At 41.7% G+C, this 144,179-nt stretch overlaps 7 protein-coding genes and 1 non-coding gene across 11 annotated transcripts in view; 3 read left to right on the top strand and 5 right to left on the bottom strand.

The window, feature by feature from the left end:
- The window catches only part of LOC111224441 (capZ-interacting protein-like), a 17,203-nt gene extending 454 nt beyond the window's left edge, over positions 1–16,749 (bottom strand). Inside the window, exons 1-6 of the mRNA XM_022748926.1 lie at positions 16,597–16,749; positions 3,347–3,433; positions 3,161–3,232; positions 2,563–2,631; positions 1,357–1,569; positions 1–652 (exon numbers count right to left, since the gene is read on the bottom strand). The exon at positions 1–652 is cut by the window's left edge and continues 454 nt beyond it. Of these exons, the coding sequence (XP_022604647.1) occupies positions 209–652; positions 1,357–1,569; positions 2,563–2,631; positions 3,161–3,232; positions 3,347–3,433; positions 16,597–16,602 (891 nt within the window). The 5' untranslated portion in view covers positions 16,603–16,749 and the 3' untranslated portion in view covers positions 1–208. The remainder of the gene's footprint in view (positions 653–1,356; positions 1,570–2,562; positions 2,632–3,160; positions 3,233–3,346; positions 3,434–16,596) is intronic.
- Positions 16,750–22,693: 5,944 nt separating this feature from the next.
- On the bottom strand, positions 22,694–25,736 carry LOC111224467 (growth hormone secretagogue receptor type 1-like). Its single transcript, XM_022748965.1, has 2 exons — positions 24,953–25,736; positions 22,694–23,001 (listed from the first exon to the last, which is right to left on the bottom strand). The coding sequence occupies exons 1-2, from the start codon at positions 25,734–25,736 to the stop codon at positions 22,694–22,696; spliced, it is 1,092 nt and encodes a 363-aa protein (XP_022604686.1).
- Positions 25,737–29,553: 3,817 nt separating this feature from the next.
- Positions 29,554–76,980, bottom strand: fndc3a (fibronectin type III domain containing 3A). The gene is made up of 26 exons (XM_022748899.1): positions 76,563–76,980; positions 73,493–73,636; positions 61,712–61,787; positions 50,377–50,453; positions 50,030–50,276; positions 49,470–49,769; positions 48,051–48,109; positions 46,595–46,761; positions 46,422–46,481; positions 46,187–46,325; positions 45,533–45,586; positions 45,295–45,419; positions 44,895–45,069; positions 44,254–44,340; positions 41,342–41,480; positions 40,641–40,709; positions 40,429–40,547; positions 39,242–39,347; positions 38,849–39,024; positions 38,548–38,661; positions 38,240–38,389; positions 36,156–36,502; positions 35,140–35,352; positions 34,684–34,850; positions 33,337–33,461; positions 29,554–32,152 (listed from the first exon to the last, which is right to left on the bottom strand). Exons 2-26 carry the CDS (start codon positions 73,601–73,603, stop codon positions 31,829–31,831), a joined length of 3,726 nt encoding a protein of 1,241 aa, XP_022604620.1. The 5' UTR covers positions 73,604–73,636; positions 76,563–76,980; the 3' UTR covers positions 29,554–31,828.
- A 1,713-nt stretch (positions 76,981–78,693) lies between these two features.
- Positions 78,694–88,696, top strand: rcbtb2 (RCC1 and BTB domain containing protein 2). 3 transcript variants are annotated; one of them, XM_022748959.1, is made up of 12 exons: positions 78,694–78,874; positions 80,244–80,378; positions 81,208–81,358; positions 83,370–83,536; positions 83,630–83,788; positions 84,236–84,343; positions 84,465–84,607; positions 84,784–84,974; positions 85,736–85,862; positions 87,800–87,939; positions 88,105–88,235; positions 88,359–88,696. In XM_022748959.1, the coding sequence occupies exons 2-12, from the start codon at positions 80,253–80,255 to the stop codon at positions 88,497–88,499; spliced, it is 1,584 nt and encodes a 527-aa protein (XP_022604680.1). In that variant the 5' UTR covers positions 78,694–78,874; positions 80,244–80,252; the 3' UTR covers positions 88,500–88,696. The 3 variants fall into 3 exon arrangements, with proteins under 3 accessions (XP_022604680.1, XP_022604682.1, XP_022604681.1); XM_022748960.1 differs by lacking the exon at positions 78,694–78,874 and having other exon boundaries at positions 80,329–80,378; positions 81,186–81,358; XM_022748961.1 differs by lacking the exons at positions 87,800–87,939; positions 88,105–88,235; positions 88,359–88,696 and having other exon boundaries at positions 84,784–84,970; positions 85,736–85,844.
- A 6,944-nt stretch (positions 88,697–95,640) lies between these two features.
- LOC111224477 (lysophosphatidic acid receptor 6-like) lies at positions 95,641–98,061 on the top strand. The gene has a single exon (XM_022748977.1). It carries the CDS (start codon positions 96,321–96,323, stop codon positions 97,419–97,421), a length of 1,101 nt encoding a protein of 366 aa, XP_022604698.1. The 5' UTR covers positions 95,641–96,320; the 3' UTR covers positions 97,422–98,061.
- An 11,005-nt stretch (positions 98,062–109,066) lies between these two features.
- nek3 (NIMA related kinase 3) lies at positions 109,067–114,918 on the bottom strand. The gene is made up of 13 exons (XM_022748964.1): positions 114,679–114,918; positions 114,106–114,199; positions 113,892–113,989; positions 113,709–113,792; positions 112,312–112,379; positions 112,109–112,195; positions 111,523–111,577; positions 111,053–111,253; positions 110,693–110,807; positions 110,407–110,559; positions 110,129–110,257; positions 109,811–109,928; positions 109,067–109,420 (listed from the first exon to the last, which is right to left on the bottom strand). The coding sequence occupies exons 1-13, from the start codon at positions 114,793–114,795 to the stop codon at positions 109,354–109,356; spliced, it is 1,386 nt and encodes a 461-aa protein (XP_022604685.1). The 5' UTR covers positions 114,796–114,918; the 3' UTR covers positions 109,067–109,353.
- An 837-nt stretch (positions 114,919–115,755) lies between these two features.
- On the top strand, positions 115,756–115,828 carry trnak-uuu. Its single transcript has one exon. It is a non-coding gene; the product is annotated as a tRNA-Lys (tRNA).
- Positions 115,829–126,119: 10,291 nt separating this feature from the next.
- The window catches only part of lhfpl6 (LHFPL tetraspan subfamily member 6), a 43,615-nt gene continuing 25,555 nt past the window's right edge, over positions 126,120–144,179 (bottom strand). For both annotated transcript variants that reach the window (XM_022748924.1, XM_022748925.1), the window contains exons 3-4: positions 130,814–130,912; positions 126,120–126,936 (exon numbers count right to left, since the gene is read on the bottom strand). In XM_022748924.1, the coding sequence (XP_022604645.1) occupies positions 126,818–126,936; positions 130,814–130,912 (218 nt within the window). In that variant the 3' untranslated portion in view covers positions 126,120–126,817. The remainder of the gene's footprint in view (positions 126,937–130,813; positions 130,913–144,179) is intronic.

The raw sequence follows: 144,179 nt of genomic DNA, 5'->3' as shown, positions 1-144,179 counted from the left end.
AACAGCTGCTTCTCAGAACTCTCCAGTGTTTATAGACCTGTTCTATATACGGCCTGGAGAGGGCGACAGAGGGATTTAAAACAGAGCAGGTACCATGAAATTTAAAACAGATGAACTCTTTTTCAGAGTTCTCTTAATCAAAGCACAGAATAACTTATACATATATATATATATATCTTTTTTTTTTCTTAAAGTAAACATTCACAGTTCACACCGCATCATTTCCTCCTTGGCGTGCCTCCTGAGACATCTGCTCCTGCTCATCTTCCATCTTAATATTGCCCTCTATCTGATCAGCAGGGCAAGGCTCTGAAGGTTGCTGTTCCTCCTCCAAACCCTCTGAGCACTGGGCTTCTTCTGCTTCCTGCTCCTCCTCTGGATCTCCTTTATTGTCTGGGTCACTCTTTGCCACGTTGTCCTGTGTCTTTCCATAGTCCATGTCCTTGTCTTTAATGTCTTTCTGACTGCCCAGTTGCCCACATTCAGCTTCCTCTGCTGCGCTGTCAAAAACCTGGTCCTTGTCCCCATTTTCTTTTGGGCTGTACAGTTCACATGTAGACAGACCGCTTCCGAAGGCTCCCGCCTCCTCTCCAGCTGACCTCCTGTGCTGTCTCGTGGGCGGGCGCCTCTTGAATGATAGTCGCACACGGGTCTGTGTGGACAAAACAAGTAATAGCCAGCAGGTAATTTAGATCATGTTTTCAAAAAATTCAAATGTCTAGTATTAAAAAAGGGAAAATTTTATATTTAATATCAAATCATTTGTATGATTAAGATGTTTCTGGCAGCTATCCAAGTGTAATCAGCATATGCGTGAGAGTAGTGCACAAAAAGGTACCTAGAAACTCTAACTAGGCTAAGGGGATTACATCTTCAATCCCCCTTGCAGCAGCACTTATGCACTATAGTAGCATCTTGCTCCAGCTTATCTGAGGCCTGCTTAAACAGGAGATGCAGAACACCCACTGAGAAACACGTCAACAGCTACAAGGACCATGTGGCCAGCTGTGATGTCACAGCTCACTCGGTGAATAGCGTGAGAAACACTTAAGGGGCCTCAGTGTGACAGCAGCTCATGGCTGTCATTCAGTGACTCAGAACTTGTGCAAAAACCCAAACAAACATAAGATACATAGGAGTACCCATCTATTCAAAAATACTTACAAATGATCTGCAATATTGAAAATATATCAGTATGGTCAATGCTACATTTTGGCCTTCTGCCTGATACATGCAGTAATACTATAAAATCAGTCCAACTGCATTATACTGAGATGTTGTAACAAATAGCCCAGATCTATTTTTCCTTCATATTGTCAAGCTACTGTGCATCTTTGCATGAGTCCATATATTTACCTTGTTGATGCTCGGCAGTGGGGCGCCCTCAGGAGGGCTGTCAAAGCTGACGGGATCCTCCTCCTCACTGGACAGCTGTGAGGTCCGCAGGGTGGGGCTCAGGGGGCTCGGGGGGCTGCAGGGCGTGGTGGGGGACAAAGGTGCTGGTTGCAGCTTCACCTCTGGGCTCTTGGGCGAAGGCAGAAGAGCAGTGGGAGACAGAGCAAGGTTGGCCTGCAGGGGGGAAGGGAACATCCTGAGGCCCAGACACTATAATCTCTTTAGTACATTGTGTTCTAATAAAACTTAATTAGAAGACAACACCTTTAACTATTGCTACTATATTTATTTAAACAGCACTTATCAAAACCAACATACAACAAACCTTGGATGAGAGTAAGATTGTCTTAAATATTAAACCATTTCAACATAGGAAATCATTAGGAGAAGGTTCATTAAGGAGAAGGAAATATTAAACTGTAATTTCTTTAAACACAGGTATATTATTTTCTTTAAAATGTAAAAATTAAACAGTTTACAATTGATAGTATTTCTAGTCACCAAGTTGGCAGTATTCCTCTTTAAAATATAATATTATAGCTTTGCTTGAAAAGTATAAAAGGATTTTGTTACAAATATTATTCAGGTTTGCATTTACGACACTGCTCTGTTAGTACCTGTCACCTCTCTGCTTTGAAAACTCACTGCCAGGAGTATGTCCTGAAATTCCCTCTTAAGTATTGTAAACAACACCTGTCGTCTTCAGTCTGAGAAGCGGACTACATAAAATCCTGAGTTAGCACCCGACCACTGTTCAAGTTTAGAGGAGAGCATCCTACCTGCACTGGGGAAAAGAGGAAGAGGGAGAAGCGGCAGCCCTTTTGTCCCATGGCTGCCCACCGTGTGAACTTTTAACTAAAGGAGTAATGGTGGAGAGTTGGAGCCTCACTGGAGGCTGGGTGGCCCTTGATCCCATTAGCTCATTAATCTGAGCTGATTGTGGCGTCAGGGACAAGCCCTTCCTCTTTTTCCTCAGCATGTGAGCAGCTCACGCACCAGTGTAAACTGAACAGTGGGTGGCAGTAAAGCTTTAAATATCCCTGATAAGAGAAAACTCCTGACTACATGCTACAGCTTATAATAACACATCATTGGTGATGCAAGCTGTCGTTTTGTTTCCTCTTTCCCTCACAAATTATTCGAATGTTGCCAGATGCATGCACCAACCTGCAGTTTCTCAATGATGGGGGAGTTCTTCATCTTGATCTTAAAGGGATTTGAGGAGACAGCAGTTTTCTGCAGGAGAACACGGTCAGACCAGGGTTCATGAAAAGACAAATTCAGAAATCATTCACAAAAGCTAACAGTGACATGAATTAGTGTTACTGTGCGTCATTATGCAGCACACTGGGACATACTGGCACAATCCCGGTATTAAGACTACATTAGATATATTAAATAGTATTAAATACATACAACTTACAAAATAATGTTTTTATAGCACATGCTCATGATGTATACATTTTTGCACTTTGGTTGTGCTGTGTTCTTTTCGATTGGCCATGATGCAAACAGAGGTTTGTGTGGTTTGTTTCATCGTTATTTTTACTGGAAGAAACAGCAGCATTTTCTTAGTGTTTTAGTCAGAAGACAAACGGATGAAATTGCAGATCTGGGAAAACTTCAATTTCTGCTTTGTTGAAATGGTGAGGCTGCGATGTAAATGTACAGTAAACAAATCAAGTCTGTTTTCTGGGGATTTGCTTTGTATATTAAGAAAGCACATCTGGAGCACGTGACTCAGTAAAAGAAAAAAATTACTCACATCTGATTCTTCATTATCATCTTTTTGATGCTGCAGCTTCAGAGAACATGGAGGTCTTCTTCGAAATGACAACTACAGAGAAAAAGCACAAGAAGAGTAAATAAAATCTGTAAACACGCAGTTTTTTTGTTTTGTACATTTTTGTTTGGATGCTGTTGCATATAAGATATAAATAAAGTGCATTACCTCATCGTTTGAGGTGGGCATTGGTAGAATATGACCTTTGAACCTTCCAGCCAGTTCAGCCACAGATGGCTTGGATGGAGACTCCTTCTGGGAAAAAAAACAACAACTTTTGATTAAACACCTGAATAATACTTTATATTAACATCAGTCTTGATACACTGTCACATTTTAAAATTAATATAATGCCTCTCATGAGCTGAGGACATAACTGGTAAATATGTGAAATATAGGAGCGGAGCAAGGATTCCTTGCATTGTTTTTCTCACTTTCATGATACAAACTGCCCAAGTGCATCATAGTGAGACTCTTGGGAAATACTCATATACATATAGAACATTAGAAAATGTTAATGCACTGCATGAGGTCAGTGGTTTTATCTGAAGTATTTCGATCACATTCAAATGGATGTCAGAGATTAGTGATCAATCAACAATTATCACAATCAAACAATTCAAAATAAAAACATGAAGTATGTAGTGTAAGATGAGAAATGATTATGGTCTTTGAGATCCTTGTTTTCATCCTCGCACATTGAACATCCACTCTGACATCAGCACCATGAACTCTTTTTGTGTAGATGGTGAGAGATATAAAACAGCTTCCTCAGAAAACCACCAAGATGAATTTGCAGGTAAGAGTTTGAAAATGTAACAAATTAAAATTATAACTGATCCCTTTGTTTTTGATCACTTGATTCCCTTGTTGCATCTGGAAATCCCTTTGTTTTTTACTTCTCAGTGTGTGAAACTTTGAAACAGAAAATGTGGCATGGCAACCCTTTGCAAAAGCTGAATGACGTTGTAAAGGGGAGTTACTTTCTGCTCAGTGGAGCACATATATCAACACCATAAATAAAGATAAAGATTCAAAACATTATTTCTTGAGAAACCAATGAAAGTGTTGAAAAATGCCCCAACTAGCAACAGATCTGCCTCTTTAACCAGATCTGCACCATTTTTTGCATAATCCTGCTGACAAACAAACAAACAAACCAGCAAACAAACAGACACAGGTGAAAACATAACGTCCTTCGGGGAGGTAATAAAGACAGCTAAAAAAAAACAGTACATTTGTATTAAGCATTGAGAGTGCACACAGCAGCTGAACGAGGAGATCATCTGAGATAAAGAACGTTTCACTTCCCTCTTCTCAACAGTAAAATGCTCATGGGCTGAGAAACACAGCAGGGAGGGGAGAATATACAAAAAAGAAAAGAGAAAAAGTCAAAGAGTCAACCAGTGTGTTCAGTGCTGTCCTTGGAGGAACTCATCTCATCTCCTGCTACAAAGCGTATTTTATGGGTTTGGACACAGGAAGTGAGCCCCCTCTCTCCACAGCTGTTCAACATCACGCCGCAGCCTGTGACAGGAGGGACCTGTCCTTGCAGCCTCACACTGTTATCACTTCTTGGCTCCTTTATTTTTTTTTCTGTCTCTCCCACTATTCCCAAGCTGATTGCTAAACTTCCCTCCTCCACGCTGCCCTTTGATGACCATTAACTCACTCCAACATATCTGTGGTCTAAGTGATTAGTTGGCTAATGGCTGCAGGCAGGAATGTGCACCAACGTCAGTCTTGAAAACAACCCTCCAGCGTTACTCTGTTTACCGGGTTCTGGTCATTTTTGTGCCAAGTATTTGGACTGTGAATGGGTCGAGCTGTTTGTTTACGGTCCGAGCTGGGCCAGAACTGTGCAGAATCTCATGCATCGTGTCACAGTTTAATGATTTGCATTGAACAGTCACTGCTGCTTGAGGTGCTCCTCCCTTTCTCTTTCTGGCTTTCATGCTACATGTCATTTCAATCCTGCTTTTATTGACCACTAAAAAGCTCATGCTTCTCCTCACAGCTGCCAACTCTGTCACATTTCCTGGGTGTGCACTCTCAGCTCCCTCCCTCTCTGCGCGGTTTGAGCTGTAGCCCATGGAAACATGGATCTTGCAAGCTTCAGATACACACATTCCACATTTTAATCACACACTTTATTTTTTTTTTTCCCCCTCTTGTTCTCAACATGACCTCACCACCTTGCACCCTCCACCCAAACCTATTACAGCATCAGCTAGCCCTGCGGTGCCTCTGTTAATGCCTCTCTGCGCTGCCTCTTTGTCCTAATCCACATCCCAACCCTTTTCCTGAGCTCTCTTTTCTCATCTGTGATAAACAGCAATCACCAGGGACCACCCACCCTCTGCGCCATTATTTTGTAACCTCTAATTGTTTAACTCTTTCCTGTCCTTCAAAAACAAAGGCCTCCTTAAGAGCACAAACTCAAGTCACAATGGTAAAGGCAAAGGAAGTGGGGCTTTGTTTGGTTACAGTTTTGCTCAGATATTTTGGGTGAAAAAAAAAAAATCAAGGTTGGCCAACTTTATTTAAATAGCACACAGACAGAACGACTACTCAACCTCTCAAACACACAATCAATCATTTCTTTGTTCTTTCAGTTACTTCTGGTTTAAAAAAAACCCCACATTTCTACATATGTGTTGAGGAAAATCTCTGCACTTTACTGCAAATGTTAGGAATGGAGTTTGGTCATGTACAGCAAAGATTATATTGTCCATATTCTGATCATTTATCAGTTACTTGCAAAAGTGACTTAAAAAGGGCTCATCAGTGTTAACTATTCAACAATGTTCTAGTTTTAGAAGAAGTCATTTCAGATCCATTAATATCCAGCTGTGTGTCTTCTCACAGCAAGCTCTTATCTTCAATGAGCTGCTTCATGCAGAAAATAAGGTCATGCAAATACCTCCTTATAATATACCCTTACCATGCATATAGCGTATAAGCTAATAGATGCAGTTTTATTCCTGTTTATAGTTAAAAATGTCTGTGGAAGGTATTACAAACTTCCACTAATACTTTAGAGCTGCAGCTGAACTTATTCTGTTGTTTTTTTAGTTTTTTTTTTATCTGCAATGATTTAAATAGCATTTTACAGAGACATTGTCAGCAGCTTTATAAATATAATATATATATATATATATATAAGATATTAATATACTAATCTTGAACTTTTAATTTAATTATTTGTTTGTCTTTGTCTTTTAATTGAAAATGTTAATGCAAACATCATTTTCTGTCAATTAAAATGTTTCACTAAAATGACCAAAGAGGCAGATTATTTCAGGGAGCCATAAAAGGTTGGTTATCAGGACACACACACATGTTGAACTCAGCTGGGACCCCAAGCTCCCTGAAAGAGTGGGAAACTTTGATTCACTGCAGGAAAGAGCAGGGCAAACTCTATTTCTGGGGCTCCAGGCCTGGGAAAAAGCCCCAGAGCTGTGTAGGCAGCCTGGATCACAGCTCTGCTCTGTAACCCCTCAGCTCCTCAGAGAGTGTCCCTGGATATGCTAGACCACATCTGAAACGTAGTGTAATCTCGTCACATACAGAGCTATTGAGCATGTCTAAACAAGGACACGATGGAAAAAAAACAAAGCCTTACCGATGTGATGGAGGTTTTCCAAAAGTTGGCCTGGGTCGACAATCTAATTTAGAACCGACTTCCCTACTACAGTTCCACGTACAGTAAAGACGTAATGTACTATTATAAAAAAACTTTACTTTGACAAATAAGGACATTTTGTGTTATTTAATAGCATGATTGAAATGATGAAAAAAAAAAAAGGTAATTTATGCTTGTAGCAAAACAGACATACAATGGAATAGTGGAGGCCTAAAGGATAGTGTCATAAAACAGTTTGTTAGTCTGAATCATAGACTGTAAATAAAGATGGACGTAGCCTCCATGACATCACCCACAGGTTTCTGGAGAGCAGTTTTGAAGCTCAGAGTGAGCTGCTCCGCCTTCCCCATCTTGGCAGAGCCTGACTCCGCCAAGCTCCCGGCTAATTCAAAAATGGGCAAAGAGATGGAGCGTGTGTGGAGCCGAGACTTCGGTGAATGCCGGTTTGTGGCAAACATACGCTCACCCACCTGTCACTCAAAGTGGCACACTCACAATTCTCCATAACTTTAAGCCTTAATAAAATTTACACAGGTGAGTTATATAAAAACTCACCCCCTGTACAGCTGCCATGAAGGAGGAAATTAACTATAGAGACCAAAACTGTTTTTTGTTCCAGGCTGTAAACATGTTTATTTCTGCTGTTAAGTTGGGAATTTTAACATGAGACTCTACAGAGTTTTGGACATTAATGTTATGGCTTCATTTTTCAGCCCTGGATGATGCTGCTTGGTTTGAATCTCCAGGACAGTTGGGAAGAGATAAAGTCAGTTATAATCTGGTGTTACATTAATAAAAATGGACTTGACTTGGGAAAATATGGTGGCGTTAAATATACAGATAATACCTCATTTGCAGCACATTGGCACAACTGTGGACGCTTATGTACACAAATCTTTTCTTAGGTTGTTTTTCCTCCCTAGAAACTCATGGAGCCGTCTGGAGGTGCCATGGACAGTCTGACAGTGTCCAGCTGTTCTGAGCCACTTCAGTGACCTTCAATACAGGTGACAGTGTACATGACCACACCTGAAAACACTCTATATAAAAAGACTGTGTTTGTCAGAGTGAATGCGAAGTGGAGTGTTGAAGGAAAAAGTGTGTGCAAATCCTCAGTGAGCTGCGTTTAGGTAAGTAAAGGTTAATCCCGACATCTTAATTTCCAGTCTGTGGACGCAGACACGAGGTTTACTGTATGACCAGCAGATGTGGAAAGAGAACACAGAGACAAACAGATCACACAAAGCCTGCTATTGTCTGTTCCTGTGATTCCTATTTTCAGAGGCAGGGGAGAAGAAGCACATGATATTAGTCTCAGTAAATCCTAACATATCTGCTTGATATAACATCAGTGGTCAGAGAGCAACAGGCCATGTAATCTACCATGGAGCTGATAAAGATGATGTCTGGCTCAGGATCTTTAACCCTTCTCTGGGAATGACTCTCTGCTTTACTCTCAATCCTCATAAGCTCTTGCGGTGAGCCCCACACAGTGGAAATCTGCGAAAGGGAAGATAAATACAGCGCGCACCAAAGCACAGCTGTTCGGCAAGATCTTGTTCAATAAGCTCACCAAGCGTAATGGCTTCAGTTTTGAGTCTGTAGACTTTGTTTTCACAAGTCAACGTGTTCTGCCAGGGGGAAAACCACCACAGTGAGCGGCTCCCTTCTGCCTACACTTGTTAAGTGGTAAGAGAGCAGACAGGCACCTTCTCGCTCGCTGCCTTTCCAGGAAAACATGATGTGTTTTTGGACCAGGCCTCATCCGAATATCTCACTTTTCCACTACCCTCACTGGCACCGTGTTTTGTGTGTGTGCACAAGTGGACTAGAAAAGGGCCTCAATCAGAGGGATGAGGTAAATGGACACACACATCTACAGTACGAGCCACTGCTGCCGCTGCCTCACGGGAAATGGGAGGTGCTGCAGACATAAGTACTAGTACTGCAGGGTGGAGAAACAAGTATAAAATAAAATAAGCATCCAGAGAAAAAAAGGAAAATAAATCCAGATGACCTGAGAACAGAAAAGCTGCTGATAAAGTCTGAAAATCCAAAATGTATTTTCCTGAAATGTGATAAACACAACAAACGAGTCAAGACCCCGAGAGGTTTTTGAAATATGCAATTTGAGCTAAAATTTGACTGACAAATTATGAAGATATGAGAACAGATGACAGAGCCAGGCCTGTTCATGGAATGCACTGTGATATTTCAATGTGATAACTTACAGCAGCCTGTTTAAGATAATCTGAGCTGTTGTGCAATGAGAAGGTGGGGTGGTGGAGAGGGAATGAGGAACAAGAAAACTTAAAAAACAGCCAAGAGCAAAGAGTACTCCCTTCAAATGTTTGAGCCTATAAGCTCTCGTACAAGCGTCTGTTGGGAATTCTACATGGTGTTCTGGTATTCTCATCCACTCTGATCCAGAAATCACAGAGACAAAAACCATCTGGACAGTGGATCAGACGGTTGACGTGGGGGGGCTGAGCAGCACAGACATGGAGTGACATCATTCAGTGACGCCTTGCACCTTCCCTACTACAATGTTGTGCAGTTCCCGCTGAGACTGAGAGCCACAAGGTTTGGCATCCATTCATCCATGAGAGACCTGGACACTGTATACTTTAGGATCGTATTCATATTCTGCTGCATTATTGGAATGGAGTTACTTTGCAGATTAAGAGATGACGTTATAAAAACAAGGTATAAATTAAGTAAATGTAGTAACAAAACCAGGTCAGAACCTAGTACATGGCGTCATAGGTTGCTAGTATCAGCTGGTCTCAGCCCTTTATCTGTTTGCTTCTCCCCTACTCTCTGTGCTCACATATACACGTATTTTAATACAGATGAATTTCTAATAAAGCTGATCTCATTCACTGTTTCTGTTGTCAGACAACGATAAAGTTTGACATCGTGACTGAAACGTGGCCCAATAACACTCCGTGTTAACTTCCAAGACATAACAAGTTGCTGCTGAAATCCTGATTTTATAACCACGACATTGTCTGTCTTTAACTTTTGTGTTTGGTGATTTTGTCACAGACTGTGCTGTGATTTTGGCTACATGTCCTTGTAAAATGATGACTCAGAGACAAAGTTAGAAGCGACAGAGTATTAGGGTGTTTTCACATATATTCCTTTGTAAACGAACCAAACTCCTCTTTAAAGTGGACCAACAGAAAAGAGACTCAGTTCTTTTTGCATGTTTGCATTGTGAGCTGATTTGAAAGAGGAATCAGTTCTTCAGCTCTGATGGGTCTCAGTCCTCTTTCTGTTCACTCTATAGTTCCTCTGGAGCTCTCAGACCTTTACGTCACACATTGTGTCTGTGCATAGTAGACAGTTGCCGTTTGATGTGTTCGTCTTATATCTTGATCAATCTACTCCTCGTCCACCAGTCTTGCTATCGTTACGAGCAGCAAGTGTCCGTGTACAGTAGCATGTGATCTGTCTACAGCAAGGCTAAAATATAAGACTGAGACCATTTGCTTCAAATGCGCTAAGTTTCCAATACTTCAGGTTGTTAATGCCACCCCACATAGAAACTATTTGTTGTTTGTTCCTGTTGAAGGAGCAATGGTCAATGGGGAAACTCCAACTCAGTCACGTGGCAATCGGCTGATCAGTGGTGGAAATATGATCACTCAGTCAGTGACATTCATGATTACAGGGCTGGCCCTGCTATTGCATTCCAGCCAAAAATAATTACTGCAATATACAGAGGGGTGTTGAGGGGTGTCTGCTATCCAGCCTGCCACTGTTGAATTAAAATGAGGGGACAAAATAATAGAAACACCTGTAAGTATAACAATACTGTTCAGCAGCACCACAATTTGCAGCCTACAAAATGACCATATGACCAAATTAGTTATTTTACTTTTGATACTTTTGTATATTTTGCTGTTATTTTTTGTTTTTTTTTGCTCTGCAGGAGCAGTTGGGGTTTACATCACAGTGCTGCAGCTTTTACTTCAGTAAAGGATCTGAATACTTCTTCAAAGACTGGTTAGATTCTTATAATGAAAATGTCACAGGTTATAGTCCAATTACCAAGCCACTCGCCACTTGCATTGTGGATTTGTATCTATTCTAATTCTTAGATGTTTTGCTTCCAGCCAGCAGTCTATGTTAATAAGATTTTTCTCAACTATCATATATCTGCTACGCCCAAACGATTAATGGGTTTATAACATGCTCAAACTTGCAGCAGTACCTGCTTTCTAAGGCTCTAAATAACTCTCCCAGTTTTTATTTGCATCAGCAGTGTAATACTGCACACATCAAATGATGAAGCTTAGATGAGGAAATCAGAAACATTTGTTATTTAGATTAGGTGGTGACAAATTCTGACACACAGCCTTAAGTAAAAATGTCAAATCTGACTTTAAAAAAAGAAAATGGCACTTGCAAAGTACAAGCAGCTTGCAGCACTTATTGTGTTTGCGCTCTTTTCTGCCAAAAAAGGAAATAAAGAGCGTGGCTGGATGCCAAATTTAGAAGAGCATGGTTGAGGAGGCACAAGGCAGTATGGGTTAACTGTTCAGCAGAGAGATTTGGAAGTAAGTTATAAAGTCATGTAGAAATAGCGTTGTTGTTTTTTTTTTCACTTCCTCTGCCTGGCCCAAACCCCGTCTCCATGTATCTCAAGTTTGTACTTTATGTTCACAAAACTCAACGTGTTTGACAATCTGCAGATGTCTGAGAGAGCTTAGAGCCTGATACAGCCTGCCTCTCTGACCTGCTCAAACCTTAACCAGCTTTGATGGCAATAACATGTGCTGCTTTAAGACCATGTTGACTAAGTTAAGCTGGGATGTGTAGTGTGGATCGTTAAAAATCGCCTTTCGTTCTGGTCTCTGGAGAGATTTCTGCTGGCGGAATCTGGTCAGATATTTCATAACCCCTAAGTTAAAATGTGTGCAGACAGGGGAGACGGCCAGGGGACTGTGTTGGAGGAACTGTGGTGAACAGCTAGCGGACCATTTTCATATATTTTGGAGCTGTCCAGCTATTCAGCCATACTGGCAAAAGATTACACAAGTAGTACAAAACATTTTTGGTGATGAAATTAACAGCTCTTTTTCTACAATCTACCTGGGTAATATTGCACCCCATATGTTGGGGCCAGACAAATATCTTTTAAAAATATTATTAGCAGCTGGTAAGAAAACCGTAACTCGAAACTGGTTACAGACCACACCTCCGGCAGTGTCAGACTGGATCAATATTGTGACCAATATCCAAAATATGGAAAGGATGACCTTTTCGTTAAATCAACAGACTGATAAATATTTGCACTATTGGGAAAAATGGATTGTGTACATATCCAAGAGAGGTGCTCATTGAGCCATCATTGTATTTGTAACTCCACCAGTATAATGTCTGAATGAATGTATAGGTGACCAACTGTTTACTCTATGTCTCTCTGTATGTTGTCTATATTCCTTCTATAAAAATAAAGTACAAAAAAAAAAAAAAAAAAAACGCCTTCCATATCCCAAGGAATTCCCCTCGGTCTATATGTATCCATCCATGATGTTACTTCCTTGAAAGCCAACAGCATGTGTGTTGTCTTTGCACAGATCACAGCGTCCCCCTCGCTATCTCCTCTGCAGCTCCCGCCCTGGCTATCTGTCTACCCCACACAATGCTTTGGGCTGAAACTCAGAGGGGCAGGATCTGACACAACTTCATCTCTGATAGCAGGAAAAGCAAAACAAAACACACACACTACATGAACACTTTGTGTAGCAGTAATGGCAGCAATAATAACAACATTTAAGAAAAGAACAACCACCACTCTGCAATAAAAAAAAGCAGCTAAAGCAGTAAAGGGATTGTGAGGCTTTACGAACCATTTGATTGGTCGTAAAGGTGCAAATATCCTCCAACGAGCCCGAGCTCCCACAAAACTACCTTAAGCAGTTTAGGACAGCGTGGAGATTAAGGCAATCACATATCCACTGCACAAAATTTAAATGCTTCAGTCAGCAAGTCTGAGCATGCTACAGTCTTCAAAGACACTGAGCTGCTTATTTTTTTAAGCTAATATAGATGAACTAGATTAAATGAGTCTGCTCTCATTCTGACCTATAAACATTTTTTTTTTTTACACTCACATATACATGCTGAAACCATTTCCTGCCTTCTATAAATCTATAAATCCATAAATCCCTATTTTGAATGTTTTGAAACCTGCATTGTTTACATTGACTGCAGGTTTTCTCCTCATCTTTTATCAGTGCATTGCACATTTTATTATCGCTGCCAGTGGTTGATATGTGTTCACTCCCTCTTCAGAAGAAGACTGCTGAATAAATATCAGCTCACTGCTCTTTAGAGAGCATTTGCGTCCTCATCAAAGCTTTTATAAATACTCCTCAAGGAGTTTCAGTTACTTTTACGATGAATGTAGCCTAACTCACGTTAGTGTGAGTTCATATTGTTACTGTTGTCACTAAGGAAACTAAATGTGAAACAGTGAAGACAAAATGCAGAGACTACAGTGAAAATATGAAGATTCTGCAGAAAGCAACGACACACTTCCCGTTGTTTACTTCTGTTTTCTATATGATTTTGCAATTACACCATTTCTGGAAGGGTACCATGCTGGTTTCAAAAGATTTAACATGTGTGGACAGGAGGTAGAAAACATGCTACAAGACAATATCAGGAGAAAGCTGGTGTGGTTTGCAGGATGTTACAAAATTATAACCAGAACAGGAAGTACAAGTGGAAATGAAGTTTTTAGAGTCACATTAAACGCTGGTTGGTTTGTTCTGTCATCACTGTGTGCTCATATCACGGCTCAGAAACCCCTTAGCCACAGAATTGTATAAGCTGTAAAATCAAGACGCATTTGTACATTTCATACACACTCCGCTGCACAATGTGATCTCAACAGATCCAACCATAATAAACGCTGTGACTTAAAGAACGGACTAAAGTTTCCTTGATGCCGATGCTTTACATTCCTCTGAGCTTCATGGTCAGTTCGGTGCCTGTTTTATGTTCAGGACAGGGTGAAACATTCATTGTGGAGTGAAGGCTCCAAGCTTAATATACAGCCTCAGGAGACACCTCAGACTGCATCTGTCACTGATAATGTCCAGCTCTGACAAGCTCTGGACATAATACCAGAGGATGCTTTTACTCTGTGTCATGATCACTGAAAGTTTCAATGGCTGCTACAATACTTATATACTGGTTCTAGTGTTAGTGACTGTAGTACAAGCAGAGCAGTAGTTTTATGTAGTGGCGGTAGAAATATTGTAAAAATCATAATAATAACAACAGTATGACACAATTTAAATAACATACTGTTGTAAAGCCAAAAGGGGGGGGGGGCTCACTCATTAGCAGATGTCTGTCTGGTACAGACTGGTCTCTTAACTTTACTATGGATTACATAATAAATGTGCTCACCATATGGTTGGCAAGCCAATCCCAAATACTCACTCCTCTCGCTGTGGTGTTGTTTTTCCATCAAAGGAAAACCACCACCCTCCACCCCCACAACCAAACACACACAGAACAGTGTCCTCAGTCCTCAGGTGCATGCACACACACCGACACACACACATAGACACAAAATGTTCCAGTTTGTCTTCTTGTCATTCCAACACAGGAAACACAAAATTTCAAGACTTTCCAATGCGTTCAGCTCATCTTAGGTTTTTGCCTGAAGCAGCTGACGTAAATCAGTGTTTGTGAGCATGAACAACTTCATTCCTAAAGCCAGAAACACACAGCATCACTAACACGTGATGTCATCAAAATGCAAAGCCGAAGCCGTTTAAATGACGGCGAGAGTGAGAGACTGACTTTACGGGCTGGTTCAACGCTTCTTTACAGGTGCTTTAGGCAAAATGCAGCAAAAATACCATCCTACAAAACTCAACCTGAGGCCGCAGCAGACAAAAAACACGTCTGACTAAACTGATCTATTTTACCCAAATTAATTTCAACAACAGCAGCAGCAACATACACTTGCACAACCAGCTGACAAATTGTGTTGATGTAGCAAGATTCAACAAACACTGCTCGGGTGTCATCAATGGATGCAAACCAAAATGACCTTACAGGAAACTAGTGACTGGTTGGTTGGTTGACTGGAACAATCAGTGGGCTGACAGGTTTTACTTCAAGTTTGAAGACCGGAAAGTCGTGATGGCTGCCACTGAAGTGTCACATTTTACCTAAACTGTCAACAGAAATATGTTTCTGAAAAATCTGAGGTGAGAAGTGAAATCATTGAGCAATGCTTACATCTGTAACAGCACCTTTATTAGGACAGATCAGGTAGTTAAGAAGTGGTAAGTAAGCATTTAGTCTAAATTTTAATTGCAGCAGCTGCTCAGTGTCATCAACCTCTAAACCACCAGATAGACGAACAGCTTGTGATGAAAACTGAGCTTGTGAGATTTGGGTTGGGGTTTGCTTTATCCAGAAAAAGCTGAACTCAACAATAATAGTTGAACCTGCTTTCACCCTCTCAGTGTTCAGCCTCTGCGTGCAGGTCCACGGTTTTCTCTCAAAACAGTTTTATCTAACAAAGACTGTATCGTTTACCTAAGAAAGAAAAAAAACCCCCTTCTCTCTTTTTAACATTCTTTCATGTTTCATGTTTCATGGGGGGGGGGGTCCAAATTCTTTTTTTTTCAGGGAAAGAAGAATAAGCTGACCTGGCCTAAAGCATGTCTGAGTCCTGAAGTTGAATGGTGTAAGTATGCGAGAGTAGTACTGTGGTCGATTACTAATGTGCTCCCTCACGTGCTGTGGGGAAAAAATGGGCGTTTCTCTTCCTATTCGCCACATGACATTAAATACTCCAGAATGATGTTAAAAGTCTGAGGGATCAGCTTGTTTTGTAGGGAGGAGGCCGCAAACCTGTGAGCAAACCCTGCAGGAAAAACACATGTGTGGAAGGGCTAGGACAGGCCTCCTGTACCATGAAGAAGCACTTTTCTTTTATAGCTATAAAGAAAAGTAAACAGTAAAGGACTGTTTGGCTTCTCTTTGAGAAGAGAAAGGAGAACGTGTCAGCTGAGGGGTGGGTGGCTGGGAAATGGCTGATAATCGAAAGACTCAGACTTAAAAGCTACAACCAATTTATAGTGAAGACAGAAATCAACTAATGGTATTTACTCAAACACAAAACTGGCTCAGGACAGATGTTCTGTCAGCTCAACTTCCTTTCTCTCACAGTGGTTACTTGTTATGAAGTCGTTACCACAAACCTACCGTGAAACCATATCAGCCTAAAGCTCAAGCACAGTGAGCCGCCAAAGACCTGTGGTGGCGTCTGTGTGTGTGTGTGTGTGTGTGTGTGTGTGTGTAATAGAACAACCACACCCTCAGGAAAGAGATGTACAGTCATCCTTTAACAGTTTTTAAAGAGTTTAAAATTACATTATACAACTATCACATGCAGCTTATCATATAATATGTCACATATATTGTGTCTAATAAGATCATAAAGAACTTTTTTTATCCTAGTCAATACAACCACAAGTGTATATACTGTCCCAATATCACATGTTAAACTGCTGCACGCACAGACCTCAGTCCCTCCAGAAATGCCAAAGTAATAACACAGCATTCAAAATACTATAAAGTCACTCACTCAGCCCTATGATGTAATATATTAATTTCAACCTCACAATGGCCGCACAAAAGCACATGACATGTTAAAAACATTTGCTCAAGTGGCTTAAAAAGTGCAGGCTGCTACAGAAAACTCCGCTCAGAGTCATATGGTAGTTACCTCCATCCTGGGGAAAGTGCCAGAGATGGTCCCCTCCTGTTTTTCTTCTTCAGTGTTTTCTGTGTTTCGGGTCCTGGAGCAAAGTGCCTGCTGGTTGTGAGGAGACCGAGAAGCGCAGCGAGGACAGAGAGCAGCTCTGTGTTTATATCTGGAGCCAAATCAGCCGCATGGACGGGAAGGAGGAGGGGACAACTTCCAACGCGCTTCGGGCTTCCTCTGCGCTGTCAAGTTACAAAATAAAATACAGCTTCTGCTAGACTTTCAAAATACATTTTTGGAGTTGTTTTTTTTTTTTTTTTGGGGGGGGGGGGGAGGTTCAATCTACAAACTGACATTGAATCATCAAACATCTCGGGATATATACTAAATCATTTTTTCCCTTGCTGTTTGATATGTTTGGTAGATGCAAACTGGAATTAAAAGTTAGACATAATTTGCAACCCAACCAAGCGATGTATGGTGGGCCTCTCAAACTAATGTGAATGTTCAGTTGTTTGTCTTTTACCATCAGATGGACAGTGTTAGTAGCCTATATAATCTTTTCTTCTTTTTATTATTGAGTTTGAGTTTTATTGAGATAGTAGATACATTGAAAAAGTCGGCAGAAACAGTACAGTGAACAGCTAGAAAACATAACTTCTTATCAATAGTGGGGCAGAGATGCAAAACTGAGGATGGTGTCAGTAGGAGAAAAAAACAACAACACGTTGTTACCCAAATCAAATCATTTACAAAACTCATCAGTCAATTTACCGATCAGACCACACTGTGACACAGAAATGCTGCAGGTCTGCTTTCTGTGAGCCAAAAGCTTCAAGCAGGTTTTTACTCCTGGCCACAAACAAATCTGTGATGTCACCACGTACTTTGCCTTTGCCAACTGATGGAAAACACCTGCTGTGACATCAGTGAATGAAATGTGGCCAGATGAACAACATTTTTAGAGATCCAGTCTAGAATGAAGCCCAGCAGTAGTTTTCAGGCCAAACTTCTCTTTTTACCCTTTTTAAAAATCCTAAATGTACGTTCACCTGAGAAGGACATACTGTATATATCTAGCTATATATGATGTATATACATACGATGTATATATATATATGATGCATAGGCCTATTTCACTTTCAGTCAGCGTTTATAGCTATGTATACCTTTATTTTGAAGCCCAGTGTTTTGCCACATTTGTCTCTGTCTTGACTCAGCTGTGTGAGGTGGACATCACAGACTACAACACTGAGTGTAATTGTTGCTCTATAAGAAATCGGTGGGGGTTGAGTCCTCCATCCACAGTGTGTCCACTCCAACAAAAACTCTCTTTAATATTCTCCTAGACACTCCTGTCTGCGGTACCTAATGGTTTGGTTTATAGCACTCTATTTCCACTGTCTATAACCTTCCGACAATTCCTGCAGACTGTCTAAAAGTTGACTGGAGAAACTCAAAAAACATACAGTCAACATCAACATATCCGATATCTACAAGCGCAGTTCAAAGGTCAGACGTTCAGACGTTCAGACTTGACAATAGATAGATGTGAATTTAATGTAGCAAAAATGCAAATGCCAAAACGGAAAACAGCTGAGGATGATTTTGTTTTCCCTTTTTCAGAGAAGAACTATCTATAGGCTGAGTAATGAGTTGTGTTTCATGCATGGACCACAGGCTGCTGGATTTTCATCAGTTCTTGTTTAAATGTGCATGTCTGAAATACCTGCAGTGAAAGCTTCACCTCCTCCTGCAACCACTTCATGTGCAGGAGCACTGGAAGAGTTTGCTTTCACCAGGCGCTTTGTTCTTGTCCGAATGTGCTGCATTGTGCGTGTCCTCTCCGGTTTTCCTGTGAACCAAGAACCAGGACACACTCACAGCTGGCAAGCACATAAATATTACTATTAGCTGCTTTTCAGTCAAGTACTCTCATCTTGAGTTTTCATGTAAGGATGAAAGATCTTGGAGGGACTCTGCTGTCCTGTCTGGGGCCAGGAGGAAGGAGAGCCAGTCACTCAAGTGGTTTGTGGTGTGGAAATGTAGAGAAGACGTCTAATGGACTCGCTTCGCCAACAGCACGCCACACAACTGCAGAGGAGGCTGTTTCTCCTGCTGGTATACTGACCACGCAGTGCTCCTTACATTGTCTTAAGGCCACAGTACTGGTAGAGCAAGAATAACCATATTGTCATATCAGTTCACATATTCTGATTATCACCAGGGGCTAAAAAATGTATTTTCCACCACTTATGCCTTTTTGTTTACTTGTCAAATAGACAAAAGCCAGTTGTGATCCAGTTTGACAGGTTTGAAATTGACACATAAACAGGCTCTGTTGTCTAGAGAGTTGACATTTGTCCCTCAGTTGACCCAATGTCAAACACTGTTCATGAACAAACACTTCACAGATAACAAGTGGATATAAATTAGCCTCCAAATTGCAGGGAAACTCTTACTAATTTAGAGAAAGAAACAGGGTATTGACTCTTCTTTGTGCAACACGGTTCATTAAACAATGGAAACTCTTTACTAAAAGCTGCAGAAGACGAGGTGATTAGCACCTTATAAATGAAGCTTATTATCATTATTGCTGCCATTAGAGGCATTTGAAAGTGCCGTGTGAGCACCCAGTGGTTTGTAAAAAGACAGAAACACATTTGTGTTTGCCGTCTCACTGTCACCCAACTGTGACAAGACGAGTGCAGAGTGGAAGTGAGGTGGCACATGTTGCAGGGAGACATGATGGGTGAGACTAGACAAGATGAATCACCTCATACTTCTAAATAGGTGGTTATCAAACTCCCTGGGCTCTTCATCAACTTGGCTTTCACAAGCGAACATTTGCAGTGTTACGGACGATTGGCTTCACAGTTAGTTTGGGTTGGCTACAGCAATAAGACAGTGAACCTCTGCAGACTTTCTGGAGGAGAGAGGTTGTTCTGCAGACCCCTCCCCTAAAATAACTTCCATTGTGGCCCAGCTCTCTGTAGCCACATGCATGGACCGGCAGACATAGGGTACCAAACAGGAAGGGAATATGTGTTTCTGATAATTTGTGGAAATGGGCTGAAATGGGGAAGCTGATAAAGGTTTCTTACAGGGGAGAAGTGAAAACATTAAGCATTCATCTACATAAACAGTGGTGTTTATGTAATTTAAAAGCAACATTTGTCCAATGTAAACCCCAGGAAACGTTTGATATTGCTGTTATTCGTCTGCACACATGCATACATACGCGGTGCGTCTTTCCTGATCGCAGTGTACCTTGGCTCCCCCCTCTGGAGGAAAGGACCATTACACCGAAGTGATGTTGGTCTGTGCAGCTGTGTCATTTCCCAGAAGAGATCAACTTAAATTGCAGCAAGTGTCATTAGAAGATGGATACAAATGAAAAGAAAGAGCAAAGCAGGAAGGTAAGAAAGGAATACATGTGTAAATCTATACAGTTTCTGCCAATTCAGGACATTCTACTGGCCCCCGTCTTGTTTGTGGTTTAGTATTGAGTTCTTTTATCTCTTTATGAGGGCTGCCGTATTTCTATATTAACTGCCGTATTTCTATATTAATATCAAACAATATATAACATATATGTGCCTTTAGAGTGATGTTAAGATATATTTCACCTGTAAGGGGATATATTATCGCATATACACATCCTCTGGATATATGAAGATATAAGTTACATAACATATATGAAATACCCATAGTAAAAGTTCTATATGTACATTTATTAAAAATATCTATATGATGTTTTTTATGTGGTGTAATGTTAATTATATAAATTCAGATATATGCACGTTTATTAAAACAACACGTTTGTCAAAATTCTGTGTTTTTATGTTTTTCTTATCAGTGTCTTATTTATTTTAAATATTCATGTCTATTTCTTAAATCGGCTATAATATCAACATATATTGACAGGCTTTGGGATGGATGTATATATAGTTAACATACTGTATGTCTATAATATAAGCATAAATAAATTCAATATATGTACATACAGTATATTACATTTTCACATGGGTAAAGACACAGCCATCCCAACGCTCTTCAGTTTAAATATGTTTTGTGCATTAACTATAAACTTAACAGTTTAAGATAAACACTGATTACACAGTATAAATAGCAACACCATGAATGTTTAATGGGTGTATTCACTACAGAGACGTGAAAGATTATAATTGTTTGTGTGTTATTAGCATAGGCACATTGTGTTTGCCTTAGATGAAGGTCAGATCACAGTTTATGACCAATTACTGCAGAAAACCAGGTGATTCCAAAGGGTTTAGATACTCTCTTATACTCTGTATAATATCACTTTTCTTGTAAAATAAAAGTATTGTTGCTCAGGACCTTTAGTCCTCATGAACCTCGAAATCTCTCAGGTGATACGTCACCACATTTCATCTATATTCCGAATTCTTTTTATAATGCAGATAAGTCACTGTCTTCATATTACAGAGCTCACAGAGTTGAGCAGTGTGGTAGAGGTTTCCTGCTTTAATAGAAGTCATGGCCTGAAAAGCAGAGGCAAAACAAACAAAATTTCTGACGCTGACTGACTTGAATGCGTGAAGGAAGTGTTGACAGCTGTGGACGCGCCGCTCAGACACTCTCTTCATTATCAGCAAAGAAAATAACCAACAGAGGAGTCGTGCTGCTTGTTGATCTTTCCCCAGGTGATGGCAGGATGGTCTGTGGGATATGAGCTTTTTACCCACTGCTTCAGCTCCTCTGGCAGAGATGAATGGCTCGGTGAAAAAAAAAAAAAACTGACATGAGGATGAGTCAGCCCAGAGCGACTTTGTCTCTTTGTATTTGTGCAAACCAAGGCCCCGATGATTCATGGGCAAAATCATGACAGTTCCTTTTAAAGAACAAGATGTATGGCAGACAGAACCTGGAGAACTCTGGGTTTATTTTGGGATTTGACATTGTTCAGGTTAAAAATACATAACTTTGATGTTACCGTTCTTACCAGAGTGCACGAGGTACAAAATTGTACAGTTTCTAATTCAAAATGCAACATCAAAGAAGGATTGTACAGTGGTGTCAAGGTTATGCAAGTGGAGGCAATAAAAGCAATAAGCTGTGCCGCAGCTGACAACCTAATATCTTTCTCATCTTTGAAATGCACTTAGAGCGGCCATTACATTGAATATGGAGATGCAGGGATGTTGTCTGCCAGTGTAAATCTAACTCAGAGCCCAGGTAATATAATAACCCTATCAGATTACATGTGATGGCTGGCACGTATGCAGCCCCCAAAAACCTCAGGGCTCAGGTGGCCCCACACACACACACACACACACACACACACACACACACACATACAACAACAACTTCCCCATTTTCATACTAATCTGCTTTCATCAAGTTGTGTTCCATCTATTCACTGGAGAGATAGCGCACGCGCGCACACACACACACACACACACACACACACACACACACACACACACCGGAATACCCAATTTCAAATCAGCACGACTAATGGCCCAGAGCTAATAGGTTTACTTGTTTTTGTTTTTCTTGATTTATGAGAACAACGAGCAGTATGATAACAACTGTTCACCATACATTAAACAAATCCAATCTGTAGCGGAGACTACAATTAAACATTACAAATGAACAGTCAAATGTGGCAAAACGTCGTCCGTCATTAACGAAGAGGGATCACTTATTAATCTGTGCTGTGGATTGATGGTAATTATGAACTGAAATAATGCGTGTGTTCAACAAGTGCTGACACCAAGCAACAGAAACATGCAGCAGCACACACACAACGTGGAGGAAAATACTTCTGCATAACACTGAGACAGGAAAATGTAAATGACAACTTTTTTTTTGCTTGGAATGAATATTTTCTTGAGATGGCTGAAAACCTCCACCCAGTCCCTGTGAAGAAAAATATCACTGAGTTGTAATAAACTGACTTTGCAGTGAAGTGCGACGCTCTCATCCCTGAATTCCCCCTCAAAGATAAACCAGAACAAACATTTCTCCTCTACACATCTTCAACTAGTTTCCTCTTCAGCTGCGGTTCCTGAACTGTAAAGAAACCTGCAAAACTCTCCCTCGGTGGTGAAGTCAAACAATCCTGTAAATCACGTCAGACCCCGGTCAGGCTCTCATTCAGGGTGGAGATGTGGTCTGTCACACAGAGCTGTCTCTGGCCACGGTGGGCTTGTCTGGGCCGCTGGTGCAGCAGGAAGAGGCGCTTGGCTGCAGCCCTGTACTTCCGGGACATGAGGTTGTAGACGACCGGGTTGATGGAGGCGCTGAGGTAGCAGAGCACCATGGAGGCCATGTTGAACTTCTGGCTCAGCATGGCCGTTTCGTAGTCGTCCACCTGGGCGAACAGGTTCCTGCCGATGTGGTATGGGAGCCAGCAGATGATGAAGGCCAGGACCACCACCACTGAAAGTGAGGAGAAATTGGAGGAGGAAACTAGTGTCACTTAAGTTGACAAATTGGGAAATAAGAGATATGTATAAGAGTTGCATGAGAAAACTGATACTGCTCTTCCTATATAGTAAATATAAGGCTACAGCCAGTTGCTAGCTAGCTTAGCTTAGCATAACGACTGGAAACAGGGGGAAACAGCTAGCCTATGAACAAAATCTGCTTACCAGCACTTTTAAATTCACTAATTAACGACCCTGTAAAACCATATATTGACATTTTACGCTTCATTTTCAGTCGCAATTAAACAAAAGGGACACAATTAGTGAGCTTTGCTTTATTAGTGCTTCGTGGGAACAGTTTGATCAGATTCATTTGACAGCAGAATCTGTCTAGTAACAGTAAACCAATGAGAGGATCAATACACACAATGTAGAAACCACACATGTGAAATAAACACTATTATTCTCAGTGAGATAATATTATGTTCATATAGGGCTCATTTGCTAAGAGGACCGGTTTCCAGGATCTTTAAGTAGCCTATGATCTATGGTCGATGGTCACCCTTGACATTTATTAATGACCAACAGCAATTACAGCGACATCAAAAGAACTTCTCCTTAAGTCCATGCACACACACACACACACACACACACACACACACACACACACACACACACACACACAAGCGCTCTGTGCACGACCTCTCTTGTTCCCCTAAAGTGATGGTGGCCTGTAATTGGTTCCAACCACGCAGTCACATTTTCACAATACAGGCATATAGCGAGCTAATTAGAGCATATGTGCAGCAGAAATGTAGAAATGTCCACCGTGGTGAAAGCACATTATAAAAACAACATGGCTTTATTTAGCTTTTGAAAGACAGAAATCTGAGTGCTGGGTGAGGTAATCACTGAGTCACTGGTATTGATCAAGAAGCCCCTGCAGAAATAATACCACCAATTTGTCTAATGGGGGCAGTGATTTCAGTACAGCTTATAAATGTCAGTTTAATAATTAAAAGAGAGGTATATCTGGCCTGCATGAAGCCAGTTATTTGTTAATGAACAGTAAGAGTTCACTGCAGAGTAGATTTACAGAGAGAACAGATGTTTTATCCGGAAGTGATCGTGTCTTGGTGAATAGGAAAGGTGATCACTGAGTGACTCCTGAGACGTGTGACACCGGCAGATTACAAAGGCGCCATGCACTGCAGGAGCATGTACCTTACCATTAAGGTTGATATATGGAGGCCTCTGATGACAATCCATTCTGGGATTCAACAGATGTGCATACAAACGGCAGAGAGTCTGACAACATGAGCTCTGTGCAGTGTGTGTGCTCTGCTAATGAACAGCATTAATATCCTAATGGATGCATCATGATTCATATTTAGTCAATGCAGATCAGCCTGGTCATGGTCTTACGTTGTAAAACAAGGTTTCCTGCACAGAGTGCCAGATCTGCAAATTAAGCCAATCAGTAAGTGCAGTGGCAGGACATGATTAGCCTCAGACAAAACAGAATAATTAACCGCTGACATCAACAGCAGCAAACATGGCACCAGCTTTTTTTTTCTTCAAGGAACTTGCAGGATAAAAGAACCACAATGAACCACATACAGAGAGCTGGATTTTTTTTTATGCCAAACAAGGTGAAACTACTTTGGGTTTTAAATGGAGTACAAATCTATTCTTTGAATATATGTGGGAGCAAAAGTTCAAGTTGCTACAGCAAACACACTCGACTGAGTCAGAACCCTAACCCAAAAAACTTACTTACAAAAAATTACTCGCAAATTACAAATGTGAAACTTTGGTGTCATGGTGTTGCTTTCTGATATACAGAAAACATCATGAAACTCAATTGGAGCGGTTCAGGTGTGTTTTTGACCATCATGATTGCTGCCCAATGTCAGTGTGAAACAAACATGCATCTGTCTGCTGAGAAGAAACAACCCACTCACCCAGTATCTTGACTGTTTGCCTGTGGGACCTCTCCCGGGCCAGAGCGCAGGGGCCTTGCAGGTCATTTTTGCTTTTCCACAACTTGCACCCGATGGAGCCGTAGAGGAAGATGAGGCAGAGCATCGGGCAGAAGAAGTAGGTGGTGGACACCCAGAGCATGATGTGCAGCTGTCCGGAGCTGATGGCGTAGTTGGTGTGCTTGCACTGCCCCGTGTTGTAGTCCGGGTGTGTATCATTGTCATACTCCACCCCGACCAGGAAGAGCGTGGGAGCTGCAGAAACCAGGGCGAAACCCCACAGGGCGAGGATGATGTACTGCACCCTGCGTCTGGTCACCACCACCTTGCTCCTGAGGGGGAAGCTGATGGCCAGGTAGCGCTCAATGCTCAGGGCCGTGATGTGGAGGATGGTGGCCGAGGTGCAGCCCTCGAATATGTAGTGGTAGAAGCGGCACACGGCCTCCCCAAACAGCCAGGGCACATACTTCCACAGGCGATAGAGGTCAAAGGGCAGGCAGAGGAAGATGATGAGGTCGGACACTGCCATGCTGGACAGGTAGAGGTTGGTGGTGGTCTTCATGTCCTTGAAGTGCTGGATGATGAGGATGGTCATGGTGTTGCCCGTCACCCCGACGATGAAGATGAGGATGCAGATGACGGTGACGGGGATGAGGGTGGAGGTGGGGAACAGGGAGCCCTCGTAGTGGTGGTCGTCTGCGCTGTAGTGGTCCATGGCCTCTGCTCCCCCGGCATGAAGGTCCACCTGTGGTCTGGTCCAGGGCATGCCAGCCTCCACTAAGTGCTGGTGCAGTAAAGTGTGAAATCAAGACTCAACAGGCAGCTGAGGGGAAAAAAGATGAGATGTTAAAGGACCAAGCTGGAGTTTTATTTTTTGCAAGTATTTATCTCCTAAAATACAAATTATGCAGACTTTACTGGAGATTTTATTTTTCTATTCTTCTGTTTTTCCGATTTCACACAGCACTGCATTTCCCTGTAGCAATAATGTAAACTCTGACAAAGTGCACTTTATGCACTTTGTGCTCAAGTGTCCGCCAGGTTATTTTTATACGGTACAGAAATACAAAATATATTCACAACTGTGAAACACACCAACATGATTTTTGAAAAAGTAGCTGCGATATAAAGTAAAAGCAGATCGTAGTAAAAGGGCTAAAAAACATGCAAACTCACTGTCAAAAATAACATCCTGGTGTCAAAGGAAAAAAATCTTTGCTGGTGACATTACCTTTAAAATTGAGCTGGATCTTTCACCCTCCTAAACTTTTGCTGGGTCTCTGTTGTGTTACTGTGTCGATGGAGAGCAGCAGCAGCAGCAGCAGCAGCAGCAGGAGAAGTGGCACACACACAAAGTGGCAGAGCAGGTCCCTGATGCTGAACAGCCAGTCGAGCTCTGGAGAGAGACGAAGAAAGGACCACCTCCTCCACAGCACCCTAAGGAGTCGGGGAGCAACAGAGGGGCAGTCTGCTCTGTGTTTGTGTGTGTGTGTGTGTGTGTGTGTGTGTGTGTGGGTGTGTGTGTGTGTGTGTGTGTCGAAGTAATCTGCGTAATCAAATGATGACGGGATGGATGACGGAAAAAGGCATAAGATGGAGGGAATAAGATTTGAGGGAACCCCACCACCACAACTACCACCTCCCCCACCCTCACTGCTGCTCCTCTGGGAGAATGAATGCAGATTGAGGATCATACTAATCTGGACAAAGCACAAATACGTAAGAAATATACACATAAAGAGGGCTATAACTTTATCAATGACTGCGTCAATCACTGAAGTCTCAGTGTGTCTGCCGAGCCCTCTGGAAGCAGTCAGCGAAAAACGAGTTCTGGTGTTTGCTTAATTGTCCACCAGCCCCATCTGTCTCTGCGCTCGGCGTCATCATTCCACACTCCACCACCAGCTCACTCCTTCCTCCTCACCCCAGAGTTACCTGTCACGCTTGTTACAACAAACTTAACCTCAGCGATGCTGGTCAGAGAGGAATGCCACGAGGTTTGGTCTAAAGAGGTCAAAAGACCGAACAGACATCTCGAGTGTAAAAATCAGGCAGTGATCCACAGACTATGGTTTAAAGGGGATTAGTTGATTTTAGTGTGAATTCTTGTGCCTGGTTCAGGTTTAGATTCTGGTTTTCAATATTAGAATACCAGCTTTAATCTAGTGTGACCTGCAACAAGTCAGCGCGCAATGATCTTGACTTCACATCCCACTAATCCACAAATTCAGAGCTTTTCAGTCTGATTTAACGGTTTGGAGTGAGGGAAAGAGTCTGGCAGGCTCTGCAGATCAAAATGAAAAGTGGGAAATTGTTGCCTCTGTGTGTAAATTGAACTGTCCCTATTTTTATTTTTATTTTTTATTTTTGAAAGATGGCATTCCCCATCTAGTGCATTGCAAGTGAAAGAACATGCACAGAGGTGTATTTTCACTTCCTGATCTGCAGGTTTTTCCTATATTGTGCCAAAGCCTGGCTGACCTGCTGGATGACCACAGTGTGCTCTGTTGGTTCAGAGCCACCACATCCATTAGATCTCAATGAACCTTTGTAACAAGAGTCACACTGACATCAGGGGTGTATTTGTGTGTTTACACTGAGCTGATCCACGGCCGGATGCGCCACTCGGACCTGAGAGGGGGCAGCAGGAACGTCCCTCCTCTGTCACTGTTTACTCCTGTCAAAGCAACAGGACCAGGAGAGCTTGTTTGCCCATTTTTTTTTTTTTGTGTGTGTGTGTGTGTGTGTGTGTGTGTGTGTGTGTGTGTGCGTGTGTGTGTGTGTGTTTTAAACGGTTTCTAGTCTGTCTCTCAGCAAGACCCAATGTTGCACACAGCAGACTGGTGACTGAGACAAGCAAGCCCACTTTCACCCTCATTAATCATGGCTCTCTTGCTTACACCAAACACTTAGGTGTGCTTGTGCAACTCCTACATCTTCCCTGAGAAGCTTTCATTCAGCAGTGTCTCTCTCTCTCTCTCTCACACACACATACACACACACACACACACACACACACACACACACACACACACAAATCCTCACACACAATACTCTGAAGTGTACCAGCAGTGCTGAAGTCTCAAGAAATAAAGATCAGGCAGAAGAAGTATCCCTATCATGAAGATAAGATTGAATAGTTATTATTGGGAGCTGACCATATTTCTACTTAAGGCTTGGACACAGCTTTTCTTGTCTTGAGACACAGAGTGAAAAAGGAAATGAGGAAGGAGCCAAGGAAAGAAAAGAAGAGAAGCGCCATTTGGATTTTGGCCACTTGTCTGTCACAGTGCTGCTCATCTGATTCATGTCGGTAAAAGTCTTTATCTGTTCCTTTGTTTTAAAAATATCATAAATAAATACAGTCCGATTATATATCTTTGCTCACAGCTCTGTGTCTTTGTTGGATGTGCAGACATTAATTACATGTCAAACTTTGTTTGCTTCACACCATGAAACATAACAACAGGACATGAAATGTAATGGTAATTTTTTTTGTGTTAGCATTATTAACTGTACACACATCAAGACTGAAATACAATTTCTCCTGAACCTTTTTAGATAATGACCTTGGAAATTATCAAGTAAAAAGCTTTATTTATTTCACACAGAAGTAACGTGGTGAAATCTAGTGGCATCTGGCTTAAAGAGGAGTGTGAAAAATAAGGATTAGAAAAAAGGAGTAATATAAAATAAAATATAAATAAATAATAAATATAAAATTTCCAGGCTTTTCTGTTGTGTATGCAGTGAAGTAAATGAGTACAGCACATGCTGTCAAATATTATATACTGTAATTGATAGTGACGATAATGTGGTGGAAGATAAAAATAAATGTTTTCTCTTTCACCACTCTCAGTCTTCTGAGTGTAGGGTGCTTATACTATGGCTGGTTTTTATGGGGCGAGAACAGTGACAGGAAAACTTTGACATTGAAAAACAAATGTGGCATTGAACTGAACTGAAAAAGGACATGACATTGAAAAACTTGTATTGGAAGAAGGTGAATCGGCACTAAAATAAATATTGTCACTGAAAAAGGTTCCACTGAAAGATAAAAATTAAGAAAACACAATCTTGTTATCTTATTATTCATATCTTTTCTGTCATGTGTTTTTCAATGTCCATCTTCAGGTTTTTTTCCTTCATGTCTGTCTTTTTTCAGTGACAGTTTGAAAAATATCAACCTTAAATAAGATAATAATATTGTAAGTTTGTGTTGTTTGAATGCCAGCATTTTATTTTTCAGTGGAACCCTTTTCAGTGCAAATACTTTTTCCAATACAAGTTTTTCAATGCCAACGTCCCCTTTTTTAGTTCAGGTTTTGTTTTCAATGCCAAAATTGAACGTCACTGTTCTAGCCTCATGTGTTTTCCTTTTAGGTTTTATTTACGGCCAGTTCCATTGGCTAAAAAAAGTCTCAGCAGCCGAGGCGAGTACTGCCGTAGATATCTGCAGGTTAATAGGCCTCACACACTGATGTCAACCAGGTGAACTGTTTGACTGAACCGTGTCATCAGAGCTGTGTGTTATAACTGATGAGTTGTCAAAGACAAACATACACCCAAACTTCACACACGAGTAAGAATTATAAATCTTTTATTGTGCATGGATCCTTTGTAGATATCATGGCTATACAGATACACTTTAGATACATACCTATGATTATACATTTTTCCCATAACGAACATTTTAAAGTGATATGTCTGGTAGTATGTATAATATAACAAATTTTCATTTTGGAATGTACGGTGTATGAGGTAACTGCAAACATTAAAATTACATAAAAATGGTCTCTATTTTTGTGCATATTTTACTCATTTTTGTAGCATTTTGTTAATCTCCCCAGCCAAAGGTAGTAAGCCCCGGGTGAAGAGGTGTTAAAATGGCACACGTTGCAATCGCTATCAAAAATAGGAATTTGAATTCTTTAAATGACAAAGAGAAGACATTTGCAGAATGTCCCAAAGACCAAATCATGTAATTATCCAAGACGTTTTGCAAGGTACCTGTATTTCATTTTTACGGTTGCAACAGCTGTTTTCTGCCCAAAACCAAACAACACTAGACCCTACAGCCAGATTACCAGTGAAAACTCAGCATTAGCAATCTGTTACGAATACTTAACACACAGAGTAAAGGCAAATTTAGATTCACAGGAAGTACATGATATTTTGTATCTGCCATTTGCGTTCCATGATTCATGAGTACTCAGGATTTATTATTTTCTCTGGAGAGTATTAACTTATATTACTTCAATATTATAAAAAAATATACTTCACACATGTATAACCTGACAAAAACAAAAATCAAAATAAATCATAAGTAATACATAGAACTACTTTTCATTTCTCTCACGATTACATATGTTTACTAACATCAAATAAATGTTGCAAAAATAAAAGGAAATAAAACACATTTTAGTGTTTTCTAACACTAAAAGAAAAACATCAAAACTTAAGAGAAATTAAGAAAATTCTCCCGAGATTTTTTCCTCTCCAATTAAGGCCTCTGAAACAACTGGTACGTACTTTTTTCAGTGTTTTTTATTTATTTATTTTTTTAATTATTTTTTTCTTTTGTTTTTGCTGAGATAGATCAGCTGTTTCAGTGACACGTTATGTGGTACTACAACTTTTAAAACACCCAAAACACAAGTAGGGCTTGCACAATCTCAAAGTGTGTTCTATAAAATGCATCACAAGACCAAGACGCAATCAGTCAAGGTTTTCTTTCACTAAGGTGCAAAATCAATTACTGGGGGGGGGGGGAGAGAAACCAAAAATAAAACAAAAACATACAGTTAAGCATACATTTTTTGTGCTGAACAACAATATTTCGGAGTAAAGCAGCTGCATGATTGTAAAAACAAGCTACAGTATAACTATATGATAGTAAAAATAATTAGAATTCACTGTTAGTTTGGTTTTTGTTTGTTTTCTAACTTTATACTGAGCATTTTTTTTTCTCAAACTTACAGGTCCTTGTGTCTTCACTGTACAAAAATATACTAACATTTCTCCAGTCATTTTTGCATCCTTAAACATTCTGAACATCAAAAAGGTTGGAAAGTGCTAAATGAACTTTCTATAATGTGAGCAAGATTTTTCATTTCCGTTTCCTCTTCTCTCGCTAGACCCCTTAAACTCCAGCAGGGGCTAAAGTCCCTTCATCTGGCCCTGAAGCCCTCCCAGCCGTGTACCTTGGTGGCACAAACTACGTACAATATACACATCTGGACACACACACCTCACTGTGCAAACACTGGCCCACCAGGTCCCAGGATCAAATAGCACATAGGCTAATGAAACACCTACATACTATTTTTGGAACACACCTATCAAAAACAGTTTCATACTGGACACATCAATGGAAATATAAATAATGACTATTTCTATACACACATATTATGTATATATATATATATACATACATACACATACATATATATATGTATATATATATTTAAATACTGAAATCAACAAGTACATGAGTAGAAGCGCATCTTTCTCCCCCCACCCTCTCCCCAGAATAAACCATATCCCTGCTCTTTCTGAGTTCCTTATGCGCAGGAAGCTGATCATAATGGAGCAGAAATCTGAACAGATACCACAGAGTTGGGGCGGGGTGACAAAGGCATGAGAGTCAGGAAGGTATCACAGGTGCCAAATAAGGTGTTACATCCTCAATTTATAACTCTTGCTCACCAGCCCGTCCTCCCCTTACACCTCAACGCGAGTAATGCGATTACTCAGCTGACGACGGAAAACAATAAGTATAAAATGAAGAATACAAAAACCACAGAGGGAGGGGGAAAGAATAAAGCTATAACCCTGCAGCTGGGTGGCGCAAACTGCTCATTTAATGACAAAGTACTGGATAACAAAAGCGATGAGGATGGCGATGACGGCGAAAACCATGAGGAGGAGGAAAGCGCACTGCTCGTCCGTCAGGCTCCGTCTGGCTCGGTTGGACTCCGTGCTGGCCCTGGACCCGGAGCCTGCCGCGCCGCTGCCCACCGCCACGTCATTCCGCTGAGGGGAGAGGGTCACTGTGGGGCTGTAGGGACCGCTCAGCTCCGGGGCGTCCTGGCACTGCCTGATAGCACACACCCGGAAACGGTAGTCGCTGTTGGGCTGCAGGTTCTGCACATGGAAGGATGTGGCAGAGCCTTTGTAGGCCTGCGGACAGAACGGAGGAGGAGAAGAAGTGCGATTAAAAACTGAAAATAAGACAAGGAAGAAGAATGTGAAAAACTGGTTGTTTTGTTATGGGAGATAGTTCTTAACACAAATGAATTATTTGTGTCTTTTTCATCTTTCCTTCTTTTTCATCATCACGTCTGTGGTAATACATCTATAATTCAGCGGCTTAAATTAATCTTCTTGATATACTGAACACTGCTGAAATTAGATTTGTTTGTATTGAACTTGTACTGGACTGTAAAGCTGACAGAAATACTGTTTCTGACAAACTGGATGAAGTCACCTTTCAGCTCTGTGTCAGGCATCACGGAAAAACAGTTGAGGATTCCTCTTTTAGCTCTGACTATTTTTTCAAATTTACAGACAATTTTCTGATTTATTTGTTAGAGTTGTTGCTGTTTGTCGCCTTGGATGAAGCGGGAAGCCATCTGCCTTTGCCGTTTACTCAGCTGCCACACCCACGAGTTTTTAGGGGGCCTTGTGAACCTGATCTGTTCGGTTGCTAGAGTGGCACTTCTCTCTTCACTGAGTGATCTAACTTTGCATTTAAATCATAAAAGTAGAGGTAAAAAAAAAAAACTATGGGGGGGGGACGGTACTAGATGTTTTTGCTTTATATTGGGTGTCAAATTAGCATAACTATAAAATTATCACATTGTCCGTTACACACTGACCAATCAACAAAGGGCTGGTGCAAAGATTCAAAAAAGAATCATTCCCTTTTCTTAAAACGGCGAGTCTAGGCCACCGGAACTGACAGTAAAGATGGAAACTCATGCGTGGTGGCAGCCGTATATTTCCCGTCCCTGATTCGATTGCCATGTATGATGTGGTGAGATTAGCATAACCCTGCCGTGGCCATTATTCCACGTTAACGTGGCTGGAGGCCACTAAGAGGGATGAATGTGCTGGCAGGGGCCAGACGCCTGGGATACCTCATGGATCAATGACCTTTGCATAATGGGCAATTTAAAGCCAGCGGTGACTAATACAGAACGCTGAGACACCACGCTGAAAACATAAAGGCCTCCGGATCCATCTGCATCCTGATCTGCATCAAAAGGCCATTGTGATGAATGGCAGGTCACCCGCAGGTAACAAGCCAAGGACACGAAACACGCAGAGCGAGCGCACAAACCTCCACGCGGCAACGTCAGTACCTGTTTAAACTCAGAGTTGCCCATCATGCACTGCAAGGTGTAGGTGATCGGGTCCCCCTTCATGGGCGGTAGGGCCTCCCATGTGACTTCGCAGGAGTTGTCGTCTAGACGCTCCACTTTAGGGGCTGGAGGGTGAAGGTGGCGTGAATCGAGAGGAAGAGAGAGAAGATGTGAAGCTGCATATCACATTTAAAACAAGAGATCAAACGGTCAGATCAAGAAAGGGGAAATTCCTGATGAGTAAGTGTAGATTTACTTCATGTGTAAATATTAACATGTTGAAACAGCTCTGCCAACACTGTCTGATAAGACTGGTACGTACATGCTGCGCTGACTCACTGACCTCTGGGCCTTCTTAGATTAACGTATAATCCTAAACAAAGGAAGACTGAACTTCTATTTACTGAAGCTTCTCTCTGAAGGGCAGGAGCACATTACTGTTGCTGAGATGTGTGAAACACCCAGTCCAGTATACAATGTAACCTACAAAACCTCAGGGATAGAATTCAAAATAACCACATATGAATTCTTTAATATCAAAAATGAAAAAAATACACATCAAACTTCCAAAAGAAAAAAAAAAAAAAAAAAAGAAGAAGCAGTGTACAGTGACTCAGCAGAATCAAAATGAATTCTAGACAACTACATGTGACTTTTCCCCATCAGCAGAGTGCCATATGTATGAGTCATGCTCTTCTTCTTCAGGTAGGTGGAATTTTAAGCAAAAACAATCCGTGGTTGTACCATATGAAAAAAAAAAAAAATTACCACAAGAGCAGGGAGGGTTTTAATCCTTTGTGGCATTATGATATTAGGCTTTAGACTTCATGTTGAAACGGTAAGTCTGAATTCAAACAGTTTATAGTCGAGAGTCCACTTCACCGTGTGGGGAGACAAACAGTGTTGAGTAACACTGACGAACTGGCACATGACGGCCCGCTTCAAAAGAGGTGCCACACTGAGAATAAAACCCACGTCCTCATTACTGACTTCAACACGTGGGATCAAAAGAGGTTTTGCAGAGGCTGGTTGAGACCACACCACAGCGCTGAGCAACCCGACTCATGATGACAGCCGACAAGTGAATCTCTGCCTGCCGGGTCTTAATCAAATGCAAGTCGAGCCTGGGTCAACTGAGGTTAAAAGCTGAGCACATTGGCTGTCTGTATGTCAGCAGAGTGTTTGTAAAGATAATCAGAGCTGATCCATATCGGGTAAAGTGAAAGTAAATGAGAGAGAGGGGGAGAGAGAGAGAGAGGGAGAGAGAGAGGGGGGGGTGAGAGGGGGACAGAGAGAGAGAGAGAGAGAGAAAGAAAGAAAGAAAGAAAGAAAGAGCTGCGTCTGTACCTTTCACAGGGGCTGGAGGGGAGCGTGGGGTGGTGAATGTGTAAACATTGGAGAAGGGCCCTTCGCCCGCCTCATTAAAGGCCTGGATGCGGAACATATAAGAGGTAGACTCATTAAGCCTCTGGACTTTGTGTGTGTGGCATGGTCCTTTATACAAGGATATAAATCTGCAATGACAGGAACAAGAAAAGAGAGAGAGAGAGGGAGAGAGGATATAATGAGCAAAAGGATAAAGATGTCAAAAAGCGAACAGGACGAGTGACTCCTCTGTCAGGAAATACACAGTGTCATAAAGCATATCATCACTTCCTGTCCCCTTATATGGCAGTCTCTCTGGTGCATCACTTCACATCTACCCCACCCCTCCTTGATACAGTTCTATGAAGCTTCTCCTCTCCTATCGGTTTCTCTCTCGTCAAGTTGCTTCCCCCTCGCCTGACTTAATGGGCCACTGACCTGCCGCTCTTGTCCCCCATCTGCAGCTGATACTGGAGGGCGTCTGAGGTGGCTGCCTTTGCTGGGCCGTCGCCCCACTTGAGCCTGAGGGTCTGGTGGCTGAAGGCAGTGCACTCCAGGCGGGGTGGCTGCGGGGGCAGGGGCTTCGTCTTCAGCTTAAAGGTGTGACTAAAGGGGCCTGCTCCCAGGCTGTTCAGGGCTTGGATTCGGATCCTGAGGAAAACGTAAGAGATGTCGACATCAGAGAGCTGCGGGGACTGAGCTGACCCCAGCAGAAAGCCTGCAGCGGGTTTCAAAGTGGAATTAACAGTATTCTATGTCATTGACAGATGTTTATGTTCGGCCTCTGTTAATGTACAGTCTGTACGTAGTCTGACAGTGACACATTTTATGATGTTTTGGCTCTGTTAGCCTGCACTTTAGCTCAACTTCGGTCTTTGTTTCATTACAAGTCCACTGTGTAGAGCCAAAACAATGAAAAATATGTCATTGGCATACAGCTTCCAGACTGCACTATATAACTGGCACAGTTCTGCCTGGGCTTAAAATAAACAGCATGTAAATAAACCAGTGTAAAATACATCCTGTGCAGATGAGATATCAGATAAATAAAGCTTTCATAAAATATGGATCCATGAAAGAGACTTTGTTTTATTTAACTCTGCACAATCTAAGTTTCCTGTAGAAAATACACCTGTTCTATGATCCTGAATCAAAAAGAAATACAGACAAGCGACCGGCCACAGATGAGGGTGTCAGGTTCTGGACTAAACAGCCGCCGGCCCTGTCCAGAAAAAACCTGGATTTACAAGCGTGACAAATCATATTTGGTTTCAAATGTCCCCTTTAACATCCTTTGGTACAAAGTATCACAGAGCAAGTTAATGTACAAGTGTGTTGAGTGTGAAATTGATTCGTGCCCCACTCTATGACTTGTAAGCGCCGAAATGCAACAGTTTAAAAATGTTGGCTCTCATTGCCGTGTTGTGTAGTACATGCGTAATGCGTGCGCCCACCTGTAGCTGGTGTCAGGCTGCAGATGCTGGATGATGTGTTTGGTGACGGGACCAATGGCGATGGGCTGGCGCTCTCCAAGGTCAATCAGGTAGGAAGTGATCTCGGAGCCGTGATCACACGGGGGGTCCCAGCAAATACCCAGACAGGTGGACGGAGAGTAGAGCGGCGGCGGCCGGGAACTGCTGTCCTCCTCTTCCTCATCTTCATCTGCATCCACTGGCGCCTCGTACCTTTGCAGCTCGGACTCCTTCAGTGTGTAGATGTTGCTGACGGCTGCGGGCACGGAGCAGGGCGTCTGACACAGGACAGCCTCGCTGAAGGGCCCCACGCCAGCCACGTTCACGGCCTGCACAACGGCAAGACACAAGAGTCAGCTGATCAAGGTCAACTCTCACCTGTGATGTGAACGGACACGTGTGTAACATCCAAGTTTGACCACAAGGTGGAGTCCCAATGTAAACACAGGGTTTCAACATGTCAGGATGTGGTTTTATTTTCAAGCCAAGTCCCATGGACTGGAAAAAATAAATAAAATCACATATTTAAAAAACTAGGACAATGTGGGTTTGGTTTTAATCAACTCTTATAATAGAAATCCGGTTTTATAGCCTAACCAGAGTGTAATATTTAGGGATGGTCTGAGCACTTGCACCAGACAAGAACTGCCTGTTCGTGTGTGAGGACCCATAAGCAGCCAGTGTTCCTCCCTTCCTCCCCTGCTGGACCACAAAAGAGGCTGCAAGAGTACAGAGTACAGCACAGCCTGAAATTTCAGCCTGAACCAGATCCAAAGGACAAAGCCAATGTTTTAATGCCAGACTCTCTCTCTCTCTCCTATTAGACAAACGCCGGCTTCATTGGCGACAGTCTCGAAATGCGCATTCAGTGCAACAGCACAATAGAGACATGCTGCTGTATCAGTCTATTCATCACGATGAAGTAACTAGTGAACCAACTGTATTTCAGATATAAACAGTGCTCACGTAGCGCCATCAAAAACAGGCAGGCGCACAATCAAACCAGCTTTTACTCTGACAAATTAAAAGTGAGTCACCACTTTGCGCTGATGTGAGAAGAACATCGTGTCAAAAATCAATTCACAGTTCACAATTGTTCTCCAAATCGCTGCCAACCAGCTGAAACTATAAAGAAGGAATCTCTGAAACCTCACGACCTGTAGACTTAAAACTTGTCTCTTACCTATTGTAGTTCATTTTTTATATTCATGTTAATCATCATCCAAAAAACACAGCTGTAATTTACCTTAGCTGCAATGTTTTTGGACAATTGTGATCACAACTACGAGGACTGAGGTGTGGCATACGGATTTATGAATATGTATTTCTGACTCAGGATGAAAGAATCTCCACAAATCAGCCTCCTTGAAACTTAAACTGGTTCAACAACAGACCCAACAGTCCCCCCCCCCTAAGTTAACCCCAACAGTGTTAGTTACTTAGTTACCATACTTCATCAGTTGAGCCACAATGGCACAGACAGAGAGAGAGAAATGGTGTTTTTAAAGTTTAAGAGTGGGTCTAAAGTTATTTTCTGATGCATCATGGAAGTGTGTTGTGCTTTTCCCCCCTTTGCTCTCACACATGAGAAGATCCCATGACTGATTAAAAAGTGGATTTTTGTGTCAACATCGCTGATCTAAAACGCAAACCGGCAGCATCAGTGATGACACGTTTAAGGAACTGAAGTAAAAAATATATTGAATAAGATTTTCTCCATTAAAAAGAAGTGAGAAAAAGGAGGGTGGAATTTGCATATGACGTTGCCGTTAAAATTCACCTCAAGCTTTTAAGGGCAACGAACCCACTCATTTCATCAGATTAATTTCCACAGACCTGCACAGGAAAATTTGGGTTATTTCCATGATCTTATTGTGAAATTCAACTATTCTTCCTTTTATTGGGACACCCCATGAATTCTTCACAGGTCTATAATAAAAATAATAATACTGAAGTTACTCACGCAGGATTTGTACAGTGAGATATGATTCTATTTCCAGGTTGTGTTTTTTAACAGAGGGAAATTAGCTTCAGCTTCACTAAATAAAGTGTTTGTTAATGCTCACCTGTAACCGGCAGAAGTAGCTGGTTGCAGGCAGCAGCCCCTTCATTTCATGGCTGAGTCCCGGTCCGCTGTAACACACCTGCATGCTGCCCTCAGCAGCCCCCCACTCCAGACGAAACTCTGTCACAGCAGCTCCATTGCAAGGAGGAGCCTAGAAGGCAAACGCCAGCAACAACGGCCATCAGGAAAGACTGTGTGAATGTCTTTAATAATAATGTGCTGTATGTAAATGATCTGATATATTCTCAAAACAGATGCATGTGATATTTTATTACATCAGTGGAGGAACGGAAGTGCAGTCAGTCTTACCTCCCAGGTCACAACCACACAGCTGGGGGATTTGCATGTGGTGGAAGGAGCCTTGCACTGCTCAGGGGCCCCGGGGCCGGTCGTAACGTCACAGCGCTCCGATAGAGGCCCAAACTATCCGCACAACAGAACCCCCCCCCCAGAAAAAACAATTAAATACTACAGAAAAATCTAACACTAGACTTCTCAAATCAAATTTAGTAGGAGAGGGTTGAACGCTTGCATCTGAAAAAAAAAACAAAAAAACAACAACAATGCCTTCTCCTGTTATTGGTGCATCACTTCAAATAGTCGTTCTCACCCCAGCCTTGTTCGCTGCCTTGAGCCGGAAGCTGTAGGTTTTGCCAGGCATTAAGCCTCCCACAGAGCAGTCCAGCTCTGGGCCCTGGTAAACCTCCCTGCTCTCCTCAGACTGCGGCCCACTCACTTCGACACTGTAGCAGGACACTGGGCTGCCTCCGTCTACCTGAGGGGGACCTGGGACATTTGTACAACCAGTGTTTATAAAATCAATATAATTCAAAAAGGGTTCTCCAAGAGAAAGTAACACAGTGTATTTACACAGATAAATGTACAAACAATGCAGACTGCATAATCAAAGCTCACTGCTTTGAGGTACTTTGCTAGACAAATAAACGTATCAACAGAAGCTTGAATACATCCCACACACTTGAGTTGGAGAAGAATGACTCACCCCAGCGCAGTTGCACCTCCCTGGCTTTGGGCTTGCCCACCAGCCGAGGGGGCTGGCAAGGCCCTGGGGGCACCGCGGGAGTCTGGACCTGCAGGGTCTCCGACAGCTTGCAAGGGAAAACAACGCACCAATTAAGCCCCGGAGAAAATATCAAATTGACAATCTCACACCCTGCCTCTCTTTCTCTCTCTCTCTCTCTTTCTCTCTCTCTCTCACACGACACGAACACACTGGATGCAGATTGTCACTTTCGCCAGCTTATCAGACTGATTCAGGCTACAACAGAGCAGAGAGGGGACAAATGTGAATGCATCGTTCACAAGCTTCACCAGCGTAGAGCAGAGAAAGATTTTGTGTTCCTTTCAAAGCCGTGGATAAAGTTAGACAGATAGTCTGGCGAGTGAAAAATAGGTCTTTCTCAAACTCAGCTTCTGTGACAAAAGGCAAACATGTGAGTGTTATGTCACATTGTGCTGCACAGAAAGGCAGGGGCTCACCACCATGAGTCATGTTTCTTTACAAGCCCCATCATGAATAAATGCATGCACTAACAGCTGATGAAGAAATTAATGAAGAACGTCTGTGAACTGAACTAATTAAGAAAAACATCCTCTGACACATGGGGGGAGGGTTAATCGATTAGCAGGCTTTGCCTTGTACTTGCACACCAGGAAGCCTAGTCTAATCTCCTAACATAGGAGGCTGGGTGAATGACAATTTCCTATTAAAACTCACCATAAATAGAGCGCATATCTAGAATTAGTCATGTAAAATTTATCAGATAAACCACGGGATGTGGTGAGATTCATGGCTGCCTGGCTTAACAATGACTGTGTATGTAACAGCCGAGAAATGCATCAATAATAGGAAAAACAGCACATGATGATCAGATTTATATAGCTGCATTGTTGAGTGGACTGGAGGAGACAATATGGAGAGAGTCTGTTTACATACTGGATGTCTGGGGTGATTCAGCTTTGCAGGTAAAAGTCCCTTTTAAGTTAGATAAAAGAAGAGTAGTAATCTTGGCACTTGTGTATGTGCATTCATTAAAAATATATACTTTGTGATGCCTTTCTAACTAAATAAAATCTTAACTGATGAGCAAACTGTCAAAATTCCTGTGGCGAAACACAAGGCCATGTGCGCGACTGTGTGTGCACGTGTGCTGATGCTGAATGACTCACCGGGCTCTGCCCCCCCTCGCTCATGCAGTAAACTCGCGTCTGGTAGGAGCAGCCGGGCTTCAAGCCCTCACACACATGCTCCATGGCTGGCCCTGAGTACACCAGCTCCCATGACAAGCCTGAGTACAAAAACATTTCAAATTCATTTTCCATTATTTCAATAAACCCCAAAAACATCGTTTTCACTTTAACTTAAATGACCAATCACTTACCGCTTAAGCCCTCAGACAGCTCCACAACATACTTGGTGACTTCTGCTCCACCGTTTTCTTTTGGGGGCTCTAAATTTCAAAACAAGGAAAAAAAGAAAATCATTGTAAAACTGCACTAACCGGGCTCTTCGCCTCAGTAGCCTGCTAGTGCCAGTAAGCTCAGTTTTCGCTGCGTTATGACTGGAAATCCAAATGTGCACTGGAGCAAATCAACTAACTATCAAATACGGGGAGTGATTTCATGACTCGGTTAATTCCGAAAACTCTTAAATATCATACAGTTAGTAGGGAAATATATAAATGTAGATGAAGCGTGATTTGCTGATGATGTAGGATCATTTTTAGTGGAAACAAGCCGAGGTTTGACAGTGTCTTCAGCTCTGCAGACATATCTTCTTATTTTTCCACCATTCTGAAAAACTGGAAGCAGAGACCAAGCACAGCAGTGAGTGATGTGTTTGTCCGGTGAGGTGTGGGAAGGACTCATGCTGATGTCTGAATGAAGGAGAGAACTGTCAGTCATGTATTGTACAGACTACTCGGAACGTCATCCGTCTCCAGCTGATGCATCTGCGCTCAGGCAGAGCTCGATGAAAAATGTGACATTGTAAACTTGCTTTGCCAGGGTGTCAACTACATATAAAAGACTTGAGTGTTTTTTTTTTAATAAGGGAAAGGGGCGACAGGTAGGAAACGCTCACCCCAGGCCATCTTGAAGCTGTTGGGCAGGACTCTTCCTCTGATGACAGGCCTGCAGGGACTGCTGGGTCTGTCCGGGTTCGTGATGAACTCGACCACCTGGCTGGGGTTGCTCTTCCCCTCCGAGTTGTATGCCGCCACCTGGACAAAGTGCATGAATGCAAACGATGAGAAGTCATATTATTCCTTGTCAGTCAGTAAGGCCAAGTGTATAAAGGTCATTATGTTTCCTGATAACAAGCACTGACTAGACTCAGAAGGGTAATGAAGGGATCTGAGAGAGACAGTGAGCGTAACGACCAAAATGGCCTCAAGACAAATACCACATTATCAAAAAGATTCAGCTCCTTAAAGCTGCAGATGCATTTCTACAAAACTGTTTAGACACCACAGGCACTGCAATCAACAACAATGAGGCAATAAGATTTAGTGGCATTTGCATTTCAGTGCGGCACATCTGCAGTTATATGACAATCTCCGTGCTGCTGCTGCTGCTGCTGCTGCTGCTGCTTGCTAAGTACAGCTCATCCACATACTGTACCAAGACAAACCTGCACAGCAGCCAGCCTCCCCTCACACTGCGCAGCTGGATAATTGGAAATGAGGGGAGGGGAGGGGAGGGGAGGGGAGGGGAGCGTTGCGAGTAACTAATGAACATTTCATTTGGGCATATGGTGGTTTGTTTGAGTAACACAACACCTTTCTGTCAGCATCATGTTTAAGAATGCTGTGGTGTGCTGCGTGTTTAAGATTCTGTCTGTGTGAGTGAAGCTTACTACCTCTATCAGCAGTCTGTGCATTTCTGTATGATTTCATGTTGTGAAGTGCCGGACGGAGCACTTGTTGCTGCACACAAATAACAAGTATTAAGGAGAGAGCCACTTTGAACGGCAGTGAAGCAGCTCTCAGCTTCAACTAAAAACAGTTTCATTTCGGAGCATAACAGCTGTTTAGCCAAACTGACTGCGACCAAGTTGTGAAATATAACAGCTACAGATCACTTGGGCAGTAAATTAAAAACGAAGGTTGCCAGCCTATCACAGGGCTGACATTCACACCTACAGCCAATTTAGAGTCGGCAATTAACCTAAACCTGCATGGACCTGAAGCCGGAGGACCCGGAGGAAACCCATGAAGGCACGGGGAGAACACGCACACTCCGCACAATTTCGAACCCAGAACCTACTTGCTGCGAGTCGTGCCACCCTGATGTTATTCTACATCTTTATTATTATGAAAATGTCCCTTAAAAAGACCAAAACCTTGCACTCAGATCGCTGGTTCCTGCTGGAGATGTTTCATCTTTAAAAAAAAAAAGGAGGGTTTCATTTTTAAAGGGGCTACAAAAATGTCATAAAACAGCTGGCCACTCTATTTTCTACTGCTGCTCAGGAGTAAACACTGCATTTGTTTGGGGACTATTTTCCCCGCATTAATACACACAAATGAGTATTTACAGAAGTAGGATGGGTGGATGTGAGATCATATAAAAACCCAGTGGTGGAGTTCATCACAACAAAGGAACACCCAGAGCAACGCTGTGGCTCGTTGAAATGTTTTAAATACAACAGAGATGTTTGGCACAGAGGCTACACGCAGGCAATACTGGTTAATTACATCAATTCATTGTTTGTTTTGCTCTTTCCATGGGATTTGCTGACAATAAGAAAAATACAAAATATTACCACAAGGCAATAATGTTTCATGCTTTTTTTTTTTCAGTTGTAATACATAATAATGATATTACAGGCTCTAGTATGAAAACGCTGGCTCAGACTCAGCCAGCTGCAGGCAGAGGTTAAAAAACCTCAAGGTACTTTTATCGTAAGTGGCTTCAAGTATTATGATTTCATATGTATTTAGCATGAATGGCCTTAGTGGGAGCTGAACCACTAACCCCAGCAGTGTCAGGATTTCTAAGAGAGGCTCTGAAATTTGCAAGCTTCTAATATCATTAATTGATCCATCGTGACGTGACGTGACGTGTTGAGCCCCCCCCCGCCTTCATTCTCACAAGTCAAATCCTAAACCACGTAACAGACACATAATGCGGGGGCAATGTGCAGCCTTCACAAAGCCAAATTTATGACTTTCAACACCTTTATAGATCTGCCTGGAGCACATCCCATGACTGGTTTAAGGAGCAAACCTGTCAAAACCAGCTGATGTGTGTTTGAACATTGCTAATGAAAGCAGTGAGAAAAAAAAAAAAACTGATGGTGTCAGAAAAGAAATAGAGGTGAAAATGGAGGTGTTTTACACTGACCCTGCCTTTAAAAATACACATGCAAATGCAATGCAGACTTTCAACTTACTGTTGCTAATTTATCATTAATCTATGCCGACTTTTCTCACTGGAGCGCCGCTTATTATCTGCTTATTATCAGGAGCATCGCGTGTCTTTCTTGCAGTGGTCTCTGTGTGTAACAGATCACCTGTCGTTCATCAGAGTCATTTAGTAAATATTCAACAGTCAGGTCTTAGAAGAGAAGAGGCTGGTAATGAGAGAGAGAGAGAGGCTGGGAGACAAAGACAGAAATATAACGACATGAAGAGAAAGACGCTTGTCTCAGCCGCATTATTGGCAGCCAAAAAAAAAAAAAAACAGCCACTGTGGCTTAAAGACGTTTTGCCTGACTAGTTTCACACCGGAGCCCCACATGTGTTGAGCTGTGGAGTCCCTCTTGTTTATGCTGTCAGTTGCCCACCGCCCTGCTGGCAGAATCCTGCAAACAGATGAGTCATAGGGCCACTGTGGGCCTCTGCACCCTCCCTGCCTAAAGCCTGCCTGCCGCCCCCCCCCCCCCCCCCCCCCCCCCCCGCGGCCTCTCTACACATACACACTCCGCTGCAGCCTAAATTAAACCTGTGGATCACCATCGTCGACTGTGAACATCGCACGGACTCTCCTTACCCTAAACTTGTATTTGGTACTCCTGTGGAGGTTCCTGACGGTGCAGGAGAGCTCGTCGCCGTCGTAGCTTGGCTGGAAGCCATATCCCTGGGACAAAGACAAATGACAAAGGCAGAAAGAAAACAACCAGGTGAGCAATGGCTTACAAGACAACCATTGAAGCACAGAAAACAAAGCGGTCTGCAGGAGACAAACGGCTACAAGGGGAGAGAGGACATTTTTTGTGTTTTTCCTGGCAGGCACGATGTCTGCAGCTAGCTGCTGGAGGTGGTGCAGGCACAGGTGACAGCAGCTGTACATGTCACATAACTTTTAGAGCAAACTGTTGAAGCATCGGAAAAAATTTGATTTTGAGTAGCCATGCCAGGACGCATATCAATCCGGAAAATGGATGTTGTTCAATGAATGACGATCATTCATTGATTATAACTGTGAAAACTGTAAGTGTGCTTTGTTTATGATGTACATATTCAATGATGATGTCAAAAAGAGATGCACTTGGCAGTACTGGCTTCTAAGAAGAGGCATTTTACATAAAGGGGAAACAATATGCATAATACGTTGCAGATATTGCTGAGTCATTCATGCGTATCACTCAGTTGACTGTTCTACTTAAAAAAAAAAAAAAAAGAGAAACCTACTGAGCCTTCCTCCTCCATCTCCAAAATATAGTAGATGTCATCCTCCTTTGGAGAGCTAGTGGGTCTCTGCCACTTCAGACACAGCCAGGTCACCCCCGCCATCTCCAGCTCTGGAGGGAAGGGTGGCAATGGCACACTGCATGAGGTGAACAGGTCCACCACTTCACTGAACTCGCTGGGGAGGACAGAGAGAGAGAGAGAGAGAGAGAGAGAGAGAGAGAGAGAGAGAGAGAGAGACGGAGGATGGGAGAGAATGGGAGAAAGAGACAGGAGAGACAGAGTGAGAGACACATGTGCGCACACAGATGGGAGACAGTGAATGGAAGAAACAGTGACATAAATATGGACAACAGGGAGGAGCGGCATTCCAGGAAGTAATCGAGCATGTTGAGGCGCCTACCTTACACCCATGTCGTTTTTGGCTGAGAGGCGGAAGGAGTATCTTGAAGCCGGTGAAAGCTTGGTCACTCTGTACTGCTTCTGAGGTCCATAGTAGCACTGTTCATAAACTCCTGTGCCCTTCCCCTTCAGAGAACAAAAGGATTTTAGTCACCAGAAATCTCAGCTGCACATAAAACACGAGCGTGTGGTGCAATGTTCAACATTCCTTTCATCGTAAATAAAAAAAAATAAATTACCTCATCCCATTGCAGAATGTAGTTTTGGATTTTGGAACCGTTGTCACATGGAGCCTGCACATAAACCACACATTGTTTGATTATTATATTTCATCAGATAAATATATATAAACTACACACATTACTAAAATGTGCACCAATTCAGTTATTTATTTATTTTGAGTTTTACAATGGATTTAAACTGAGGCAGAACATAGTGAAAGAAGCGCAGGTAGTGCTTTGATGACTCAAGCGCCGCCATCTTTTATTCCAAGTCTCATACTAAACACTTCCTGTAACTGCCACTAACTACAAAGAAGCCAACTTTAGCACCACGTATGACAAATAAGTCGCATCCAGATGTGCAAACTTTTTAAAAGGTGTCATTAATTCAGTGTTTGCTGAGCATGTATTGCACATTTATGCCCCCACACCTGGGAGGTGATCTGTGCAACCACTATCTTTTTTGAGCAACTTTAATGAAACCATTGGAGATGAAATTCCACACTGAGCAGTTGGGGGGGGGGTGTTTCTGAATCAGTGTTTTCTCCATCTCCCAGTTGGTTTAAGTTGCTTTCTGTCAAATAGATATTGTTGCCGCTTTCCAGTCAACTCCGCCCTAAATCCATAACTCCATCAATCATCCTACTTTTTTTTTTTTTTTTTTTTTTTTACCTTCCACTGGAGCACGAGTGTGTTCTTGGTCCCGCTGGCCTTCCTGGGAGGATTGGGAGGATCCGGCTCACAGCTTAAAGTGGTGAAGCTCACAGCCTCCGACGGGCTTCCCTGTAAACAGTTACACATGGCCTGGACCCTGAGGAAAGGAGAGCAAAGTAGTTACATAAAAAAATGTTCCTTTGTGCATTAACAACTGTGGTTAAAACAAAAGCAGTTGGAGGGTTCTACCGACCTGACGTGATAGTCCGTTGCTGGTCGAAGGTCTTCTAAAGTAGCACTTAGTTCTTCCCCGCTGCATCAAAGATAAAAGGAGATCCTTGAGTGTTGTTTCAAATAGATGTCTATGTAAAAATCTCTAACAACAGTTGGTGTTGAGCCTCATGGCATCTTCCCGCTTGTACTCACCAGTACATGCTCTTGTATTTCCCATCTTTGCCGCTGAATGAGATGGCGACCTCGTAGCTGAGGGGCTCCAGGGGGCTGCACTCCTCCTCAACGCTGCTGCTTTCACTCTCTGGCCTGGTGGGCGCACTCCAGCTCACTACCAGTCCTCTGGCCTGGATGTCGGACACCTATCACATGAAAGTTTCATGGGTTTAATATCTAGTCTACATAACACCATCAAACCAGGACATGGAAAGAAAGCTTTCATTCCTCTAACCACTCAGGCTGCCAAATCTCATGACACAGTCCCTTTTCTAAATCTCGCTACCTTAAACCCAAGTCCAAAGAGGGTCATTCAACCTGATGCCACTTTGAGAAAAGGTTTTTCTGCACTTGGTAGGGATTTGCTGCGCAACACTCGGATTTTTCTCTCTGTTTTGAGGAGCTTTAAAAATAGCCTGAGCTACCCTGCAGGGGGGATACATATGTGGAAGAATTCAATCAGGTCAAGTCTGCCCCTCCTCTCTTCTGCCCTGGTGAAAGAGGAGGACCTGCTGCCCTCGTAAGGCGGGCCTTACTACTTAATTCCCACAGTTCAATTCTCAGTCCTTAAACAAAGCAGTGTTGCAGCAAAGATAGAAAAAAAAAATCCACTGTCAACCCTATTCTGTCTCGTCTTGTTTTCATTTATTTGTTTTAATTATTTACTTCTTGTCTTCTATCTCTGTAAAGCGGCCTCGGGTACCTTGAAAGGCGCTAAAAAAAAAAAAAAATCCAAGTTATTATTGTTATTATTATTAACTGAAGCCGAACCTTTCCTGTATCAGACATCCTCGCTTCACTGTATCCATCATGTCTCTAATAGACTTGTTTTGCTAGTTTTACAAGGAGTTCAGACCTTAGCGACAGAGTGTGTGTGACAAATCCCATTTTATATGAGGTCAAGGAAATTCTATTTCTAGTTCTACTGATTCCCACCCAGCTGCTGGTATAACAGCAACTCTGCTCTTCATTTATATACAATGCTGCTGTGAACCTAGTGCCTTTAAACCAGGGTTACTTCAAAGAATAAACGCCTGAGACCATGTTATCTTGCATTCTGTGTATATTATATCACATATATTACATATAATATAATACACATATAAGATGTGACAGATTAGTAACTCTTCAGTTAAAAATCTGTGCTTCTTTCACAGCAAAGCTCAAAGCTTTCAGTAACTGCTGGCAGAGTTGTTTAGTGGCACGTTTGGGAATAGAAATCCCCACATGGATGCTAGTCAGCAGGTCTGACTCCATTAGCGAGATGTCAGCAAGAATTCATCATGGATGTTAATAGAATGTTTAATGACGCAACACATTTGCATCATTACAAATTTTCATGAACACAGCGCTAATAGAGTCACATAAAAATCATGCAAAATGTACTAATTAGATAAAGAAAAAAAAGAAAAACATGGCAGAAGTGAATACTAACCACTGGTTTACTGATGGTACTCAATAGCGCTTGCAGGGCCTGAGCTTCCTCGTCCAGCTCTGAGGAGAAAAATGCAGGTAAATATGGATAGAAAACACCGTCTTCATGAAATGATGATAAAATTGAGAGGAAATAATTAGGACATGTGACAAATAATGTGACAAATAATGTGCCAGTTGTAGGTAAAACTGACTTATTCTCTGCCTGCAATTGTTTCTGCTGGGTTTTGTGTGCACTGTATTATCTACTTGCTACTGTGACATTTCTGTACATCATGTCTGTGTCCTTCCTGGACAGTGAAGTAATGAGTGTAACTTTGCACCATCTATCCAATGTGTTATCTGGTGGTATAACTACCTTTTGCATGGTGAACCAACACTGATATAATACAGAATTTCAGTGCATCTACAGTACAATGTCTCTAGATGTTTGTCTAGACTCATATATGGTTTTGATGTTGAATACTAGCCAGGAAAGTGTTTTTGCAGAACATTATGATGTCACAGTAAAGTTGACCTTTGAGTTTTTTGATATAAAATGTCATCAATTCATCACTATATCCTTTTAGACATTTGCGTGAAAGTTTGTGATAATTAGCATATGAATTTTTGAGCTGCGGCCAAAACCATGTTTTGTAAGGTCACAGTAACCTTGTCCTTTGACCTCTAAAATCTGATCAGTTCATCTTTGAGTCCAAACTGAAGAAATTGGACAGACAGACTGAAAACATAATGCCTCGGGCCACAGCATCAAAATAAAGATCTAATCTAATGTTTGAGTAGCAGCAGTTCAGATTCAAAGATGTGAAATTTCTTTCTAAATTCACAGCTACAGATCCATCTTGGAAAAAGTAATGGTAGAAATTAGCCTCAATAGACCTGAATCCAGTGCACTGTGACGGTGCAGCCTCAGTCATAGACCTTTCAAAGTTTGTTTACTAATTATGTACCTTTATATACTCGCCTCTAATAGAACACACCATCTTCCTTCTCCTTCTTTAGGAATAATCAAAGGCAACAACAAAAAATTCATGCTGTTATTTTTTTAATCAGCCCAGTATGTTTTCATGGTAGATTGCTCATATTTCAGTGTTCATACATTTCTGTGATCTTCATGAGGTCATAAGGTGAAATTATTTTTTCCTCCACTTTCAAAATTGACAATAATTCCTTAATTATGCACTGGTGTCGCCAAGAAGCAGTGTTAAACTCCATGATTAATGAGCAGTCAGAGTTCATGTAATCAAGAGTAATGTTGGCCGTGTTGCTGATCCCTCACTGCCACCAGCTGCTGCAGCTAATGAGGCACTATTCTCAGCACCTAAACACAACACAGCGCTCTCCTCACATCCGGAAAATACTGTCTGTCAGCCTGACTGTAAATTTGCCCCCCCACCCCCACCCCCCTTAACCTCCTTACCTCCCGACTCTCCATTCTTCCCCCTGCCTGCCTGCTTGTCAGGGCCGGCCACCGCTTGGCTGAGCTGCGCCTGCTCTGCCTCCAGCCCTTTCCCTCCGACGCCATTGTGAATGTCCACGGTCGGGGGGCTACTGCAAGTCTTCTGTGGCGAAAGGGGAGGGCTGTCCTTCACCTGCCCCCCTCCTCCGCCTCCCTGACGCTCCTTCAGTTTCTTCTGCAGACGCTCGTATGTTTTGCTTGTTCTGTCGTCTCGGTGAACAAACGGTGGGCGTCCGTGTTGGGAGTGAGAATCTGCAGAGACTGAGGGAACGAAAAGGCAACACTCGTGAGTTTGTGTTGACACAAACAGGGGAACAAAAAAAAAAAAAAAAAGACAGTCATAGAAGCAAGTTACTGCGAGAAGAACATACAAATAAAACAGGGCAGTAGGGAGACATAGAGACTCAACAGTTTAACTCCGGCCTTGACTGTATAACTAGACTGTGCAAATACAGTGCTGACAACAACAAATAACATCTTAATATAACAACACAGGCCAGACACGGCTAGCTCCAACTCACCCTGCTCTGAGTAGATATGAGCTGGATGGTACTGGGAGATGTACTGAGAACTCATGTCGCCCACGCCCCCCGGCATGCCCGTGTACAGGTGTGGTGGCGGGGGCATCATGGCAGGGTGTGGGATGAAGGCAGGCAGGTGGGCGTGGGGTGGAGGTGGAGGGTGGTGGAGAGGGGAGTGCCCCCCTGGGTGGAACTCTGGCTGCTGAGGTAAAACCAGAACCCGCCGCACTCCGTTCTCCTCTATGATCTACGGGGAAACAAACAAGAGCGCAGGGAGCAAAGTTGTCAAAGAGCTCAACGAGATGCCAATCAGAGACGGTGGACTGGAAAGAGTGCAGAATGAATACCTGTGAAACGTATCCAGGAGGCACATAGATTGGAGGCACTGAACCATTTGGAGACATCATGGGAACCTGAGCAGGACCTGTGGGGGAAGAAGAAGAAGCAGGATCAAACACTTTCCCACGGGGCACGCAGCTGTTTCATCTGTGCTGAATGTGCCGAGAGAGTTACAGTAGTTCAGCCCCACTCCGACCCCATTCATCCGAGCTCCAACCTGAGCTCAACAGCTGACAAATGTTTTCATACATCAACAAATATCTCTCTCGCACACACACACACACACGCATAAAACTGAGCAACTTTTAAAGCAATATTTGAAATTTTTATTTTATCTTTTATTTAAGATATCCTCAATGCAACTCGCAGTAGTTGTAGTAACTGTTACAAGGTTTTATTTTAAAACCATCAGTTACACATATTTCAGAGAAAAAAGCTTTTCCTTGGTACAGCAATTGACTCTAAACACTAGAGTACCCAGGAGTCTCAGCTGCTGTTGCTATGGAGAAGATGTCAGCCAGATGCACAAACCAGAACTGTAGAAATTCAGACCATATAAAATTTTTTTTTAAAAACGCACATAAATTGAACCAAAATTGACCCAAAATCCCAAACGTGCAAGAGAATTTTAACTTAAATCAAAATTGACTTTTCTCACAATGTTTTTATGTACACACTCATCTGTCAGGACCTTTGAGTTTTTAATCAAAGAGATTTATTTCAGTGCAGTCGCTCATCTTCTGTATCATTGTGCTGTCCATGCAAAGCCTTGACAGTGACTGACAGTCACCACAAACCTTCTATCCAGATCATAAATGGACTTTTACTTCTGTAACCCAAGACAACCGCAATAACTCTTTCCATTCTGCCACCTATGGCATATGAACCTTGGCAGGTTTTCACTCAAGCCACTGTAAAATATTGTCTCTGCAGGGTAAAATCCCCACACTAGCTGCATTTTCAATGACTACTCAATTTCTTTTTAATATCTATGAGTAAGAAAAGGCGGAGAAATGCATTTTTTTTTCCTATAAAATACTGGCAAATGCTAGAAGACCACTTTACAAAAGTGCTGAGAAACAACAAAGTTTCCTGCGTGTCTCTGTAGTGGGGGCCAGTGCAGCGGCTTAGCTCAGCTCTGAGAAGTGACAGCTCAGCAGAAAGCTTGAGAGAGAGAAAGAGAGAGGGACCTCTGTGCCAAGTTTGCATATTCGCACATTTCTCTTCTTACAAACCAAAGACATAAACACTAGGGCCCCAACGCCAGATGTCATGCAGGAGAGCAAAAAAAAAAAAAAAAAGAAAAAAAAAAAAAGAGATCCACAACACATACACACTGACCTCCCAGCAGCCTGCTCGAGGAAGAGTTTTCCTTCATTTTGTCAAGGCTGGCGGAAGCAGAGAGAAGGCACATCTGAATGACCAGCCATGATGGGCCCACGTCTACAGAGGCTGGCCTGCGTAATGATACGTTGAACCCTCCCACTTCTAGCCCCTAGCACCACCCCTTCAGGTGCTGAAGTCCAGGCTCCACCTCTCAGTGGAGAGAAACAGCAAGTGAGCATTGATATATGGGCAACTGCCAGTTTGTTATGTACACCGAGCTAAAACTAAAGCAGTCTCAATTGCCCTGCATTAAATGGCGCCGCTGAAGGTTATAAAAGTGAGTTATTGTTGAAACTTTGAAGTGTTGATTCCTTCTTTATGATCTTTCTGGAGGTTGACATTTGTCGCACTGTTGTACTGTATTGTGTCCAAATATAAAACCTCATTTAATATTTTGTCTACCCCATTTTTATTGAAGGTGGACTAAATATTAGAAACACCTCTCAGTGTCACATAGTTCCATTCACAGCGCCATAAACTACAAGCTTCAAAATGATCATATAGTTGAATCAACACCCTCCTAAAACAGTTTCTTTATAACCTTCATGAAGGGAGGATTTATTGAAGCGCTGGTGGATTAGACTGCATTCGTTTTCTCTCGGTGTAATAAACTAACAACTGAGTGCACACCTCAACACAGAATGACTCTGGGCCCAAAATTTACTGCTGGACGCAACAGCTCAAAACAGAGACAAGCTATGTTTACAAGGCGATATAGCTACAGGTGGATATGTAGTTAAAAGTCGTGGTGCACTGCACTGAAAAAGTTCTTTAAATGCTTTAATGTTATCAAGTGCTGCGGAAAAATATTGTATGTTACGGCCTTATCCCACTGGCCCAATGTACCACGCTATAACCATGCCATGACCGTATGGTTCGACAGCGGCCTCACAACAGGGTGTGAGTATCTTGACTGACAATACTGTAGGGCTAAATGATGATAGTTTCCACTCTCAGCCAAGTCATCTTGTTTTGCCACATTATGCTTTTGGTATTTTTGTACCTTGTGTAATTTTAGAGTATCTGTAGTTTGCAGATTTCTTCCACTCTTGCTTTCCTGTTCTTGCTTTCAGCCGCCACACTGTTTTCTGATCTGTTCGCCTACATCCTTTTGAAGCTGTACCAACTGTGTTAAAGTTCCTCTCCAGACATGTTTTAAACTATGTGAAAATATTCTGCTATGATTAATATTTTGTTTAACATGCTTTTCCAACATAAAAAAAAAAAAAAAAAAAGGAAAACTGGAGCTGAAGGCATATCCACGCTTACTTCACCATTGAGAAATCTCGATCAGACCTTGTGCCCTGCTCACCAACGCTGCCTGCGCTAGGTTGACCGTCAGACACAGATTCAGATGAGAAGTCTGTTGTGACCAAAATCGGGAGACTAGGAGATGTATCAGAACAGTTAGCGTGGTTAGCATTTTTCATGTTGTTTGTTAGCTCGCAACTGGCAGTGGCTGACACAGTGTTGGTGGTTGTGCTAATGCAAACTCTCGCTCTCTACACTGACAGGGTTTCAGGTTTATTTGGTTAGGTTTATGTCTGCTGTTTAATATTTAAATTTCCACCAGTCAATCCTTCCTGTAACTCCTTCACAATAAAATCCTAATTGAAGATCTTATTGTGAAGGAGCTATGGGAAATACAGTAGTATTAGTCTCCCAGGTAGGCATCAAATGCTATTATTCAAGCTGCTGCTCATTTCATGGCTCCGTGCAGGTATCACAACCACACTGTTGATGCCATTATGGTTTCACTTGATGTTCTGTGATTACAATGTAATGTATTTGTATTAGCATCAACATAATAAAATCAATCATCTCAGAAACATAAATGTTAACAGGGATCAGGTTGGGACAGGTTTGGATTAGATATTAAAACTGGATTACATTTCAAACAAATAAAAACAACGTGCACATTTCAAAATAAATTAGCCAAGCAGTTATTTGTCAAAACTTCATCATCATAGCACTAGTTACTGTCTACTGTGGGCTACAAGATGCACTTTTCTTCAGACTTAATAATTGTTCCAATCTAATGCCAGACAGTCCCACAATGTATTACTTTCCATTGGTGTAAAAAATCATTGGGAACATACTGCTTTAGTCTACCTGCTAATAAACTTCACTGGACAAGACAGATAGCAGGTAGGCCTCATATACTGAAAGCAAAAGGGCAAAGAGCCAGCGGAGTGATAGGAAGTGAGTCATTTCCCGACCTGGCTGTGAATTTCCCTACCTTTTTGTTCCTCGCGCATCGTGTATGTGAGGACAAAAATCTCAATCCAGGGAGCATGGGAAAGCTCAGTGTGAATGAAAGCAGTCACCCTGGCTCAGCTCCCATTGATTTCAGATTACTATATCATTTGAGTGGGAGTTCAAAGTGTGCAGTGTTAACTCCACTCACTTTCAAGACTGATGAATTATTTCATGCTTTATGCCAGGTGCTGCTGTGCACCTGCGCGATGACTGATGAAGGCAACTCCAGTTAGTGCCGCTGCTGCTGACTAACAGGAGATCTAATGAATCACATTAGCGGTCTATATGTCATTGTTTGCCCGTTTAGAGTGAAGGGCTTTGTGTGCACCGACTTGGGAGAGCGTACGGGAGAGGAGGACCAGCAGAAAGCACAGGGTGAGGGAGGTAGGGTGAGGGAGCCACACACATCTAAGGCAGTGAGAAAGAGAGAGAGGAGAGGGGGGGACACCCACTCTTTTACATCAGACTGACGCACGAGTGCTGACAGAGATCAGATAGAAAAGGCCACATCCCCCTCCCCTCCCCTGAGTCAACTGGAGCATTGGTTGTGCTGACGTGGCTGTGGAGTACCAGCCTTCAGGAGGAAGCAGCCACGGGAAAAACATCAGTCCTCCTCCACAAAACGGCAGGCTGCCACCGGGCCAAGAATAGCCACAAACAAGCTGCCCATTCTGGCTGTGTAAACAGAGGCCAGGCAACACTTTGGGAGCACCATCATCTCCTGTCAACATCACATAACCCGTATTCACCTCCCTGCTTCCTGTGGCAGGCCGACAGGATCTTAACCGGTGCAGCTCATTCTGAGTCAGGGGGGGGGGGTAACTATTTAGGTTGGGTGAAAAAGCAGAGGGAGAGACTTATCAAAGGCCAGGCCGCATGTCAACACACGTACATTCACAGATGCGCAAGGGGTGGTAAAGGCCACTTTGAACACCAACCTGTTTCCTCTGAAAATGGATAGGAGATCATAACAAAGAAACTCAAGTGGGACTTCACACAGGTCTTCTAAGGCTCACCGCAAACAGAGGAAACTTGGCAGACGTGGCTCTGAAATAACGGCAACAATCCAAGCAAACTGTCAGGTTTAATCGGATGTACAAATGAACCCTCAATTAGATCCGGAGAATAAAAAAAAAAGCAGAGATGACAAGCGAGCTAGAGGCTGGCTGGGTTAAAGCAAGGGTGTAAAAAAAATAAAAAAAATAAAGAGAGGGCAAGCGCGAGACAGGTAGAAGGAGACAGTGTGGTTTCATATGGGAGCTCTCAATAAGCTCTCAATGGCAACATGATTAACTGTGAGCCTATAAAGATGGAGCAGGCTTGATTATTAATCACAGTTAATAAATTGTCTTTCTCCACAAATAAAGAGGATGAGCAAGGGAAGGCAAGCAGATTCATTGACATAAGTTAATAATTACAACCAAGCAAGGGAAAGAGGCTAAACACTGAACTGTCAATGAAAAAAAGAAAAAAAAGAAGCAGAATTAAACCTTGATTTTTAGTGATGACACTTTGGCAAATGTTTTTGTTTTTTTGCATGGCATGGCACATTTTCCAGCACACAGGAAAGATCTTCCATCAATTAACAGGGTAGTAATTTGCAATGATTTGCAATTAGTAGATTACGGAACCAGGGCCAGGCTGCCACTCCACAAACATGCCTGTTAGCTTCCAAACACCACCCATCCAGGCAGATAGAGGAAGGGAGGCAAGAGGGAAAAAAAGAGGGAAAAGGGCTGTTTCTGTTGATCGGCGCGCAAACCAGAGCCAGAGGGAGGAAGCTGTACAGTAAACAATGCAACGATTTAATTAGAACAGCTTTTTTTTTTTCTTTTTTTCTTTTTTTTTTAGGCGTTAGCAAACTTTATCTCACTTCCTGATATTTCAAGGCATCCGCATGGATCCGCAACCCCACCGGCATGAGTGATGTTTACAGGGGGGGGGGAATCAGTAACCTTCATGGCTGTGCTTATTACAGAACATCACACGCTGCTGCTGCTGCTGCTGCTGCTGCTGCTGCTGCTGCTGCTCTCAGCCAGACAAACCCAGAACAAGAGAGGGGCCATGACCACAGGGGCCGGATTTTTTTTCTTTTCAATAATGAATTATTTGGCTCCGTTCAGGAAATGATGATTCCACTCTAAAACCACTGTCTCCTCCTGTTACAAGAAGCTAACCTCACAAACCCAGTGTTGTTGATAATTCAACAAAGACAAAAAAAACAGCTGAGTGGACATGAAATCACCCTTCCCTGAACATCCCACCCCTGACTGAACTTAGAAAAGAAAAGGAAACAAGAGGTTTGTTGGAACACCCCTCCCTCACATCATCTTCTATCATCCTCTGTAGCCTTTCTCCCTCTCCCCTTGGTATCAACGCAGCGATGGGAGAATGAGTCACAAGCTCAGTCATTCTCAGAGCTACTCACTGCAGAAGCTGTGAATGAACCGCGCCTGTGTGTGCGTCCACGCTCGCATGTTTGTGTACATGTCCTGCGAGTTAGGGTGGGGGTGGGGGAGGGGCTGCGAGTATAAAAATAGCGTGCTAATGTGGTTAATGTGTCTGATGTTTGCAGCCCAATTATGCGAACCATATGTGATGGGCTTTGTTTGGGAAAAGGTGCTGAGGGGTGAGGAAACATGCAGCCATACCACTACGGTGCACATGGTTTTAATCCTAATGGATACGATCACACGAGCCCATGCAATTTTATATGCTGTATTCCAGGCTAAAATAATGGAGTGACCACTGGAAGCACAATGCCTGTGCCACTAGTCCCCCAATGCAAGCCTACTCTTCCATGATGGCTACGAGTCCTTGCTGCCCCCTCACCAGCTATTGTGTAAAATAAATAAACAGAGGGGTGGGAAGTGAGAACAGGGAGGAGGAGGGACGGGGTATCAAAGAAGATCATGAGTGACAGGATGAGTAAAGGAGGGATGTGGTTCTGGGGAGATGATCTGATATATTTTCTATTGATATTCACTAACTTTACCAACAACCATTTAGCTAACCCTAACTGTCTGTAAGTGATAACCAGATATGAGTCATTTAGAGATCATACCATTTATCCAAAAGACAATTCTGGTACAAAAGGTTTCAGGTAGGGGTGATTTTGCATCTTAAATGTAGGTCAGTTGAGAGTTGTGATGTAGATATTTCCAGTACTGATACGGCACTGTCCCCACATCCCCCCTTACTTCCAAAGGCAGCAGAACAGTCAAGTAAAACTGCTTGGGTTGGGGCCTGCATGTGTTCAACCATGTTGAACTTTCAAAAACCGACAATGACACCAAGACTGGCCACTGGAGAGACTGGAGCTGAGAAAGACCTCTTTTCTTAATTTATTACAAGAACCATTTGTGGTGAGTGCTATAATATGAACACCTTCCTGGAGAGACTGTCTGAAGATGTGTTATTCCCATATTTAAACAATATTCATCTCCCACCTCTCTATGAGAGCAAGCATTTCACCTTGCCTTCCAGTATGGCCATACAGATCAGGTATATACAAGTATTGCCTTCCAGTGTAGTTGGACAAAATAAAGTATGATCTACTTCTTTCTGAGCAACGGTTTTAAGCAGTTCAACTTGATGACACCACTTGCACTGTTTTCACTCTGTCAGTGAGTGCTTCCTAAAAGTACATTCCAGGGGAATTTCTCTTAGATTATACTAGTGTATTGACAATACGGACACTCCCTCACCATAGTGTCAGATGAGATGCTCAACAGTGCACATCCTGGCTGCTCAGTTTCAGACACAGGGGATGTGACAGCCTCAAGTCCCTCTGATAGAAAACACAGAGAACACATCTGCAGCACCATCAGGAATGACGCGAGGTGTTTCACAGCTATGGCATCAGAGATAAGGGACAAGTAGACACATGGGCCGGCTGACCAACCAGTGTCTCATAGAGAGAAAAGGGAGAGGACAAAGGCAACATGGCTACAAACTGAGCCAGGTGTATGCAGGCACATACTGACGTGCAAACACACACACACACACACACACACACACACACACACTCACTCACTCACTCACTCACTCACTCACCCTCTCTTTAGCTCCCTGTTGTGATGCCAGAATGGCTGTCTTGGCTTTTGTGGGAGCAGGCACATCTCTATCAGGCTCAATAAGCCCAGCTGAACTAGACCGTGCTTTCAGCCATCAAGCACAGACTGAATCATCCAAAGTGATGTGAATCACCGACAGACTAAGTCAGATAAAGAAGTGGATCTAATCAACCCAATGGTCCTGATGCCGACTTACATCATCAGTCACCTGGTCTATCGCTCGGTGCCAGAGATACAGCCTTCAAATCTGCAGTGGCAGACACTGAGAAAGGCCGACCCTGGGATCTCTGGGGGTTCTGGTTGTCGCTATGATGGCATGTCCACTCGCATACAGAACTGCCCTCATGGCGAGGACGATAGTGAGCAGGAAGATGCTGAATGGCCACTCTAATTAGCCGCCCTCTCTAAAAGCCCCTCCTCCAAGGCAAATGCCCTCTATAAACTGCATTTTTTTAAGAATGCCTGTTTGTATTAAACAAACTGTCATGCGCTAACACGCAGCAATTACGCACATCCAGCTGCTAAAAATACATGACTGAATACACAAATCGGTGTGGGATGGAAAAAACACATGTAAACCAGATCATCCTGGCTTTGGAAGTGTCACGCTGTCCCTGTCAGTACGTACTGGGGTTAGAGCTGAAAGCAGGAATATGCACAACAGAAACTTAAGAGAACAGGCATAGTCTGTTGTTATGAGCACACAACAAATAAAACCAACCAACCGTATACGCATACATGCATGCAGTCCCGCATGCAAAAAAACACACACACACAATCTTCTTCCTCCCTCCTTGCACCGCAAGCGGTGAGTCATCCCTCTATTCACGTCACAGAGAGATGAGCGCACCCTGTGACAGGCCAGTTAGTAGCAGTCACACTGATCTATGTGGCACCTCTCAGCTCTTTGTTTCTCCTCTGATGGAGAGTCTATGTATGCTCGCTCCCTATTAGGAAGGTTTACTCAGCTCATAATGGGGGGCCGGTGTGGGAGCTCAGTCAGACAGGAGTGGGGAGAAGAGTCTCTGCGTGAGCAAACTGTATGATCCTGCCTGGGCAACATCACTTTATATCACTGCTTTCTCACACACACTTTCTCCTTTGTCATCTAAACCTGGATGCCTGAGGCCTATTGCACAGGCCCATTGTCCCATTGTTATTCATATACGTCACAAGTCGTAGTCAAAGGCAACAGACAAGAAAATACCTTTCAACAGTGAGACATTGAGCACTAGTCTATACATGGGTCATTAGATTTATGCTACGATGTAGAGCGCCTGCCTGCTGTGGCCGGTAGTAAACATCCACTCACAAAGCTTTATCATGCTGACACCTTTTATTTTTCTTTATCAAATTAAATTGAAAATTTAAGAGAAAAAAAAAAATAAATAAATAAAAGAAAGAGCGGCTGTGAGCTCACAGAAATGTCAATACACGGAGGGGTGTCCGTGGAGCAAGCCAAAACAAAGCAAATCATTTTCAGATCAATGTTTTCCCCCGGGCAACTGCATTTTATCATAATCGTTTACAATTATGGGCCCACAGCTCTGCCTCCTACAACTACTCCAGCTGTCTTCCGTTCACAATGTCAGCGACGTGTTGGAGCCAGACTTCATTGTTGCTGTCACAAAGCCAACGCAATCGCAAACAATTGAGGAAAAGGAAATGACAAGCCATCAGGACAAATAAGAATGTGTAACACATCCTACTCCAACACTGCCGTTTTGCCCTTGCTCCTCTACCGACACACTGCGATTATACCATATGTTTATTTTACATTATGATAGTCTGTCGGTGCGTAGTTCATTTTATCAGCTGTCAAATTAAACAGGAAGACAGAGGAGGGCAAAAATGACTGGGTTTTTTTGATTACTAGAAAGACAGTACAGAAAAGAAATGTAAGAGTGACACATTCTGTTCTTGTGGAAGTGTTGTAAGAAAAACTGATAAACATCGCAGTTACTGTTACTGGGGTTTGTCAACATGTTCTAGTCCGTTGTTATCCCTTGAATGCATCAGCTACAACTAATTTTGTTAAAGCATACATGTGACACATTCTCCCTAGCTTTCCTGTTCTCTATGGGCTGGAACCATAAAATGCAATTATGTCATTGAACAACCAGGAAGCTATGAGACCATCCTGTAGTCATTTCTGTAAAAAAAACACGTCAGAGTACATCCTGGCCAACCCCCCTCTCCTTTCTCACTGCACACACTGAAAAAAGCTGAATGAATTTGGGTGAATGAAATAAAAGGGGCTAAACAAAAATCTAGCTCTGCTCATCACATTCTGCTTAGACATGTTAAAATCTTACGCTTGCTACCATGATCAGACTTATTTACATTAAATTTCCTGTCAGATGCAAGAACCTTTACCAGACTCGTGGTTAGATGACAATCTTTGAGAGGCTGTGAGTAACTTGAACTTAAAAAAGCTTCCGGATTCATCATAATCGCTTATACAGGCACAGACAGTCTAAGCTCTCATTTGAATTTTGTTGTCTTTTACAGGCAAGTCAATTTTAGAGGGAGAAAAAAAAATGACATGTTCATTAGCATTTTATTAATCAGCAAACCAGTAATGTCTAGTAAAAAGCTCTTCTCCAGCTATGGTTTGTGCTTTTGAAGTTTATGGAAATGTTTCTTTACATACAATCTCTTTGTATTCTTACAGATGCTCTTACAGACGACCAAATTATCTTTTCCAAACCAATGACTCCCAGCAGGATTATAGTTAACATCTGTTATTTCAGTTTTTCTTTTACATGTGTGAAGAGCTGCCTGATGTTTTGCATAACAGTACAACAATTTATTACACTGAAAATCAGTTTGATAATCTCTTTATGTGATTTTGCATTTTTCGTTATTTGCATAATATTGTGATATACATCAGTATTAGGAAAATGTTATTCATATCGTGACACTCCTTTAAACTGCATTACCCATTTGCTGTATAAATTAATATAGACAAGTCTCATAGCTTTCCATCGATGTCAGGGTACAAGTAGAAGATTAAGCATGTGAAATGAGCCATACATTACTGGGGACTTTCGGCAGCGGTGTAGCCAAGAATCCATTTGTCTGGCCGTCACAATGGCCTAAAACTCACACAGTGAGAATGTGTGCATGTCTGCTCTCACTGAAGCACTCTCCACTTTGAATATATTGTTATTCATTTTCACCGTCTTCACTTTTAGGAAATGCCCTTGAATGAAGCTAGATAAAACCATTTCATTCATCTTGTTGCTTTTGGAATTAGTCCGTATAGAAACCATATGCTTGGATATGGTTTAACTGTATAAAAACATATGCTAGTAGTATATAACTGACTGAATGCCCTTGTAAAACATGTGTGGAAAGGGTGTACTCTAAAAACTGATTCATAAATGTGATTATATAAACTATATTGCTGCAAGGGAGAAATTTTAAATCTTTTCTTTTAAAAATCTTTTCTTCTTGCATGAATGGGTTAATGAATGAACACAGGTCCAAGTACATCTATATACATTATATGCATTATAAAATTCATATTTCGTGCTTTTGTTTTACAACTGGATTATTAGACAACATGCACCCAAATCCACAGTCACACTGAAAAGTTACACATGAGCAGCTCTCTCACCTGTGATACACTGAAACTGACCATCCTCTCGTCGAATAGTGAAGGCCTCACCTGGGTTTACCTGCACCAGGATTACCTGTGGAGACACAAAGGGGCGTTTCATTTGACGGTCACAGTTAAATTTTACATTCGCTCTACAGCAACTAGCTCATTAAAACCGAAGCCAAAGCCCGAACCCTTTTGTACATGGACAACTTTTTGTACAAGTCGCTCTGTGATATACACACTCAGGATCTTGTAAGATTTCTATAAATTTTCTTCCACGGCTCATTCAGTGATATTCCTGTGAAAAACACAATGGTCTTAACACTAGCAGCGTTTGGTGTTACACTGATGGAGTTTGGTGTTAACACTGACAATACAGTCCCATGGAAATCATAGTAGTAAATATTTAAATCCTGCAAAGCCTGAAATGCAGGTGACACTGGCAGAGGCAGGTACCTGCCTGCTTACAATATATGCAGCAAACAAAAAAAAAAAAATCTTCACCTTTAACTTCATACTTCATACCAATTGTTTTCTGGACAAAAATCCATCAAGAGTAATCAACTGAGAGCAAAAGACTGGGAGGGGGGCGGAGGTGGTGGCAAGCCTTTCTCTAGTGTGGACTGTGGTCTTCAGTTTATCCCGGGGGATAAACAGGTATTAAATTGCAAAAGAAAAATACATTTTTCAACAGATTAATTTTCTCATATCGAAGGCAAAATGTAAAGACCAATAACCGCTGCCATACCTGGATAATTGAATCCATGGATATTGGAGTACACACGTGTGTGAGAGGGGGTGTTTAATGTAACACACACAATCAATACACAAGCTCTTATTCTCCCCAGCTCTTATCAACTTTCACTGCCAGTTCCAAGCCAAACAATCCCGAGTATCTCAGACTGATTGATAAGAAGAGGTATAGTAGAGTAAACACAGTTTCATTTTTTCAGTAAATATATATTATCAGTTCCTCATGGTCGTACAAATCCTATTACAGAGTTTGTGAATGACTTAAAATGCACCAATAACTGGAACAGGATGACAACGAAAAAACTATCAGTTTAGTATGTAACCCCTGCTTGCAGCTAATCATTGTTAAGGATTTAACAAAATAAAACAAAAAAAAAAACTCTTAAACTTAAACCCATGAAATTATGGTTTTGTTGTCATACATGACAATATATTCATAACAGGTGCACATTTTCAATTTATTCTGATGAAATGGTTGGAATTTTTATGTGTGCTCGATAACTTCTTAAGTCTGTGTTCCTGCAATGGAAATTTACCTTTTTTTCCCCCCAAAAGTGGTAGTTTACGAAAGTCATTTTCAAAAACAAGAATAACCTTAGATTTCAGGAAGGTTCGACAGATGTTGCAGATGAAATAAGTAAAAATCTAGGCAGCAAAGAATGTGATTGTTATCTAAACCTTACTTTAACAGAGTGAAAAATAAAAATAAAAAATAAAAATTAGCATCTATGTTTGAAAGTACTGATTGCGTTAGTATTTCAAATTAAAATGTGCTGAAGAATTTCAACCCATTCCTGTTATTATGTGGAGAAACAGCTGTCCTCCTCTTTAGTTATCAGGCTTTACATGAATGTTTTAAGCTTTAACCATTAACTTAACAATTCTAAACTATTTTTGTCTCACACCATTCACAGACTTCACCATGACTGATGGAAATATCAGGTACACACTGCTACCCTGCACTGAGTCATGCTTCTTCTGTCGTTAAAACAGACGTGAGCATCAGAATTGAAGATGAAGAAGCCTTGCAAGAAGAAAAAAAAAAAAAAAGTGCATTTTTGCTCAAGAAACAAACTTTTCAATCCATTTTAATGTCATCTGATGACTAATAAATAAATGAAAAATAATGATTAACTGAACTGAAGACGTATTTTCTTTTTCCATTCACTTAATCAAAAGGTCTGATTATGTTAATAAAAAAATCAAGACAGCCGGTAACTTCACCCTCCAATTCATCATTCTCTTAACCTTATCCTTATCAACGCCACAACAACAACAATAACAACAACAACAACAACACACACACACACACACACACACACACACACACACAACTAGGTTTTTGTTGCCCGGCACTGTGTGTGGGCACCAGTTACCTCACTCTTGTGGAAGTCGCTGTCATAGAATCTACACTCCCCTGGCAAAGGGCTTTGGCTATGGTTCTCTTCAAGCACAGAAATCATCAGCACCTCCATCTCTGACTCTGTTCCCATTCATGTGCTCAGCAGGGAGAGGAAAGAGCCCTTTGACTGCCACACACAGAATCTCATATGTTCATACACACCCACACGAGCAGCGTCAGCAGCAAGTGTGGATGGTGGCAGTGGTGGTGGTGAGGGGTGGGTGGGAGTAGGAGACTCGGGGCAGGAGGGAGGGCAGAGGGGAGGGTGGGTGTGCAGGAGGCCGCCAAACGGGAGGAAATCTTGAGATTTGAATCAAAGTCTAGGCACTTCACAGTCGGGTGCATGTATACGTTTGTTGTCCAACCCCCTTCTGTGTGAAGAAAAACAGCCCACCTCTTTTTTAATTCAATCTTTACATTGGAAGCTACATTTGAAATCTACACCGTGACATTCACTGCATGTTAATGAAAACAAAAAATAGGAAGGAAATTTTGCTCGCAAAAGATCCGACTGCTACTTACTGTTGCCCGCATTGCTTTTTCTCATTCAGGCGTCGCTATTCACGCAGTCACAGAGAAAGGAAAAGATGCTCAAGGGTCTACCAGACCCTCCACCACTTCACCCAACCCTCATGAGAAATCACATGACCTGCGACACTAACACATCTGGCTGATCTGATCCTTTACACCCTTCTCCACTTCCATCAAACTCCTGCACAAAAAAAAAAAAAAAAAAAAAAAAAAAAAAAAAAAAATCCAGGAGCAAACTGGTAAGAGGCGTGGAGTGCAGCGGGAGCTATGCAAGCAGATGGGGCTGAGTCTCTTGCGCTGGATGTAGCCGTCACAGAAAGTGTGGCGTGAATCTCATGTTTGCTTCGCCTGGTTCAGCCTCATCTGCTCCATAGCGGCACTCTCTGCAGCAGGCGGCTCGTTCACTCTATCCTCTGGCTCCAGTGCAGCCTCCCTACCGTCAGTATCCACAGCAACCCCTTCAACAAATAAGCCACAGCGATGTCCGCGCCAAACCTTCAGAGAAGGGACTGAAACCTTATCAGCAGTGGCCACTCTCCGGAAAAGGAGGCGGGCGAAACCCAAGAAAACAGGACCAAAAATGAGAAAAGGACTTTGGATGATGCCTCAGTTTGCTATTCAGTTTCCTCCTTGCCTCTGCCACTGACTGTGTGCCGGCTCAGTTAATGCCTGCTGTGCTCCTTAATATGGTTAATTTCAATAGCATTCCATCAGGGTGTGATCATGGCACAGCTGAGCCGGCAAGGGTATAAGGGTTCCATAGCGTGGGGAGTCCTTTGTTCTGCCTTTTTTCACAACAACAACAATGGCGTGAGGGAGCTGAGCGACCCACGCAGCTTCTGAGGCTGACATACACGACTACGCTACAGTCCCTCTCCCTCCCTCCCTTCGCTCCCTCCCCCTCATACTCTCCCTGGCTCGCTCTCCCATTCACAGAGCGACATGCCGTACACCCTCTCTTAATACTCGGATCGATGTGAGAGGAGATGAGGTTGTGGGAGTTCAATTGCAGAGCTCCAGCGCTGGCGACAATTACAGCCTCGAGTTCTCTCCCGTTTTCAAAGATCACAAAGCAGCCCACTGACAGTCAAAACAGAGACACTATTTGTGCAGCGACACAATAAACAGGGCTCGCAAGTATTCACCGCTTCTGTAACATCTGTCCTCATTCATTCTGAGCGGATCATTCCTTAAAGCGACAGTGCTGATCACTTGATCAGCATGTGCCAAGTGAACAGATACTCTGCGTCACTGATACCGCTGCACGAGGGGCCCATCAAAAACCCCCCACGTAATGAAATCCCTGCTTCATTTGGCTCTGTAGAATGAAAGAAGCTGGATTTAAGGAATTAGATAAATATAGCTGCTAGCAGAAGCGATCAGGGGATGAGTACAATAGGCTTATGAAGTAAGATGACTTTAGGGAAATACAAAGTTAAATTAATTTGTGAGTTATGCAAAACACAAAGTGAAATCTGGATAGTGCCTCCTTCAGGTTGGTTCAAGTTTTTTTTCCTGTACACCTAAAATATATTTTGCAACCAACCAATCACAATATAACAATGGAGAAATGATATCTAATTTGATAGTGACTGAAAACCACAGCAAAGCATTGGAAAGAAAACGCCTGAGCTTCAACTTATTGAACTGCAGACAGCTAAAGTAGCATCCAGCAGAATCAGCAACTAAATAAACTAAATAAAATAAAACTGATGCCTTTGTCTCTGCTCCACCACAACAAGCAACCCGATGCAGTGCTTTTGCAAGAGCAAGCACCTTTTTTTTTTTTTTTTAATTACTTGCTGCCATTTTCCCCACATTTCCTGCAACAATGGAGGCAGATGTCCTCCAACAATTTGCATAAACAGCCTGGAACTGAAATCAGGTCTTGGCCAAAATGTTGTTAGATTTATTTTTTTCCCCTCTCAAAGTTACAGCTGCATAATATTCAGCTATATTGTGATGTGATTAGTGTTTCTGGGCTTAGAATATGGACAGGTTACTAAGATAACGTTAGGCATTTTCATTTATTTATGCTAGTAATATTCACCTCACTATTTTGCTTTGTTTTTCAAAGAATTGCCTCATAATGTTCCATCAACGTCAGACATTCAACAGAGGCAGTTTCTCTGTTTTTCTGTAGCATCGTCTACAACATATTTAGAACAAGAACTTTTTGCAAAATAGAAAAAAACATATTGCTGGGGAAAAAAAATTACACAGTAAAAAAAATAACACATTTTTAGATTAATCAGTTTCCTCCTCTGATAACTCCTACCTGCCTGAGGCAACTGTCAGTCACATTTATCCTTAGGCCACATTCAGACAGACATTTACCCTATGTTCAAACAATACAATACTGCGTCAGTGGAGCTGTGTTGTGTGTTGTTGCGTGTACCAACGAGACAGTGAAACACATTCCAGTAAGTCCAGTTGGAGGAACGGGCTTGAATGAGCACTTGCATCTATGCGATTGGCTAACAAAGTGCCTTTCCGGATGAGCGTCCCAGCAAAGGATGAAAAAGGCATCTCTACGCCGCCACAAATGCGCATTCATCTTGGAATTACCCCCCCCACCCCCCCCTCCCCCCCCCACAACAACACACACGCAACACAATACAACAAAAATGTGTAACTGCCATCACAGACTGCCTGTATAATGACTTTATTTGGAAGTGGATAGAGTCTGAAACAGTGCTAGGATACTGCAAAGGTTACTTTTCACACAGATGACTAAGCACTGAAATGTGCTATGGTTTCCTGGTCACATTCACAACATGGATGATCTTTTTCACAGCACACTTGATGGAAGAAACCATGCATTCAGAGAACAGGAAGAATGACAATCAGATTTATAGAACCGGTGTGTCCGAAAGTTAAACAACACATTTTGTTCCCAGCACTGTAAAGATTTACGTCTACGTAGGAGCCCTATGCAAAGAGACTGAGGATCAATTAGCACACACTGTCACACAGGTGGCCACTGCTGTGTTTTATTACCCAGGAGAATGGGCCCGCTCTGTGCGTTCATGGCTGTTAGCTCTGACGTTTCTCTGCCGTTGGGTGACTCAGAGTTCAGGTTTCTCACTATTTGTTCCTCTTAATTGTTTACTGTGCATGGATGTGACATAGCAGCTGGGTGGACAGGAAACAGGAGCCAAATGACACAAGGAAAATCCTGCTGGTGTCGGAACTAGCCAGGCAGTGACACAGTCTCCCTGCAGCTGATGGCATACGCTTACGTGTGCAATGATAATTCAAGGCAATTTGATGATCCTCCACCCTCCAGGTTCCCTGGGAAACGTTGCGTGACGGGATAGTACGACAGAAACAGGCTGGAAAAAAAAAACTCTCTGAAAAGGTGTTCATTCTGTAGCACGTCCTTGTAAATATTCATTATCTTCTTAGCAATATTCACTCACAGAGGAGGAAATCTGGTATATGTACTTATCAGAGCAACCATAAAATATTGTCTAAGCACAAAGTTGAAGTCAGGGTTTGGATTTTTGTCTGCTGAATGTCAAATCAGCACCCAAATAAATGGATTTTACTCAAGGCTTTGCCTGGATTTGACTCTGGTCTTTGCTCACTTTAATATTTCACATTAAAGAAAAAAAACCCCACAGTCTGATGCTTCACAGAGGAGCTGGTGTTAGATAGGTGATGGGCTGTGGTAATCTTGATACAGAGTTGGACTATTCTTTTTCGTTAATTCAGACCACAGCATCTTCTGGCTCATGCCCTTTGAAAATTTCACATGAATTTCTGCAAACTCCAGACATGCTGTCATGTGCCTTTGTTCTCCTCAAGAGTAGCTTCCATCTGTCTCCTCTCCCACATAGCCCAGACCTGTGAAGTGCTGCACTGAGTGTAGTCCTTCCAGAGCGATTTCTCATCACAGTGAAGACACTTTGTACCTTTGTGAGAGTTGTCCTTCGGCTCCAGTTCACCTTTCTGGCCAAAGTCCTTCTAGCTTGGTCACTCTGTTATTACTTCTACTGTTATTACAAAAAATTCAATAGAGTAGAACTTTAAAGTGGCTATTTGTGAGTTTTGGTGGTTTCTTGCTGGGAGAAGGTGGTGGTGATTGCCGCTTGACATGAGCTTCAGCCATTGTTGTGTTTACAAGACAAGAAGTTATAATACGCCCTCTGAGCAGCGCTGCGTCTTCAGGGCGGATTGGGGGCTACAGAGAGTCGCTATCAGGAAGTGACAAGACGGGCTGGGGCTAGCTTGTTAGCGTGCTAACTGCATTAGAAGAAAAGACGTGATAGAGAGAAGAGTTAACATTGGTGTTGCTTTCCACCTCTGGAGACAGCTGGAATAAAGTTTGATGCTGAACTCATAACATTTCTTTTATATTAGTACGTAAACACCTGTTAATGCTAACGTTGGCTATGTAGCAACAGCAAAACTTAGCTCCTTTAAGCTAATAAAATATTGACATTTGATGTATTGTACCAGAGTTAGCTTAAATCTATCAGTGCATATGATGATCACCTGTAGTACTTGTTTCTGTAACTGCTTTAATAAGCCAATACTAGACGTCAGAAATAAATGGTTATTGAGTGTGGCTCAGATCGATCCACTGGATAAGATATTCAGTACTCGTATCTGTTCTGTAAATTGGTGCAGTAATAATGGTATGGTTTGTCTCGCTGGCTCAGAAGAAAGTGTCCTAAACAGTGCTGAGTCATGCACTGTCCACCTCCTCACAATAGTTGACAAATAGTGGGCTCACCTCCATTTTCACAAATGGTTCAGGGGCTGACCAGGAGACAAGTAGAGTGGGTTGCATTTTTGTCACAACATATCAGGCCCCTCTGGCAACTTGTGAGGGGGCTCATGTCCAGGGCCCTGTCTCCTGTGTCTGGCTATAGCATACAAGGCCGGCACCAAAGACGGCGGAGTCGAGAGCGAGGTCTCACTATCCCACAGTAACATTAGCCCACGCATGGCACGTCGCCACAAGCAAGACCACACACACACACACACACACACACACACACACACACACACTCATGGCTGTGTGCTCCCTGTTCAATTAGTGTTGTTACTATTCAATGCGGAGTGTTCTTACACACGACCAGAGCAGAAAGTAGGTTTCTAAGGTTTTTAAATCTCAGCTCATGTCAGAGAGGATGATTATGTTTAAATAAGAGCATGTCAGAATAGAAAAAGTGCTACGTTGTCTTGAAAGCTCTTGTAATTATACATATTTCCCAAAAGGTTGGACGTTTCCTAGGAAAGGGTTTCTAACAGAGACTGCACAGCACGATGTCTGTACCAAGGATTGATACTGTGAGCACCTTCTGAAAAACCACTAACAGCTTCTTTTTTTTTTTTTCCTCAAAAGTGTTTTCATCACGTACAGTCTGTCAGGTTACAAACACAGACCTAAAAACCATCAAAGCACTGGAACGTAACGACACAAGCACAAAGAGCATGAAAACATTAAATGGCAGATCTAATGAAAAAGAGTAATGAACAAAATATACATAACCATCAGCACAGACAACAGCTAAGTACATAAGCCATTAGCTAGGCTTAAACATTGACAGAAACCGGCTGATTCATCTGTTACCAATTTAGCTACAAACCAAATGGCAGGAGCAGGAAAAACTTAGGGGGAGAGGGGCTTAAATGGATAGACGCAGTGAATCATGCTGTACCCAAAGTCGTCTCGAAAAAGGAATCATCTCAGGTAATGACCCCAAGACAACAACTTCCTCTCTGACTCAGAATAATTGGTCCAACAGAGCGTTAATACCAAGTCAAAACTGGGATAAAGAAACCAAGAACAAAGAATGAGGTATCCTTGCAGCTTCTCCAACTAAAGGTCAGAAACAGAGGGGTCAGCCATCGCTGTTAATCCTCTTCACTGTCACCACAGTCCTGCCTCGCTCTGTCAGGGCCCAGACCCCTCCAGTGGTTCCTGCTCCTCACTCTGCAGCTGTCATGATATTTACACACCTCCTCAGACACGAAACACACATGAGCTGCATCTTAGTCACAGCAACGCTCAAACAACAATCCCTGAAAAGCTCTGCAGCCAATAATGCAAAATGGGAGGGTTTTTTTTGTATCACAGGTGATCAGGAGTGAGACTCTGACAACATTAAATCAATCACATTAAATTCCCTGTGCTTCCTACAAGGTATTAAAAACTTCTGTAATAGCATAAAGCGCCGGATGTAGCACCAGTTTCCAATGAGCCGACTAACCCAGCGTAAGGGTTAATACAACGAAAAGACTAATACAATCAAAATCACAGACACTGTGAAGGAGGGGGGTACAAAGAGGAACCAATATGTGGGGGTGGGTGATCAGGCCAATCTGGCCGATCATACGACAGTCTTTTTGGGTAGAATCGCAATCCACAAACTGCATCCTGTTTCCACTCTGATTTTATTGTGAAGGTCATGAACGGAAGTTGCACCTTTCTGCCGCTTTGATGCTTCTTTCATAAGTCTTCTGCTCGCCGCTATTCTTCACCCACAATACTGTGTTCCGTTTACGAAGTGTGTCACAACCAATCACACTTTTTGCTTAGTTCATATGGAGTATTTGTTGGGACAGCACTATTCTTTATTCAAGACGTGCTACATGTACGTGTTTTAATTAGAAAGTGCAGTCACACTGGACAACAGCTGGTGACGCTAGTTGTTGTTCTGATAAGCTGGAGAACTGGTACATGTGCCGCTACGCCGAGTTCACCGAGCTTGCAGTGCAGAACAAGTCGCAAGCTAACGGTTAACAACGGGCTGGTTAGCTGTGATTGAACTTTTAAAATCAAATATAGCACCTTTTAATGACATCTGAAAAGCAGATTGTATGCCAATGTAAGATCATCCACACAGATCATCAGATCGCTCACCCCTACGATATGTATGAGAAAATTTAAGAGTCAAAAGATATGGCTCCTTCCATTCAGAACCAAAGATCAATCAATACAGATGTCAAAAACCCAGTTAGGACAAATCACAATTCAAGACTGAGGGAAGTTAACCATCCCAGCATTAGCAACTGCACACTCACTCTCAACTCCTCAACATGGTCAAAGGCAATAACAGAAGCAATTAATTTTTTTTTGCAAAGGCATACATCCATATAGCGTTGTTGAAAATGATGGTTACAGATGGATGATAATGACCCTGAAACTGCAATGCAAAACATCCAGTTCTGGCAGCATTTCACTGAAGAAAAAAAAAAAAAGGTTTTCTATTGATGTGGCAATAGACATCATTTCTTTTGGCTCTGGACTCTTAATACTCGAAATAAAATTTTCTTTATAAATTGTTGCTGTTTTGGCATTGATAATCTTGGTTTGTAGCTATTGCCATTCAAAATTCATACATTCCATTTAATGTAAAATGAATCATATCAAATATTAGCTCAATAGCAGACCATTACCTCACTGTAGATCATGTACGTGGGTATTGATATGTATGAGAGGAATACACAAACACACCTAGTGCAAAAACAAAGTCATCATGCTGTGGTTCGAAAACACAGACACTGCTGTGTTATCTGATACTTGTTATTCTTCCTCACAGGAACACATTTCAGTACATTTCAGTGATCATGAACATGCAGCGTCTCAAACTGGTCTGAGCAGCGGGGTGGTAATGATGTAAGCCAGGAAGGAACATCCACGTTTTTATTCCACTAGCTCTCATAAAACATTGTAAACACTGACATGGGACATGTTCAGGTAATCAGGTAACCTTTGTGGGAGGTGGTAAGGTAACTGAATTCCATGAGAACAACAACCTCACAGCCCAATACAACCAGCAAAATTTGATCTCTACGTGAACAAAGCCTGATTCAGGTGTGGGTTTTTCCACAGTGGAAAATGACAAGACGGGTGGAAAGGCATGTTATGGGGCAGTGCTAATATTAGCAACTCTTATCTGGGCAAACTGCATAAGACTGAGGAAATGACAGGAAAGATATCACTGTGGGTTCCATGCGGTCCCCCAGGAAGTCACGGAAACCTAAGCAAATCGAACTGATGACCATCAAAATGACAGGGAAATCACCCAGGCTTGTCAGGGCCACTAAACCTCACTCTGATACTGACAAGAGATGATTGGGGTGGTGGTGGTGGTGGTGGTGGGGGTGGGGGGGGTGGGGTATCACCCCATATCCTGTACCCATTCTGCAAAGACTGCTATGAAAACTGAGAGATAATGTGGCTCATAACTAACAAGCACCTGTCGCCCATGAAACTCGTATCCATGAACAACTGCAGTGAGGACAGCAGATCCGTTTGGGTTGTTTCAATACTTGTCTGAGTAAAACCCATATCTGCATATTTTCATTAGCATCTGAAACAAGCCAGCAAATGCTTTAGGTTTCACAAGTCGTGGATACTATATGTTGTTGTCAATGTAAATGTATCAGGAAAAAGTTTTGCAATTTTGAGACCAAGTTAGATTGAATTTATAGCAACACAATAGACTGAAAGAATTTTTTCCTGAAAATACAGCTGAGTTTGAGACACTAGAATCTTTATTATTCTACTACTGTAGTAGTAGTAAATATTAAGTCACACAACTCTAAGTGCAGGGTTTCAGACGTCTTTTGGATTTATTATTGCCTGACGCACACAGCCCTGGCTCCAGGCTCTGCTGGACTACATATCAGGCTGAACAGCACATTAGTGGTTCCCTACTGGTGCTGGTCAAACCATATACCATGTCATTACCTCTAATGTTACTGTTACTTGTTGAGTAAGTGCTGAAGTGTTTTAAGTGCACCCGCTAAAATTTCTCAAATTGCACAGATTACATCCTTGAATGTAGTAGCATTTTCAGGGATCAAAATTCCTGGCTTTGCGAAGCAGTCCGGTGTTATGCATACAACTGTACAAATATTTATGACATTTTCTGCGCAAGAAAGCCAACACATGCTCCATTTCAAGCACAACAATTCAACAACTGCACAATTAAGGCCAACAATAGACTAAATAAGCCAGAGGCGCCATTTCTAACAAATCAAATGTAACTATGAGACACATTGCTAAAAGTCCATTTGGGCATAACTTGATGCAGCAAGTGTGATCAATAGCCAAAGAGATATCGAGGCCTGAGGGGGTCTGAGTGTACCTGCTGGGGGCCATCCCCGTTGACCATGGCTGGGGGTGGTGGTGAAGCCAGGATTGGGAGTTCAGGGCTGAGAAGCTGGCCGGACTCCAGAGGTGGGGTGTGGTCTGCCATGTCTCCCTCATTCACACCACTGAAGAGGTACTCCTGCAACAAAGACAAAGCGATCAATGGAGATGTACAAAGTAAACCGCAAAGGTTTGTGGCATCATTGTCTTGTCATCAGACCTGTGCTGAGTGCTACATTTACTAAGAATGTCCACAGGATGGGGCTTCTCTGGGCTTCTCTCTCTCCTCTCTCGTAATGAAAATGAAGGCTGGATGGCTGAAATAATGGCTAGATGAAGGGATGGATGTATGTGGATATCTATTCTAGATTATTATAAATTGATAGGATCATCTGTTGTTTTCTAAGTATGCTGCAAATGTATTGCGTTTATATAAAAACCATTATTACAGAGTGACAAATACTAAAGACAAAAACATTCTAATATTTTTAGAATATGAGGCTTGGGCGACAGGGCGCACACACATCTGCTATCCTCCATTACTAGTGGAATTTTCATTTTTATTTTATGATATTAAGGTCCATTTAGTGATTTAAAAGTCTGTCTCCACTAGCATAAAAGACACCAGGCATGAGGCAAATAACCTTTAAATGCACTATTGTTTCCAGTGAGGACTTAGTGACAAGCTGAATCTCACTGAGTGGGAATTTGACGCACATCATAATTCATTTCCAAACCCATTCATTGTTTTCCACAGCCAGTCATGCACTGGCACATTTTGTGGCAGAGCAGCCCACTTGCTTACTCTGAAAGACATTTTCTGATGGCATCAGTGAGCAGCCAGGTCAGACCAGCTGTTCCATCCAAACTAAACAAGCCTGATCACAGCCCAAAGAGAGGGTTGATACATTTTCTTTTATTGGATGCAAAACATGCCATGTGGGCAAAAGTCATTGGAAACTCCCATTTGTGCCGTCGTGGGAGTGAATGTTGTGGATTACTCCTGTTTGGTACTTGTCTACACTGCATGCTCCATTTACATGATACTTGTATAGTCCATATGAAATCATAAAATCAATTGGCAAGCCATGAGCCATGATATATTCAAGAAGAAGCTTGTTTGAAGCAGCCTACAATGTGTCCTCTGAGTGGTGACGCAACCTAAAAGAAACTTCCTCACACAAGACAATAACCAAAAGCTGACCATGGTGCTGTATTATGTCTACTAAATTCAAGCAATCAACAAGTGCAGAGCAACCAAGAGAGATATACTGTACATAGGCTCATGTCAAATCAAAAACTATGAGAGTATCCAGAAAAGACAGAGTTTCTTTTCAGACACTGGAATGAAATAAGACTAAGAGGGCAAAGGGCCACATTCAGGACTAACCGCTAGTGAAAACAGTTGCAACAGGATGACATGGTTAACAAAAATTCTGCCAAAAAAAAAAAAAAAAAAAAAAAAAAACAGAAACACCATGAGAGAAATGTAACATGTGTCCTTGAACCTAATTACAATCTAGCGCATGCGCCCCTATACCTGACAGTGATCTGGCTTATCTGTTAGCTTTAGCCCCTCCCCTCCTTAAGCTTAAACAACAAAGTCAGTTTACAGTGTGATGGTCAATGAACTGGATTTGAGGGAACTATTGCTGCAGTAGAGGACTGACATGAGATTAGCCCAGTATTACTCGCAGGCTTTAGATGACGGCAGCCTCCTTCTGTAGTCATTAGGCCTCCAAGTCAGTCACTCCAATCACTTGGTATATTACTCTAAGCCAATTTCAAGCAAACTCATGTTCATTTTTTTTTAATTGTTTACTAAGAATACACTCACAGCAGCTACGTGGGGGTCAGTTAAAGGAGAGGAAGCACAAGGAGGGGGGCATCCCTGGTCACAGGCACTTCTCTTCTTTGCATTTGCCCCTGACTACCCACCTTTCACACACTTTGGTAAAGCTCAAAGTGGAATTCGTTTCTCACACAGGAAATTAAGATTTTCACACACAACTTTTTCCAAATATGATGTCATTTTAAGAGGGTGAATGGGCGATTTTAAATTGTTTTGAATGCTCTAACAGCCATGTTACTATTTTACGGTGTTGGTACTTTCCCCTTTTTATTCCTTTGCCTTCTCTAGGTAAATATGTGGCTATAAAAGCTGTTGATAAATAATCAGAAATCACCACAGCCTCCTAGTAAAAACCAGTGAAAAACACCAGCTGTGGTTCCAGTAAAATAAACATTACCTCTATATCGAAATTGTGGTAACATCTGTTGTTGCCCTGATTTTACATCATATTTGACTGTGGCCAAGAGAGCATTTGAAAAGGACAACAGCTGTTTCTCAGTTACAGTTTTAGTGAAACGGGGGGGGGGGGGGGGACACACACACACACACACACACACACACACCCTGAATGGTTAGAATAATAGACTATTCTGTTTAGACAACACTTCTGCTTATTCCTCATGTTAAGAATCAGACAAAAGCAAACATAAAATATATGATAATAATGATGAGGGATAAAAGCCTCAAGTGTACAATGAGTTGGAAATTTTGGTTGCCAGTTTGTAATAACAACTACAAAACATCCTGTTTTCAACCAACACATTAATGGAGTGGAGATTTAGCAGGAACACCTGGAGAAATGTTTTCTTATGCCAGTCACCTTCACACTGTGCAACAGCTGGCTATCCATTTAGTGCATGTAGGTGACTTAGCTTAACTTAGTTTCTTAATATCATTGTTACCAGGTATGTCAATTATGTTTAACATGACGCACTATTAACACTAAAGTCAATGTTCAAAGGTAATGTTCCGTATTTGCCATAGCTAAGTTAACTAGGTTAGCTACCTTGCAGCCAAGACAACTGTTTACTCTAGCTACAGGTGTGTATGCTTAGCGTTAAGTCATGGCTGTCCCTTATCTAACTGCAGTATAACACTGCAGTCAGCTCATTCACAAACGGTAACCTTAATGTTTATTTCGAGTTCCCTTAAGAGACAGACTGTCAGCACCACAAGATGAGTTATTACCAATAGCGCAGCTAACGTTACTCACTCAGTCAGTCGGCACAGCAGCAGCAGTGTTGACTGACACGCCGATGCACAGTGATGATGATTCCTCTGCAGCTCTTTCCCCAAATGTTGAACGTCAGCGGGCTCCGATGACCAGCTACTTTCTGCAACACCTGAGACGGATAACTAGCTAGCTACCCAGATAAACACAGGGCAAGGCAAAATGTGACATGCTAGCGTTAGCTACCTAATGCTGGCCAGCTAATAGTTAGCAAGATGAAGATGTGCTTTTCTCCTAGTATGAACGACGATCGCTTGTATTAACTACACCTAAAACAAATAGAAGTAACTAGCGAGCGACAGTGACGATGCTAAGTGTCGATAACGTCAGCGGAATTGCCAATTTTATCGAGATAACTTTCCATCCAACCCTGCTCCTTGCATAAAAGGCAGGAATTTCGCCATCGCTTACAGGGCTCTTTGCGCATGCGTATTACAGCAAATCATGACGAATCCCAAATTCCAAGATAGAGAGGAGAAACATTTCTAATCTTGACAATTTGTCTAATTTGGTTGGTACCGTGACGTAGTCGATATCCTGCACACTGATAATGAACTTCATATGGCTTCGTACATTTTCATGACTTAAAGGAAACCCTTAAGGTTGACGTGTCTGTGATCGGTTCGTCCAGCAAGTCAGTCTCAGAGAAACGTGTACTATAGTGGCGAAGCGATAAAATCATTTTTGATTCACCTCAGTGCGAACTTGTCAGACTCAGTCTTGCACTATTGAGTCGCAAATGTACGGAAACAATGCTGAACAGTAGCCAGCTTCTTATTGGAAATTATCGGTCCACCTTAATAGCATCATATTGCTTTTACTATTACTGTTCATTCATTTTTACTGTTTCCTGTAGGGTAGTAGAATTACTTTAAGTACAAATATGTAAACTGTCATTGTCTTTAACATTGCATTTTTAATTAAATAAACTTATCTATCTATCTCATATGAAATTGTAATGTCTTTCATATGTGACAGGTGTAAAGTCGAAGGTAGAAAGCCTTGTTACACAAATGCTCGTTAATTTCTTTGGCTCTACCTTGTAATTATTACAAAGTCTCAGGAAGTTGACAGTGTGGTTTGACAGGGAACATCACAAAAAATGCATCAGTCACAATCCAGAACTGCAGTACCCATTTTCAAGCAAATTCATTGTTTTTATGTGAATTACATTTTAGGTCTACACATATTTTATTGTGCATTACCTTTTTACCAACCATATTTATTGCAAATAATATACATTCTATTTATTGACTATTGCACTTAATTTTGCTTGTCTGGTGTTTTAAAGGGGAACGTCATTTCTTTTTTATCTATCTTAATGCATAGAAATGACCATTAAAGGAAATCTAAATCTCCCTTTACCTTTCATGATTTGCTGCAGTGTCAGACTCTGGCTTAAACTTACACACAGTTTAGCAGTACAATTGTTAGAGCACAACCTTAAGTCAAAAAAATGTATCTATACACAATTATGTGGACACGAAAAACACGCAAAACAACAGGCTGGGGGTGATGATGTATATTGAGCTACTATTTATTCGTCAAAAGGTGCACATGAAAATAGAAATGCATTTGAATATGTCCTCGTGGTTTATTTCCAAAGACACAAATGATACTTACCAAATACATACGATTTTATTTTAAAATAAGAGCATGTCCCATCAGTGTCTTTAAAGCTTGGGACAAACAAGTGCGTGTTGACACTGACATGTACTAAGACTAGGCCTTTCCACTGCTCCACCTGCTGGACACTATAGAGGAATACCATGCGTCTCCTGCCACAGTAGTTAGTGAAATTCAAAGTGAAAAGGAGTTCCCTTCCACAGAACGATTGAAAATAAAACAAAATTCCTGATGAGCCCTTGAGACGGACTGACAACAACCGTTTTTTGCAAGTGTCATTTTTTTCCCCTCTTAGCATTTGTTTTTGTTGTTTTCTCTGCGGCTTCCAATGAGAAGAGTCTATAGATGCATATAAATAAGTAATAAATAGGAATTAAATAAATAACAAATGATAAACAATAGAAGTTACACGCTCCGATTATCAGTGAACGCACCATCGAACTACAGGAAGTAAGGAGGTGGTGTTTTTCAGTCGGTGGTGTAGCGATTAAAGCTAACTACAACAAGGTGCAACTACATCAACTGATGAGAAGTTTTAGCATATGAGACTGTCGGGATGATTTCATCATCAACTTGATTCGCCAAATATGTTGGCTGACAATTTTTCAGTTTCACTGTTGATTAGAAAACGACATCGCGGACGAAACACTAGCTAGAACAACAGCAAGGTAATGTCAACAGTTTGAGCCATCGGCGGCTCCCAGCAGCAACAACACTCTTAGGCTAATTAGCTCGACAGTATTTTTGCTGGACAGCACTGTGCTAACTGACAGTTACCGCTAATGGCTATACGACTTTAACCTTTATGTTGTTAGCTTGTAAACCCGGGCTGCAACATGCCTAGCTTTTTTTTTTTTGCGTTGTTTGTTTGTTTGTTTGTTCGTTCCTCTTTAGCATTTGTCGATCTGAGGTGTTGAACAGCTCAAATAAGCTGTGTGGTTGGGGAGGGGAGGCGTCCATGAGGCGTGGGTTCTTGCTAAGTGCAACTTCATGTTATTGCTCATTGAGGTACAATGATTGTGGTTTTGTCAGATATAACTGTGACTTAGGATAAAGCAGGTCATATTTGAAACTTGGGATTGGTTAGTTATGACAAAAAGACGCACCCGGTGTGTGTTTGTTTGTCATATTTAACAGGCAGTATGCCTGTTAAATATTGTTACATGAGTTTGGAGGGAGGCAGCTCTACACATAGAGATAAGTAGGTTTTATGAGCATGTATTGATCTTGGAAAAAACTGAGCTAAGCTAATCTATTAAAGATCCATTTGTGTGGTTTGGTTTTACCACCCTGAGAACATCATGATCTAAATTAAAAATAAGAGTGCAATCTTGAAACATGGTTCAGCCTTTGTTCTGGAAATATTGTGTTAGGCTTTACATATGGCAGAAGAAAAAAAAGTAGAGGCAACATAACCTGGACTTCACTCATTCTGTCAGTAAACACAAGTTAATGGGTTTACCCCTGTCAATACACATACATGTTTTAATCTGTCTACCAAACTGGGCTCAGTGCCCAGTAGCTGTCTGTGTCCCTGGGCACTTATGAGATATTGAAAATCTAGTGGATAATTTATCCACTCAGTTTTCAGTTCATGCATTTGTTGCTACGGACGTTGCGTTTCTACTGTGACCTTCTCTTGGTCTGATTTTGCCAGACGTTTTTTAATAACTATTATATAAAACCAGAGTGATTTGCATGCAGTCAAGGATTTATTGACTGGAGCAGGAATGGCTTTAACATGACGGCTTCAGCATATTTGTGCGTGACTGTGACTCAGCATTTTACTTTTCCGTATGAATCAGTTCATTCTTTCATAGAAAACCCACAGTACAACACTTAGGAAACATGCACATGTTAAAAGAATAAATGCAGACAACACACAATATAACAGCTCTTGCAGATTTTTGATTCAAACTTTTCCACTAAGACCTTTTCCCACAATTCCAGCTTTTGTGCATTATATTTAAAACATGAAAATGTCTGAATGTCTAATATTCACATTTGTTTTAACTGTGTTTTCTCTTCATTTCATAGCTCAGTATTATGCTGGACGTGGGGAAGTGGCCAGTGTTTGCACTCCTTCCTCCTGAGGAACTACGGCTTATCCGGCAGGCTTGTGTCTTTGGCAGCGCTGCAAACGAAGCCCTCTATGTCACAGTTAATGATGAGGTAACACTTGGGCTTTAATCCTTTTGTTTACATGAAGACGTGTTGCAACACTCAATAGATTTCAATTCCTTTTTTTAATAATACTGGTTTGATATTTTTTTCTTTTTAGAAGTGGTTAGAAAAATGCTTCAGGCCTCTCACTCTCTGGTTGATACAAGGTGCAGTTCCAGACACTGGGATAAGCAGATAGAATGAGGCTATCTTTAGCCATACTGCCCTAATACCCAAGCAAGCTCCATTTTTATCCCGTGGAAAGGTGGAGAGCGTGCCTCATCTTTTCAACCCTTGCTCATTTGTTTGTCCCTGTAGTCCAAACAGTTTATGTTTCAGTGCAGAGGTTTGCGGTGTAAAAAAAAAAAGCATTTTGGTGGATTTCACTTCAGATGCTACTAAATGCTTTTGATAACAGAATCTCATAACAGATTACACTTTGGCTGCAGATGTAGTTTAACTTGGCTGTAAATAGTGCTGGAATGATTAGTCCATTAATCAGTTAATCACTCGACACAAAATTAATCATCAAAATCTCTGCACTGGGAAGTTAGTTATTTTTCTCTATTTTTTGACATTTTAGAGCCTTTACAGACAGTTAATGAAAACAGTAACAGACAAATGAATTGCTAATGAAAATATTTTTGAAGACTGAATGAGCTTTTCCATTATTTTAAAACTAAATTATAATCCTACCAGTGAGTGTTGCTATTTAGTCTCCTCTCAGCATGTAAACTCACCAGGTATTTACCATATATCAGTACACACCAGACTGTTGCGTTTATGAATCATTTATTAATATCAGGAGCATTTCAGCGGTGATGTTTGGTATTTGCAGGTCTTTGCTCTGGGCACAAACTGCAGCGGCTGTTTAGGGCTCGGAGACCTTCAAAGCACTATTGAGCCGCGCAGGATTGATGTCTTGTGTGGAAAGAAGATTGTGTCCCTAAGCTATGGAACAGGACCCCATGTGGTTATCGCCACTGCAGGTAATCCAGTTCAGAAAACTTTTTATTTGTCGCCCAAGGGCAAAATTTCCTCAGGAGGCAGAGGAATGACATCACAGACAAACAAGATGACAGATGCAGATGTCTCAAGTCTGGTTTTATGATGATGCTGTGCTGTTCGCTCAAATATTGTATCAAAAAATAAATCCCCTATGTTCATGCATGATACTTAAAAAAGTCAAAATATTTATTAGAGCATGTTACTCTCAGTTTTTATTAAGAAATTACAAGTGTTTGGCTTGTACGCTAGCATTTAACAGTTCAGTGTAATGCAGTTTAATTTGATGGGAAACTAGTTTGCATCAAAAAGTTGACAGAATGTATTTAATGAAAACCTTACAGGCCCAATCAGTGCTCAGTTTGGCCTGGCAGCCAGCTCTAGGAAGAGTCCTGGTTGTAACACACTCTTGGGAACCTTCGATGCAGCAGAAATGTTTTTGTAGCCTTCCCCAGAGCTGTGCCTCGACACAGTCCTGTCTCTGAGCTCTGCAGGCAGCTCCTTCTACTTCATGGCTTGGTTTTTCCTCTGTGCATTGTCAGCTGTGAGACCTTATATAGGCAGGTGTGTGCCTTTTCAAATCTTTCCTGCTATTCCCAGAGTTGTGAGCGTCTTCCACACAGACTGCACTGGAAAAAGTCCTGCAACCAACCTCAACTGGAAATAGTCTGGCCTTTGTCCCTGCAGTGTTGGACCAGGTTCTGGTACTTGGTGGCCTTCCTCTCTGAGGTCTGTTCGCATCCATCTTCCCACGGGACTGTCAGTTCAATCGTGATGCCTCCTCAGACCATATGACTATGTTAGGCCTCAAGGATGTCTGGACGACCTGGGGAAAGTGTACTTTTCTTCCCAGGTCCACCTCATCCCCCAAGACTGTGGCAGCTGCAGGAGGCTCTTCTCTGTCCTTTTGCAGGAGGTTGGCTTCTCCCCCTCCCTGATGAACTGGATTGATGGGGCTGGTCTTATGTGTGTAATTTCTGTCTCTCATGCTCCAAGATGTCAGCCAGTGCTCTGAGCACCTTGTCATGACGCCATCTGTATAGCTCCTGGCTAAGTACAGCCTTGCACGCCACCAGTATGTGCACCAGCGTGCCTCTCTCTCTCTGCATAATTTGCACAGTGGGTCCTCCCTCATCCCCACCTGTGAAGTTCCGCTGCCCTTGATCTTCGCCCTTCCTCCTCCAGGTGAAAGACCTCTGCTTGGATCATGTCTCTCATCTGCCTTGGGCCTGCTTTCCCCCATTGCTTCAACAACCATCACCTGGACCTGGAGCTGGAACTTACTGGCCACTTTCCCATTTCTGGTCACCGTGCTTCTTGACTTCCTTTTTTTGAATGTAACTCTTGCTCATGTTGCCAGGTCACCAGGTGCCTCCAGATGCTTGTACATGGGATGAAGTTGTTGGGGTTAGGTTGTCCATAAAGCCTCTCATTGGAGGTTGGAAGGTGCTGGTCTCCATTGTCTTTGCCTTCCCTGGGGCTGTTATGAGCAAATTCATTCCCATGATAAAAAGGATGGGGGAGATGCAACCCGTTATGACTCCATTATTCCAGGTACTGCCACTGGGTTGTGAAATGGGCAGTCCTTAACCATCATGATTAGTTTTGACATCAAAAAGACAAGTCATTTATTCTTTGCTACCATTTTCTGAAACATCATATTTGACATAATATAATTAAAAATGACATATGTCATATAACAAAAAGATTACAGTAATTGATAATACAAAATAAATGCTAGTTGCTGCCTTACTGGTGTGATCTGTGCTAGCATGCTACCTCTTTGTTTGCTGTATTTCTGGTGCTTTTTCTGCAAATACATTAAAGTCATCATGTTCATAAAATGCCAGTTAAACACAATGTTGACTTCCCTTGTCATTGCTAATGAGAGTAGTGCTGAGTCTGTGCTGTAGATTATGTGGCTGTTTCTTTTTCTCTTCATAAAACATTAACCACTGTGACAACATGAATAAAAGTTTGCCTGCTGCCGTGCAGATGGAGAGGTATTTGCTTGGGGCCACAATGGCTACAGCCAACTCGGCAATGGGACCACCAACCACGGACTGACCCCTGCCCTGGTGTCCACCAACCTCCTTAGCAAGAGAGTGACAGAGGTGGCCTGTGGCTCTCACCACACCATCGCCCTCACAACTGACGGAGAGGTGATTTATCCTCGGCTGTCTTCTTACCGAAGTTTTCTTTCTGCTTATTCTGTGTGTTTCTTTGGACAGTGATAATTTTATCTCCGTGTTCAGGTGTATGCATGGGGTTACAACAACTCAGGCCAAGTCGGTTCAGGGTCCACTGCCAACCAGCCGACACCACGTCGGGTCAGCAGCTGCCTGCAGAACAAAGTGGTGGTTAACATTGCCTGCGGGCAGCTCTGCTCTATGGCTGTTCTGGACAATGGAGAGGTAATGGGTCACATCAATCTGCAGATGTGAACATGAATAAGTGAATCAGTGCTCTCAGTCAGTTAACTTTTTGGCAGTCAGCAGCCCAGAACTAAGGGGAAGTCTGGTTTAAAAAAAAAAAAAAAAAAAATGTGTGTCACACCTGAGATATTCATGAATTAAGCCGTTTGTACATTAGATGCATCACTCACCTTTTTATTGTTTTTACTTTTTTTTTTTTTTTTTTTTTTTTTTTAGGGGCATATCTAATTTCTAATATAATTCATGACATATTGCAAATATATGTAATATACGATAATAATATAAGATATAATGGTAAAGTTGCTGTGTTTTCTCCACCAAGAAGACAGTAGTCATCACAGTTTGCAGTAAATGCAATGCACAGAAAACAGTTTACTAAAAGAAAGTGAGTCAATGCCTTGATGCAGTGTGTGCATTGTCTTGTAGATCTATGGTTGGGGCTACAACTGCAATGGACAGCTAGGTCTGGGCAACAATGGAAATCAGCAGACACCGTGCAGGATCGCTGCTCTCCAAGGTGTCAACATCATCCAGGTGAGAGCCTAGAGAGAGAGAGAGAGAGAAAGAGAGGGATAGAATTCTTATGAGGCTCTGTTTTTAAATTATTTATTTCAGTCAACATTCAGCTTAATCACACTCTTTCCTCTTTATGCAGGTTGCCTGTGGATATGCACATACATTGGCGCTTACAGATGAGGGCTTTGTTTACGCCTGGGGAGCCAACTCATATGGGCAGTTGGGAACAGGAAATAAGAGTAACCAAGCCCTCCCCACTCAAATAAACACAGACAAGGAGAGGTTAGTATTTTGTTCACACCCCGGCCTAAATCGGCAGCGATACCTCTCTGCCGTCTCAACAGGTCACTAAGGGCCGCATGACAACATCCTGTGAGATGCATTCTTTAGTCGTTAAATGCCTCAAAGGCATACATGGTAAAACATCATGTAGAAACATCATGTGTTTCTGTCACTAGGATGGTGGAGGTGGCTGCATGTCACACCAGCCACACGTCTGCTGCCAAGACCCAGAGTGGGCAGGTTCTGATGTGGGGTCAGTGTCGAGGTCAAGCTGTGGCCAGCCCCCACCTCACCCATTTCAGCAGCACAGACGATGTGTTTGCGTGCTTCGCCACACCTGCAGTCACATGGCACCTCCTATCAGTAGGTAAGCATGGTGAAAGAATATAAAGATTTCTAGAACTGAAGGAGAGCCCCAGAACTCAGACATCCCCAATAATCAAGGATTATTCTTTTGCTAACCATTTGACACATTGACCCTTTGATCCTGTGACTGGTCAGTGGTAATCATACTATGCTGTGGGCGCATATCTGTGTGTCAGGCACAAATTCCTAGAAGTGGTCTAAGAAATAAACAGGAAAATTCTCTTTCCTGTTTATTTCCAACGATCATCCATCTGCTGTTTGATCTTATTTGAGCTCAGCTCAAGCTGATAAACATTTCACCTTGAGATCTTGTCTTATTGTTTATTCTTCATTCTGTAGAGTTAATGACATCCTTCTCTTAACAAACAAGCCACTGAACTCATCAGCACTCTCATAAGTGCAATCATTTTCTGTTGTTACCTGTTCAACTGTCATGCCTGAGGAACAAGTAGTGATTCCAATTAGATTTGTGATTCCCTGTTTGTAATGTCGACCAATAAGAGTCATATCTGGAGGGTCTAAAGACATCGTTTTACATTGTCGTTTCTAGGATTTCAATAAATGAATGTATTGAGAACCCTGTACATAGGGGCTCTATCTTTACAGTGAAATACGCAAGTTACAGGGCTGTAAAATAGACATAACACACAATGTAGCACTTGTCGTGTTTCGAAGACAGGCCTCATTTAACAGAAAACATTTTGGTATTTATTCCTTCTTAAAAAAAAAAAAAAAAAAACGCATGTTCTGTATTTTCATCAGATGGCGACGACTACCTGACCGTGGCCCAGTCATTGAAGAAGGAGTTTGACAGCCCAGAGATTTCAGACCTGAAGTTCTTGGTTGATGGGAAGTGTATCCATGTTCATAAAGCGCTGCTGAAAATCAGGTACAGGAAACAAACACCTCATCACGCCCAAAGTGAAAATGTGAGCCAGTGATGCTTGGTTATGATTATTTTGCAAATAGGCAATATTTTCTCAACCTTTAGTTTTTGCAACTTTGAAATATTTTTCAGTGCAATATAGTTCCCATCCAGTCACATGACACTAGCCACTCATTAGCTGGTGTGTGTCTGGTCAGGTGAACACACTTTGAGCTGTACTTGCCTTGTTTAGAAAATCTACATCTTGGCTTATTGTGGTTCTTCCTTACAGTAACTAAATGGAGAATTTAGAAAGAAATTACCTTTGGGTGCGCATGATGATCCTTATTTATTCCTTATTTGTTTGACTTTCTCTTTTCATCTTTGCTTCACCATGTTTTGTTTTGTTTTTTTTTTTTTTTTTTTTTTTTTTTTAAAGAGATGATTTTTTTCCCCTTTCTTCCTCACTAGAGCTGCTTCTCCATCCTTGACTTTCATTTTGGTCACATGAGCGTATTTTTTTCTCGTCCAGAGGTTGCGCCTGGTCATGAGTGATGAATGAAGGTGTTGGGATTTTCAGGGGAACATAAACACACTTTGATGTTGCAGACTTGTGTGATTGGTAAATATAGAAAGAGGAAGTCAAGACAAATAATTATGTTAGTTGCGCTGCCCACATGACGGCCATTGCACTGAGCCGTCTTTCTTCGATAATGAATTTAACATGTATATACATTATATACCTACTGTGCTGTGTCCTGTATTTAAACACCATCTGTTAGACAGTGTCTCCTCGTCTTTCCTGTTAATGTCATGTTGAAGCAAAGACAGACCTATTGTTTCCCGTTTTTCTTTTTATAAACACACTTGGACACAAAGTAACTGCGTTCCGGTCCCTTGCTCTTTTGCACTGTCAGTAGGAAGGAGCCAGACTGTCTGCGACATCAACCTTTAGTGCACATGTTCACACGAATACGCTGCAGCAAGTAATGCCGGCTTTGGCAAGGTCACATGCAAATAATATGTTTGGGATGCACTTAAAGGATGAGACAAGCAGTTGTTGTTTTTTTTTCAGCCAGGACCTGAAAACAAATGATACGTCTATCAGATGTTGTGATGATGTCGTGATATTTAGAGCCAGTAGACATTAGCAGTGAGGGGAAATCAGTATTTATAATGCAGAAAACTATAAGGAACAAATAAGGAAAAACCCTGTGGTTTATAGTTGTTGGCAGACTGCCTCCACTTTCCCTCAGGAAGTGTGTAATGGCCTGAAGATTGAATCTTGATTTAAAAGTGCATGAATTTGTAAAATGTGTTTTTTCAGTTTGATGCACTGTAACAATAACAATCATAGGTTATTAAAAAAGACTCTAGCGGTTCATGTGATACTTGTTAAGGGTTATTAATGAATTGTGGTCTGATGAGATTCATATAAATCACACATGGGAAAGAAAACATGATTTAGATCAAAATCAATCGAACAGTGAAAACTAATGATATTTAACACTGTGAGCTACAACAACCAACCAACCAAACATACTGTATGTAACAAATTGATAGAAATGAAGAAATACTTTAAATGGCCAATTTTTCACTACTTCATATCACCACTAAATGTTTTTAAAATGATGCTTTGCAGATATTTTTCCCTCTTCATAGGCGCTGACTTCCACACAGTATGAAAATTAATTAGCAGGGTCCTGAAACTATTCATTGGGTGGTAATGTGGTTTGCAGACTGCTCTGCTTTGCCTCACAATGATAATGTTGATTACTTCAAAACCTTGGTTTCAGTTCCTGGAAAGTGGCATATTGTTTTGTGATCACTACAGCATGATGAGCAAAATAGCACTGGTGTGGAATGGGCGGGCGTCATTAGTAAAAAGTTGGCAACAACAGGAAGCGGCATCCTTTTTAGCACATCACGGGAAACGTCGGCTCCTTTTCTTCCCTCTCTAGGTGTGAGCATTTCCGGGCGCTACTGAACGAAACCGATGAGGACGCCATAGAAATCCACCAGTTCTCATACTTGGTGTACAGAGCCTTTCTGGAGTACCTCTACACAGACACTATCAACCTGCCACCAGAGGATGCTATTGGTAAGCCCAGAGATGAGCCACAGACCTTAATACACTGAGCCCACTATGAATGGAGTCAGTGCTTAAGTCTGAAGCACACCTACTGACCTGTGTGTGCGTGTGTGTGTTTGTGTGCGCGCGTGCGTGCGTGTGTGTGCGCGCGTGCGTGCGTGTGTGTGTGTATAGGTTTGCTAGATTTGGCCACTTTCTACCGAGAGACGAGGCTGAAGAGACTGTGCCAGGAAACGATTAAGAGAGGCATCTCTGAGGAGAACGCCATCACTCTACTCTCAGCCGCTGTCAAGTATGAGGCGCGGGTAAGCTCATAGCCCCTGACACACAGTCAGTCACCATGGTGATGGTGGTGGTGGTGGGTGCCTTCACAGTAGCTAGTCAGTTATACTCCTCAGCACTGACCAGACAGCCCTCTTCATTTTTAGGACCTGGAGGAGTTCTGCTTCAAGTTTTGCGTCAACCACCTAACGGCTGTCACGCAGACCCAGGCCTTTGCAGACATGGACCACGACCTGCTCAAGAACTTCATTAGCAAAGCCAGCCGCTACGGGGCCTTCAAAAACTGACTAGAGCGCCCCCAGTAGTGACGGATCCAACACGATGAGGTTTAAGCTCACTGAGGTGCTGAGAGTCGACCCTAGACCAAAGTAAACACGAGGCTGATCAGCACTTCAAAGACTTGTCACCGGGGGTGTAAACACTGGAGAGGCGCATAGTTTAAGGTTTCACCCTCTAGCTGATGCCTCTGTGCTGCCCCCCCCCCCCCCCCCCCGCCTAGGCCTTGCCCAAACACACTGGTTGCTTGAGGGGGGGTAGGGGGTAAATATAAGGGTTAGACCACTAGTCCAGTCACAAGCAGACAGTGCAGAAGCTGAACAGAAAGATGCGCCACAATTGTGGTCTCTGTGTTGTTGACTTTGTGCTTGGCTGATTCGCTGTCTGCTTTGTAAATTGACAGATTTGGTGCAGTGGCTGTCCTCAGTCCTGCACGCTAAACATAAAGAGAAACACTGCAGTAAATGTGTTTTTTTTTTTTTTAGTTTTTTTTTTTTTTAAGAACACTGCCCTTAGTTAAACAAATGATAAATGTGTATATCACACTGTAGTACATTATGTCTGATCAGTAGTGACAGGGAGTGATCAGACACAAATAAGTCATACATGCATTGTCCTTTCACATTGTGCTGCTTTTCTCCGAAGCCTTGATTCTCAAAACTGTGTGGATTGAGAAATAGTATTTAATGAGGAAAACCACGCAAGCTGTTCTTCTGTTTTTACAAAACTGCAACTTAAGTTCTTTTTGTTTTTTTTTTGTTCTGATCAAATCTAGTTTATATCTGATCTGATGATAATCTGTTCTCTTGTGTAAGTCACTGTTACATTTTTGCCACTTTTGTGTTTTTATATTGCAGTTCACCGTTGCCATCCAAAGTTATGGTTGCTGTTTGATGTTTGTATATGACTTAACATTTGCACTGTTTTACTGTAGACAGTTGCTCTGGCCACCGTCAACAGACCGATGGTAACAAAAAAAAAAGGTGCAGTTACACTTTCTGAGCGATCATCCCACTGCATGTTTACTTGTGTTCAGATTAACCCTCTCTGTGCAGCTGAAAACAGTGTCTGACTTACACAAGCATACTGGTTCCTGTCGACGATGTTACACTGTAGATGCAGCTGAGTTTGTTTTGTTTTTTTTCAGTTGTGTTTCATTGCAATTTGGTATGTTTACAAAAGTTTGGTTCATTGTGTTTTTGTTTTTTTTTTTAATTATTATTAATATGTGGGGCAGCAAACTTCTGCTTCTTTTTACAAGTGTTTCTTTCAATCTCTCCCCGGGTAGCACCCCATTGTAATTAAATAGGGCTAGCTTAGTGTCAATGCCAACTGTGACTGTGTTGAATATAGCCCAAGTCTCATACAGTATAGGACCACACGCTCTTTAACATCTGTCTCGATAGAATGTAACAAAATGCTTTTACTTTAACAAGCCAATTATTGTTTTGTTTTGTTTTTTTGATTTTGATAATCACAAAAAAAAAAAAAATGCCTGTGTGTTCTCATTTTGTATGGAAAATGCTGCACACTGCTGACAGTGGCACTTAAGGTAACATTTGACAATCTAAAATGTATTAAAATCAATAACTGGCCAGTTTGATGGATGTGTTATTGCTGTCTGCTATGGAATAATTAACAGCCTTCACATACATGTATAAGGAAATAGTGAGGAAAATATCCAGCTCACACAGTACCAGGTTTGCACAAATGACCAGTTTGCTACAAGTTTCAAAACACACAAACTGAGCGAAACTGAACTCTGTTTTAACCAGTTGCAGATCTAAACCATCAAACAAAAGCTTGTGGTACTTGTATATCTTTTCATTTCTGTGCTGAATGCCTGCGGAGTATCCCGAGTTCACGCTGTGGTTTTTACACCTGCCTCCCACAGTTCATCTTTTTGTAAAAACACTTTGCAACAGTCACTGAACTGTTGATTCATGTGCTACTAACTGAAACAAGACCAAATGAAATTTCATGTTTTAAGATACCTACTTATTATAGAACCTATGATTACTACTTGTGTCATTTAAACAGGAAATGGAGATGATTTGAACTCGTGTACAGATAATCTGACTCAGGTTGAACTGAGTTGTAACAGACACATTTTAAGAATCTTCCTTATGTTCTTCATGTATACCTGTTTTTTTCCCTCATGTGCAACCTTATAATGTCACATCACTCAGTTGAATATCTGTCTTGCCAGAAAGTCAAAGGATGTGGTCAGAGTAACGGGAGCACCTTTCAAGATAAGCGTGCTGTCAAAGAGTGCTGAATTTATTTCTGATACAGTCTCAACTTAAACTAAAACACCATGAGCTTCTCAGTAAGCCGAGCCCACGCTGAAAGTGTGTTTGGGCATATTGTGATGATAGCCAGATCAGCAGCTCACAGACGATAATTCAGTTACTTGGTTCCAGCTAATGGCCGCTCCCAAAACAAATGATGTTACATTTTTATGTGCATATGGCTTTGAGCATAAGGTCTTTTAATACTATAGTATGCATTATTGGGCATTCAGTTCAGGTAATATGTTATTTGGAAAAGGCCTCAAACTGAACGTGTGTACAAAGAGGCACGAGATTGCTCAACATTGTTGACACACAACTTGCATGGAAATGAGGAACTGCAGACAGCTGCAATGCTAACTGGTGCTGTGCCACATACGAATCTCACGACATTGGGACACAAACATGAACTAAAGCATTCATTTAGTCACACTGACTTTCCTTTGAAAAAAAAAAAAAAGATGTGAAGAAATATTCTGATCATTTTCTTAGTTAAGAAAAGAACAGCTGTATGTTAAGGAAAAAATACTTAATTACAAGTTCTGCATTCAAAATGTAGCTTGAGTAACAGTTGAGAAGTGTTCACAGTAACATGCATCAATGTGTAAGAAATATTTAAATGAGCTGGTCTGAGGGGGGGGGGGGGGGGGGTACATACAGTAAATTATATATAAGTAAAAATCTGCAATGCAAACATCTAAAAGCCATTGTAAATCGTGACTTAACACACTTACTATGCCTTCCACCAACTTTATTGTCTGTAAGTTGAAATAAGTAATCATCTTTTTGGGCTAAAAATAGTGTTGCTACTTTAGCAGGCAGGGAGTTGTTGGCTTGATAGAAGAGAGCTGCACTTCATGTGCTTCATGAAGGTTTCGTTATGAAGCTATGGCAGGACTAATTAGACTGTGGTAGAGGATGTCAGTAGAGTAGGCGGGCAGGACACATTTGCAATCACACTGCTAAAGGAATGTGGCCACGTGGCCCCATGGATTTATTATATATCAAACATTACAAATACATTGTATATCTTTTTTTTTTTTTTAAGAAGAGAATACGCAGGTCAGTTAAGAAACCCATCAAGGGCTTAAGTGATGGTCTGAGTGATGGTCTTGCACTTAGAGCCGATCACTTGTGATCAAATCACCCGAGACGGATGGTAAATACCAGATCGGACCAAGACCACAGTGTGCTTTGACAGGTTGCTATGGCTGTATCGGCTTGTGGCCCCTGTGATTGGCTCCACTACTCACTACTATTAGATCAGTTCAGACACGCTTCTTCAGGCACACTCCTTTCAGACTTCACAAATATGTTATCTCAATTTTTTATGAGTTTCCTGTATGACTGAAACCAACAAACACCTGCTGACTCGTCTTTCCCTCATAAATAACTTCAGTACCTGCACAGTCATTCAAGCATGCAGCCTTTTTTTTATACCCTCAATGCAGAATTAGACCAGTGGTCTAGCAGTCAGGCCACTATATTATAGATTATAGTGCTTGCTGCTGTGTGAAACATGTAAATGATTGGTGAAGTGGGAAAATCAGACACTGTTGGCTCTACAGAGACTCATAAAAAAGAAAAGGAGTTGTGAAGCTGACAGTCTGTTGATAAGACATGCAGTAAAAGGGCTTTTTAAATTAAGGTACACACTGTTCCAGTGGGGAGGGTGAAGTGTTTGTGGGTGGGTGGGTGGGTGGTTGGGGAGGGTGAAGTGTTTGTGGGTACGTGGGCGGGGAGTGTTTGCTTTACAAAGCCTCCAGTTGATAAGGCTTGTGGGGGAGCATTCTGCCCTTCAAAGACCCATCAGACTCTTTCTTTTTTCTTTTTTTTTTCAAATGTCAAGATTCTATTTTAGTTGTAATTTTGACCTCAGTAAAACCGTAGGTGCAACTCAACTTTTCAAGAAGAGGTTTTTATTCTCCTACGAGCTTTTCCTCACTGTGAATGAGTGTTGAACAATGGAATCATCTTTTCCTTTTTGTGACATTTTTTGTTTTCACTCTTAACAGCCATTTTCTTACTGTGTGTGTGTGTGTGTGTGTGTGTCTGTGTGTGATTCATGTCAGGCCTCTGGTTTACACTCACTGAAGAGTTCTTGTTGCTGTGGCAGTCCTGGAACACTTCCCTGGCCTCAGGGGAGATTGTGTTGTGAATGGACTGCACTTCTGTTGGGTTGTGCTGGTTTGACTTGTTTGTTTGTCTGTAGATGCCAACACAACCTCGGTGCGGGCTCCGTTTCCAAGGTGAATGTGAGAGAATTGCCCCAAGGCAAGTCCCGAGTCCCGGTGAATCCAGAACATCCTTTTTTTTTTTTTTTTTTGCCAAGTTTGACATTTCTTGAGCCGCTTTCATCCGAGCTGCTTGTTTTTCATGTTGCACTGATCAAACACAAATAGGTTTGACGCTGAAGGATCAAGTCATTAAGTCGCATTTAATTAGCTGTATTGGTCTCATGACCAAAATGTGCCCCAGGCTGGTTGAATGTGTCACTAGGGTAAGTGTAGTCTACCTGCTCTCTCTCTCTCTCTCTCTCTCTCTCTCTCTCTCTGTCTTACACCATACAAAGCTCTTCTACTTTAGGTTTCACATGTGCATCAATTTAAAAGAAACATGACGTAAATTCAAGTCTATGTTGAGTCACCCAACGTTGAATTCATGATTTATAAAGTCGGAGGTTGTCGTCAGATGCAGACACCACGCGCTGATGATCATTGCACAACAACATTATGTCACCTACTATCTTTCTCAGGCATTTCTCTCGTATATTTGAAGGCATTCCAGTCTTGGCCTTGGGGGTTGCCAGACTATTTCCTGGCATTGTGAGAAATTTAACAGTCCAGGGGTTTCAGGCACATGTTTTTGTTTAGCAACCACATACTTGCATGTGAAGAGCTTGTTTTTATGCGCTGGATGGAACTATTTTGCGAGTCGAAGACAATAGTACAGGTTTTTCTATTTTCTTGAACATTTCACTCAGGCTTTGATGGTGTTTATTTTGTGGCGGGCTGACAAAGAGAGTCACACTGGCCATAAAACACCCTCTGTCTCTTTGATTCTCTGCAAGATTTTTTCCTTCATTTGTTTGGCTATTGTTGGTGGCTCTGTGAAGTCGAAATGAACCGTCTCTGGATTAGTATCATGTTACCAAACTAGACATGTTTGTATCACTGGAGTCAGTTCCACACGGGGAAATATTATTGTAAGTAATAAAAAGCAGCTGAACAAGTTATCTTTATCTTATCTAAGTGTAAGAGTAAAGAGCAGGGAAAAAAAAAAAAGAAGTGCCACACCAGTGTTCATTTACTGAAGGGAAACTCAATCAGGTAGTGTACTTCCTTTTTGAAACAGCATCGGTCATCCAACACAAATACTCTCAAACAATTTACAGAATTCACTCACCATCGCTGCCGATCAAGTAGCTGAGAGCACTTTCAAGTTGTCTGAGACTGATTATTTATAAACCGCAGATTCCTCCCTGCTGAGCTACAAAAGCCCCAGTGTTTATACCGGCTGGCAAGTTGAGAGCTTCTGATAAAGGAGAGCGCTCGAATGCTATAGTTTCACAGAGGGCCCCGAGAAGAGAAAGCTGTGGGCATGGACTGACAAGGGCAGCTGAAAACACCACGGCATAGAGAAAGCTCTCTGTTCCAGTGTCCCTCTCAGAATAAAACGCTGTTCTTCTTGAGCTGTGCTGCCCACGCAGGCTCACAAAAACAACAAGGAGACAGTTCAGTTTTCTTGTAACCTCCCATCAGACCTGTGGAGGCAATCACCCCGGGCTAATGCAGAGGTTTACTGACCTGCTCACAGGCACTTTTGACCCCGTGTCCTCAGTAACAGCTCGACCGATGAAGAAAAAACAAATCAAACACCAACCAGATTTAGATTTTAAATGATTTTTCATCTTCATTTATAAGTAGCAATACAACTTTAGCTTTACAAGTCCCGCATTTAAAATGTTACAGGGGTGAAAGCACACAAGCATTAGCACTAAAATATACTTAAAAAAAATCGCTTCAGTTTTATAATATTACCAAGTATCACATCATCGTACTATTATTAGTTAGATCATCATAGGGTTTGTAGCTTGATCTGCAAAGTAACTTGTGACTATATAAATATAGTGAATTAAAATATTTCTTTGATTTAAAAATAAAAGAGCAGTTGCTGAGTAAATGTGTGTAGTTATATTCCACCACTGATGCTGTGAGCGGTTGTACAGGGTTTGAGAATTCACGAAAATACATTTTGAGGCCTGTGATCTTTACTCATCACATCACAGTTTGGCAAAAAAAAAAAAAAAAAAGTCTTAACTCATAATGCAACTAATAACTTTCTTTTCTTTATTTGCACATTTTCGAAGTTGATTCGTGAAATGGCTTTAAGATTATTTAGTTACAATATTACATTTTTAACTCTTGCTCACTTGCTGCTCAAGTAAGAATATCTCAGAACATTTATTTTAAACGTGTATCCATTCATCAAGATCCGTTGAGCACATGACAAAGTCTTGATGAATTCCCTCACAAGCCAGTGTTCTGGCTGATTCTTTAACTGTAAGAGCAGGACAAAGGAGTGGGAGGAGCTGGACTGGAGGCAGTGGGAGGAGTTACTACAGCTGCTTTCCACTCAAAGTACAAAAACTGTCTGCCATACAAGCACAAAGGAGAAGTAGGAACTCTGAGAATGGTGTGTGCCGGGCAAAACCCCTGAAGCTGTCAGCAAGAGAGACAAGCAGAGAGAGAGAGAGAGAAGTAGATACTGAGTGACTCAGCCAGTTCGAAAGAGAAAGAAAGAGGGGGGACAGGAAACAGACCCTGAGGAGAAACAGTCACACTCACATGCACAAACACACACACACACACACGCATGGAGAGAAGGAGAAGAACTACCAGCTTCAGTTCTGGGTCCTGTGGAGAAGCCTTGTGGTTTGTGGTCAGGACCTTGTGAGAAGTGGAAAGCTGAGGACAACTTTGCTGCTGTGGAGCTGAAAAGGACAAAAACACCGGACTTAATTTTGTCAAAGTGGAGGGATTATGCCATGAGGACAATTTCTAACAGACCTGGATGTGGATATGCCATCATTCCCATTTGCGTAGCCAGCAGTTCGCAGTGTTTGGGGACTTCCTGAGTGAAAAGGTGGACACATCTTGTGTGACTTGATTTATCTGAGTAAGTAAAGCTCAGTCTGCAACTCGTGGGGGTGCAGCCTGGTGGAGAGATAGGGCAGGGGGAGGGGAGGACGCTCCAGCCTGAATCTCTGTCCTCTGTGAGGGACTCTTTTCAACATGAGGTAACCCGCAAAATAACTAACATCAATACACAGGAAGGAATCATGTTGACCATGTGCAGCAGCCCTCTCTAACCTGGACAGTGGTGTTGGGGAAGAAATCTTTGCGCTGATGGCCTGAGTGTCTTTCAGAGCATCCTGTTCTCTGCCTTTCTATCCATTCATGGTGGATTTGCTGTGTGGGGCAGCCCTTTCATTATATAGCTATTACATAACAGACATCCCTCCACTCTTTGTCTCTCAGAATGTACAACCACACCCCCTCGACTTACAGTTTAACCGCACCATGGGTGGACAATAACTCAGCCAACAGCTCTAACTGCAGCAAGAACGATGGGTTCAAGTACCCTTTGTACAGCACCGTCTTCAGCATTGTGTTTGTGGTGGGGCTGATCACCAACGTCGTGGCCATTTACATCTTCGCCTGCACTCTGAAGCTGAGGAACGAGACCACGACCTACATGATGAACCTGGTGTTGTCTGACCTGCTGTTTGTCTTCACGCTGCCTCTGAGGGTCTTCTACTTCATCAACCAGAGCTGGCCCTTTGGCAGCACGCTGTGCAAGGTCTCCGTCTCTTTGTTCTACACCAACATGTACGGCAGCATGCTCTTCCTCACCTGCATCAGCGTGGACCGCTTCCTGGCCATCGTGCACCCTTTTCGCTCGAGGACGCTCAGGACTAAACGCAATGCTAGGATAGTGTGCACTGCTGTGTGGGTGCTGGTTCTGTCAGGGAGCCTCCCCACGGGGTTCATGTTGGAGACCACCTCACAAGAGAACAACAAGACGAACGCTACCTTCTGCTTCGAGAACTTCTCCTCCAAGCAGTGGAAGGCTCACCTGTCCAAGGTGGTGATCTTCATAGAAACGGTGGGCTTCCTCATCCCGCTGCTACTGAACGTATGTTGCTCCATAATGGTGTTGCAGACGCTGCGTCGCCCCCAGACCATCAGCCGTGGGGGGAAGCTGAACAAAACAAAGATCCTGCGCATGATAATTGTACATCTCTTTATTTTTTGTTTCTGCTTCATCCCCTACAATGTAAACTTGGTGTTCTATGCTCTGGTCCGCACCAAAACTCTAAAAGGCTGCTATGTGGAGTCTGTGGTCCGAACCATCTACCCAGTAGCCCTCTGCATCGCTGTATCCAACTGCTGCTTTGATCCCATTGTTTACTATTTCACCTCAGAGACCATCCAGAACTCCATCAAGAGGAAGTCGACGGCGGGCCGCACGTACGATGTCAAGTTCTCCGAGGCCCTGCAGTCAGAAACCAGCTCCAACCTGCAGTGCAGCCTGAGGAACCTGAAAGCTAAAGTCTTCCAAAATGAGTCTTCAGTGTGACAGTGGGGTTGTATTAAATTCCATAGTCAGAAAAACCTCCATGAGATCACAGGAATGGATTTTATTTTGGAGTGCTTTGTGAGGCACCTGCCAAAGAAATATTATCTGATCTTAGTCTTCATCTCAGGGCAAATGTTTGGACCTCTGCTCTGCAGTATTACTGCTACATGACCCCGCATTCGCATGTGTGGATTTATTACTTTATTTATTACTACTTATTCATTTCCCTCTCCTGTGGAAATCGTGTTAAGCACAATTACTCTGCCAGTGACCTGGAAGGGAATGTGATCACTGAACAGCAGGACAGTTATGATATTGAATGCCAAATGTGCCGGTGTATCTGAACATTTCTGTGGTAAGTTGTGGTGCTAACTTTAGAATAGTATCTATTAAATTAACATAAAGTTATATCAAGCTATAAATTGTACAGGGCTTTGTTTTTGTGTTGTTTTGTTATTTTTGTTTTTTATGGTGAATTACAAATAGGTTACAGAAGTGCCTTTTTTTTTTTTGTTCTGGCGGCATTTCATTGTAGACTGTATTAAATAGTGTTAATTGCCATTAAATGCACTGACATGGAATTCCAGATACTGCACTCATGCCACAGTGATGAATAAAAGTCATGTACTGTCTAAAACAAGCGAAACCCTGAGTGGAGTGTCATTCATTTAGAGTTACCTTTTTTTATTAACGAGGTTAAACAGCTTCAACTGCTGAACTAATGTGTGTCCTACATGCAAATGAGGAGGTAAAGAAGTGGAAGTGGAACTAGAGCGTCTGGTCTCTATGACTCCGACTAGGCTGGGTCATGCCAGCTTCCTGTGTAGCAACCAGTGATGGAGAAGAGGAAGTCTTTATATATGTAACTGACAAAAATTTTTTTTCAGGCAAACAGTAAATGCTTACTTACTGTATGCCACGGTGATTTACTGAAGCACAGTGAGTGGATCAGTTGGCGCCAGACAGGAGCTGAAACAGTGAAGTGTCTTTTATGTTTAACTTGACCTGGATAGGAATTCCATTTTATCATCCTGTTAAATGTTGTTTTCCTCCCCCACAAAGGACATGGTGTTTTTATCGATATGGCAACCGACAAGGCCGGTCCTCTGCACCAGAACAGAACAGTCAGTACAGCCACACAATAAATCAGGATGCCTTCTAATAGTCACGCAGCATTATTTTTAATTGCTCACACTCATATGTGTATAAAATAAAAGAAACAACATCAAAGTAAAATTTAAATTAAATTTAAAAAAAAAAAAAAGTCCTGTTTGCAGTTTACTGGAAAAACAGATGTGTGAAATATTTGTCCTGCTGTGGACAAATTTTCAAACGATATGGCATCAGCGAGGAGTCGGCACAGCGTGAGAATGAATAACAGAAAGCACATGGCGCTCTAACTTTATTGACATAACCTGAAAGTCAGTCAGCGGCGCTTTATTCATGCCCTACCTAGAACGCCGAGGCTCCGAGGCCATGTGAGCGAGCAAAAGGACAGGGTTAAAGACTAGGGCTGTTGTGAAAACAAACAAGTACAATTTGACACTGAGGGAGTTCACCTCATCTTGCAGCAGCGCCTTCATCATCTGAGCAACTGCAACCTGACCACAGGCCTACTAAGCACCGTGAACTAGAACCTGTTCAGGACTGGTCCTAACAAGTCATTTCAAGAAGGTAACCACACTTCACTGATCATTATGCACAACTGAATCAATGAGTCAGTCAATATTCAGGCTGTGTGTTCAGCACAGTCTTTATCTGATCACCAGGTATTCGTGACTGTTGTCATCTGGGCCAAAGGTCAGGCAGAGCAAAACAGGAAATCACAGTTTACTTTGACATTTCAATCCCAGTTAAGAAAAAATATGCAGATTTTCTTAACTTACTTACTAACCGAAATTATGAACCGAGAGAAAATGACTTAGGTCAGTAAATACAGTTCCAACTGAATATTTTTACATCTCTTTAGAAAATAAACCACCACCTTCCTCCTTTACAAGTGCACTGATGTAACTTCTGGTAGTTTCTCAATTGTTCCCATCTTTCAATGAAAATGGTGCCGAATGTCGAGAACCTGAAGCTGTGTACACACCACTGATGTCTTATGGTTGTATAAGCACACATGTATCAGGGATCGGACCCCTCACGTGAGCCCAGCAGGCTCCTCTGCATACACAACAGTTATCTAATCAGCCTGACCTCTCCTTCCCAGCAGACTGCAGGGTGAGAAAACACAGATGCTGCACTGGTTGTCATCACATACATTCTGTTCTGCATCGCTCCGGTAATCTCAGATGCATCAAAGCATTCTTGTACAGTGTGAGATGGACCGAGGATCTGTGACGTTTTCATTGTGCAAGTGATGCGAAGAAAATAGAACGATTTCACACAAATAAACTTTTCTATACTTCTAAGATGGTTTAACAATAGTTTTGTTTTGTTTTCCCCCCAGTAGTTTTATCTACTTCATTTCCACAAATCAGCCTTTAGTAATACATGATATACAAGTAATTTAAAGTGACTGCTGGAGTCCTCCATGGTCACACAACACAACACAACACCAGTGTTATGGCTGAGAGGCTTGTCTTCACCAGGGTCATCACAGTCAGTACCATCCTCCAAGTCTTAGTGGAGACAATAACAAGCAAGGATGTAGCCTTTAACTTATAGCATTACGATCCTGTTCCCCTGTGTTAAATACAGCATGCTTTCTCCATTCAACCTCTTAATGGCTGCTTTGAAGTCCTGTCAGTCCCAAATGAACGGAGACCCTCTGGTGTGTTGAGAACTCATGTCAGGATTAATTTCTGCTGGGGCATTGACAGGGACCGCAGTATGTGTGAACTTTAAGGGAAGAGGAGCTGGTTTGGGCGAGGTGGGGAGGGGGTTGAGGTCCTCGTCCTCAGACTCACTCCACAGTTCTAGATCACATGACAAGGGAAGCGCCTATCCTACTTAATGGATCTAGCCCGGGGTGGGGGTGGGGTGGGGGGTCTCAGTGAAGGCTAATCAACCATTTTCCCTGCATGGCTCGCAAGATAAATTCAAGAGGAAATAGCTGTTATTACACTAATGTGGCCGGTGCCCATTTAGATATCTGCACCACTTTCCCACAGTAACACCAGAATCGCATTCCACTTCTCTAGTATTCACAGTCCCACCTTGGTTTTATGGGTCAACAGGTATTATTATTGTTCTATAAAATGTTTTGCCACTCTCCAGGGTCAAAAGAGCACTCGCTTGCAACACAACTTTCGTAACTAGGGAAGGAGAAGACAATAAAAAAAAAATGTAAAAAAAAAAGCATACAATGCAGGAGACAGAACATTGCATTAAGTAATCATTTGTCAGGAAGTGGTTTGACAAAAAAAGAGACGTCTTGCCTGTGCTAGCACAACAGCCCCACTCATTCTAAAATCAGAGGCAGCACTGAGCTAATAACCAGCGGTGGAATGAGCTCAGTGTCTGCAAGGAGGGAGGTAAACTAAATAACTGCACCAACAGTCACATGTAATCCTCCTTAACTCTCTGTCGCCTAGAACTATAAACAGACCTTATCAAGTCCTGGAGGGGGTGTTTGACCAGATTAGCTCTCGGTTGCATAACATCTGCAGAAAGAAACAGAAAGCATAAACAGCATGTTGATAAAATATTCCCTTTACTGGGGTATGGAAACATTTACAAAAAACATGCAAAGAGAAAGTATCCAGCCTGTTACAAGAAGGGCAAAGGTCATGCTGCTTTCATATATGTTTCAACAATGCAGCCTTGAAATGAAATTGGGACATTTTCAGCCACATAGAGTGTGTGCACAGTGCCCGTCATTGTTCCTCTCATCATCAGCCAGAATGAGTCTTGACCTCAAGGGAAGAATTCAGAGCCTGTATGTGCCTTAAAATGGTGGTTGGTTGGTTGGTGGATTGGTTGGTTGGAGCATGTGTGCCCTTTATTTGCCAGCCAAGATCTTCCAGTGAATAATTAGACAGTTCCGACAGAAGATGATTCATGCAGAAAGATTGTGGCTCAAACTGAGAAAAGTGTGGTTTGCTCTGATAATAATCACTGAAGAATTGGAAAAATTGAGTGATGAACTTCTTTCACTTTGTGTTTGTGTGTGTGGGAGTGCGGGAGTGTGAAAGTGTGAGGGTATGAAGACACCACTGAAAATGTTGAAATACCTGGGAAGTGTTCATGTTGAGAAACCGCAAGTCCCAGCAAGAGATGGGGTTTGTAGGAAGAAGGGTTAGTTGTTCAGGGTAAATCTATTCTGCAAATCTCACTGGGAATTCCCGTAAACACTCAGATGTTTACACACATCCACACACACTGTTGCACTCATGTTTTTGGGGGCTGAGATTCATTTCTTGGACACACCCCTGTCTCTACATCCAGTTCATACGATGTACATACACGTGAGCTATACCAGTGCATCCACTCTTCTGGCTTTTGCTTCAGTCTGAGTGTTTCGGCCTGGCTGGACATAGTGTTACAGTCTGTTGGAGAAAAAAAACATTATGATTAGGTGCGTTCTGCTTGATGGGACCCGTTGAGATTTCCTTAGCTGGGAGTTCTCCCTTTGGAGACTCCTGGGGGGGGGGGTTTAAACAATGTCCGAGCAGCCAATGTGAACACATTAATCCTCTGTTGTAGCTACAGCTTCTAACCGGAGAGGACAGCCCACTGGTGCGACTGACAGTCTCATGAGAGAAAGGAGGGGTCACTGGGTCAAACCCCAGAGCAGCCACATGTCCAGCATGTCCTGTCGCAGCATCCCTGCAGCAAATGATAATATGATAAAAACCGTTTAACAATGTAATTTGTATGCAGTGTATAACATCACATTACTAAAATGCTTTTAGCTTCATTATTGAGGTGAAAATACTTAAATCTGTTCAAGAGAGTACATGCAACTGATGGTGTACAAGTTTCTCATACATTGAGTAACTACTTTATTAGTCAGTATACAGATAAATTCATTATTAAACTGCTTTTGTAGAAATAATTATCCAGTTAATGTCATTTAGTTGAGTTTATTGCAATAACAAATTTACCTAAAAGGAACTATCTTATCATATCAGCTATCTCTTACCACAACTCTCTCTGCGTGTTCGCTGCATGCAGCTGTGGTGACATGTAAGATGATTACCTGAAATTGAAACTGAAGTTTTACACAGCAGCCCAACAGAGCACATGGCAGGATTAGTGATACCAAGGCCCCCACTAACGCTACAGCAAAGACTCATAAACAAATGCCCATAGCACACTCCACAGCACAACCACACATAAAAGCTGACGCTTACAGGTCAGCCTTCAGGTCAGCATGTTCCCCATGAGGAATTTCCACAGACCACACAATACTTCTCCTCTTCCTCTGTTTCTCCTCCTCAGCACAATTCGGTCTCCGTTAACCACAGAAGATCTCTGTTTAGAGAGCAGTGACGTCAACATCTACTCGACCCAAACCCTTGTCCAAAACCACAGCTCTTAGTAAAATTGAATCGTATTTGTTGTTTACTCTCGAAGTTCCTGTGTGTAAAGAGTGATTTATCTCCTGTGAAAGAACATTACAAGTTGCAATTCAAGCTTAAAAGAGTGCACACTTAAAAATGCGACCTCCACATCCTTTTGGATCAGGGTCTTGGAGAGACGCCTCATTTATTGCAACCGTTGCCTCGGGGTGGGAAGGACACGGCTCATTGATACCCCCGAGGTTATCTGCATCGTCCTAAAAAAAACCCACACAATTAGCCCCATGTAGCAGGCAGATAAGACCAAGATAGTTCCTCTTCCATCAGAGGTGCTGAGCAGAGGGCACTGTTCGCAAAATTGCTGGCAATAATAATACAAAGTATGTGTGCTTTAGTAAATGGGCCAAAACATGAAACATCATTAGCATCTCAAACGCCCTTTTTTTTTTTTCAGCACGTCATACTAACACAGAACCTCATGTGTGTGCTCGGAGAGTCCAAGTGGCATGACTGATAAATCCATTAACCATTAACTTGTCATTGATCTTTTCTTCTCGTTTGAACTTGTGCAGCGTGGAAGTGCTGTTTTAGATCAATGAGATATAAACTCTAACTGTGAGACTGCACAGAATCACAAGACTGAATGATTTAATTCATGCTGGAGATTAGACTATTATAGTGTCTTTGTCGAGCTTGAATGAACCGGTGTCAAACTCATTGTGTGAATTAATGAAGCTTTAATTTTCCTCTCAGCCAATTAAACCTTTCATATAAAACTCGAACGCAGATTCTGATTTAAAGGCAAATGGAAAATGTTGCCTTAAGTTAAAACACCGTTCAGTTTTGGGGATATGCCAGCTTTTAAAGAAAAATAAAACTGAATGCTTCATCAGTAGATTTTTCTAACTAAAGAGCAGCTCTTTGTTGTGCATGTGTACATTTTTGGAGTTTCTCTGCACCAAGTGTGTGCACTGTGTGCTACAAATCACACTCATTTCAAAACCACAACTCGAATTGTTGCTTTGTGTCAATCTCAAGAGTGAAGATATGACAGGTTGAGGTGTTAGATCCTGTCTTAGATCAGTGCATGTATACAGTATTGTGCAAAAGTTTTAGGCAGGTGTGCTGTACTTTCAAAAATATAAATAATAATTGTTCATTTTTATCAATTTACAAAATGCAAAGTGAGCGAACAAAAGAAAAATCTAAATCAAATCAATATTTGGTGTTACTACCCTTTGCCTTCAAACCAGCATCAATTCTTCTAGGTACACTTGCACACAGTTTTTGAAGGAACTCGGCTGGTAGGTTGTTCCAAACATCTTGGAGAACTAACCACAGATCTTCTGTGGATGTAGGCTTCCTCAAATCCTTCTGTCTCTTCATGTAATCCCAGACAGACTCCATGATGTTGCGATCAGGGCGCTGTGGGGGCCATACCATCACTTCCAGGACTTCTTTGCCTTCAAAACAGCATCAATTCTTATAGATACACTTGCACAAAATCAGGGGTTTTGTAGGATTATAGTCAGGTGTACGATCAACCAATTATACCAAACAGGTGCTAATGATCATCAATTTCACATGTAGGTTAAAACACAGTCATTAACTGAACCTAGAAACAGCTGTGTAGGAGGCCTAAAACTGGGTGAGGAACAGCCAAACTCTGCTACCAAGGTGAGGTTGTGGAAGACAGTTTCATACACCATGGCAAGACTGAGCACAGCAACAAGACACAAGGTAGTTATACTGCATCAGCAAGGTCTCTCCCAGACAAAGATTTCAAAGCAGACTGGGGTTTTAAAGATGTGCTGATCAAGCTCTTTTGAAGAAGCACAAAGAAACGGGCAATGTTGAGGATCGTAGACGCAGTGGTCGGCCAAGGAAACTTGCAGCAGATGAAAAACACATCAAGCTTATTTCCCTTTGAAATCGGGAGGTGTCCAGCGGTGCCATCAGCTCAGAACTGGCAGAAACCAGTAGGACCCAGGTACACCCATCTACTGTCCGGAGAAGTCTGGCCAGAAGTCGTCGTAATGAAAGAGTTGCAGCCAAAAAGCCATACCTCCGAAATGGAAACAAGGCCAAGCGACTCAACTATGCATGAAAACATAGGAGGAGGTTCCTTGCCAGTTTGGGGCTGCATTTCTGCTAATGGAGGATTAATGGTGTCCTCAATGCTGAGAAATACAGGCAGATATGCAATCATGCAATACCATCAGGGAGGCATATGATTGGCCCCAAATTTATTCTGCAGCAGGACAATGACCCCAAACATACAGCCAAAGTCATTAAGAACTATCTTCAGCGTAAAGAAGAACAAGAAGTCCTGGAAGTGTGTGTGTGTGTGTGTGTATATAAGCTACAAGAGAAAACCTTGAACCTCTGGTCTCCTGTTGATGTATTACTGGCTAAAGGAAGGATAGCGAGGGGTCAGTCCACCAGAGAGAGCCCGGGACCCTGCCTAAAGATGGACCGGCCCATCAGGAGTAAACAGACATGTGATCCACAAACAATGGCAGCGTTTAGAAGTGCAAACAGCCTGGCAACATGCGCAGGGCTGGCACAGTACCACATGACCCAGGATCCAAATTTAACTGTTCCTGACCTTTTCTTTTTTTCCTTTTCTTTTTTTTTTTTTTACTTTGAGCAGCTGATGAATTGTGCTGTTCCATGACAAACCCTGCTTGGCCACACCAGCCTCTATTGTCTAATACAGAGCAACAAAACACTGGCAGCAGACAATGGAGGGTCACTGCAGAGGGCTTGAAATAATCATAACAATGACAGCTCCCATATTTATAGTTGCAAAGAGACTCCCAACTGCAGCGCCTAAGTGCTTTGTTATTAACAGGAAGAGCTGCTCCCTGTGAAACACTTCTCTTTAGTGGGTGAGTCGTGGTAACAGGTTTCATTGTTTTCTTCACTGTGCGGTAGAAACCACTGAGGCTATAAATGTCCCCTAAAAACTCAAATATAGCACATAAACTAGTGTAGCTGAATGTAGCCGAACACACACACACACACACACAATAGAGCTGAGAAAGCCCCCTCCGTTTTTCCCGAATAAGAAAAGTGAAAGATCAGTATCACCATCAGTAGCCAGACAGAGATCACTGGGTCATCTTGCATCTGCAGAGCTCTTCCTGAGTGAAGCCGGGGGCTGCTCAGAAAGCAGGCCACAAAAACAGGCACTGGGACACACACACACACACACACACACACACACACACACACACACACACACACACAAAAGGGGGAACATGAGATTAACAAGCGTCAATATTTCATCAAGGGTGATGACAGAAGCTGCGGTTTGAGGTGTGCGAACAACCCCCACTCCCCCCCCAAAAAAAGACAAAATGAAAGGCCTTTTGTGCATCATTTGATAAGAGGGGAAGACACTTGATTGTTTGCTATCAGGTCACCAGGATGAGCAGGAAGAAAATCAATGAAGCACTCTAGATTAGATGTCCGTGCAGGAGGCTAAAGAGGCAACCTCACTGTGACTCTGAGTGTGTTCTGAAATACAGGATGTTTTAAAAACCAAAGGGGGGTGAGGTAAGAGAAACAATGAAGCAGAGAGGAAATGCTGCATCGATGTGTCTCAGCTCCACAGATTCTTTCTAGTATGAGCTGTTCCTCGCACAGCGGGGGTACAGGAGCACCTAGGTGTTGTGATTTTGTTCGTACTTGTACAAATAACTTTCGCAGTGAGGTCACAGAGGAATTAACACTTCTGAGAGTGACAAGCTGCACATTTCACTTCTCGCTTTGCTCGTCACGTTCTAATCAGAGCAATGAGTCGGATCATCAAAAATGATTCAAAATGTTTCAAAAGTTTACATTCTCCACTTTCACCTCGCAAACCTGCCGTTAACACACAATGTGAGAGAGCGAGTCATTCATTCAAAGAGAAACTTCTTTCTTGACCCATTTATAGCCATTGAGATACAACAGACACAACTTCACATCCTTCCTGCAAGAGGAAGCTCATGTTCATCTGCGTGTTTGCCTCTATATTTTCAAGTACAACTGAATAAAACTGTTCAGTCAGGATTTTTTTTTTTTTTTTTTTTCCCCCCCCGAGTCAGGTCCTTGACCCTCCAGTTACAGGAACAGCTGTGCAATTTAATCCAAACCAGCAAGCCTGGAATGAATCCTATCCTTCTGATGTTTAGATTTTCCAGTTTTGTTTTGGTAAGACCGTGTCAGAAAAGCCCCATTGTCATTTCTGGAGCTTTAATTTATGGTGTTATTTCTGAGAAAGGTGCTATTTTTGGGGGACAAATCTTGTATTAAAATGATTCTGTTCTGTAATGACAAAACATATAAATGAACATTTAACTGCAGTTTATGAAAATCAGTTCATAAATAAAGTTTGTGACAGTGAAGGAAAACCAGAACGCTCGAACAAGCAGATGCTAAATAAGTAAAATAAAATAAAAGATGTCATAAGGTGGCTCCATCTCCTGATATGCTTTATTAGTGCCACTAAGAATTAACAAGTTATTAGTGGAAGCCAGAAAGATGGAGGGAAAAAAAGCTGTAAATACTATAATGTCATCTGGCAACAGCTGTGCATGTTGGCTGTTGCCTCCCTGCTTGGGGTTATTCATCCTCGGACAAAAGGTTTTAAGTCAACATTACATTTAGACCAGACTCACTGTAAACTGTCATTAATAACCAGCCGCCCACACCTGGAATTAGGGCTGGGTTATGAACATGTCTCAACCCCTTTTTTCAAATTGACTGAAATATGTAGAATTGCTCAACACATACGTTTCAAATAAATCTACGTAAAGTAAAAAATTGTTTTAATTTAAATCGGGAGATATCTGATCAAAGAGTACGTAAACAAACTTCCAACACGTAACACCTCTTGATGTTTAAGCCTGTATACATTGATGGTTGGTTCACACATTTATTTACAGTCCCAAATAACAAAATCCCAATGACTGAACTATTAAGACACTGTGTAGTCCATCATAGACACTGATGGGAGACCCTCCCATCCTATCATTGTGGCTCAGCTATGCTACACAACTTTATCTGTATCTTTCCTGAACATGGAGGTACAAGGGGAAATATAGTAATATTTTTTTTTAAAAAGGCAGGAGGCTGGAGTATGAGCCCTGGAGGGGGATTCAGTGTGGCTTCAAGATAAAGGGCCAGCTGCAGCCCCGAGCTTCCTCAATAAAACACATCATGGGCAGATATCTCACAAAAGACTCTCATGTAGTGGAGAGTCCTCCTGTCAGCCAATGGGAGGCTTCTTACCCTGAAGGAACGTTGGCAGCAGGATAATCCATCCCTGGTGTGACTGTTGGTGAATCAGCACCATTATGGTTTTGTTGACTCAAGGGTTTGTAGTATCTGTATCCTGCTGAGCCCAAACTGCCATGGGTGAGGTCTGGTTTTGGTCTCTCTGTTGTCACACGGGGTTAAAGCGCTTTTCTCCTCTTATTTCATATCGAGATTTTAATTTGGCAAAACACAGAGCATAGCAGGCTCTACTTGGTCCCTCATACTAAATGTCTTTATGATGCCCACAACATGGTCTCTCAAATTCACATAAGCAGGGCAGGCAGTCACAGACTCATCTGACATCAAAAAGATATTCTGGTTCAGGTTTAATTGTATCTAAACCAGAGTGGAGCTTTTCACACTCCCCCCCCCACTCTGCAAGGTTCACATCAGTGTTTTCAACTCCACCTAGTGGTTCACAATCAGCATTCGCTGTAGGAACGACCATCACCCTCATCTCTGTGTGTCTGCACCGTTGTGGTCACAGCAAATTAAAAACAACACAGAAGCTGAAGTGGGCCAGATGTATGCTTTGTTAGTGTCTCACCAAAAGAATAAAACACAAAGAATACCAACGACTGAACATGTTTAGTCTACTTTTGATATTGCACAGGAAATAGACATCAAAAGGTTGGGGGGGGTGACCCCATGAAGACCCAGCTGCTCTGAGTCTATAATATTTCCTGCCTCCCCGACAAGCCAAACAGGAGCTTCCAGACGGCCTCGAGCCACTGGGAATATTATCACTGTTAACCTGAACAGTTCCCGGCAGATTCATCACAGTCCCATCTCAGCATCTTTATGTTAAAAAAAAAAAAAGTAGCAACAATAACAAGTTGAACAATATTCAATTCAAATTTTAGTGTTTTCTTGCAACAGTGTGATCAAATTCACAAAAATCAGACCAGAGCTTGAAACAATATAAAACGATATAAAAAAAAGACTGAGTGTCTAACTGTTACTATGTGAGCTTAATCGGATGTTTGTCATCTTTGATATTACCTGTTATAAAAAAAAAAAAAAAAGGTCCTCATTAATAAGACACAGTTCAAGTGAAATGATTTTGGCACATGTAAACTGTTAGTGTTTTAAACAAATGTAAAGTATACATTAACAATGGCAGCCTCATGATTGTGTAGGTTGAGGAGGATGAGGCTTTAGTGTTCTGAAAACATTTTTTCAGCTTCTTCTATCCAGTCACATGGAGACTCTTCTTCAAAGTCTCTGAAGAGAGAGAGGACATACAGCACAATAGATTTTAGCTTTGTTTTCATACAAGAGATGACACACACACACACACACACACACACACACACACACACACACACACACACACACACACACACACACACACACACACACACACACACAGGACATACAAAGTATTTTATTTGTATTTTATTTTTTATTTGTTTCATTCCAAACCCCTACACACTTTGTAAAAACTTTAAACCAACACATCAGCCCTTTGCTTTTTACATCGGAGGATAAACCAATGCAAAACCAGAGCTGTTGGCCTTTAAAACTACATTTGGATTGACTACAAATCATTCAAATAAAACCAGACAATTATGGTAATATGAGGCAACACAGCAAGAAGTCAGGGTCACTTACGTGTCCTCATCATCAGAGCGCGGCTCTAGCCGGTCCTCGTCTACAACCACCTCTGGCTCAGGACCGTCAGTGTCGTCACCCTGCCCCTGGGAGAGGGGTCCCATCAGCAGGTCGTCACCTGTAAATGGAAAACAAAGCACCACAAAAAGCTATTTACTGTATATCGCCTACTGCACTGACATAATTCTATCATGACTTAAATGACTCATTTAGGTAATGTAACAAAAACATCCTGTAATTTCAGTTTATTTGTTGTCCTCTACAGCAAAGGCTCTTGTGTTTAAATAACAAAAAGATGGATTCATTATTTCAACAGACCTCTGTTTATTACGAAGGTGCTGAAGGCTCTGCTTAGCCGGGCCTTCTCCAGCAGACTCAGCAGCCTCTCGGGAGGATCTTTCTCCCATTGTCTCCTCCGCCTGCTGTCCTCTGGCTCCTCTGACACACCTTAAAAAACAGGATTACAAGACTCTGCATTTCTTTCTTCAACTAACCTCTTTAACTAACTTTTTTTTTTTTTTTTTTTTTTTTTTTTTAAATACATTTCAGGAAATGAAAAATGTTTAAACTGCATATCATATATCCATGAGTGGAACCTGTGAGGGCCTGGCTGGTGGATGCCATGCTGTCAGATGAGATGATGCTGGCATTGGCCAACGCCTGCAGCACAGTGTCTGAGGGCGCAGCGGCCCACTGCTTTCGGTGGCCGGGCTCTCTGCTTTCACAGTGACCCTCTGTTAACTCTGTGCCTGGGGTGAACGGTTATTTAGATCATTTTCTGTTTGAAAATGGTGAAAACATTGAAAACTGTGCTTATTTTCTCACTGACAACCACGCAGTATATCCTTCATTTCATGATGTTAACTTTGATGTGAACTCTACCCTCAAATGTTGACATTTTTATTAAAGTCTTCTCTCCCAGAAGATCGACCACCTTCTTCCCCTCTCCTCTGTTCCATCGACCCGTACGCCTCCCCTGCTCCTCCGTCTCCATCACCTGTAAAAGATCCAAAGCAGCGCTGTAAATCAAACACATAACACGAGCTCCGCAGCCATCTGAACTAACAGCAGCTTGTCAAAGGTCAGATTCCACATAGGGGTCACCACAGCTGGGGAAGTTGTGTAAGAGTTTAAATTCTCACTCTGACACCATGTCCTGACAGTATGTCATTCTGATGGATGGGGCAGCCATAAAAACACTTCAGTGACTGTCACCACACAGGAAGCTCAAGTGTTTTTTACCTGAGAGGGAAAATGTGAACGCAGGAGTTTGGAAACCCGGTGAGAGGTCAGGATGGTTTGCAGGGACGGCCTGTCTTTGGGGTTTGTCTTAAACATCTGCTTGACCAGATACTGCAGCTCGTAGGGCAGGTGTTTGGGGAGGGGAGGGTATGCGCCCCGACACACCTTAAGAATCAGGCTTTTCCAGCTGGATGCCTGGAACTGGACACAAGGTTGAGGCGTGAGCATCTCTGGGACAACAAACCGCACCGCAACATCTGAGCCACAAAAAAATACACACAAGATAATCTAGCTCAGCTGAAGATACTCGGCCTCCATCAATCCACAACAATGCTTTGCAGCACCTCGCTGTGATGTAAGATCAGAGCAGAAGTACTTCATACAATGACTCACTGGCCGTATCTGAGGAGAGGCCAACAATCAAACCCGTGGTACACAGAAAGAGAGAGAGAGAGGGAGGGGGGAAGTACCGGGTGTCGCAGGGTGCAGAGCTCATAGAGGACGCATCCCAAAGACCACACATCACTGCAGAACACAGAAACATAAGAGACTGTTATTCATTCACACCAGACATTCGTCATGTACTGGCAGGGTCAAAGACACACAAGACTGGTTAACCCACGCACGGGTTACATAATCACTGCTGAGCTGAGAAAACACGCTGTTTTGAAAATTCCTCATTGTTGGTGAATTGATTGACACTCCTAACATCCTAATGAAAAAACTGAGTTCACCGACTATGGTGACAGAAAATCAGGCCTGAAGGGAAACTGTAGGCAAACAGGATTTTGTCCATATCCTTATTTGCACAGTTTGTAGATATCTTATAGACATCTGTAAAGTACATATTAACATCTTAAAATATATATATATATATACGTTGTTCCTATTCACAGGGAGGGTGTAATATATTCTTTGCTTTATCCATTTAACACTTCCTGTTGCAAAGACCCAATTTCCCAACATGGACACTGATCCGTAGTTATTAAGGTTTCATTCATTTACATTTTATCTTGTGCCATGTCTAAACAAGGCTCCACTTCAGACATAACATACCTCTTATTGTTGTAGGGCTTGTTGTCCCAGATTTCTGGAGCCACGTAATATGGTGTCCCAACATATGTATGAGCGTAAGCTTTTGAGCTGCAACACAATAAAAGAATGAAAGAGTGGAAGTTAAAATGCAACAGCAGCAAATCAAATAAAAAAATGAAATAAAAATGGGAAAACTATAAACTGCTGCCACTCTCTTCCTCTACCTGTTCAGAATACACGCTGAGCCAAAGTCCCCGAGCTTGATTGTCCCATTATCAGTCAGGAAAATGTTCTGGGTAAGGAAATGACAGAGAAGTGATGATTTAACGTGAAGCCAGAATAAGAGCAGCCAAGCACGGCAAAATGATGACATTATGCATTAAGTGGGAGATAATGTTGTGATCATATCTCGATCAGCAATTTCATCATTGTTCATTTCGCTCGACAGCGCTCACACTGATGAGATTCTATCAACACGCAACCAACCAATAAACCTGAAAACAAGATATTGACTTCTGAGTCAAACAGCGAACATATAAAAAAAAAAAAATCTGATCTTCTCCATGAGTGTATGTATGACAACAAATTTTTTATACATTTAGTAAAACCTACAAACATATACAGTACTGTGCAAAAGTTTTAGGTAGGTGTGAAAAAAAATGCTGAAACTAAGAATGCTTTCAAAAATGGAAGTGGTAATAGTTTATTTTCATCAATTAACAAAATGCAGTGAATGAACAGAAGAGAAATCTAAATCAAATCAATATTTGGTGTGACCACCCTTTGCCTTCAAAACAGCATCAATTCTTCTTGGTACACTTGCACAGTTTTTGAAGGAACTCGGCTGGTAGGTTGTTCCAAACATCTTGGGAGAACTAACCACAGATCTTCTGTGGATGTAGGCTTCCTCAAATCCTTCTGTCTCTTCATGTAATCCCAGACAGACTCCATGATGTTGAGATCAGGGCGCTGTGGGGGCCATACCATCACTTCCAGGACTTTGTTTTCTTGGCCGACCACTGCGTCTACGATCCTCAACATTGCCCGTTTCTTTGTGCTTCTTCAAAATAGCTTGATCAGCACATCTTTAAAACCCCAGTCTGCTTTGAAATCTTTGTCTGGGAGAGACCTTGCTGATGCAGTATAACTACCTTGTGTCTTGTTGCTGTGCTCAGTCTTGCCATGGTGTATGAAACTGTCTTCCACAACCTCACCTTGGTAGCAGAGTTTGGCTGTTCCTCACCCAGTTTTAGGCCTCCTACACAGCTGTTTCTAGGTTCAGTTAATGACTGAGAAATTGATGATCATTAGCACCTGTTTGGTATAATTGGTTGATTATACACCTGACTATAATCCTACAAAATCCCTGACTTTGTGCAAGTGTATCTATAAGAATTGATGCTGTTTTGAAGGCAAAGGGTAGTAACACCAAATATTGATTTGATTTAGATTTTTCTTTTGTTCGCTCACTTTGCATTTTGTAAATTGATAAAAATGAACAATTATTATTTATATTTGTGAAAGTATTCGTAGTTTACAGCATTTTTTCACACCTGCCTAAAACTTTTGCACAGTACTGTATATAGTAATTAAGAACTATAAAGTCTTGAAGCAACTGTACCTTGGACTTCAGATCTCTGTGCAAAACCCGTTTATCGTGGATATGCTTTGCACCTGCACACATTTGAGCAAACCACCTCAAGATCTGGGGAAAAAAATCAGTTAAGCTAAATTCAAAAAAAGGGGGGCGGAAAAAAACAGTACCATAAAAATGTGAGAATAATGGCAGGTAGCCAAGGCCTACATCATCCACACAGAACTGCGTAGTTTTCTGTTGGCGGATCCTCTGGAGCAGGTCTCCTCCATTGCAGTACTCCATAACAATACACAGGAGGTCATCAGCTGAACAAACACAATCACATTGCCTATTTTGCAATCCAAATCATAATAATTGTATGTCACAAGGGCCCAAAATGTCTTGTAATAAGTTTTGAAGGGAGGGTCACTTCTGTGAATACCTTCGAACGCCTCTCTGAAGGCCACGATATTAGGATGTTTCATTCTTGACAGCAGGATGGCTTCTCTCCTTGAATTCTCCAGTTTGGACCGATTCTATAAAAATGCAAATACAAGCATGAATGTATTTCTTATTATGCAAGTAAACATCCTCCATGTTTCTGTGCAGGCTGCAATCTGGTATGTTATCTGCACAGTGCAAATAACATTTCCACATCTGACCCCAGACAATAACATAAAAGTCTGGATTCAAATCTATTCTGTAGTGTGTTGGTTGGTTTCTCCATATATGTAGTCCTGGAAATCTAGCATTTTAATACCTTATTATTATGGTGATTATTATTTTCTCAGAAAGACTTGATGGATTGCCGCGACACAGTTCAAGTCCTGTTCCACCACACAGGTAAATACAGATATATTTGTATAGCATTTTTTAAAACAAAAAATACTTAGTGCTTCACAATAAAAGCATGAGAAAAGAAAAGCATCAGAATTTATCGAAGAGAAATATCGATGAAAGGGTGAGGATAAAGCTACAGTATTTACATCACATCAACAGCTGTGTTTGCACAAACCTTTGGCAGCTGGATTTCCTTGACCACATACTTCTCCTGACTGCTTTTACACTGCACTAACAAAGCCCGGCCGAAAGATCCTTCACCGATGACTCTCAGGAGTGAGTATGTCTCCATGGAGCACCTTTACAAAACACAAAGAGAAACCACAGATGATAAAAACATCAGAGCCGGTGGAGGCGCCACTTAACATGAGGACTTTCTTATGTTAGTCTTCAATGAGACATTTAGCACGTGTAGAAAAACAGACTAACTCAACGCTAAAATAATCTACCTACCTTTTTTGGCCGCTACTTCCTTATTATTGCATGACGTAAAATAAAGCAGACCTGTACTGCGCAGTGTCACAGCTAGATGGCAGGAGATTATAATCTCTAAATCCTAAAGAGCGAGACATACATTTTCCTAACATAATAATGATATAATAATTTGCCGGGTTAGTCAAATGGTTTCATATTGGACTATTCCGTTGTTTAAGTGCTTATATAATAAATTTCACTGTTTCCTCTTTTATTTGATGCATGTGTTTTCTATTCATTATGTAATGTTATTATATCTACCATGTACTGCAGGCTCTACTCATTATGTTGCTGCTTTTTCCTCCTGATCTTCCTCTTCGACTAATCTGCTCAAAAGATTAAATAATAATCTTCTGAGTTTGGACAGCCCAAACCCCACTTAATGTTAACTCAGTAGACTGAACAGGACCCGGGCTGTACAGACCAGCACCGGGTCTCTCCCCCGCGTGCTGACCTAATCTGCTGCCAGGGAAATTGAAAACCTGACCCGCAGTGGTCCGGGTCAGTGTTGGTGATCCGGAAGGGTGCCGACCTCGATGCGCGTTGAGATGCTTTTTCTGACAGAGCTACAAATCACATACAACAAGCTGGAGTGGGGAAAATGTGTCTGTCTGCCCGCCGGGTCGCTATATGGTGGCGACAGAGGTAAAATGTTGACCATGATGGAAAAGTAATCGAGCAGCCTGACACAGATGAAATGTTTTCTTTCATGCTTCTGTGCAACCAGAGCGCTACATGATATTTTTGTGTAGAGCACCCACTACTGGGTACTTCCAGAGCCCGGATAGCTCAGTCGGTAGAGCATCAGACTTTTAATCTGAGGGTCCAGGGTTCAAGTCCCTGTTCGGGCGAATGAATTTTTAAACAAAATTAACCGATGCTTCTCATAGTCTACCATTTAGTTTTATTGCTATACTGGTAAATTCTCTGACCCAACCTAACACTCTGGTACAAGGTACAAGACAACCTCATTAACCGAGGACGTTCTGTAGGTGGCGCTGACACAAAAAACGGATACCGATCAGACAGGGTGGGTAGAGTATGTGAATCTCAAATAAATTAAACTCGTAGGCAGTTATTAATGCAAGTTTTAGTCAGTTTACTACAAATTTGGTGTATTTGTACATCACAGCTAAACGCTTTGCAAACCATATTGTTGTATGAGAGATGACAATGTATGAGTGCAAGGCTGTAGCCAGGACAAAAAAAAGTGAGCTGATGAGTCCCAATTCCCTACAGAAGGTTTTACTCATGTGTTTGTCATTTATTTTTACCCTAATATAATAAATCATAACACAATTCTGGTGGAGAAATTCTCAATCAAATTGATTTATCTTATTTTAATTATTGAGAGAATTAATGCCTGCCTGAGTGAAAACGGGGGTGCCTGTTAAAAAAGTTAATATCAAAACAGGTAAAACACGAACTAAACCACCACAGCCACACAAAAGACTATTAACATGAAACGATAAATTCTATATCGATGTCAAAATGTATCTACCAACTACCAATTCTCTTTTGTCTCACTGCTCATAACCGAACACCAGTGTTTGCTAAAATTAGATAATATATGTCTTTTATATGGGCAATGAAATGACAAGCCAACACTGAAAATGAAAGGCTAACTAGCTAACATTAGTTAGCTAAACTGTAACTTAAGGCTAAAGTTAGAAACGAGCTAACGTTAGCTTTCATCCGCAGACACAATAATGATTCCGAAACTCTGAAAATAAGAAAGTAAAGTGCATTAAACAGATAGTTAGTTACCGCTACTTACGTTTACCTACAGGGTCTCAATTAGCTTGCGTGAGGTGTAGGAACATACCCTGAGGACGTGAGCCACACATGGGAGGAGAGCACCCATTCTCAAAGACTGGTCCGCGGGCCACCAGTCGTACCTTGGTAGTCCACAAGTAAATTTGTTAGGATATGTGTTTTAAATTTAGTGTTTCTCAAACTGTCTGCCAGTGACCTCAAAGCCTACAAACAAGTAGTGTATATGTGTTGTTTTCAATATTGTAAGACATGTTTTGGGATGTCTTAACTATTGCCTTACATATTGCTTAATTAAACTATCGAAGGGCTGTGGGTAAAGCAAGAGCACGGGGACAACTTCTCTGTACAGGTCAATCCACTTTTTAATTCCCGGAGAGCAAAACCTAGGAAAACCGAACACTGACTACCAAAGTGACATCTCACCTCTTACATATCACTCCGCCACTCCTAATCATAACTCACATTACCTGCCACTAAAGTGCGCCATATTATATAGTTCCAGATTAAACTTAAACAGCAGAATACAATATTTATAAATGTAGTTACAAATAATTAAATTATGTGGACTCAAAATAATGAACAATGCAAAATAAGGCAATCTGTTGAATATGTCCTCACAAGAATAAATCTCATCTTACAATATTAAATCAATTCTTGTGTAATTTAAAACATTATTATGTCTACTCATGTGGCTAGTCAGTTTAAAGTTAAAGTTTTATGTTCTATGATTTATTTCAAAAATGATTTGCATGACATTTGAGAGCAAATGTGGATGAAGCTTATGGTCAGCCTGCCTCAGGTAAATGTTACCAGTTAATAGCAGACTTTAAGTATCAAACAATGACAATGGACAAGATCATGGACTCAGCAAATCAAATGAAACCTCCGACACAAGTGTTTAATAGTAATGAAGTCACTAGGACTGAGACTTCCCGCTTTTAGTGACATCCTGTCAGTGTTCCTGCCTATTCTTATGTGACTATTGTATGACTCCAGCATGCTACTCTCCAATCCCCACACTCTTGTCTCTCTTTACTGTCCCAACAAATAAAGGCATCAATATTCTTGAAAACAGGTAAAAAAAATTCTGTCCCAGGTGACATTCTACTGCGCATGCTCACCACAATACTATTAAAGTAGTAGGCCCTATTGGCTTTTGGGATGTTCGAGGAGTTAGGTGGTTTGTGAGCTTTATTTTAGTTAAGTGGCCCATGGTTTGAGAAAAGTTTGAGAAACACTGGAGTAGAGGCAAGCAGACCAGACAGTTAACTAAGGTCAAGGTTAAGAAATGGTATGGTCCACTTTAGGGGTGTCTGAAATGGTATTACAAAATTCTTCCAGGCATTATATATTGTAATATTTACAATTACAGTTACGAAGGATAGATAAATGTTTCCATACTCTGCGTATACATTGTCATTCCACAAAGCACTGAACAGAGACCACTGGCTGACTGGAACAGCAGGAAAAATACAACCAAAAAAATGCATCTGTCAGGTCAGCATAAATGTAAAGTGAATGTGATTTGTAGTGAAAAAGCTGATACTTGAAAACACACTGGTATGCTCCTTTAATTTCCAGCAGAATTCCCCAAACATCTTGTGCAGCATAAACCAAGTGCTTCATAGCCAAATGACTGTGTAGTGGGTCCACATGTCTAATATTTGCCTCATTACCTCCTGTTTTTTGCTCCCCAGCAACATTCTGGTATCACCTATCAGCAAGTAGTAGTTCCACAGGAGGAAAATAAAGGCAATAATGAGGTAAATATTGAGCATGGTGCAACAGTTTGTACACAGCTTGTGTATTATGCTACACAAGCTGTTTGGGGAAAATATGATGGACATCTTTTCCTTTTCTTGGAGCTGTTAAAGGATGTCTCGGTTAATTTAGTTTGAGAAGGGGCCCCCATACAAACTTTAGCTGAGCTTCTAATGACAAATGGATGTCGACTGTTTTCATACAGTCTGGGTGAACTATTCCATGAGACAAGACAGGGAGGAGCTCTTGCTGTCTTGTGGATAAATACTAATTTAAAGATAAATCAGAAAGTGGGCCAACTACAACCTGCAGCTGGTGATTTTCATGAGGTAAAATTTGCACAAAGACAAATAATTGTACTGGCAAGCTGCATACCGCTTGATGTTACCTGTTCCACTATTTAAGGATCAGTAAACTGAGGGCGAAAACATGTTCTGTGCCTTTCATCCTATCAACTTAACCCGCCTGTGAAACTGAAAAAGACAGAGTTTATGGCTACAGTACAACAGTGTCGGACTGTTAGTTCTGGTCTGCTCCGCTCAGTTGATAAGGGAGGAATTTTCACATGGCCAACCAGCTAATCATTAATCACTGGTTATTAAAGATGGACACCAAAGGACCGAGCTGTGCAAGTGTGTGTATGAGAGAGAGAGAGAAAGAGAGAGAGAGAGAGAGAGAGCTTTGACCAAAAATATAAAATACCTCATTTGTAAAGTGATAGGTGATAGAAGAAGATCGTGTTTATATGAGAGCAGAGATGGTGATTGTGCTGCTGAGGGAGCATTTAAATGCAGAATCATAACATGTGGTATCAGTTACATGCCGTGATGCATCTTTTCTCATTTGTGCTGCTTTAAAAATGACACATGACCGACATGAAGCAGCTGGGGGGCAATAAAAATTCAAATTGAATGACAACAAGAGCCTCTAGTGTAGAGGTTTCTCAGTCCTGCATGGAGTCGGGCTCATATGTGGATCTGGCTGACACATACAGATTGCATCACGGGAAATTAGAAAAAAAGACTCATTTATTGATATCTGTTTGAATTTACGCCTGTTTTAATGATATCACCGATTCTATATAATACAATCTGAAGTTCAGTCATGTTCTTGAAAGAGAATACAAAAGTAGGTCTATGCCTTATTCACATGGCAGCTTGCTAACTCTCAAATGAGAAGTTTGGGACTAGAAAACTGGGTCAAGTGCCCACAGAAAGGCAGAGAAAACCCAGCACGAGTGACCTCCTGTGATGTCTAAATGTTTTCAGAGAAAGTTCCCCACGTCGTAAAACTGTCACTTTAAAGCTTTACTTAAATTTTTATGTTCAATGTTGTCAGTGCAGTACTTGAGCAAAACAAATGGTCCTTCATGGGGACGGTTGGAAATCCACAGTCTGAGAGGGTGAATACTTAGGTAGATATGATATTTAGTGGTTAATGTGATAAAAAAAAAAAAAAAATCTGGGTCTATGGGATACTGCTATAATATAGCCTCTAATTATCCAGGTGACACACTTTTTGTGTAATTAGGATTTCAGTGTTAAATCTTCAAATGTATACCCTGTGAGAAATTAGATGATGAAAACAGAAAACTGTGAAGAGCAAGAGTTTGTGTTCAGAGTTATGCCACTGATATAATAAACAAGCTGTTAGAGGAAACATTAGAGTTGTAGCCTACTTCCAAACTTCTGAATCACTGCCCACATCTCTAAATTGTTCAACGATTCAAATACAACGAACGAATGAACTGAAACGGAAGCCTGATTATCAGGCTGTTAAAGATGGACATCAAAGCAACAATCAATCTGTTGTGTTGTGTCAGTGAAGCTGCTTTGTGGACAGTGAAGGTCACTTTGTGGGGCGATCCAAAAGTTTATCTGAACTTAAAGGTTCCCTTGGAGCATCATAAATAAAAGTTTTATCATCAGCGCATATGTTGATCCCTGGATAATTATCTTGGATACTGTCACCTTGCCTCTATTTTTCGGTTCATTGTCTTCAGCGCTGTTTATCGGTTTATCCTTCATAGGGCTTTGTGTGTGGATCAGCCTGGCTTTTCTCCTTTTATTCAGAGACAACGGTGACATGGACGTTAGCGGGTGAGAGCTTCTATAGCAGTTTTAGAAACGTTAACAGCAAGTATCAGACCTACAGAAAGTGGGAAAAGACCTCACAGCGTGATTATCAGTTACCTAATAATGCTCCAGTCCAACAGCTTCAATCCTTCCTGGAATGTATCAAAGTCTGGACTCGCGTGTGGCCGGATACTGGACTGCTCTTCATAAAGGAAAGCCTGGACATCAGTTTGTGAAAGCGCGTAAAGAGGGTGACAACAGTTGACAAGATGATGTGAAATAATGAATTACTTTCTGGGTTAGCTGAAAGAGACAGGTTGATGCGTTTCATGAATTTCAAGTGGGGCCTACCTTAAAGCTGCATTCATCAGATTTGGCCACTAGAAGGCAGAAGAGTACAAAAACAAGCAGACAGACACACAGCCTTGACATCACTTCATAAAATTGTAATATATGCATTATCCCACTGTAGCATGTTTCTGGCCACACAAAATTCTTGTAGCTCTTCTCTTAGAAAAAAAAAATCCCTGTGGTAAAATATCGTATGGATTTAACCCTATTCACCATAATCCATATCTACATTCTGTGTTCATGTTTCCAGGGGTAGGCTACTATTCCACTACCCAGAGACTTGTGTAAACATGTGGTAAATTACAGCAGAACCTGTGGTACAATCCTGCGGTAGACATCCCAGAATACCACACAAATCTCTTGAGTACCACAGAAATACCAGAGGGAAAATGCCACAGGAACACAAAAAGTGCCAGAGGAAGTTATCTCAAAAACCTGAGGTAGCAGGACCACAGAGCAGATGGTATTTTACCATGAGGAACTTTTGCAAGGGTGTTTTGGACTCTCTGCTTACTCTTGAGAAAAATATCTATCTCTTTAACTGTTTAAGTGATTTTCACTGACCAGACTGGAGTTAGCGTTCAGTAGGTTTATTAGAGTCAGTGATACTTATCAGAGAGTGCGTCACTGTGACCTTTTTAACATTGCACATTTGATTCACTCTTGTTATAAAACATATTGCATAATTCTTAACAAAAGAAGAGATCTTCATCTGCAGTTCATCAGACACTGTGACTTACTTTGTGATGGGCTGTCTTAGTTTCCAAGGTCTCTCAAATATGGAATTTCTCATTATCAGTATCAGTTGACTAACTGAACAGAAGCGGAGGTTTAAAGTTAAACCTACAGTTAAGTTTGAGGATTAAGGAATCGATGCTGGATTCTTAAGTAGGAGCTGAGCTACTGTTTGCTTGAAACTTGGTAAATACCAGTGGCCAGAGAGCTGTTTATGACTGATAAGATGTTGGGATTAACTTTATCAAAGAGCTCCCAGAGGAGCTCAGCTGAGACAACGTTTTGTGGACAGGTGATGCACTTCGCAAGACTTAAATATTTAAAAAAAAAAAAAAAAAAAACATGATAGAAAAATGGGTGAAACAGCTTTAAAACAGCAGCAGACTGGGAGTTTTCTCAAGCTTTTGGTGAAGGATAAAAGAATGAGTATGTTTCTCCTGGGAGGTTTCTGTAGTGCAGAGGGTTGATTGCACAGTTTATTAAACTGAACAGTACCTCAGTGTTTTGACAGTTTTTGGATAGAAGCTGCTCTTGCATCTTCTCTGCATATATCTCTCATTGCACTTGGTCTTCCATGGGGTCCTCAAATATTTGCACTCTGTTGGGTGTCTGGTATGCTCAGTCTCTATAGGGGTTTATGTTCCCCCAGTAAAGAGAGGGCTGTGAAGTTTGAATTTTCCTTACTTTACTGAAAATAGTGCAGCAGAACTCCATTGAAGAACTCCACTCAGCATTGAATTGAAACTGTGCCATCTGCACAACCTTTGAGAAGCTCACAATGCTTTTTTTTTTCTTTGAGACTGTGCCCAGAGGTATGATTTCAGTTCTCTAGAAATTTGTGAGGCAGTACTTTTGGTCTTTAGAAACTATGAAGTTGCTGTAGCCAGGTCTCACCCAGGCTTGGAAATAATCCTGCTGCCTGAGTAGCTTGAAAGGCCTACATCCTACAGGCTTTCATTGATGCTAACTACACACAAGGAAGACATCTGTGAGTGGAAACCAAAGCTTTTTTTTATTTTTTATTTTTTTTTTACTTCTGCTCCTTTCCTGTCAGTGCTGCTCTTATCTGAGTAGGAAATAACCTGAAGGAGATGATCGAATGAAGTGGTAAGGAGGAGGAGTGAGGGAAAGAGGAGGCCATTTGGGATTTTAATGTTTATGAATTCTCTAGCCTGAAAAACTGACATCTGTTATTAATGCAGTGGTCCAGACATTTACAGTAGCCCACAGGTTTATTGCATGCAGATGAATTATAAGCTTGGGCTACACCCTCCAGTTTTTCCATGTTTGTCTGATGTTTGAGGATCACATTTCTGCACAGCCATGTTAAACCCACAGAGGTTATTTTGAATGATTTGGGCTGATTAGGACTGTGTGAGCATGTGCAGATAATGCTTGATCGACACCTCTCAGATTCTATTATTAGCTTTGTTGCCCTTGTTGGACAGGATAAATTACACTTTTATCATAGGCCCTTTTTTCACAGAAGACATTTTGACAGCAGGAAAAGCAGAGGTGTAAATGATAAAATAAACGATGGCTGAATTCCATTTGGTTTCAGGGTTTTGGTATTGTGCATTCTGGCCCACAAACCGTCATGTCTTACTGGGACACTTGAATGTTGTTGGCATCGCCTGTGCTTTTCCTTCTGTGAAAAAGCTCCTGTTCTGGAATCAGGTGTAAGCTCCACCCACTCTCCACCTGAACAGAGGTGTGTTCAGCCAGGCCTGGAAACATCTGTGTTGGTGTCCAGGGACTTCAAACGGTAAACAGTGACACTATTAATACTGAGAAGATTATGACATTTTCTCTTAAGCAAATATGCCCTCCCAGTATGGGGATTACGTTTTCTGAGTTCAAACAAACTGCTAACTTCAAAAAGCCTGCACAGCCTCTCTGTATCCCTGCAGGTGAACCACTGAACCTCCAGCTGTAATCTGTCTATTCCTGTGTGTGAGCTTTCAGTAACAGTCTCTGATCCTCTCTGCTGATGCAGATTGTCTGGTGTTTGTTATCATGGATTCCCTTTATTTCCCTGTCCGTATAAACCTAGCAACGATCAGATCTCTTAAAGGAGGCGTATATGGCTAATTAGCAGTTCCTTTAAACACAGCGGGAAACAAAGAGCAAAATATGTGGGTGGGATTTTATTTTAAATCAGTGAGGACACACTGTTGGTACTTTAGCTAATGTGAAATGCTTGTGTCTTAGTTATTGTGCTGCGGATACTTCAGTACTTTGAAGTTTTTTTTTTTTCATACTAATATTATCTAATCCACTGCCAGCACTTTCACATATAGGCAATTACACAGCAAAATAACCGCTACTGATGATTTCTTTGGGTTACCAGGGTGACAAACTCTCATTTTGCTCAACAGGTTCGATACAGCTCCCTATAATGCTATCCTGCAGCAATATCAATTATGCAATATCTTTATGGAGATTGGTGTTATAGTAGCACAAAACCCTTTTTAAGCACAGTTGCTCTTAAGGGCAGTAATTATCTTGCTGGGGTAGTGTTTGGGTGAGGGGGGGGGGATTAATTAGAAAGAATTAATTGATGTAGAAGTCTCTAACTGGCTGCCAAGGCTGAACTTTCCAAAGGTGATTCGGTTCTTTCTCCCTTAGATAATCCCAGCTCTAACTATATCTAAAAATTCAGTGCACAATTTGGGTTTTTTCAACTGATGCCATACTTTAACTTCAGCAGCATTCACTTAATGGTTTTATTGTTTTTTGTTGATTTTCCCCTCATGTTTTCTTCCTCTCGTGGCTTTTTCCTTCAAGGTTGAAGACAATTAATGAGGAAAAAAAGAGAAAATATTTATTTGGTATAGGCTACCACTCTTCGGATTCAGCCCAAGCACTCTTGTGAAGATGTGTGTTGGCCTAACTTTAGCTGACCTTCCAAGATCAAATTATACATCTCTGAAAATCTGAGACCTGCTGATCTTCCCAAATCTTAAACATTATGGTCATAAATGAAAAAGAAAGGGCAATCCTTGCGATTTTCAAATATATAGGCTATATATTTTGTTACTTTGAAAAGATAAGTTTTGGCTAATTAGCAGTTGTTGCCATTAAAGTGATACTCCACCCAATTTTGTGTCAAATGTTCAACCCCTGTCTGTTTGAAGGGTGCTCTTAAAGGCTAAGTTCACCCAAATTACAAAAAAAATAATATTTTTCTTTATTGTTATCTGAGCACACTGACAGTTTTGGCTTCATCTTTCTAGGTTTTGACATATCTGTCAGAGATTTCTGCCTCTACACCAGTAGAATGGAGGTGAGTATAAATCAGTGTGTGTTCCTCGCAGCATTAAAAAAGTAAATACACTTCAGAGTGGTCACAGCAAACAGTAGCTCTGGCCGATCTAAATTCACATTACTTCCAGTAGTTGTAATTTCCCTTCACTCAGCAGCTGATGAGAGCAGCCGTACTTCCCGGATACCACACATTTTGCATGTTTTAAGACAATCGGCCGCCCACGAGTTACAAGACTTCAGATTGCACGGTGCACTCTGCCAGTTTGAGGTATGGGTACTGATATAAAAGGAGGGAATGCTCCAACTTGACCCCAATGTGTCAGCATCTGCTGATGAGGCATCTGGTTGACACTGTAACAATCACTGGTGATATCAATCAGCTCAGTGGATCAGAGAGAGAGAGGGAGAGAGAGCAGAATGCAGAGGAGCCATTCCAACACATTAAACAGAGCAAGTACTGAGAGAGATTTCTCAAGTGAGTATGGGGAGGAGTGGGGGTTGCCATTATCTGGGGGATGCCGAGCATTGTGAGAAAATGGGCATGCTAATGAGGGCCAAATACATCGAGAACAGCTGCATTGTAAATGAGCTGACTTTGTACACTTGGGCTTGGTTGAGTCTCTGAAGTGTTGTTTGTTAATCAAAAAGAGGAAAAACAGAGAAGGGGAAAAAATAGACTAAAAATAGTAACTGAAAAGCTGGGAGCCGCTCACGCCTCCGATGACACACATACAGCTGTGGTAATTGCTATGAAAAGGTTACCGTTATTGTTATTCACACTATGAAGGCAGGTCGAGGAATCTATGAGATACTCCTCGACATTAAGCTGATGGTTGCGCAGCTACCCGGTGTCCCAGGGTGTGATTGCATCTCGGGCATTGTCTGGAAGAGTCTGAAGCCTTGACGCTGAGTAACCTGATCAAAAGGCAAATAATCTGACTAGAAGTCACGGGATTTACCTCATCAATAATAGGGAAAAGTTAAATTCACAGCACTGCCTGTCCTTATCCTCTTTATCGATTGTGGGGGGGGGGGGGGGGAGAAAAAAGGACTCCCACATGTAGTGAACACCACGGAGATCAAGAGGTCATGGGAAAAGCTTTTTAGGAATGTGAGTGCAGGTCCGTTCACTTTACCCCAGGGTGTGTTCTGTGACTGAAGTAACACATTAAATCTGTAAATTTCAATAAACATTTATTTACAAAACAAAAATAATGACAAAGAACAATTTGAACAGTGAATACAAAACATGTGCTAATATGATAAAATACATTATCATACACAACATACATCTTATGAATGTGTTAAATAAACTATATGCTTAGATTTTTGGAGTCTGAGAAGGCTGAGTTGAGGGAGCAGGCAGCCAGTGTTGGATTGCTTTACGTTATAGGGATTATTGCATTTCAGTTTGTGTTTAAGGCAAGGATGAGATATGAAGAGGAGACAGAAACACTTCACGGAACAATGAAGCAATAGTACTTTTCTCTTAATCACAGGGTTCACTATCACATAAACATCAATGACCGAAGGAGAGGAAGACAAATTAAAAAAAAAAAAGAAGAGAGAATACTCTTTTTGTTAAAGAAATAGTTATGTAACAATTTTACAAATAGGATTGGTCCATATATTTTTCATTTAAGAACAGCTTTTAAGAGAAGAACCAGTTTTCAAAGCCATGTGTGTGTGCTGCATTATGAAACAGTCCCTGCAGTTGTCAGATGAATAGAGTCCCATGATGTGCAGAGCACCAGAATGACTTGGTGTCTTTGGTGCCTGGTGTGCTGTACTGCTGTGAGTCCACAGAGTCCTCTCCCTTTAGTCGTACCGCCTGAGGTCTCTGTCTGTCCCCCGTCTCTCTGATGCTCTCTCTCTTCAGTACGGGTACTGCTTCTGCTTCTTCCCTGCGAAACAGGACAGCCAGGTGCAGAGCAGCATGGCAGCTGCCGCCCCGGCCCCTGTGCAGTAATACGCCCAGCCGATCTGGCAGGAACCTGCGGAGGAGAGCAGAGGGTTCAGGATGATGTCTTTTCACCCTTTAGTTTATCTGTCTGTCCGCCTGTCAGCAGGATACAGTATCTCCAAAAGCCCATGAAAGGATTTCAGTGAAATTTTGGGCAGATAAGCCTTTGGCCAAGGAACAACTGATTTATTTTGTGTAAACCGGAATATCAGAGCATAAGAAGAGACCGCTACCGTTTACTCTATATTCACAGAGCCACTTCTACAATAAAGGGGAAAAAAACTTATCTGCAAAAGCTGAATTTACAACAGTTTACTCCATTGAGATTAAATAAACTGCAGAGGGATGTAAAACTAGATGCATTGAAGCCCTGCTATGTTAATGTTTACCTTTAATTCTGTATATTCCTTTGCGGTTTCTGATGTTGGCATAGCTTATATTTTACATTACAGCTAAATTTTTCTTATTTTGTTTGTGCTCACAGTTATAAAATAAAATGTCTCCACACATAGTCATGAAGAGTTCACAAATGTCACTGGATGAATAATGAATGATGATGTAGGTGTGGATCATTTCCAGCACTACACATGTCTGTGCTTCCAAGGTCCAAGTTTGTAAGTGTATGTTTGCAGAATTAAAGAATCAGTTGAACTGGTCATAACACATAATGCTGTACAACTATTCAGTGTTAATGCATGTTTGCAGTATCTTATAGTCATATGTGTACTGTGCATTAGTGAAGGGAATGAAGTAAATACTGTGAAGGTGACAGCCTGATGCTGATATAACTGTTATGTCACTTGCGGTTCATTTAAAATACATATGCTCATTTGAATTCATGATCTATTTGTGTGCACTGCATCATACGACCCTATTCTCGTCTTGGAGGAAACATCAACATGTGAGTGGTAGGAGCTGAAAATGTTGTGAACTGCTCCACATTTTTTGCTCAAGCCACCGCATTTCCCTTCCTCTTGAGAAAAAGAGTTAGCGTTGTTGAAACAAATGCACTGAACATACTTTGACTTCATTTGTAAACAGACAGTCTGGTATGTGGCAAACGCACTCTCACAATGCACACCAGTGGCAAAAGATGCTGAAACCGAGCCAGGAGCTGAAAGCGAACGCAAATTAAAACACAAAGTGGCCCCTTAAGACGCCATCTTCTATAATCCTCAGCGGAGATTGTGTGCATTATTAAACAAAGATAAGACCTACATCTGATTCTAAATTTTGGAAAAATGTTGTTGATGTCCATCAAGACTATCTCACTATAAACATCGCATTACATTTTGGGAGAATATCTGATTGAATATAGTTATCTAATTATGAGCTGGGTGGTGGGAAGATGAGGAGGCGTCTCATTAACAAATCATATCCGCCTTCTTCGCAGCGTGGAAACCTGACTCAACATCCAAAACTGAAAACACTCATTTTCTGTTGCGTAGTATTTCTCTCTGTGTTGGAGTCACACTTAATGAAAATTAGCTTCCCCTCTTTTCATAATGTGGGTGCAGTTTACCCATTAACACGATGTGGAAATATTCAATTTGAAAAACCTGTCAGGCCAAAAGCAACGACTTGGATTTACTTTTCACAATGAGTGTACCTGCCATTAATGTGTCCCGCAGCTACATTCAAGGTTATCTTTGAATTACTGAAGTACTGACTCCTCTCTTCCTGATTAATGAAAGAGTCTATGAAGGAGAGATTCACAGTATTTGTGTGAAACCCGCTGTTCTCGTGGGAGAACATCACAGCCTTGTCGTGGCGCCAACAGGAATGAGGTGAAACTGAAATAACTGTGGTGCAGTCGTCTTCAACCGGCAAACGTAACATGCCAGCAGCGCTGAACAGCTCACTGATGCAAACGCACTTGTTAACAATGTACTAAGAGCCTGTTCTTTTCAAAGAGCAAATCACAAGATGAAAACTTGATACTCTACACAATTATTTCAGTTGACTTTGTTTGAAATGTCAGTATTTAGGATGTCTGTCTGAATCATATCAGTTTGAATTATATGGAGATGGTTTAGATTTAGGTGCTTTACACATCTCTCTGCTAACACAGTGGCAGCTGTAGTATGAATCCATATCTTACATGACTACAATCCTTTTAGTGTTGGCTGTATTTTGAAAGCTTTTTTTGTTCTTTGATGTCAGTAGAGTTACTGTTATTAACACACATGGTTGTTTACCATGTATTAAAGGTCCCATATTTTACACTTTTCCAGTGTTTTCTTTGAAGTTTTCATATCCATGATAACATATACTGGAATATAAGATATATTTGCGGTTTTAAGAACCAAAAACCATCTCTATGTAGTTTTACATCTCCTCTCTCAGGCTTCTCTCTGGAGCTCTAGTAACAACAGGTCAGTGACAATGAGCCAATCAGAAGAGAGGCTCAGAGCCTCTCTTCTGATTGGCTCACTGTTTTCTGAGGGGTCAAATAAAAATATAGCAGATTTCAGCTAAACACTTAAAGTAAACAAAATCCTGCAAAGGCTGAACGGTGGGTCCAGGTGGGCCGAGCTTGGGGCATGACTGAGGATGGTGACTGCTGTGCTGTTACATCACTAAGTTACAGAAGTACCGAAGGCTTGTTTTAAGCCTCAGTTTCTGAATACAGGCTGTGTGCAATTCTCTGTGGACTGAGCGCTTTGATACTTTCACAGTATTAATATAGAACCTAGACCTGCTTCATAATCAGAAAAGACATGGAAGACTCACTTTATATAATACGAGACCTTTAACTTGCATTTCTAAACTAACATAGTTGTTATTTTTGCCTTGTTGTCAATGGTTTCTGAGGATGGTGGTGTTAGTATTTCAGATCTAGATCCATCCATGTGTCCAGAATAATATATCTCAACAGCTGCTGATTAGATTGTCATGAAATGTGATATGAATATTCATTGTCTAGTGGTTCTCTGGTGCCACTGTCAGGTCAAAAACTTCCCTCGCGTAATTATGAGGTGTAATGAAAATCACATCCTACAGGGAACTCTTGCAGGATTTAACTAGTTGTTTTGTGACAAGACACATCTTTTCGCTCAGGAGTTAATAGATATAGTAATGCAGTTCAGTGATTACATAGAAGCTCTGTGCATCTTAATGTGCAAGGAATAAAGTAAGAGAAACATTCAAGTTCTTGTCAAAAAGAATTACAAGTGACAGAAACTGTAGCATGGTTGGACATTGATGTAAATTAAAAGAAAGAGCAAAGTGTACCCGCTGTCACCTGATTACATAGGTTATCAAAATTCTACCTGTGACATTTAATTAAAATATTCCAATCACGCCAAATAGATTTCTCCATGTGCTACTCTGTTTGGTAATAATATTAATTTAAGTACTCAAAAAAAAATCTTTTACATTAAGTAAAAAAAAAAAAATCAAACAGTATTTGATTAGTAACAAATAAAAGAGAAGCTGCAGTATTAATAGCTCTTCCATCTGCCTAGTGAGTGATACAGTAGCATATTACTGTCTGTGAGATAGTCCTGATAATGCCAGCTGAATACAGAGCACAAATCGAGCTCCTGCTTATTCTCAGCACATATTTATAGCTATAAAACACTTCAGAAATTGACAGCGACTGGAGGTTCTGTTGACTTTTTATTACACATTTTAAATACCAGCGGATCACGTCTCTTCTGTATATGACAGTACGAGAGACTTGTGTCTGCCTGGTGCCTAAAAAAAAAAGCAGAATGTCAAAGGCCACACAATAAAGACTGTTCTCAGTTTCCAACTTCTTCCTAGATTTATCTGTTCTGGGAGCAGAATATTCAGCAAATGCGAGACAAATTTACACAGTCAAGGTTGGAACATCTGTGTGTAATTTAGGAGCAGGCTGCAGGTGTGTGTGTGTGTGTGATGGATCTTTCTGATAGGCATCTTACCTAGCTGAAACTGGTCTGAGCTGTTGTTGCAGGTCTGTTGCACTTCCTCACTGTCCCATCCCAGTGGATAGAGCGCGCAGCCCGACCCTATGAGCAGACCTGAGGAGGAAGAGGAGGCGAGTCAGTCAGTGAGGAAGGAATCACCAGGGTGTTCAAAAAAATATCATCAAACATGGCCAGAGGCTGAGAAGACACCGTAAGTGAGGGGGAAAACCGCGGCAAGGACAAAGTCTCATTATGAAGGTGTTCACTCAGCTCTTTGAGGAAGGTCTGCATTTTTTTTTTGTGAGACCTCGCCTCTGTGGGTTTTTCATAATTTAAGAATCTTTTCATTAATGAGGAAGAAAAATGCAAAGCGCTGTTATTATTTCTTTGTTGCATCCAGATATCCAGCAAGGTGAAATCCTGCTAAACTTTTGTCTGGATTCCCTCTCATTCATTCATTTATGTTTTAATTAAAATGACCAGAAAAAGACAATGGGCTGCAGCTCTCCAATAGAGTGATGTGCACGACCTTACCTGAGTGATTTTCTTTTTTTTTTCACCTTATCAACCGTTTGCAGCAGATTCTGATAGGCAGGCGGCGCTGACCTGTTCCTGCAATTTTACCTCTGAACATCCCTTTGTAAAATGACACGGATTCTGACTTTAACAAATTTTTTTTTTTACTGCACAACAAAACAAAGCACTCCTCTGCCAGCAGCTCATAAAACCACAGCAAATGAACAACGAACATATGCAAATGGCTTGGCAGCGGAAAAAAACCAAGCATTTTTTGGTACGCAATAATTACTGTAAAACTCTGGAAAATCCTTGAGGGACTGCTTTATGTCAGTGATTAAAGAGACTTATGACTGTGCTTAAAGCTGCACACAGAGACAAGAGTAAAATCTAGTCAAGGCCATTACATTAAGGATTAATATCCTCAATATTTGCCTGTAGCCAGGTCTTGACAAGTTATTCCCTGGATGCCAAGGCCTGTCTCTTGAAATTACCCTGTGGGGGCCCCTGGTAGGTGGCTCTGCCATCACATTAGCTTAATCCCCTCCAATGTGTCTGCCCTGCTATCAGTTTTGGGATGTGAGGATGGCAGCAGAGGAAGAGAAGGCGAGAAAGCTCTGCCTTCCAACCTGATTACCCCTGCCATCCAGGACTGCCTTATTACATCTAGGCCAGATAACAAGCAGGAATTAATCCACATGCTAATGCAGATGGGCTAGACAAACTGGCTAACATCTGAGGTGGAACAGGAGAAGTGAAAAAGACGTGTGTGTGTGTGTGTGTGTGTTTTCCCCAGTCGCAGGGCGAAAAGGACGGTGAATGTCATCGGCTTGGTTCTGGGAGGAAAATAGACTGGCTGATTATGGCACCTGTGCTAGAAAATCAATTCGGTGAAACTCTGGCATGTTGATGAGAATGAAGGGATATAAAAAGGCTCTGACCAAGTCTGTGTCATTACAGCTCAGGATCAGAGGGGATCCGGGGATTTTCATACATAACAACCCAGCCGTTTCTTCTTCAGACCCTTAAGAGAACTTCAGACGAGTTTCTGCTTCAAACCTAAAATTACTACCTTTAACGGAGCAGTGCAGCAAAAGAAACATTGGAGAATTTGATGTGAATCCCTGTACAAGCATCCAATGTGGACCCCTGGTGAACATAAAATCCCACTATTCTACAAGGTACAAAACAATGCATTTAGAAGCAAGTGAGCATCCACACAGTCATTAAAATATTCTCAGTTATATAATGTTATTAAATGTGTTTTGATTCAGATTTGTAACAGTAAAGACTGTAAAGCATGCCAGCATGATAATGTATTCATGATTAATATTTAACAAAATCAGAAATTCTCTTTCAAGTGTTGTGTAATGCAGCGAGATGCAGCAGCATGTAATCAAATTGAATTTCCTTGCAGCAGAAGGGAACAAAAAAAAAAAAAAAAGAATACAGTCAAAATGTGGTTTTGTTTCACAGAGACATTGTTATTCTATCCAGCAAGCTGTACAATATGCATTTGAAAAATCAAGATTTATGGGGATTCTCAATCATGCTTCGATTAACACGCTCGTTAAAATGGTCAAACCCGTAAAGAGCTGCTGCACTGTGTAGCAGGCACCTCAGAGAGAGAAGAATGAGCAAAGAAAGACTTCAGTGCATAGTTTCCACATCAGGTCAGATGATGATGATGATGACGACATGAGCACTGAAAATTGCTCTAGACTGAAGGGAGTAGGGAAGTTATTGCCATGAGAAAGACAAGAGCTCAGTTCCATTGTGTAACCACACCACAAAAAAAAAAAAAAAAAAAAAAAAAAAAAAAAAGGGTTTCTGGGTGAACTGTCAGTGTTTTCTGTTGGTTTTGGGGATAAACTCACTGAGCCTGCAACACTGCTGCAGTGGGTGAAATCAGTCGGAGCACTCGCATGTTACCATTAAAGCAGATACTGTGAAACAAATCGCTGTGGGGAGCAGGTGAACAAAAATATCAACACAAAGCCAAGGTGTAATTCAATTCCGAATCGTACAGTACGTGGTCCAACATCTCTCTTTTGGCTTTTATTTATTTGATTTATTTATTTTTTCCCAGGATAGTTAATTCCATCAAATCCCATCCTCCACACTCACTATGTGGGTTATTGAGAAGCAGAGGTAGGGAGGCTGGTGGTGACTGGGATGTGGGAGAAAGATTACCAAGAATGAAAAACGTTCTTTCTCATAATGTTTACGAGTCGAGCTGCTTGAAATAAGTGTGGACTTGTCAGAGGAAACTACCTCAGGCTTTGATTCTCCATGCATGTTGTTGTAGACAGATACTTCCTGTCCTTCTTGTTTTCCTAAGCTGACACCGATGCGCCCCTCAGCTACAGCAGCACTGTGACCCTTTTGGCCTGTGACCCCCTTAAACTCAAGCAAGGGCTTCTCATAACCTCCTATCACGGGCTGCAAATGAAGACAATCTGTGTTGTGTTTTTTCTAAAAATCTTTCAGTGAATTCCCCCAAATTTCTTGACCTAAATCAAAAGTCCTGGTCGCCAGCTTAAGAACTGCTGAGCTAGTGGACATGCTACAATCACAAACTCTGAATAAGGATAAACTAAAGGTCCCATATTCTACACTTTTCCAGTGTTTGTATTTGAAGGGTTGATCCGTAAGAAGATATATTTGTGGTTTTAAGAATCAAAAAGCATCTCAATGTAGTTTTACATCTCTTCTCTCAGGCTTGTCTCTGGAGCTCTAGTAACAACAGGTCGGTGAGCCAATTAGAAGAGAGGAGGCTCTGAGCCTCTCTTCTGATTGGCCTACTCTTGCTCTGAGTAAATAGATCTATATAAAGTAAATAAAAATATAGTAGATTTCCTGTAAACACTCAGAGAAAGCAAATCCTGCAAGGTTGTATGGTGGGTCCGGGTGGGCTGGGTTTGGGGCATGACAGAGTAGTGACTGCTTCATTATGACATCACAAAGTTACGCAAGTACTGACAGCTCATTTTAAAGCTCAGTTTCTGAATACAGGCTGTGTGCATTTCTCTGTGGACTGAGTGCTTTGATACTTTCACAGTATTAAAATAGAACCGAGACCTGCTTTATGATCAAAAAAGATATGGACATCTACCTTTAAACAATATGGGACCTTTAAAACTGAATTCTTCCCCTCGGGACAAATTGGTTTATTAAGTTAAGGAAGAACACTGCAATAGACCTCTCTTTAACGTAAAATCTAATATATATTAATTACAGCATGATCGAATGTCCAATACATAATATATCAGAGTTTTTTTGCACCAAAACATGGTGATGCATTAATTCAAAATTTTCAAAAAAATGTTCTGTGAATTCAGTCACTTCAATTCTAACTGATAGGGTTTTTTCATTTCTTTCTCCAAACCACAAAAAAGGTTTATTTCTCTTTCAGGCAACATGATCAACTTCAAAAAGCGGCTCATTTTGCTGTGAGCAGATGGCTGCCTCATGATGAAATCGCTGTAGGACTGGAGGAGCTGCCATGAGGGTAGTTGGTGGAAGTCACCAGAAGGCCTGTTACAGCAGCTATATGCAGCAACTGCATGACATGGTAGAACAGACGGATGTAAAAGATCATAAATGTGAGAAATCTGGTGCCACCATCACGTCCACAGTCGCTCTGTATGCCTCCCACAGAGGTTATTAGGAATCAAAATAACAAGTCTCCCTTCAGCAGCATCAGTCGGCCCCCTCAGGTCAAACTTAAAGATGCCCCCATCTCTCTGGGAGATCAGGAGAGGTTCAAGTGCTGCTCTATCCACACAGGCCTGGGAGGTTTGTTTGTTTACCTTGCTGCTTTTTGCCAACAACCACTGTTTGTAAAACCTTATCCCATTTTGGAGTCTTGTTTCAGTTGCTATGGCACCCGGCCGATGCCTAATCGTCTTCTCTGGAGGAGGAGGTGAAGAGGAAGGGGAAGGGTCGGAGAGAACGCGCGGTGCAGAATATAAGAGGCCAGACAACTTATTCACAGATCGAGTTTCAATTGATCTCCATGTGATCGTTATCAGAATGACTATCTCAGGCCTAATGGCTTCTCTGAAAGGGTATTCTATGAACTGGGAAAGGGTTCAGTTAAATGGGCTTAATCAAATACAATCAGTCCAACATGTCAGTGTTCAATCCATAAAATCTGCTCTAATATAGTGATCTCTCTTCTGCATATCCTTGCCTCAGATTTCATCATCGTAGCTGAGCTCAGTTTTGAAATCGCATTTTCAGTGCTTTAAAAAACGCACACAGAGAAGTGCTTTATTCCGTCAGAGCAGCGCTATTGTTCCCCATCCTTTTCTGTCAACGCTTTTTACCTGAAAGAAAAACTGCCCCCTTTTCATATCCTCCACATTCTCTGATTTAGGGAGTGCTGATGCCTTTTGTCAAGCCTTCCTGCTCTCTGTCAAGAACCAAGGAATTTCTTTACCCTCCTTCATGCCCCCAGACAATACTATTCAAGGTTATCATTCAAAAGGCCAAAGAGGACAGGGAGAAAAGGCTGCTGCTAAGCTGGAGAGAATTCTGGTGGCCAGGGAATTGGAGTGGGGATGTGCCTGAATGGGCCGGCTTAATGTAAGACATTCCCTTTTGGGCTTGGAGGATCATCAGAAAGAGGGAGGGGAAATGTAAGAGCAACCACACCTGGGGAGGCAGGCCTGTGCAGTGCCAAAAATAATATCCACCTCTATATGTCCTTTGGTCTTATAGTGTTTTGAAAACCAATTTTTCCTAAGAGAGTTGAAGAAAAAAAAAAAAAAACACCCAAGGGGGTCAGGCAATTCAAGTCAGTCTCAGTGTGGGTTTTCTATGTAAAGAGAATTTTCCAGAAACACAACAATAAAATCAAGAAAGATAGAATACTCCAGCATTAGGATCAATATAATGCTTCATTACTCCAGAAAATGCATGAAACAATCTGCAACAAAGGGCAATTATCCCGTTTTATCTCGCTCTCATTTCAGAGAAAAGTCAAGATCTTTAAGATTTAACACTAAATGAAAAGTAAAAATAAAGCAGTGTTGCCTTTATATATTTGAATAGCTGATACAATCTGTGCACAAGTCTTCAGGCTCATTCTAGTTTAAATAATTTTGTGTTAACATACTAAGGTGCAGCAGTTTACTTTTCCAAGCTTCAATCAAAGCCAATGACAGGTTCCCAGTGTATCTTCAGCCTTAACAGCCTGTGTAACTAATCTGTCAACATACCCATCCCTGCATGTTGAGGCATGTTGGGTTTTTTTTGTCTCTTCATTTGAAACACGGGGCACACGTCAACACATATAGCTCGCATGCCTGCTGCTCGTATGGCGTTTTGATTCCCTTGTCATTTAAGTTGGATCGACACAGTCGTTTTCAGAGGGGCTTACTCCTGTGTGAGCGTTTTTCGCTGGCAAAGCTGGTGTGTTTTTTTTTTTTTTTTTTTTTTTTTTATAATGTGAGCGAGAGGAGGATCCGGAGATTCAGTTGAAACGTTTCGAGAGATGGAGGATGAGGGGGATGCAGAGAAAAGAGGGATTTTGTGAAGTATACGGGTGATATGTGATGCACACAGTGAAGCATACAAATACTCGCTGCTGCCAATGGCTGGCATTCAAGCGTTTACTTAGCCAGCAGTCTACACATTGCTTTTTCTACTGGTTAAGAACTCTACACCAAGCTTGTTAAGCAGTAGTCTCCAATTATCTTGTTTTTTAAATTAATGTTCCTGTGCTAAACGCAACTGTTGTGGTTTTGCTTCCCTGAGATTACCTCAATCATCCAGTTGGACGAGAAGTGTGTTCATGGTGAAGATGTTTTTCTGGTTCAACAATATGTTTCCTCCCAACTGCTGTGTGATGGGTGACTGCACAGAAGATCTCCCAGTCTACAGTCCTTTGTTGACTCAGCTTCTCTGTGTTGCTTTAGAATTTCAATATCAAACACAGGAAACTGTATGATTCACCAGTCCAATAAGATCAGAGCTCTGAGACAAACAAGCTCCACATCGGACTCGGACTTTATTCGGAGTGTGACCGTCCTGTCCATTACGAGTTTCTCCCTTTTCCCTCTGGTGCTTGCCGCCACCAGCCCGGGAAAAGTTCAAACACTTACAAACACTCCTTTATCCCATTACCCTTCACATGACTTAATAAAAGTCATTGTTTGCTGGCGTTCATGTGAGGAAGATGTGTGACCCCACCCTGGATCCTCTTCTCTGAGGCAGGGCTTTCTACTTAAGGACGGACTTATGCTGATTAAAACCCATCGCAAAAATTGTTTATGTATGAATCACATGATGGTGCCTCTTCTCAGTTATGTTGGGAATGGTTTAGAACTGTATCTTGATATTAATGCCACAAATTTAAGAAAGAAAGCTGCTGGTAACTAATGAAAATATTTGGTGACCTGTCCAGTTTGTACCCCGCCCTTGACCAATGTCAGCTGGGATTGGTTCTAGCTACCCCTGTGACCCTAAAAGGATAAGCGGCATGGCTAATGAATGAATGAATGGATGAATGAAATACATCATTTAGACTACTTTAGGAATTTAATATAAGTTTGGTCTGCCAATCTTTTCTCTAATATAGATCTGACTACTGCCTGTTTCTGCAGGAGCTTAACAGAATTGTTGTCATCCATTCTGCTCTTATTGCAGTTGCCATGTGCATGGTTTGGAGAGAGCTTCCTAGAACTGAGTAGCTGAGGATGTGATCCTTAAATCCAGGTACTTTCAGGCAGTGTTAGCAGCGCTGTTGACTTTTAATGGTCAATCAAAAGTGAATGGTAAGAGGTGCAGGGGAGAAGCGAGAGCAAACCGCAAAGCATGATGCAACACAACGTGCTGGATGCAGTTCATGAGACCACTTTCTCAGTTTGTTTGTATCAAGGCATAATAAGTACTTAACAAGTGCGTAGAGGTTCAGGTTGTGGTAATGAAAAACCATCAAAAGTGAGACTACATTAATTGTTTCATTGTCAGTTTAAGTGACATGCTTCTAAGAAACAGGCCAAAAATAAACAATTTACAGTATGTGCTGGTTTGTTGGCTTGTGCCACTCTCCTGTTACTCTGCCTCATTTTTTTCCCACCCATCAGTCACCATCACTGGCCCTGGGCAGAAAGAGCAGCTTGTGTTATATTGATCTGTTTCAGTGCTTTTCCTACAGGCATTCTGTCAAGAGCTGGTCTTATCTAATCACACCATTCATTTGTCACACAGTTTCCGACTACAACCTGTAATTAATAAACTCACCAATTACAAGAGCAAAATGAACCTCTGGTTCATTAAACAGTGGGCATGTTAAAGTAGGAAAATAACAGTAATAGGTCTACAGCTCAGGAACACAACACAGTGCATAAAATGAGCACAAGATGAAGCTGGAGTGTGTTAAATACGTAGAAAATAACTTTCAAAAGAGAACATCTTCTGGGTGTGTGGGGAGAATGAGCTTTTCACATGGGGGCGCAGATATTTTCTGTATGTCTCACTCTTTCCAGCAACAAACCCACGCCTCCCTGCGACCTCAGTCATGTCTCCTCTGATCTCATGTTGCAAATTGGACATTCTTCCCCCTTCTTTCAGTGAAGAGGAGAAGTCAAATAACAAGCAGGGAAAAAAAGCACAAGGGAAATAATTCAGCAGCATCCGAGAGAAATTCCTCCTCTAGCTTTTCCAAAATGTTGCACAATTTTAACCTTCTCTTGGATATGTAGTCACTCCTGTGATAAACCAGCGCTGGAATCTGAAAAGCAGAAACAATGAGCTCAGTATCTTAGTATCTGAGAAAACCTGCCATGTCAAGATCACCTGACTGCAAAAATGCTGCCCTGGTATTAATTTGCTGCCTCAGTTTTTTCACCGAAGTCAAAGGGAAGATTAGCTTTTGCAATATCTTGCAATATTTTAATGACTTACTGTATTATCATTGTGCGGCTTGGTGGCAGGGTGCAGTGACAATAAGCTACTTTACTTGCACATGACAAAGATAGAGTCAAAGCCAGCTTACAGTTTTTCAGCCCTATTTCACTGAAATTTCAGCAATCCAAAAAAAAAATAAAAAATCAAAGTAAGTGGAAAGACATCCTAAAAGGAATGTGAGCATCTTCCACAAACCGTTATACAGATGTCTATTAGTATGCTAGTCTGGAATTTCAATTTAAAAAGTAATGGCTGTTCCATCCATCAGAGAGGCGAGGCGAGGGAAGAAGAAAAAGTGCGAGGAGAACAACAAAGCCAAAGGGTAAGGAAATCCTCCTCAGGGTAGGATCTACTTTATAGGGTCCTACAAGTGTAGCTCTTCTAACTGGGTCATGTCTGATGTGTTGAGCAGCATCCTCCTCCCACTGACAGAGCCTGACAGAAAGGCATGACAGTAGGCCACGTGTCCAAAAGTCAGCCTATACCTACAGCAATGCATTCCTGCCTTAATTACCCTTTACATTGAATGAGCAGTAAACATGCTAACGCAAGGCCTTCTGGGGAGAGGGAAATCAAAGACATTGCAATCTACTCTTTAATATTTATGTTAATAGCATCAAAATATGCAATGAATGTTTTAGTATCCTCCACGCAGACAGTGCCAGACATCAAAATGCCTCGCTGACAGTACTGGGGCTCATCATGTGAGCAGCTCCATACTGCAAACACAAAGAGCCTCCTTTCAAAAGACAATGCAACGCTTCAGGGATCGAGGAAAAACTGACTCTCACTGCCAAGTGTACAAAGTACTCCATATTAAAGTGCCGTCCCACTGCATTCACGCTGTCTTCTGGGACACACACCAAGCTAGCTTATTACCCTTGGGGATGGAGTTTAAGCAGCCTTACCTAATTCGCAAAAATCAAATATTCCCTAAACTAACAGGTCACTTTTTCTCCCAGCATTTCATTGTGTGGGCGTGACGTAGTAAACATACAGTAAGAGTGGAAATCTGAGGAGGACAGGAGGACCAATTTAGGAATATAACTTTTATGTGGGCTACATTCAAAACCAGAACAGTAGTAAGTACATTTTCACACTGAGAGGATATTTCATTCAAATTTTTAGATATGACTGTTTATGAGAAGAGTCCACTAACACTGAATGTGATATTCACAACTTTTTTAAAAGATATATCAAGCTGCAACCGGTTAGTTAGCTTAGCTTAGCATAAAGACCGGAAAAAGGGGTAACAGCTAGCACGGGTCTTACCAAATGTAGCAAAATCGACCTACCAGCACATCTGACACCCATTAATTAACATGTTTTTTGTTAAATCTGTAAAAAAAAAAAAATTCAAAACTCGTCTGTTTTGCTAGGTGGGTTTTGTTATCTTTGGAGACAGCCACACTAGCTATTTCCACCTGTTTCCAGTCTTTATGCTAAGCTAAGCTACCCAGCTGCTGGCTGTAGCACATGCTGATGTTTTCAAAAATGCTGAAGCCCATGGAAGTTAAGCTTTTCTTAGTATAGTTTTTTCTTACTTTTGCAGAGATTGATAGATACAGGTTAGGTGAGGATATACAAGTGTCTCTCCTCTTTCATCACTTATTGTTATCATGACATTTGAGAGCCCCTCTGGAAGAGGGAAATAGCCGAAATGAGAACACATGATGTAACATGTCAAGTAATCTGTGGGCAATACAATAGGGCAACACAATGGAGGGGCTGTGCAGGACTGTGTGTGCGCGCTTCTGACACTTTGTATGACACCGAATTGGTATTGTGATCCTACATAATAATATAATATCTGGTTTATCCTGTCCGCTCAAGGATGAAAAGCTATTTCTGCCCCGATGATTCCACAGATTGAAACCAAACAGAATGTCAAGCAAAGGCTACCAATTTCATTTCATATGAAGATTTACTATTATCTTGCTTTTTTATGTTTCCTGGGCATCTCTGACAGGGTAGTGAAAAGTACTGAGGTAAATTGAGGCAGATACTATTATGTTGAGATAAATGTTAGTGATGAAACTGCAGCCTGTCGGTGAAGCCATGTTTTCCTAACAATGCTGTAGGGACTCATTTGAACCCATGGGTAATAAAATAAGATCGGGGAATAAACTGCACTTTCCTAACGTTGATTGTGTGGAAAAGAGACATGACAGTGACACTTACTTATTTCACTTTGGTGTTGAAAAATGTCTGGTGTGGTAAAACATGATGAAATATGCGGAGAGCCTGAGGGCTTTTCCCAAACCGCTGATTATTTTTGCTTCTTGGTCAGAGCGCTTGCTAAATGTGACGTCTTGGTTGTTTTGACAGGCCCCTTCATTAAATCTTCATTTTGATAAACACTTAGTAATTTGTCAGTTAAGCCCTGAAGCAGACTAAATCAAAAACATTTAAGGTGAAGATATTAGAGTGTGAAACCCAGACAAAATGAAACCCAAAGGGCTGAGCACTCGCAGGTGGGCTGAGAATGAAACAGTTTATGTGGATAATTTACGAGAATAAAAAAAACAAAACACCTAAAATCATCTGAAAGTAATCCACAGCTTTCCTTTATTTACTGCTGTGTCCATTTAGGGGAAAATGTGAACAACCATGATGTAAAGCAGAATGAACAATGGAGCAGTCATTCCGCGTGCTATGTGTTTCCAGTAACGTGAGAGATTTTAAAACAGGATGGTGCCCCGGCCAAGTTTCTTTTTACTATGCTTCAGACAATCCAGACTTAACACCTCTATTACACTACTGCCTCCCACAAACATATGGCTTCAATCAAGCTGCAGGCATTCATGTCATAAGAGTCAATGGATCGCATGAATCCACAGATTATAGCAGGGGGAGCAGGGACGAATGAAAATCAATAGTTCCCTGAGTCGTCGCAAAACTGCCTCTCACCAAGATGTTTCAAAGAGGAAAAAAAAAACCCCCAAAGAAAAATAGATGCAATAAGATGTGAGAACAATGCTCAGAGGTTTCCTCCAAATAATCCGGGTGAGTAGAGTGAATTTGCACTCTTATTGCTTTATGCTCAGTTGACACGAGACTAATGGCACAGCATCAATTAGCTCCTTATCTCTGTGTTTTCTGATTTGCGCTGAACACAATATTGTAAAGAAGAAGATTTCAGAGTTTGTTACTGAGCAAAACTTAACTTCAAACTGCCCCCAAAAAGCATCCCTCTATACCACCTCCAGTTTTACAACAAAGACTAATATTTTCCATCTAAAAGAAGAAGACACCATTGGATTCCAAAAACAAATTCAGTTTACATAGGATTAGTAAGTGTTACCCGAGGACCTCTGACTCCACCGAGATGTGGCAGATAATTTGCTCTGGAATTTCACTTAAATTATGGCCATGGCAGACTCGCATCGGGATTAAAATCATCAGCGATCCCCCTCAATTATACAAATCACTTCCCGACCTCAGGTTGTATTAGCTCCATGCAGATAAAGATTTATAAATTTCATCAGTATTCATGAACATGAACGACTCTCTTCAGAAGCTTAAAATGCGAGATAAAAACTCGGGTCTGCTGCACCGACGACGAATTAGAGATCAACTTTGTTGGATGAAACTGTGAAACTTCACAGCGAAATTAACTTTGTGTCATTACGGCGCTCTCAGTGATGAGGCAGAAAAGTTCCTCCTCTGTAATGTCATGTGTCCACAAAGGCTCCCATTCACTGTCAAAAGCGCTCGTCCACAATACGCCTCCTGATTGAATCAATTTGAGTGCCTGTGGCTCTGAGAGGGGCTTGTTCCTGCTCACAAATTACGACTGAATTGACCGAGATCATAGGTCATTGCATGTGTGAACCCTTTTTTTGGGGATGAATCTTTTCTTTTTTTTTTCATGTTGATTACTGTAGCACTGTTATGGTAGCCTCACAGTGACTGAATACCCTGCCAAGGGCTGCTGAGAATGTACCACTGGACATTTCAGAGCTAGTCAGTCTGATTGATTGAGCCATAAAGAGTTTGTCCATGGGGGTAACAGGACTTGGATAAAAGATTAGGAGTCTGTTGAGTCTTGATTAATGTTAGAGGATATAACCCCTGGCCAGTGGTGCTGAAAGATTTATATAAACAGGGTCTCGGCAGAGAAATATACGCACGCCGAATTGGAGCGGGTGTAAGTCAGCGAGGACGAAACAATCACCGGGTATCCCCAGGACACAAGTGTAATCAAAGCGAAATTGTCACAACTCCATAATGAGACAAACAAGCGTATTAGCTGGCAGATGAAGTGGGACAGCAACACCAGTGACAAAACAGACCAGACTGAAAGAGATATCTCAAAAGGCAACAACCCCAATTTCATTTCTGCGGTTTTCTAAATAAGCAAGGAATGTGATGACAGCAGGAGAAAAAATTCCTCTGCATATTTATAAAGGACCTTGTCTGTGTCAAGCCCTGCCCCACCCCCTGGACTTAGGCTGCCTGATTAGTATTCAGTGAATTCATTAAGACACAATCGCTGGTGTCTGGGAACATGGGAACTCTTGATGGAGGAGAGGTTGAGTTCAGCCCACTGGGTAAGTCCCTACAGGAAAAAATGCCCCATCCCCCAAACCTGAAGGTCACCGTGTCCTTACTCTGCAACTGATCTGATGATCACAGGCAAACAGCGGTTGGGGGGGGGGGGTGTTAAGATCTTTATTTGCACATGCTGTGTTGTTTCAAGGAAACCTGCACTGGCTATGCCTGAGAAAAAAAAAAAGGGTAAATGTGAGACTTTTGACTTGATTGTCCCCAAAGGCAATCGTCTGCAATTCATCACCCAGGAGGCAGTGTTGTTGTGCTGCGTTATAATATAGTGTTTCTGCTTGTAAGCTATAAAAAAAAATATAAATGATATCAGACTCTGCAGCCCACAGACCATCCATCCCTCAAAAGTTGCACCCCACCCCCACCCCCACCCCTCACCAAC

This window comes from Seriola dumerili, unplaced genomic scaffold (genome assembly GCF_002260705.1).
Source record: "Seriola dumerili isolate Sdu_G_001 unplaced genomic scaffold, Sdu_1.0 BDQW01000134.1, whole genome shotgun sequence".
In the NCBI taxonomy this organism is placed as follows: domain Eukaryota; kingdom Metazoa; phylum Chordata; class Actinopteri; order Carangiformes; family Carangidae; genus Seriola; species Seriola dumerili.
Note: the sequence above shows the minus strand (reverse complement) of the source record. Positions and strands in the feature narration are given on the sequence as shown.

Bases quoted from the DNA above. Each gene is read 5' to 3' on its own strand.
- LOC111224467 (XM_022748965.1), bottom strand. From the start codon at position 25,736: ATGCCCTGGACCAGACCACAGGTGGACCTTCATGCCGGGGGAGCAGAG. The intron at 23,002-24,952 runs GTGAGTGGGTTG...CCTCACTTTCAG, and splicing joins GCAAACAGTCAAGATACTGG to TGGTGGTGGTCCTGGCCTTC.
- fndc3a (XM_022748899.1), bottom strand. From the start codon at position 73,603: ATGGCAGACCACACCCCACCTCTGGAGTCCGGCCAGCTTCTCAGCCCT. The intron at 50,277-50,376 runs GTATTCATTCTG...GTTTCCCCGTAG, and splicing joins CTCCTGGATACGTTTCACAG to ATCATAGAGGAGAACGGAGT. The intron at 33,462-34,683 runs GTACAGACGCAG...TTCACCCTCCAG, and splicing joins CCCTCCAGCCCCTGTGAAAG to CCCCTAAAGTGGAGCGTCTA.
- rcbtb2 (XM_022748959.1), top strand. From the start codon at position 80,253: ATGCTGGACGTGGGGAAGTGGCCAGTGTTTGCACTCCTTCCTCCTGAG. The intron at 81,359-83,369 runs GTAATCCAGTTC...GCTGCCGTGCAG, and splicing joins TGTGGTTATCGCCACTGCAG to ATGGAGAGGTATTTGCTTGG. The intron at 83,789-84,235 runs GTAATGGGTCAC...ATTGTCTTGTAG, and splicing joins CTGTTCTGGACAATGGAGAG to ATCTATGGTTGGGGCTACAA.
- LOC111224477 (XM_022748977.1), top strand. From the start codon at position 96,321: ATGTACAACCACACCCCCTCGACTTACAGTTTAACCGCACCATGGGTG.
- nek3 (XM_022748964.1), bottom strand. From the start codon at position 114,795: ATGGAGACATACTCACTCCTGAGAGTCATCGGTGAAGGATCTTTCGGC. The intron at 114,200-114,678 runs GTTTGTGCAAAC...GCATTTTTATAG, and splicing joins AGGAAATCCAGCTGCCAAAG to AATCGGTCCAAACTGGAGAA. The intron at 109,421-109,810 runs GTAAGTGACCCT...CTCTCTCTTCAG, and splicing joins CGCTCTGATGATGAGGACAC to AGACTTTGAAGAAGAGTCTC.